The 121,550-nt window shown below is 46.1% G+C and overlaps 5 protein-coding genes, 2 non-coding genes and 1 pseudogene across 17 annotated transcripts; 6 read left to right on the top strand and 2 right to left on the bottom strand.

The window, feature by feature from the left end:
• Nucleotides 1–1,976: 1,976 nt before the first annotated feature.
• On the top strand, nt 1,977–6,933 carry LOC108936736 (voltage-dependent calcium channel gamma-1 subunit-like). The gene is made up of 4 exons (XM_018756284.2): nt 1,977–2,352; nt 3,774–3,848; nt 4,396–4,533; nt 5,033–6,933. Exons 1-4 carry the CDS (start codon nt 2,112–2,114, stop codon nt 5,263–5,265), a joined length of 687 nt encoding a protein of 228 aa, XP_018611800.1. The 5' UTR covers nt 1,977–2,111; the 3' UTR covers nt 5,266–6,933.
• An 8,893-nt stretch (nt 6,934–15,826) lies between these two features.
• Nucleotides 15,827–54,391, top strand: LOC108937187 (cytoplasmic phosphatidylinositol transfer protein 1-like). The gene is made up of 9 exons (XM_029253839.1): nt 15,827–16,101; nt 37,680–37,828; nt 42,967–43,055; nt 44,294–44,301; nt 46,998–47,069; nt 47,873–47,968; nt 48,435–48,590; nt 49,013–49,076; nt 51,225–54,391. The coding sequence occupies exons 1-9, from the start codon at nt 16,054–16,056 to the stop codon at nt 51,530–51,532; spliced, it is 990 nt and encodes a 329-aa protein (XP_029109672.1). The 5' UTR covers nt 15,827–16,053; the 3' UTR covers nt 51,533–54,391.
• Nucleotides 54,392–56,151: 1,760 nt separating this feature from the next.
• On the bottom strand, nt 56,152–56,233 carry trnas-aga (transfer RNA serine (anticodon AGA)). The gene has a single exon. It is a non-coding gene; the product is annotated as a tRNA-Ser (tRNA).
• Nucleotides 56,234–57,654: 1,421 nt separating this feature from the next.
• Nucleotides 57,655–85,749, top strand: LOC108937188 (nucleosome-remodeling factor subunit BPTF-like). 5 transcript variants are annotated; one of them, XM_029254003.1, is made up of 33 exons: nt 57,655–58,500; nt 59,700–60,522; nt 63,440–63,660; nt 64,239–64,448; nt 64,608–64,769; nt 65,157–65,312; nt 65,623–65,780; nt 66,184–66,521; nt 67,777–67,908; nt 68,216–68,345; nt 68,472–68,607; nt 68,757–69,044; nt 69,160–71,266; nt 71,531–71,655; nt 71,877–72,005; nt 72,153–72,303; nt 72,675–72,795; nt 72,988–73,231; nt 73,331–73,489; nt 73,899–73,996; nt 74,117–74,246; nt 74,332–74,537; nt 74,751–74,982; nt 75,246–76,612; nt 76,646–77,977; nt 78,363–78,445; nt 79,919–80,144; nt 80,503–80,780; nt 80,880–81,053; nt 82,244–82,436; nt 82,623–82,707; nt 82,867–83,053; nt 83,545–84,106. In XM_029254003.1, exons 1-33 carry the CDS (start codon nt 57,894–57,896, stop codon nt 83,588–83,590), a joined length of 11,034 nt encoding a protein of 3,677 aa, XP_029109836.1. In that variant the 5' UTR covers nt 57,655–57,893; the 3' UTR covers nt 83,591–84,106. The 5 variants fall into 5 exon arrangements, with proteins under 5 accessions (XP_029109836.1, XP_029109835.1, XP_029109834.1 ...); XM_029254002.1 differs by lacking the exon at nt 83,545–84,106 and adding an exon at nt 84,812–85,749 and having other exon boundaries at nt 75,246–77,977; XM_029254001.1 differs by having other exon boundaries at nt 75,249–77,977.
• Nucleotides 85,750–86,515: 766 nt separating this feature from the next.
• trnar-ccg (transfer RNA arginine (anticodon CCG)) lies at nt 86,516–86,588 on the bottom strand. Its single transcript has one exon. It is a non-coding gene; the product is annotated as a tRNA-Arg (tRNA).
• Nucleotides 86,589–87,394: 806 nt separating this feature from the next.
• Nucleotides 87,395–90,680, top strand: LOC108937264 (importin subunit alpha-1-like; annotated as a pseudogene).
• A 262-nt stretch (nt 90,681–90,942) lies between these two features.
• Nucleotides 90,943–110,109, top strand: LOC108937386 (E3 ubiquitin-protein ligase SMURF2-like). 5 transcript variants are annotated; one of them, XM_018757308.2, is made up of 20 exons: nt 90,943–91,386; nt 98,582–98,620; nt 99,622–99,730; nt 101,028–101,161; nt 102,366–102,431; nt 102,601–102,685; nt 102,792–102,875; nt 102,983–103,185; nt 103,354–103,438; nt 103,569–103,727; nt 104,034–104,084; nt 104,250–104,451; nt 105,282–105,385; nt 105,512–105,626; nt 105,873–106,051; nt 106,287–106,424; nt 107,038–107,158; nt 107,411–107,612; nt 107,766–107,841; nt 107,940–110,109. In XM_018757308.2, exons 1-20 carry the CDS (start codon nt 91,335–91,337, stop codon nt 108,037–108,039), a joined length of 2,304 nt encoding a protein of 767 aa, XP_018612824.1. In that variant the 5' UTR covers nt 90,943–91,334; the 3' UTR covers nt 108,040–110,109. The 5 variants fall into 5 exon arrangements, with proteins under 5 accessions (XP_018612824.1, XP_018612823.1, XP_018612821.1 ...); XM_018757307.2 differs by having other exon boundaries at nt 107,763–107,841; XM_018757305.2 differs by lacking the exon at nt 90,943–91,386 and adding an exon at nt 91,459–91,587.
• A 2,743-nt stretch (nt 110,110–112,852) lies between these two features.
• ddx5 (DEAD (Asp-Glu-Ala-Asp) box helicase 5) lies at nt 112,853–118,605 on the top strand. Of its 3 annotated transcripts, none has more exons than XM_018757385.2 (13): nt 112,853–113,045; nt 113,764–113,935; nt 114,065–114,161; nt 114,259–114,392; nt 114,528–114,593; nt 114,679–114,820; nt 114,916–115,076; nt 115,174–115,346; nt 115,516–115,626; nt 115,816–115,877; nt 116,009–116,068; nt 117,359–117,580; nt 117,819–118,605. In XM_018757385.2, the coding sequence occupies exons 1-13, from the start codon at nt 113,005–113,007 to the stop codon at nt 118,262–118,264; spliced, it is 1,887 nt and encodes a 628-aa protein (XP_018612901.1). In that variant the 5' UTR covers nt 112,853–113,004; the 3' UTR covers nt 118,265–118,605. The 3 variants fall into 3 exon arrangements, with proteins under 3 accessions (XP_018612901.1, XP_018612903.1, XP_018612902.1); XM_018757387.2 differs by having other exon boundaries at nt 117,359–117,593; nt 117,819–118,021; XM_018757386.2 differs by lacking the exon at nt 116,009–116,068.
• The last annotated feature ends 2,945 nt before the right edge of the window (nt 118,606–121,550 follow it).

The raw sequence follows: 121,550 nt of genomic DNA, 5'->3' as shown, positions 1-121,550 counted from the left end.
CGCGGTAGTCTGGAGTCTGTTCCCGAAACGTAGGGCGCAAGGCAGGGTTCACCCTCGACTGGATGCCAATCTACTGTAGGGCAATCACATACGCTCATTCCCTCACACACACAAAGGGCACCTTGGAGTCGTCATCCCACCTCAAATACAGCTTTAGACTGTAGCCCAGGAGGCTATAACGCTCCAACGCTTCCTGCAGCGCCACACTTCTGCCTCCGTTTCAAAGGTACTTCAGCCAAATCGTGGACGAGAGCCAGAACCTCGGTGTCTGAAATGGCAGCGCGGCGACGTTCCCACCAACCACCTGTGGCTCATCGACCGCTGCTCACAAGCCGGCGACGCTTCAGGTTCGGCCCTGACCGATCGGCAAAACGTACGCGTGGCATTCGTAAGAACATCCACGACCGTGAACATCACCTCAACTACAGCGCGAGCAGAAATGCTCGACGCTCAGTCAGCATGGCTACAAACGGCTGCAGTCTCTCGAGCATCGCGCTCTTTTAAAGCTTACGGGCAGCAATCCTTTGTAAATGAGCATAATAAGATGAGCTGAATTGAATTTCAAATGTACTTATATAATTTGCGGTGGTGCAGACATTAATAGCACCCAAAGATCATTAAGAGGATGTAAAAAAAAAAAAAAAAAAGTGAATGGGTCACTTTGGCGATTCTCAGCTGTAGCTCCCCAGAACTAAACACTTGCATCCAGTGCCACTTCTCCGCCCTTCAAGCCCCGGATCTCTGCGGTCTCAGGGAACCGTCACGGAGGAAAATGGGTCAGGATCCTCCAGAAGTGGGCCAGTGCCGTACGTACGTTTATTAAAAGCACAGGCGTGGAGAGTTTCCACAGGATGTTCGTCGCGAGTGGTCGGAGTCCAGCCCCGCACCCCGTCCGCCTTCCCAGCCCCATTTACACCTTCGTCTCTCCATCGAGCTTTGCCTGTATTCCATGTCGTTGTGTTCTTTAGGCACCCGCGGCTTGGAATGTTTTCCTTTTGTGTTTAGTTTTTTTCCGCACTTTTTGCTGAAACGCCGTATTATGTTTTGCCAAATACTTCAGGTGAGGGAATATTCTGTAAAGGGAGACGTTGAGTTCCAGAGTAACCAATCACTGTTCTAGGTCAGTCGTTGTGTGGATTGAGATTTTAGCAACAAACATGTTTACGCTCGCTCGTAATCAGGAACGCTTGCCGAGTCTGAAGACTGTTAAAGACGACTCCGAAAGCTTGCGGAAGGGCGAAATGGACGAAGTTTAGCGGTGGTAAGAATAACTGCAGCAAAGGACTGAATGCGAGACTGCCGCTGCCTCTCACTTCCACAAAACTTGACTTTCATGTAGGACAATGCCATGATCCCCCCCCCCCCCGTTCACTTTGCTCCAAAATATAAAAAAAGAAAGCATCAACGGTTGAAGCAGCTGACTGTCTCCCCTCCTGATTGGAAGGGAAAGTAGATCATCTTGTTGGAAAGGCCGCCCTGCTATGTAGATGACGTCCCATGGGGCGCTGCGAATGGACCTGGAGACAGAGGACGAGTACAGCTGCATTTTAAATACAGCACGGTGCACTATGGCACACATCTGCCCCGCAATCACGTGCCGTCATTGTCATTATCTGTTCATAAGAAGGGAGCCATTTGAAGCATGAATCAAAACGGTGGTGGGCTTACAGAGGCAGCCGCACGCAGTCCACTCCACCACGGTTTGGGTACGAGGGTAGCAGGTGCACGAAGCTTCTGAGGCCGCCAGTCCCAAACAGGCGATCCGTGTGGTTGTCGGGCTCCCCGAAACACCTCCGTCGATGGACCCCGAGCCACACCCCAGCGGGCTGGACCCTGGGGAGAGAGAGGGAGAGGAGGAGGAGAGAGAGAGGCAGTAAAAAAAGTAGGCCACTGTTATCTGGCCTCTTTTTCAAACAAGAGGCTGAGATTTGTGGACAGAAAGCCGGAGCGAGGAGGTACTGTAACCGTGACTGCCGAGAGGAGCGCCCCACTGCTCCGCCACCGCAGGAAGCGGTGCCTCGCGAGGGATTCACGAACAAAGTTGCGGGTCCCCCGCCCCACCCCCCTCCCCCGCTCTTGTCACCAGCGCAAGCCGCCACCCCCGCCCAACCATGCTGGAGGACAAGAAGTCCAAGGTGAGGGTGACCTTCTTCATCATCCTGGTAGGAATCACATCCATGTTCGCCGCCGTTGTGTCAGACCACTGGGCGGTCCTAAGCCCGCGGGTGGAGCGGCTTAACACCACCTGCGAGGCGGCACACTTTGGCCTCTGGCGCCTCTGCAAGAAGAGCATCTTCATGACGGCGGAGGACCCGGAGGGTAAGGGCTGCGGCCCCATCAGCCTGCCTGGAGGTAAGAAGGCACTGCCTCGTCCGTCTTTGCTCAGCAGATGCTCACACACTTCAGAAGTTCAGGTCCTTCGTCTTAGTCCCAGGGTGCAAGCCCGTGACCTGTCGTTTTCAAATCCGGTGGTTCAAACGCAGCGCCACCTGCTGTGTATGTGACACAGGGCAGGAGGGAGCAAGCAGAAAGAAACTGGTGATGCGGTCTCCCTTTCGTGCTCTGCCCGAGGTCTGCCTTACTGCAGGAGATACGTGGGGATAAGCTTAGCTGGGGATATCATTTTTCCAGAGATGGGTAAAAAAGGGATACTTATATAGCTGCGTTCTTTTTTTTTTTTTTTTTTTTTTTTACCATATTTTGTTTTTATTTTATGGTCAGTCAGAAAAGTTTGAAAACTTTAGGTCAAGTGATTTCACGAGTTTTTGTAGCAGTCCCACATGCCAATACACACAGTAACACACACTGTGCCGTGTGCATTTGTCACCTTGTTAGATGCCAACCAGTGAAGGAGATGGCAGAAGAGACCAAAAGTATAATAATGGACTATTGAATTTGTACGGCTACTCTTCCAAATCCTGGATTGATTCCGCTATTTAACCGTTCAGTGTTACTTACTGATAGAGCACCAGTAATGAATGTTTCTCAATGATGTAACCATGCGGATAATGTTACCATGCTTATGTCTGCCCAGAAATGAAAAGAATTAACATGCAGTTATTAAGGCTCGAAAGAGTTCCCGTTGCCCGATCCCTAAAAACAAAGGCAGAAAATAACGGTGTGTTCCCAGTGTTCACGGCCTGCATTTACGGAACATTCTCAATGAAATGCAAACACGTGAGCCGTGGGTTAAAGAGACAATAAACACCCGATCAGAGAGGGAGTCCAGCCCTGAAATTGGCTTCGTCTGTGGACTCAGTGGTCCTATTAGCGAAACCCTTCAAGGTCAAATGCATGGACACCCATGATCTTTCTTTCCACCTTGTTAGTCTCATCCAGCAAATGATGTTTCTTCTGCGGCAGGATCTCCGCATTACATACTCTCTCGGTTGTGATGGCAACAAGCCCGCCGAGTCTTTCGGAAACAAGAGAGCGGTTCACTGCCGGAGCTTTACAGCCGAGCAGGATACTTCAGCCAAATTGCCTCGGCGAAGCAGTTTCTTAGAAGAGCCGCGAAATAGCGATCGTTGTCGAAAATGCAGAGCAGAGGGCCACGTACCGAACTGCGCCCGATCCGTTTCACGAGGGCAAACCCGTTCGAATGTTTGTCTGCGAGAAACGCCGATGAACTCGGACTCGCGGGCTCCTAGAATTCTCCCAGAATTCCCTCTGAGGACGGGTCCTTTCGATCGGAGATGCGCGCCGGGGTACGCGGCCTGGGCACGAGGCGTCTGAGGTGTCAGCTACAATCTGAGTCGTCGTCTCTCTTCCAGCCAAAAACTGCTCCTACTTCAAACACTTCACATCAGGGGAAGCGGCCGAACTTTTCGAAGTTAAAACCCAGAAAGGCAAGTGATCTTTTCTTTCCTTACAAAAAATTTCTGCTCCACGGAAGAGACCGTGTAGGAAGCCTGGACTCAGATTTCGTTGTTCGGGAGCTGAAAATCCGGGTTGGAAATGTCCTTAGTCTGCTGCCATTTATTTTCTTTTAATTATCTTTAGTTGTTTTTTCTGTCATTAGGGTTAGGCTTAGGGTTAGGGTTAGGTATGACATTCCAATCAAGTAATGCTTATTATGCTCTGTTTTTTTAATGAGGTGTGAAGAGGTGGACTGCTAGAAGTAATCTGAATACTGCCTTTATGGTAGGGTAGGGGATGTGAAAAATTAACTTATGTGCGACTTCAAACCTTCACGTTTTTACCTTTCATATTGCAAACCTTGAAAGCAAAATTGCGGTCCTGTGCGCCAATCCTCAGGTTCACTAGTTGAACAGTGGGGTGAGAGCAGTCCTCACATGTAAAAATTGTTGTTTTTCCTGCCGTGTAAAATTACCTTTTTTATATTTTAACACTAATAAAATTGTCTTTCCATCCATCCATCCATCCGTTTCCCAGAGTACAACATTTCGGCTGCAGCCATCGCTGTCTTCAGCCTGGCCTTCATGATGCTGGGCACTCTGTGTCTCCTCGGCTCCTTCGGCAGGGGTCGCGACTACCTGCTGCGACCTGCTGGAATGTTCTTTGCCTTTGCAGGTAGGATTCAGGAAATGGGCACCAGGGGTCAAGCAAGAAACCGTCCAGGTCAAACTACATCGCCCGGTGTCCTTGAATTGAAAAAATAGATTAAAGTAAATGAACAGCGCTCAGAGTAAGAAGTTGCTGCTGCTGCTGCTGCTGTTATTGTTGTTGGCATCCATTGTCAGAGGCCCATGCGCTTTGATGAGAAATGTGACAATTTTTAGGCAGGGACCGTTGGTAGAGACTGGAGCCGCATCGTGTCAGAATAATTAATATTCCATTTAAAGGACAAGCTGTATTTGCCCCACAAAGGCGTGCGCTGAAGGGTCTTGCATTATTATTATCGTAATTGTTATTATTATTACAGCTGGAGAGGCTGCACTGTAACTTCCTCCCTGACCCTGATCTGTATGACGGAGCGGCTGTTCGGCTTCCTCACGGGGCCCCGCCTTCGACGACAGGTGACCACCGGTCCGGGTCCTGCTCTCACGCTCTGCCACGCTGCCTCCCTCAGGTCTGTGCATAATCATCTCGGTGGAGGTGATGCGCCAGTCTGTGAAACGGATGATCGAGAGCGACGAGACCATCTGGATCGAGTACTATTACTCGTGGTCTTTCGCCTGCGCCTGCTCCGCCTTCATCCTCCTCTTCCTCAGCGGTGTCGGCCTCCTGCTCATCTCCATGCCGCACATGCCCCGCAACCCCTGGGAAACCTGCATGGACGCCGAGCCGGAGCCCGTCGATTAAAGCACCGGGGTAAAACAGCCACGTGTACTAGAGTGCCTCTCCGTCTCGGGATCCACGCGACCTTTCCGAGCGATGAGAAAGACGCACCACAACTAGACAAGCAGAACGTCATCGCCCGATTGTGGATTTTTCTTTGCTCATGTTGGCCTTATTGTTTCGGGAGCGCTAAGCTTAACGTAGCAATATTTCAATGTACTCTTCAACGTGTAAACGTTTGTGCGTTACCTGCATGCGCTGCTTTCGCGCCCTTGCGGATCCATCCATCGTACGCTTCTTACGAGAATCTGCTTACCGTGGTACGGCGATCCAGAGGCGGTTTTGACGAGCGCGGGGTAAATCCGCAATGGGGTGCCGCGCCACGGATCAGTTTGGTCGTTAACTCAAATTCCACCGTCCATATATTACTTAACTCCATTTGCACTCACCCAGCTCATGCAGGTGTGTGGACTGATAGCCAGTGAGTCCAGGAAAATGGGACAGTGCAGCTCACAAAATTCTGCAGACCAGGAGTTCTGAACCTGGGGTCTGTCAATGGGCTCCAGAGGGGGTCCCTGAAGGTGTGAGCGAATTTTTTTTCCCACTTTCTTCCTGGGCGTTTTTCTAGGAGCGGCTCTTAGCGTTCATCCAGTTTTTGAAGGGGTCCGTGGCCCGAAGAAAGCCAAGAGCGGGAAGAGTGCGGTTCATCCCATGATCCTCAGCCGCTGCGTCTCACACAAATGGGAGCCTCACATTGCTATTTGCGCGCGGTGTATTTCTCGCACCGTGTTTGCGCCTTGACCCCGGTCGATGAGGCCGGAGCCGGACTTGCTCGTCCGTCACAGCGGTGTTGACCGCTGACGCTCCATCCCTCCGAAACGTCCGCTGCTTCTCTTGCCAAACTGGACGGCCTCCAGCGTTTGCAGGTGCAAAAATGTAAAGGAATGCAGAGGGTCTTTTTCTTCCTTTCTTTCTTTCTTTCTTTCTTTCTTTCTCTCTTTTTCTTTTTAACAAATGCAAGCAGGCATAATCCCTTTCCTCGCAGGGGACCCCCATGGTCTGCACAGCGTTGTCCTCTTTTCAGTTTCAAACCACGCAAATTGGGGAGAAACTCCCCTTTCTAGCATAGTGGGATATAGGTAGTGCAGAGTCCTGAGACTTTAATATTTAAAAAGAGCATTAAAAGTTATAATGAAAGCCCTTGTTAAGCAGCGCAAAGCTTTCCAGCCTCTTTTTACCTCCTGTCCCATGATGTGTTATTTGCAGTAAGTGGCTCATTAATTCGCGTGCGGACTCAACACCTACACTCGCTGCGGTTGATTTCAGGGTGGAGAAGTCTTGCTGGGCACGAAAACGGTTCAGATTTCACGTCTGGTTTTCGACTAAACGAACTCACAGCAAATATGATGTGCTTGAACGGTTGCGCAGGCAATTGTTTATTCATTGGTTTGTTTATTTAGCTCATTGGCAATTAAGGTTTATGGCATTTGTGTTCAGTTTATTCAGTCACATGTGTTTATCTCCGAATAAAAGGATGATTCAATATTTTTTAGATCTACACAACATTAGATGTTAGAAGTGATGGTTCAAATCTGGAAGCTCTTCCTCTGTAACTGTGTCATCGACTCATCCATAAGGAACGAAGACTTTAAAATACCTTCCTTGCATGTGTCAAATGCAGCTATGCTATTAACCGCCTTTTTAATGAAAATAAATTCGTATAGAAAAAATGAATGTCTTTTCATTGCTTTTTTTAAATGCGTTCGTTGAGAACATGCAAAACGGTGTTCTGTAAAGTTGTTTTTTCAGTTTATTAACAATGCTGAGTCAAAACTCGTAAATAATCACTATTAATTACTGTACTTATAGCTTCATAATAATTAGCTTCCTCTATAGCTACCTATGATTAGCCAAATTTGCCAGATAATAACAAACTTACTAAAAGTGATCTGAGGTCGGGAAAATGCAGCATAGAAAACCAATGGCAGTAAATTTATGATATGATAATTTGTTAAACAGACCTGCACTGGGCCAATTTGGATCTCGTTTTTAGCATTAAGGGTATCATAGGATTTCAGATCTTGACTTCTCGTTCGAGGGAAAAACTTTCTTTAACGGCAAGAATTTTGGGATATTGAGAGAAAATTTTAACTAAGAGACCTGTAATGGTAAACATGGCATTTAATGTAAAATGCTCTAACATATTTTTGCAACAGTTAATCACTCGGGATTAGTCAGTATGTAATCCAATAATAATATTAATATTAATAATGGAGGTGTAATTCCAGCTTCACCTGTCGGAGGAGGTGGTGGATGTTCCAGCACCATGGAGAGCGGTCCGGCAGCACAGTGGACACTGGGAAATGCAGCGCCACAGACAGCAGGTGGCTTCACGTGGATCGTCGCGCCGGGGCCCAGCCGGCCCTCAGCTCCTCATCAAACCCGCAGCCTTGCGATCAGGGGCAGGGAGGGGACGGGGGAGGGGCGGCACAGACGGCGCAGACCTGTGTGTTTCAGTGCGGCGGGCAGCGTGTCGGTGGGGAACGGCCGTTCTGCCGGCATTCTCGGGTATGGATCCTCCTCACACAAGGAAGCTTATCGCGAAAAACAACACGTCACACCACACCTAGTTTAGTGCAGTAACCCCGAACAGCCGCTGTATTGATCAGCGCGACCGTGACGTCGCGCTGTCACGATCCTGTCGACTTCTTGTGAACACGCCGATCCTTGGTCACCATGGAGAGGGCTGATCCATTTCTAGGAGCCTGCTTTCCCTGCCCGGGGTGTCACCGAGCTGCTTGTGTGACCTGGATTTACAGACGCGGGACCGAGAGGCTCCGCTGCCGTCGCTTTCGGGTCAAGCGAGACGCCAGGGGCCTTCATCGCGACACAGCGTGCCGCACCTCTACGTCACACGGGCCACTTCGAAGTGGTTTGTCGCAGCGCCAAGTCGCTGTTTGAATGTTGCGTAAGAAGCGCCAGTTAGACACAACACCGGGCGTTTCTCGAAGCGAGTCTTATTTTCGTCTTCTTCAGAGAAAAGTCTCTGTTACTTATAGTGATGGTGCATTTGGAAAAAGCGCTCACTGCCGAGCCCACAAGCGGACACTTACACGTGCTGGCAGTTGACTGACTGCTGCCACCTAGTGGCCGGAATGTGAACTGCGGCCGTCGGCGGGATTGCTGGTCCCCCGAAGCCTTTGCCAGGCAGCCCACGTGTGGAGCTTCATGTCACAATAAAAGGGAATAAATAACAATAAAAGGAGGGGTGGCCAGGATTACAGCAGTTTTCAGCTGACATTTTATAAAACTTACTAACAAATTTTATTCCAAAGGAAACTGCAGGTCCTGGGACACTTCAGACGAGATCTTTTATTTCCCTGTAGGATTTGCCTGCTTCATTTTAGCTTCTGGCCAAATACAGCAACAAAATAAATCGATAAACACAAATCTAATTCCCCGTAGAGCCGCAGGGTAGCTGTTCACACATCTGACAGTCAATAAAAATCACCACAGGGAGAAGTGCAGTGGACTAAACACTTGCTTATTTGTCACAGGCCCTGATTCTCACTCTCAAACCAGCCCTACCCCCACGCGCTGCTGTGCATTGTGGGTAGGGAAGTTGGACAAGACGGCCTACCCCCCCCTCCTACGCAGCTGGCACCGTGAGCATGCCCAGCACTTCAAACCCAGGACTGCGGCACCTAATTAGCAGGATTTGTCTTCACAGGGTCCATTTATATATCAATATTCTATCAAAGAGGACATCTGAAGCTGCTTTTCTCAAGGATACAACAGCAGGTTCTCTCTAAGGATTAAACTTTTGGCTTTCTGTTTTTCCTTAACTGTGTCAGTTCAATATTTCTTAAATCTGATGGGAAATCAACAAGTGTATTTGTTTTTTTCTCTTTCAAAGATTAATAACTGAAATGTCTTTCATAATTTATATACGCACTGTTGGTGATGCCCTTCAAAGTGTCCCACAGGGCAAGTGTACCGGATCCTTGTCACCTAGCAACAGGTATGCCAGAGTGAAAAGTATGGCAAGCTGCACGAAAAGAAAAACTGGAGACAAGTCGATGAATATGTATGAGCTGAAGGTTAAGACTGGAACTGTTTCTTGTGAATGGGTGAATTTTCTCAGTGTCCCAGTGTACTCACGCTGTCAATCCCTGTGCATCATTTCACTGTGCTAAAATGTGAGAAAATTACAGTGGGGATCATGAACCACCTTTCTCTGGCTGCGAGGCCCCTGCAGCGAGCCGGAAAGTGCGTACAATCGGAGAGCAACGGCAACTGGTCGCCCTGCAAAAGCGTCACCCGCTGACTAATGTCATGTTCAGGACACATTTCCATAAGCAGCTCATCTACAGTGCTGCCTGAAAGTATGTTTTACCATGGAATGGTTATTTACCCTATAGTCTTTCTCACGTGACATAATAGGTGTGTAATCACCATTTCCTTATGTTGCTTTAGAGGAAATCATGTGTGTGATAGGAGCACCGAAGTGGTGCACGTGCAAAAATAAGTGAAACCCAAGTTACACTGGTTAAACCAAGCAGGTAAGTAGAGTCTGGTGTGGAAATCATAATATGATTATGCAATTATGCAATATTATACGAATTATGCAATATTTTATACGAAAGTAATGAGCATCCCTATAGGGTTCACATATTTTCCATGAGCACTCTATGTGCAGCAGAGGAAAACTGCACTGAAGAGGCGCTAATGGCCTGCAGCACATTATAGTGGCAGATTGTTTTCAAAAGCAACAACCTCCTCAGTTCCATGAAGTGAGATATTAACCAACCTACAGATTGATTTCGACAAGCTGATTTGAGTTTCATCATTTTAAAGGGGTTCCATACTGTCTGGATAGATCCCAAGCTATTTACGCCTCAGTGAATTTAAGCCAATGATTTGCTACGGAAATCATGATAATGCCACAGGTATTATTTCTTCAACTTTGATTCACGTCCAGTTTATGTCATATTTGGGGCTCTGCGGTGACGTCCCGAAATGCAGCTGTATTTGCAAGAACTGTGACTATACACTTAGGAAAGGTTCCTTGACCCATTTTCATCATTGGCAATCAGGACATTCTCTTTTTTTAACATCCAAAATTCTGCCTGATGTGTATGCAATTAGCGTACAGTATCAAGACACACACAGTCTGAAACCGCTTGTCTCAAGCAGGGTCGTGGCAAACCAGAGTCTAACCCGGGGCGTAAGGCTGGAGGGGAAGGGGACGCACCCAGGACGGGATGCCAGTCCATCGCAGGGCACCTCAAACAGGACTCGAACCCCAGACCCACCAGAGAGCGGGCACAGACCAAACCCGCTGCGCCACCACACCTCCCGCTATCAAGACTTTTTAGCAAAACTTTAACAAACCTGCTCAACAGGTCCTGAGAGTGGAAAACTGCAGAACAGAAACCTACATGTTAAACTTATTAAAGAGACCTGCAATAGTCCCGCTCGGTTTTAGTAAAATATTGGTCTTTGATGAGAAACGCACCGTTGGTTAATATTGTCGTCTCCTTAGAGAGAAGTGTTTGGTCTGTTGACAGCAGTTTTGGGTTATTGAGGGTAAATTATGTGCCATTTGACGCTGAGGCAGAGCGAAGCCATACAAGCTGCTCATATCATCTTTCGTAGATGGAAACACCGTCTTCCTGTTGAAGGTCAGAACGACGCAAACCTCGGCAGCTGAGACTAAAGCCCACCTGATCTGCCCATTATGTTCGTGCAACGCTGCACTAACACAACGGTCCGCTAAGGGGTGGTCGTGCAGGGCCTTGGCAGAAACTTTATTACCGTGGTACTTCACTGTGTTCCAGGACATGAATGGGGCAGTGGCCCAGCAGGCTGCCCTAAAAAGAGTGCTAGAGGAAAGTATTACCTATAAATTAATCAATAGTGAGTAAAATAAGACTGATCTCTTTAGCCTGCTTCATTAATTACCCACTCTTTGTCATTTATAAATGTTTTGTAGGAATGCTGGTTAGTTTGTGTATTATTGCTATTGTTTTAACGTATCAAAGCAGCAGGTTATCCAGTAAAGCAGGACTAAGCGAAATCTCAGCTGTCAGGACAAAATGTGGTAAAGCAGCCCATGCAGGGTGTAAATTGGGAGGCATCACACGGAAAAGGACTCGAATGTTGAAGAAACAAAGCTGCGGTTGCACAGGTGAGTCATGTTAAACTGAGCGCAAAGTGCCAATATGTGTCAGCTGGAAGAGTGCGACAGTGAGCTCCTGCGTTCTGCTTAACGCGGCTGCAGAAAGCGCCGTCTTGACAGCACGTACAAAACAGCGGCGAGAAGCATCGCAGGAGAGTAACAGTGCCAGCAAGCTGGGACTAACGCACGGGGACACACGCTTACAGGGACCGCTTGTGAAAACCTCCGAAACGGTTCCAACCCTCTGCGCCGTAGTCTCAGAAGAACGTGTCGAGAGCTTTAGAAAAGCGGGGAAGGTGGGTGGCACTTGAGAAACCACCTGTATCCAGGCCACGGTGTACGAAAACCCACCACCTTGAGTACTGACTACAAAACCTGGCACCTTGAACGGCGAAAGAACGCGACAATGTGGTGAGTCAGCATTTGCTCTTCTTCCAGTACTTGGACAGGTTCATATTTGGGGGAAAGCCAAAGGATCACATGAACCCACACTGTCTGCTGGGGACTTTTGAAACGCACTGCTGGAGGTGCAACGGCACAAGCAGCCCTTCGCTGGCAGCTACCGGGTCTGATGGTCGCTCTCCATGCTCACACAACGGCTGGGGAAGAAGACCTTCAAATGGCATCGTCACCATTCGCACTACTAGACCTAATCATCAGTGATTTGATGAAAGAAGTCAGAAGTGATTTGGACGCCTCCCTGATCACCTTTTCTAAATACTTTTGAAGACATACAGGAATTACTAGGGCACAAAACCCAACGCTTCTCTCCTCGACTGGTGTGCTGTCCCAGTACAGACAGTCCAGCACTTTGTACGATAGCATTTGTTCCAGGATGACAGCTCTTGCGATGGCGAAACGGTGCTTTTATTCCCCATTAGTTGTTTGATATTCATATATTATTTGTTCCGCTGAGTGTTTTGTCTGCCCTGTATTGCTGCTGTAACACGATGCAAGAATCCTTCAAATGAATTATTGACGTGCTTAAACTGAACGGAAGAGCAGAGGCTCAATCCCAAGTCCCATACAGGTGCAGAAAATGAAACTTGACAGAAAAAGATCACTTCTGACACCTTGTGGCTGCAGGTTTCTCTGTTTCAGCTCAAAGCAGTCGCTCCACTGCTATAATGTAAAACGGTGTAATTGTGACCTCCACATGGCTTCACTCAGTCAAAGTTGGTCACATTTTGTTTTGCGGTCAGTCAGTCTTCAGTTTGGTCATGAGTTTTGGACCTGTTCATGAGGATGCCTGGGTGCTGTCTTCATGTTTAGCCCAGATATTTCGGTCCCTGTGTGAAGTTTCTAGGCAATGTGAGAGCGGTACTCTAATTGACACGGTTCTGGATCTTGCGTGGTCTACAGCGCAGATTTTTTTCCAGGTGCCACCATGCTGAAATGCACAGCCTTGAGAGGGTGCGCCGTCTGGCGACCTCTTCCTCGACAATGTCCCATAAACCTCAGCGCGTCGCCTCCATGGCGGTGAAGCTTTCTCAGGATCTCACTCCAGGTTCAAGGAGAGATGGGTTATTGAAGCTGACGTTCTTGCAGCCCACTCTTTCCCGGAAACATCAAGACCGTTTGTGTGTTTGCACCCACATTTTGGCATTTCCTCACTTCTGGGCAACAAGTCCGTGTTTCTTAATCACGTCCACTTGTACGTAAAATACAAAATTCTTCATATTACACCCGTGGAGTGAAAGCAAAGGGGCACCTGGTGGCCTAGTGCCTACGACTGCTACCTTTGGGCCAAAGCTCCCAAGTTTGATCCCTAACTCCAGATGTAGTACCCTAAATTACTCATCTGTATTTATGGGTAAATCACTGTAAGTCGTTTTGGGGAAAAGAAACGTTAACTATGCTGAATATTTGAGGGGGCTGGTTAAAAAATTCTATTTTAGGAGAGAAAAAATGCCAAAGCAGGCACCAAATTTCAGAAAATTTGAATGAACTTTTTTTTTTCTTCAATCCTAAGACACATGTTACTCTACAGTCCCATAAATAATGATCAGTTTTTGCTTTTCTAACCTCCTGTCAATTAGTGCCCGGTGAAAGTAGACGCACATCGAGCACAGCGCTGTATAGTGAGGGGACAATAATAAGGAATGAGAACGTTCAACTTCCGTGGGACGAGAAGGTCATTCATTTCAAAATAAAAGTCCAAAGGTGACTGACTAGCTCTATAGCGACAGTTCTAACAGTAGCGAGAGCAGACTTCTTATTGACAGTCTGAAGCTGTGCATTTTTTCTTGGGGTTAAATTTGTGTGAATATGAAAAAAAAAAAAGCCAACTGCTGTGACCTGGAACAAGCTAAACTGACAGCCATTAATAAACTTAATATAGTACATTTAAAGCAGCTTCTCAAAGCGCTTTTCGGTAACAAGAAAAAATGGGGTAGAGTAATGCAATAAATAAATTCACAATGTCGGCTTATCACATAATATCAAAAACTAACAGCCCACTAATAGAGGTTGTAATACAGAAGGATCCAAGTGTGCCAGAGGTAACTGGAAAAAATATTGAATATGCACAATAATCATTAACACCTTGCTTGATACATGCGTAAAGTTGGGTGAAACTGACAATGATGATGAAATACACGATGGACGGGGTTAATATTCTGAAGACGGAAAAACCTTGTTCTCCCCAGAGTCGTGCTTTTATTTTGTACGTTCTGCTCCGTGTGATCAGGAAGTGTAGCGCGCGCGCTGTTCTCCGTCCCCAAGCTGATGTCGCCTGAGGCGGCGGTGGCGAGACAAGGTCACACACGCAGCCTCCTTAGAGCTTCTAAAGAAGAGCTCCGCGCAATTAATACCTCACAGCAGATGAATGAAGAGAGCGAATTAAGCACAGGGCCATCTGCTGCCACCTCCGTCTCGGTCATATTGTCACCGTTATATGGTGTTCAACGCCCCCTCAGTTCCATGGAAATTAATATAGAAGGTGGCACCAGTTCTTTGGAATCAAAGGGCCGCTTTTTTTTTTTTTTACCGCTTCACTCTTTACTGTTTGCCTACAACCCTTCGTAAATTCGTCCTTTAGCAGCATGACATCGTTGACTTTATTTGCGCAGGTCTGGCCCATGGTGGAATGTCACAATGTGACAAACGAGCTCCGCTTAACATTTGCGACACGTGCCTTCGTGCAAAGCTCTCCTTCCGTCCGTCATGACATTGTCATGTACAGTATTGTAAATATGTAACAATCAACATTTTCAACAGCCGCTGTGTTCATAAAATAAAATTAAAAAAAATAATGTAACGTCACGAAATCAGTTTCGCATCAGCACGGCGGTCACGGTTAAATTTGCCTTCAATATTCATGTTCTTGTGAGTTATACAGATAAACGTGACGCGTAATATTAAAAAAAAAAAAACATTTTGCTCTGCTTTGCAATCGCATTTCGAATTGACAGGCAGGCGAAAAACAATGAAGCGGAAATGGTTGAAAGCGGTTTTTTTTTTCTTTTTTTTTTTTTTTAAATCTAGTCGCGCCCTCCGAAAACGTGAGTTGAGCTGTCAGTAAAGTGCGTTTATTAGCGCACGTTGGCGTAAACAGAGCACGTGGCCAGTGTGTATATCGTGTGTTCTGAAACTATGCCTTATTAGTTACGAGGCTGTGTTTACATTTCCCACCATATCCAAATTTATCTCGTATAAAATAAGGATCTAGAATTTTTACCCCCCAAGAATGTGTAATTTTCTGGTGCAAAAGTGAAAGCGTGGATGTGTGAAAATGATGTAAGTGAAATCATATTTGCTTGGGTCTGTAAACATGACCTCTGCAGTTAGTGTGTGTGTGTGTGTGTGTGTGTGTAATCACCGGAGACTCGGACAAACCCAGACCCAGCTGTCTAGAGGGACAGTGTGTGTGTGTCCTGTCCGACGAGACGCTCGTGCTGCTCAGACTGCTGTGTCTCGTGTAAGGATACCGCGCTGCTGGGGGTCTCCGTGCTGATGCACGTGCCCATGTCGGGGATCGTCCCCACACTCTACTGTGCCGAAGAGGAAGAGCTCCGACGCGTGAACCTTCCTTTCTCTTACAGTGCGAGCTCCTTTGTGAGGTGAGGCGCATCCCAGAGAAGAACAATAATATCATGGTCCAAACGGTTCTCGGAACCTGAACATTTCAGCCTTTCAACAGCAGTAAAAAACGAGTTTTAACGGTGTAACGATGTCGACTGGGTGTCTTCGGCTTCAATGAAGGGGACAGTTTTTCTGTGACGACGGAGTGAGATCACTGATAATTTGCCCGTGGTGTGTGTGTGTGTGTGTGTGTGTGTGTGTGTGCGCGAGAGATTGAGACACACACACACGCCACACAGCGCTCCGTCTTGTTCCACGACGCACGGGACGCTCCGGCTTTCGCAGGGAACGGCTCGTGTCGTGACCGCGGTCGCAGTGCGCGAACACACACAGACGCGCGTACACACCGCACGAGCAGCGATCGTAACGGAGGGGGCGGGGGGCGCTTTCAAGAAGCGTTTTTTACGCGTCCGCTCGTGCTCGTCCTGCAGACCGTGCGTAGCGCGAGTGGCCCATAACGGCGGCGGGGTGCGCGCTGGTTGCGATCGCTCGCGTGGGAACTTTAAAAAGAGCGCGGCATCTGGCTTATCGTATCCCACAGCAAAAATATGCTGATGAAGGAATATCGAATATGCATGCCTTTAACGGTGGAAGAGGTAAGGTCTGATCGCTGTTCACTCTCGCTCTTAACTGTGTCGTTTCATTGTCCTGTTGTTTGCTGAGCCGCGCGTGAGCCGAAATAACGGCTCCTTCCCACTGATCGCCTCGAGCTGTGTTCGGTGTCATGTCAGCGTTTTGTTGTCTGTCGCACGCGACGTGTCCTGCACATGTGTTCGCCGAGAGATGGACTCGTGCGCCGTGCACATGATTTCCATGATCAGAAACGCCTCTGTGAGATGTCACGAGTGAGCTTGAACTAACTCATCCGCGCGCGAGCTCCACGCGCCGCATCATGTGTTCTCGGAAGAGAAATGTAATATAAAAGTATCGTTTTCATTAATAAAGTGCACGAAACCCAAACACTATCGGATCCATCTCAACTAAAACAGCGCCGTGTATAGTAGGTACTGAGTATAATATATAATATTATACTTCTGAAACGTGCCTTTAATAGGAGAGTCGACCAGGAGCAGGGAGTAAAAGAAGCCCCGAACCCATTCTGTGTTCCCCACATGGTTTTGGGTTCATACCTCTCCGCCTCCCTACCACACTGCTAGGTTGCAGCGCTCACCCTGCTTTACCCTCTCCGAACCCCTTCCGATCGCCGCGCTGCGCTCCCGCCGCTGTGTCGCGCGCTCTCTGGCCACGCGCTGGCGCTCTTGCTCAGTGGCCCCTGGCGATGCGGGGGGTCCCGCTGTCCGCTGCCAGCGTCGGCTTTCCCGCTCACTTTCCAAGCGAAAACGGGATTTTGTGGGAGAAAAATGCTGCGCATTGTTGTCCGTTAGAGGCCTCAGTCGGGTTCTTTTGGGTAAAATCCCTGAAATACTGCCATGCCATTCCTAGATTCTGAAAGAGAAGTTAAATGGAGCTCATTTGTGAAGGGGGGGGGGGTGCGGTGGCACAGTGGGTTGGCCTGGGTCCTGCTCTGTGGTGGGTCTGGGGTTCGAGTCCTGCTTGGGGTGCCTTGCGAGGGACTGGTGTCCTGTCCTGGGTGTGTCCTCTCCCCCTCCGGCCCTTCGCCCTGTGTTGCCAAGTTAGGCTCCCGCTCCCTGCAACCTCTGTATGGGACACGTGGTTTCAGATGGTCTGTGTGGGTGTGTCATTTGTGAGGGTTATGAATATTATCTGTTGGACGGTAGTCTTTATATCTGTACGTGTTTGTTGCTTTTGGTGCTGAGGATGCAGGTGTGCAAAGGACCGGAAAGCAGTGACGCGTCCTGTCCCGCCGCCCTCCTTCGCTGCAGCCCCCGTGAGGCTGCGGTGTTTTTTCGACGATCACCTGTTCCGCCCGCTGTGGCCTTGTCTTTGTTTCACAGAATACCGCAGTGAAGCTTCTCCGTGATCATTAATGACAATATACCGTATGTATTACCTGATCATTAATGACAACTGGGCCAAGCAGTTCTACGCAGCTGGAACAAACTAAGACCGTCCTTCAAGATGCTGAGGATGAGTGTGGACCAGGCAATGAAACAGTAATTGCTCCCCTAAATGAGCAGTAAGTTCTGATAGCAAACAGGTGGTAGGTAGCCTGTCTGTGTATGAATGTGAGGAAGGCACCCGGGAGGTCTTCTCAACAGGGCACGAGTCGTTCGGTTCTCATCCTTCTCCTTGGAGCATGAACAGCGGTGCAAGGCCTTATTAATCCCACAACTGCCGTCTTCTGCCCGTTACATGTGTGGTCTCATCCCAGTCTATAAATTTATTCGCAGGATGCTTCAATGACTATTTTTGTCTCTGTGGGTTATTTATAGATCCCCTGCTTGACAGCAACAGATTTTTTTTTTTTTTTTTTTTTGTTTTGTTTCTACGGTGGTGTGGGTTGTTTTGCAATGGAAAATGAAGTGAAGGTTAATGTTGAAAACAGAACTAATGGTAGGTGTGGTGGTACTACTACCACAAATGAAATGAAGAAATGTAAGCTGGTACTGGTCCCACTGAGTCAGTGCGAGGAGCTCGAAGTAATTTAGTTGTTCACAGGAACGTGGCTGTGCTCATGTTCGCTGAGGGGGGCTATAATCCATCCTGCGTGTTATACCTTCTGATGGAGTGCTGCTACGAGCCGCACTGAGATTGTCCAGCAATAGTTTCTTCATTAAGCGAGGGCCACCTTCACGCGCATGCTTGCCTGTGCCTAGCTGGCCCCCCGGGAGCGTTCTGTTTGGAAAAGTGCCGAGCATTGTTGAATCGGCACACTTCGGCTAAAGGAGAGGATTTTCTGGGTTTTCCTTTTCGCATTCAGTTAGTATGTTACCTCCCAGGCCCTCTGTGGTAGATTTGACCCCAAGTGCTTATTTCTTATTCAAGAAGCTAATTTGCTGAAACTCCAATGAAATGAGAACACGGAAGAGCGGAAAATCCTATGATAACTGAGGTTAGTAGGGTAAAATGGGCAGTTCCTCTTGGAACCTCATATGGTTGTGACATCATGGGCTGTGTAGGGTTTTTCATCTCTGCTGAGCCAGAGTCACGGAGTTTGATTTATACGGATAAGCCCTTCTGTAGGTAACCGAGCCTCAGATCTCAAGGCTCCGGTGCCCTCCAGCGTGTGAGTTGTGTGTCTGGGTGCGAAATCACAGCGCTGGTCCCACACAGTTATCCGCACGTGCCGCCTTTTACGAACCGGTCCAAAAGCTGGCAAAAGCATCCATGCTGATTAAACCAACCAGGACCACTAGGACACAGATGGCATCTGCAGTTTGGCTTTCGAACTCCATCTGCTATATGTCTCCCCCCCCTCCCCCAGTTTGTAATTTGCCCAAAACAAGCCAGGGATATGTTATGATTACATCCCATCTTGCTTTATGAGGCGTGTTGGGTATGGAGAAATCTTCCTGTCACTACCCATGAAACCCCCCTAAAGCATCACCAAGGCTCTTCATAACGGCCCCTGTTGATACCACACAAGCCTGTACAGAATTAAAATTTTATTAGGAACAAAATCTCCCAGGACCTCCTTAGAGATCACGCTCCTTTGAATGTGTTGATTAAGACCCTCTGACAGAAAGAATTGCATTATTGATGTCTTCTTCTGGAAGCATTGATGAATTCATTAGGTAAAACTGGCTCCTGAACTGTCAATGGAAGTGTATTGATGTGCAGTTCCATCAATGTCACCTATTGATATTTTTTTCTTTTTAAAGCTTATGACCGTAATAAAACTTGTCTTTTTGTCCAGCCCTGCAGCTGATGTTGGGAACCAAAGGCTTTTCTCCTCTGATCTGATATAAAAGGAGTATACAGGGTTCCTTGGAGTTGACCATGGGCTTTACAAGAAGGTTCATGAGGAAGACCGTATGCCTTTTAAGAAAGGTACTTTGCTTTATTTGCTCCAGTTGAACGTCCAGCTCTACAACCAGAATAAAGCTTAAATTGCTCGGGACAGTGTCAGCAGAATCACAATAATAGCTGTGTGTGGGGAAAATGGGTACTAAATTCCAAAACTAAATAATTTATTGAGAGTGGTGTGCGGGTGAATAAGGTTTGCTTTATTAGAAGCGGTCAACCCGGTGAAGGTTGCGTTAAAAATGTGGCACAAGTCATGCTTTTCAATAAACATCACCCATGAGAGTCTCGTAAATTCATAAGTAATCCTTCCGCTGCGTTGAGGAACTGGAAGGTCATCCAGCATAATGTTGTTCTCTTTCGGTGTTTTAGCTGTGGAAAATGACTATTGATCGCATCTAATTCTTGGCTGATTCCACTGCTGCCGCTGTGGGACCGCTTCCATTTGTTGTGCGTAATGGAAAGATGCAAACATGTCCAGCCTTCAGCGCTCTCTGCGTGTTGTGAGACGAAGCTCCACTTCTTTTTAAATTCTCCGCTCTGGCCCTGCTTGCCGTCGTTCATACGTGCTGAAAGTTACCAGTTCCGGAAGTGATCCTCAGATGAGATTTATGGACACGTTCAGTTTTTACACCAGACAAACAATCCTGAAAATGGCAATTAATGCTCACGGCAGGTTCTTTGGCTGGAGAAATTGGGAGAAGGTCGCGAGGGGAAATAATTTCCCGAGGTCAATAACATGAATTGATGTGCGGCACTCGCTAAACAAACCACTGGTGAATCCGGAGTATACAAAAAAAAATTAACCCTTTTAATGCTGAGGGTGTTTTCCCTGACAGCAGGTAATTTTATTCCTATACGTATTAAAATGTTGTCAATGGAAAACTGCAAAGGTTCACGTGTGAAAGCGCCCGATGCTACCCGAGGAGAAAATATCTTCATAAATCTGCGCTCCTGAACTGTGCGATGAAGCACTGTGAATCTTTAATGAAGCCACATCATGATATCATACTACATGCATGTCAGCTGTGCCGCTGCATCTGCTAAAGTCAGGGCTGAAATGACACACACACACTCCTCTTTGTATGTGTGTACGAAGTGTTCTGAAAGTCAGATGTTCCTCCTTCCCTTCAGTTCCAAACACACAGTGTGACAAAAAAAAAAAAAAAAACAACCAACTGGCAGCGCATGAAACTTTATATTTAGATTTGTGCTTGGGAGATGTGAGGCAAAATAAACCAAAATGTAACTTGAAAAATGTGATATTTTAGAAGGAATGGAAATGCAAAGACGTCCTGATCCTGACAGCAATCCATCAGTTGCCCTTTCAAAAGAAGAGTGAATGTGAACAAACCTTAAAGCTTGTTTTATTTCTTTATTTCGGTTATCATTTTCAAATGCATCACTCTGACAAGGATCCATCATGTTCAACTGTGTCAGTAAAGGTGTACGGCCGATTGAATGCTGATTCCAAGGGCCAAAGGTCCATGTTCCCCGAGGGTGCGGTATAGAGACTCTGCACAAGTATGAGGGTTCAGCAGGGGGGCTGATTGTTCCCACAGGTGCTAGAGTGGTACCCAACTCTGCCCTCACGCTCTCCTTTGCGCTCATGGTTGAGGACTCGAACCAGGTTGCTCTGCGGGAGGCGTCAACCTCCACCTCCGACCTGGGTCGCCGAAAGAGGTTTGACTTCCCGAAGCACCTTCTCCATGCATGGCAGCGCCTTAGCCTTGACCAATAAATAATAAACACATACTGGGGTTTGTGAAACAAAATGCTTCCTTCCAAACCGTGATTCCGTCCATTGTGGACCGACACTGGGATGCAGCGTGTGGAATCGGGAGAGGGCTGTGCTCTTTTCATTCTTCTCACTCAGTTGTTTGTTTTGTGTTCCGTAGACCAGCGCATTACCTTGCAGGTGTCTCCTGAAAACAAAAAAAGCAGGGGACATGCTCAATGGAATACGAGCAAGTCGACGGTTTGATGATTCGATTTAATTTATTTTTATAGAGCGCTCTTCACACACAGTAACGCACAACACATTTTGCCAAGAATTGCCAGTAAGCAGATTAAAAGCAACTCCCATCTTCTCTCCACCACGGCTAATGAGACGGCATACAGGATGGCTCTGGAAATCTCTGTGGATGAGGAGGACTTTGCCTTTGCTCTGATCTACTTGAGAAAATGAGCATCTCACAAGTGCTTTGCTCTTTTTTTTCTGTTTATTTGAGGGAAGGGCGCAGTTTCGTCAACACACAAACGTCATGCATGTGCAGTTTGGGAGAAGCAGTTTGTGTGTTTCGGCGTAACGCAAATCTCTCTTCCGGAAAAACCCTCCTTTGGTCTTGAAGCTTTACAGCCACATCACCTTCTATCCAGCACTGGCATCAGTCACACTCCCACACACACACACAGATGTAGCAGAATATGAATGGGTGCAATACGTGCAAGAGCCACTGGTGAAGGAACTCCAGTTTCTTCCATCAGTGATGAGAATTTCCACTCATTCTATAGATTCCAAGCTGTGTCACCTGCAATCTGTGTTTTTCACAAAGGATTGTAGAACGCATTACTCCAGAGCATGGCTTGCAGTGTATAAATTCCTCGTAAATTGTGCATTTGTTCGCTGACGCTAGCATTTAAAGGCAGGCTACCTTGTAAAAACACTCTGCAAAATCACTGTTGTTGTGTATTCCCAGGGTCTGAGTGAAAGCTGAATTTTCACAACTATACCAAAAAAAAAAGCCTCAATTTCAGAGGCATTTTTGGCAAATTGTGCCATGTGAAATGATGACTTGCTTAAAATTGTCTCCATACTTAGAATTTGTTTACTATATCAATATATACAGCACATATGCATGCGATCAATTACTGCTTCTCCTAAGGCAGGGTTGTGGAAGTCCTGAGCCTAATCTAAGGTGCACCCCAGATAGGATGCCAGCCCATGACAGGGCAGCCATACATTTACGGAGGGAGAGAGTAACGTATGTTGAGTCATTAGAAAAAAGTTAGGCTAGTGGCTAGAAAAATCCAATTTTTCCATGTAGAGCTGGACACCTGGAACAATGGATGGATAAGTTAACCCTCATCGACACCTGCATTAGTCAGGTTTGAATGGAGTGCTGCCTTCAGGCAGGAGGGTTCGTGTGGCTGATCAAGACCAGCTTCCTCGACTGGAGCTTCCAGCTCTTCTTGTGGAGCACGGGCTCGGAGGTGTGGTACTCCTGTTAACTGTTCTACGGGTTTCATTTGTAGCCAAAGGTCTCTGAATAAGGGAAAAGGTCATTGATCTTGCATAACCTACGTAATGTACAATGTAAAGGGTACTTTAATGTGGAGTGGTATTTTTTTTGTTCGATGCATCACATGTAGTCGTGTTAGGTGTTTCAGCAGCTGCTAAGCACTACTACGGTTTGACTCACTTCCTTGTGCTGCACAGATTTATTTATTTATTTATTTATTTATTTATTTATTTATTTATTTATTTATTACATCTCTGGAAGTCAAACACACGTAGAGGTTTTGGCTTTCTGGAAAAAATGTGAAATAAAGAGGTGAAATGAATGAAAGCAACTTGTACTCGGCCCGACGTGAAGGTACTTCTGCTTGTTTACAGCGGTTCCGACATATTTAATGATGCCAATAGATTTTCGATGTTACTTCTAAGTTATTGTGAGTTACTTGTAAGATTGTTGCCGTGCTCAAGTCACCTTCCTAATTAAAGCACATTAATAGTCGATATTGTTTTTGTCCAGATGCGTTCGGAACCTTTTGAAGAGAACCTTTTTACGAGCGACAACTTGTATAAGACATACATTTACATGCAAACAGCACAGTGGCACTTCTGTGAGACACGGCTTTCGGGGTCATCACATGATCCCCGAAAGTAGCACAGGAGTCCATGCAGGTGTGTGAACACAGGTGGTATCGTCGCCCAAGTGCAGAGTTCACCTCTCTCAACTAGAAGGACGACACCGGTGTAAGGTAGCAGAGCTGTTTGTCTCTATGTATGAGGATATGAGCTCCCCGGAGCATTTTGCAGTTCTGTGGGGCGTCGCTGCGGAGGGCTAACGCGTAGAACGTCTCCTCTGTTTCGGACCCTGCACTCTGACTAAAACGGGACTGGTTGACAGGGGAATGTGCTTTCGGGACACTAGCGATGCTTTAAGACCACTGTGATGTAGGCGGTCGTGGTTCCAGTCATCATTCACTATCCCAGTTTATTTCATTTTCATTTCCGATTCCATTTTCCAGCAGGGCTGTCCAGGATTTCCCTGTAAGCTGTTACTCATTTGTGCTTCCGTATGGAAATTTATCATGTATTTTGTCTTGAGAAGCTGGCTCTGTCTCCTAATTTTGTCTTCAGCTGTACGAGGAGCATATGAGGAGCATATTTCTTGTTGGGGAAACTGAAGTGGATGTTCTGTCACGTTCCAGGCGGTTTCCTTGAACAGTGAAATCCCAAAATGGTTTGCTAGAATGCCCAGGAGGGGTGGGCAACCACTGGCCTGTGGACCCCCAGAGGTTTTTTTTTCTCCCTCAACCTTCAGTTGGGAGTTTTTGTTCCTTTCCCCGGTGGCCAGTAGGTATACTTAAAGCTCTATAATTTTTTTCATTATGGTAGCCATTAGTTGACTGTCTTCTTTGTTTGTATCAATTTTTCTTGCTGTATGCCTGTGTCAAAGCACTCTGTGTCACTGTGTGAGAAGAGCGCTCTATAAAAATAAATAAATAAAAAAATAAACCATTGCTTTGGTATGAAGAAAGATGAATGATTCAAAGCACTAGTTTGAAAAAGTGTCTGAAAGGACACTAAAATATCAGATTTTATTGCTGGCGCTGAAATTCCAAAGCTGTTGGTTTATGTAAGGCCCATCTGTTCTGGAAGCCACACTTCGATGACTGTGCGCATTCAGGGAAATATTTAGGAACTTTTGGGCTCCTCGGGCCAAAGATGAGAAGTTCACGTCTGGAGCAGGACAACAGTTATGCTGGCCTGAAAAACACTGGTGTTACTTGCTTTCTAAGGAGCAGGTAGGGTAACGAGTTGAGTTGCCGCTTTTCAACTCAAAGACTCGGGTTTGAATCTCGCCTCCTGCTGTAGTAGCTTTGAGAAAGGTACTTGCCTTCAATTGCTGCAGTAAAAAATGAGCCAGCCGTCTAAGTAGGGAAATCACTGCATGCATTTCGACACACAGACCTTAGATTTTAAGCAGCTTTGGAGAAAGTCAGATGAACGGGAGCAGGTGGAGCAATGCTCTATTGCTTCTTTCTGCCTTTCCTCCTCGGGCCCTTTGCTGCCAGACGTAGGCTGGAGGGAAGGTGGGGACAGCGCCCAGCCTGCTGCTCCCTCATTCCAGGGAAGTTTGCATCACCCACTCAAGCCGATTCCGTGCACGGAGGGACGAGTTTAATCAGATCAGATCCGGGGCAGAAACTACTTAACGTGGCGACGTTCGGATGGACAGTTCAGGGCAGACGGCCTCCGGCAGCCATCGGCTGTGTTAATACTGGGTTAGTGACCGGGAACATCTGTCAGCATTGACTTGCGCCGCGTCATCATAGCGGAAAGCACCCTCTGCACTTCCTTCCTCTGGACATGAATAATCCATTTGTTCTTTTCATCGCACCAGGTGTCACTCTGTGCTGCTGCTTATAATTAGTGCACCGGTGACTGTTTGAGTCATTTGCAGTTGTTCCGTGTTTGTTAAAATTTGACTTAATTTTTAATGTCGTTTTAAATGGGAAGAAACGCATCCAGGGGCTAGGTTTTATCTGGAGAACTTTAGTGGTAATGATATCTGGCAGGATGTAGCGTGAAAGGTGCCCTGTGCAAACACAGCACTCCGCAGGGTGCAGCTCTAGTTGCTTTTTTATTCCGTGTTGCATCATGAGGCCTGCAGTCACTCTGAGGTTTTGTCTCCTCCATCCTGCTGTTTGAATGCGTTAGTACTCATGCACGTCGGAGCGTTCGGGCTTCCCGGGGAGATGCGCTTGGCAGGTGACCCTTCCTTCTACCCGTAAGCACATTTGGGAACCATCCTATTCATTTATAGTAATAGTAGTGTTAATTGCAGGTGGGCTGAGAATACCTGTAGACTCAATCTACAACTAAATTCACAGTGAAGCTGATGTTTGATATCCTTCAGTTCATGTTTTTGTGCTCTACTGGACTGAAGAGGCCCTTGTTACCTGGGGAACATGAGACATGTGGCCTGTTATTTGGATGCTGGTTTTGGGCTGTCAGGCTGATAGCTTAAGTATTTTGAACAAATAGTGTAGATTGTGCTAAAAAAAAGAGAGCTTGGAAAGTTGCTTTGTACAAAATCTATGCCTCTCAATTATAGTGATTTCTTGAGTCCAGTCATAATTATAGGAAATGAAGGGCAGAATGTCCCATTTCTGGTAGAATAAACAGAAAATTACTTTATTCCACCGCTGTTTTGACTTCTGGGTCGAATCAAGGAGGTCTAGTATATATGATTGTATATAATCTTGCACTTTTACCTTGTATAGCAAAACTGGTGAAAGTGACTTGAGAGAAATGGACTGGAGAGGCTTGCAAGGAAATGGTACCATTATTTCGTCACTTAAGAAAAAATAATTAATGCAAAAAACATCTAAAACAGTTTGTTTCTTTAGCAGTAAGACATAACCAAAACATAAACTGATAAAAAAAAATCTGCGCAAAATCAAAATCAAAATCAAAATTTGACTCAAAATCAAAACTTTGCGGAATTTATGAACTCAGTACCAATATTAAGGCAGGGTAAAAGTCCTTGAATTCAAGATCCGTATGCGAACTTGTTCAAATTTACTGAAGAAAGCATTGATTTGCAGAAGTGCACAGAACTAAGCACTGAAGATATCATTGAAAACTCCAGATTCAAAGAAAGAAATGTCTAATTGTTCAGTAGTCATTTTGTTTCTGAAAACAGATCCTTCTATTTAGCATTTTTAATGGTTTGACAGCTCTGTTGTCACGTTCACGCCCACAACCCAATCAACAGCACCTCACTCCAGTTCTTCACTCACTGCTCACCCTTTAAAAGACCCTCCTCAGTGCCCACACCTTTGCGGAATCTCGTCAGGGACAACTGCTCTCCCATGCATCTCTAGTTCATGGTCTCCGGTTTTTGACCCTTTGCTTTGTTTCCCAACCATGTCCACGGATCCTCGATCCGATCGATCAACCCTTCACCTGTCCCCGACACTGAGAACTCGCCTGATCCCTTAACTCCAGACGAACAACTCTGCACTTGGGTCCAGCCGTCCTAGCTCCCTTGGTTCCGCGTGACACCACGTGAGCACAGATAAGTCTAATGAGTAGTTCTGATGCATCTGTGTGTGAGTGAGTGCATGCTGGGGTAAACTCACTGCGTTCTGCTGGGAGTCCCATCCCTGGGGTCATGACCCTGGCAGAACCTGGATCTGTCTACCAAAGCCTGCTGGTTGAACTCGGTCCATATTTGGCCCATAATTTGTAAAGATCATAAGTTATTGGGACACCGCATTAGTTGAGGTGATGGTTGGGCTCTGCGTAGCAGGCAACACAATGGTATTATTCGAAAAGTGGATTTTTTTTCACAGCTCTGATAGAAAGGGAAGAGTTGGGTGATGAACACTGAAGATTACTCAATCTAGGCGCTTCCATTATTGGGAAATGCTGAGAAAAATCAAATTCAGCGTTTTCCTGCTGCGAGAGGAAAAGTGTGGAGCTTGGGTGTCTCAGGCTGACTGTGCCTTGTACGCTGCACGTGTGATTTTGACTTCGCAGCCGAACAGGATGACAACACGGATCAGTTTGCGGCAGCAAGGTCGCATGTCGCCAGAGCTGCGAAGATGGCGAGGAAGTCTGAGGCTGTGCATTTCTCACTCGCTGAATAAATTCAGGAGAGGGATCCAGCTCAAGGGTTCACCTGACCTCCTTGGGTGTGGACGAGGAGCAGCAGGATGACATTCTCCTACCAAGACGTGCTGTTTGGGGTTTTTTTTCCCCTCCCATCCCACTGATGAATGCAGCCACTAGTTGAGCTAATCGTGGTGGATGTAGCGCTTACCGAGTTCAGCAACAGGGATGTGAGGAAAGAAGTAATGAATCTGGAGGTTTGTGGGTGTGCTGAAAGGCCCTGCTGAGAAGGCACAGCTTTAGCCAGTAATTTAGAGGTGACTGACAAGCAAAATGATTTATACTTGTGTCCCAAACTACCACCAATCCGCATGCAGCCTTTCAGCAACGTTGTTACCTCCATTTGCGAGCTGGAGAGGCAATAGAATTCCCCCCCGGGAGCACTCTGTGAGTGGAGGCACCGAATCCAATGTGGTGTCGGTAACTACCCCTCGCCCGTCCTGCCCCTTTCCTAAATTAGCTTTCATTTGCGCCCGGCTGTCCCCCGTGCCCTCGGCGGCTGGCTGCTCGCTAACAGGAGCTGTTTGCTTGGCTCTGAGTGAAAGGGACCCCATCGGAGTGCAGGCTATTTTCAACTGCAGGAGACCCCAGGGAGCGGCAGGCGTGTTCGTGAATGAGGAGACGTTTAAGCCCCCCCCCACCCCATCCTGACGCACACCCACCACCCACTCTCCCACCACCCACTCTCTCTGTGGCTCATCTAGCAGCTTGATTATAGGGCCCGGGCGAGCAGCTCCGCTGTCAATGTGCCCACGTGTACCCCGCCCCCTAGCAACCCCAGCGACACAAAGCCCCCACACCACAGGAATGGGAGACGATGTTCCGAGCCACCTATTACAATGTGATTCATTAATGATATTATAATTACACTGACTCAAAGCTGGATGTCAGCTATTTTCACTTATACATTTTAACAAGGGGCTTATGCAGTAATGAGTAACTGTCCCTGTTGGGTCTTGAACCCGCAACTGGCCACGACTCCGTTTCCACCGTCACTAAGCTGTTGGTTGTCCCCTTAACTCACCGGTGAAAACCAAGCACAGTCTTCAATCTTCCGACATCAAGAAATTTAAGATATAGAATCACGAGGTGTTACAGGGCTCAGACTGAAACATGAGATTATTTTTACGATGAGCAGCAGTACATTTCGACTGCAGTTCTGGTTAGATTGAGCGTGTTTCACAACAGTTCTGAGATTTTAATGCCTACCTGCTCAACTCGCCTAAGGCCAGTTATGATGATCAGACACGCACAGACACATACACAGATAGACATACACTTTGAGCTACTGGTGCATTTCTGCGCTCATTAGCAAATTATCCTCAGCCAGACTTTCAACATACCGATCAAAAATGGAGTGTAACCTGAAGGTTGTCATTTCAAGTCCCAGGAGGGGTCCTGCTATAACACCCGTGAGCCCAAGTACTTAATCTGAATTGCTCCTATAAAATATGCAGGCTTGGGTTAGGGTGCAATTTGTTGCTTGGGACAAAAGCGGGGAAATGGTAAAAAATAAGCGGGAGGGGCATTAAACCTTAAAACCATTTTTCTCTGAAAGGAGAAAATCCGGGGAAGGATGAAGGGAAAGACGGACCCTAGAGATGGCTGCGAATCAAGGAGTGTGGTGCAACGAGGTGCCCTTTACCATGTATCTTTCTCCGGCCTTTACCATGTTTGCACTTGGACTCTGCCGTCCAGGCTGCTGCTGCGCTTGCTTAGTAATTCATGAAAGCGCTCCACCGTCCCAGCATTGTTTTTCATTTATTATTTAGTCGCCCAGCCAAAGCTTTTATTCAAAGCAAAGGTCCGAAGCTTTGCTGTTTTGCGTGCTTTTTTGGGAACCAGTCATGTAACGCAGCGGTGGCGTGAACAGCAAAATAATAGGAATCCTAAACGATGTGCCAACGACTGCAGAGAAAGTGCTTGTGCCACCGCTTTGTTCTGGTACTTCCATCGCTCCCTGCTGCCCTTTCATGCCCCCCCACCACATCTTCTGGTCTTTGCCAGACAGAATCCGCCCTCGTTCAGCAACACGTACAGTACCGATGTGCTGCTGTTATATAAAAATCCTCCAAAAAACTCCATTACACTGCTCTTCGTTGATATTCAGAGAAAATACAAAAGCCTGGAGACAATCTGCAGTAGCGTACAGCTCCTACATAATGTGATAGAGAAAGTAAGAGAGAAGGGCCTGTTTAGATGAAATGTACTGTATTTAACTGTTCTGTACATATTGGCGCAATCGCTGGATGCTTATTTAATATTTCTGCAGAATTGTCCGTATTCTGGTCATTTTGCTGTGATTCAGCGCGCAGATCTTCTCGGGAATTTCACGTAGCGGTGGCCTGCATCATATTTACCATGGTAGTTCCCTGGTGTTTTGTGAACTTGCATCCTCTGCCCACATGTTGCAGCCTTCGTAATGCTGAACGAATCTGCCGAATCTCTCTTTAACCCTAAAGGTAATGATAACGTTTGAGGAATTCGTGGGTGATTAATTGTACTTAGTTTTGTCCTTTGTAAACCGAGAACCAAAGCTGATTTTTTTTTTTTTTTTTTTTTTCTCCCCCAGATAATTCAGAGGAAATGAAAACTGACATTGCCTTACGTGCAAATAAAATTACCCAGTTACGCATTCTCCAGTTTTCTGATTGCTCGAGTCAGTAGAAGTTATGAATTAATCAGATAATTGTAATGGATTAAATTACGTAACTAACGACTTCGGCACTTTTTATCCTCAAACAGCTGTGAGTAGGTAAACGATTCATTTATCTTGATTAAGTTGCCGAGCGGTTTCCGCGTGAAGAACATAAATAATACAAATGATGATTTTCGTGAACACCAATTCAATTGTCACCATCTGCTTGAAGGACAGTTCTCCCTCCTTAAAGGAACGTTTAATGATTACGTGTCGCATAATGATTTGTGTTCTACCGTGCCTGTATGGTAAAAGGGGAAATTCATCATTTGCACACGTGTGAAATATGAAATCACTTTAACTTCTCCTTTAAAGGCTTGGAAGGAGCAGGTATGCGTACGCTGCGTTGTTTTTGCTCTACTCTAACCGGAGGACACTGTAGGCGAACAGCTTGGTATCGAGGGATGGGAGCTGAAGACAGGCAGCTGGAATTTGGTCACTATACATTCATTTAAACGGAGAGCTTCATCAGTCATGGGACACGGTGGTGCAGTGGGTTGGCCAGGGTTCTGCTCTCCGGTAGGTGTGGGGTTCGAGTCCTGCTTGGGGTGTCTTGCGACAGACTGGCATCCAGTCCTAGGTGTGTCCCCTCCCCCTCCAGCCTTATGCCCTGTGTTGCTGGGTTAGGCTCTGGCTCCCTGTGACCCTGTATGGGACAAGTGGTTCAGAAAATGTGTGTGTGTGTGCAGGGAGAATCAGTTTGGTTTAAAACATCTAAATGTGAAATCATGGAAAGAATGGTAAGAACTTGTTCACTGGGGCCTGGGCATGGTGCTCTTGCTCCAGGCTGTAGAACTGCGACTGGAAGCAAGAGTTAGTGAACAGGAAAGCACGTGATTGTTGGAGGGCAAAATCCCAGACCTTCTGCTCCTTCTCTGGCTCCTACCCTTTTCACATGGGTCACAGGGAAAAGAAGCAAGAGGTGCAACCATGTTCCAGGTCCTAATGGCAGGCAGGCAGGAAAGCAATGTTTGAAGCCTCCTGCGTGGCGCCCTAGGGGTGATGGATGGGGAACGGGGATATGGACCTCCCACAGTCTCCCTTTTAGTGAACCACACAACAGACCTTGAGGAGCGATCGTGTTCTTTCAAGCCACACAAGGTTTAATTGAATTTATTCATTTATTCACTTGGCTTGCACCGTAACGGGGCATTGAAAGCCAAAATATCAGCACAGAGCACTGCGACAAGCAAGCTATCGCTGCAAGACCGACTTTGTTCTACCCCCTCTCCAGTCTTTTCTGTGCATTTACTAAATGACTCTACCAAATGATTACCTCGTATTGTGGGTAACTCTTCGGTGTAATGTGTTGCTCTGGCCTTGCAGTGTGATTTTCCTTCTACTGGAGATCCTGGGATAAAAGGGAATCTGTTTTTCCAAACAAGGCCACTTGTTTCCAGGGGATGCTTAACATGCCTCACCAACTGCTGTAGTGAATAATGAACTGGACTGTTGAAACAGAAGGTTCTTGGATTGAGTCTCAGGCGGTGTATAGCGAAGGCTTGGTATAGATGGATGCACCAGTGCACAACATAAATCACTTTGAATAAACCTGTCTGCAACAGAGAGAGAGAGAGAGACACAGGGCTGTAATGAGTGTGTCAAAGATAACTAGGGAGGTTTGTTTGGGGGGGCGAGAAAACCTTCTCTCTTTGCAGGCACAAAGGTCTCCTGGATGGAGCCGTTCACATTGTACTTGCCATCAGTGCTAATGACATGGTTAAAGGCAGAGAGGCAGGCCCTCGCTGTGAAATTAGAATTTAGCGTACGTGCATGCCTCACAGCTCTTGTCCTAGGCTTGAGGGCGATGGGGTTTGTTAGTGGTAGCTGTGCTGTGGTCCCACTTGCAGTTGGACGGTAGGGTTCTCTGGATCAGCCCTTTACATACCTATCTAGGAGCTGCTAGGAAATCTGTGTGCTTGTTCACCACAAATCAAGGTGATCTGAGAGACAGGGTGGAAAAATCGTTAAGGAGCTGTGGGTTCGAGACCCAGAAGGGCAGCTTCCATTGTACCGTGTCGAAGGGCATGGAAGCAGAATCGCTTCAGTAGATGAGCTAAGGTACCTGCAGGTTAAATACAGCCTTTGTAAGTTAGGTAGGATAAGAGCCTCTGATATGGAAATAAGTAGTAATGATGGCTCAACGTGTTGTCTTTCATCGTGGTGATAAGAGTTGAGTCCCTCACGCAAGTACAGCGAGAGACGCTTTACAGACATGAAAAATCGGGAATAAAAAAGATGAAAGTTTTTGGCTTTGGCAGCACAGCAAGCGTTCTTTCATCTGTTAAATGCTCAAAATAATGGGCTGCCTGTGCTACTGATGCCCTGGGTGTTTTTTTGACTTCCACAATCACATAATCCCCCAGTCTTTTATACGAAACGGCGTGTGTTTGACCTGGACAGACCCCGACAGCCACAGAAATAGTGACACACAGAGAGGAAGAAACAGGGCCCTAGAGACTTCAAGAAATTTAAGACTCTCAACATAGAGGTTTGGATGGAATTTTTTCTGTTGCACACATTTTTTAGGATTCCATCTCATTTGTATTTGATTGTCCTTTTTCATACAGTTGCTGCTCTGATGCAGTGTGGTATTTCTGCAGAAGCCCCAGCTCTGAACCCAAATCTCTGCTTATTTGCCAGTAACCGCAGGGCTGTGCAAGGTGGACGAACAGAGATGTTTGGAGCAAACCAGTGTCACCTGCCTCAGTGCGACCCCCACCCGCCGGTCCAGTTGTCACCGACGACAAGATTCCCTTCCCCTGCACTGAAATACGGAGGTTCCTTTGTTTAAATTCACTAGGCAGCAGGAAAGCAGGGTGAAGAATTAAATGGAAGCGACACAAATGTTGAGACAACTGTAAAGTCTGTCTGTATAAATAGGTTTTGACTTCTCCAAACAAAATCCTAAACTTTTTCAGCACTGCAACATCATTAACTTTGGATAACTTTGTATTCTCTGCAAATCTTTGCTTGATGGGAGGAAACCAGAGCACCAGGAGAAAACCGAACATCCATTCAAACCACATCTGAACCCACAATCCGGTCGCTGTGTGGCATATTCACGCTGCCCACGGGACCACTGCCAGTTCCACATACGATATAATTTACAGTATGTTAATATTTCTTCAAGTAATCATATTTACATCGCATGATGTCTTTTATGTTACTGTCTTCTCCGTTTGCTGTCACTTCATCAGTCAAGGACCATAAGATTATGTTGATTCCATAGCTAATCTTCAGGTCTCCAAATAAGTAAGAATAAAGCAGAAGAAATGAGTGAGAAGAATGAACCAAAGAGCACTTCATACACCACCATCCCAGAGTAAAGTGGGTTATTTCAGTGTTTACCAGAGTAACCCTGTGGAAGTGAGACTAGGCCCAAAAAGTCACGTGCAGAGCTCACAGTGGAGTGACTAATGGTACCAGACCGAGAAACATTTACCGGGTCCGTCCTTTCTTTCGTTAACATGTAAACCGAAGATTTGGCACACCTTCGAAATGGTCCCTTCTCCTCGTTAAATGAAAGGGAAGAAAAAATAAAATAATTGTCCAGTTGTATACATGAACGGCGCACAGCACGAATTAGCTGTGTTTCTGAGGTTTTTATGCCGTTATGCTTCCTCTGAGGAGCAGAAAAAAGTTTTATACTAAGAAGTTATGTAATTTGATATCACTCGTCTCCCTTGGTCCCTATAGCTTGGCAGGATGCTGGAAGAAACATATTATCCATCCTCTCGAGGTTGCATATGTCATGTACAACACCGCAGCACATACAGCCTCCATTACTAAGGTACATTGTGGTGTTCAATGCACCGTTATTATTGTTACCATGGCGACAGCAACTTTCCTGCCTGCGTTCACTGAGGACATTTGCCAGGGTGTCAAAACAAAGTACGCCTTCGCCATGCCAGCGCGCAGTGCCGTTTCCTGCGTGCAAGTCCATGCTGTTTTTAGAGTTCTCTGAGCCCTGTCTGGGTGTCAAACTTTGGTTTACAGTAACGGAAAATTATTCCGGTTTTCAGAGTATTGAGAAAAGCTTTTGGTACATAAGCCAAATTGTTTCATTGGACACTGCTAGAAATTAAGTGGTTTCGGAGCAGCAGGTAACGGAGCTGTTAACTTATTATGTGCATGTTGCATGTTCGAGTGCCGCTCGGGAACTCTGAAGGTGCTGTCCCTGAGCTGTTTCAGGAAAAATACCCAGCTCTACAAATGTGTCCAGTGCTGTAAGTCACTCTGGCTAAGAGTGTCAGCTAATTGATCACTCATCAATTTAATAATGACTATTTCTCCCCAGTTGCATTTATTAACTTGCATCAGACTTTGGAAAATTGATATGACCATGTGGGGAAAATACACTGCATTCAGAAATAACTTTCCAGCAGTAGACAATTCCGTTGTGAAGAGCAGTTTCAGGGAATGAAGTTACCTGCCTCACTTTGGTTCTCCAACAGCCCCGCATCCAGGTTTGTGTGCTGCTGTCAACCTTTGTTCGGCTCCCAGCTGCAGAAGGAGATGGGTTTCAAGGGCAGGTGGAAGGAGGAGTGCTACAAGAATGAGCACAGTGCACGACCTGAAAAAGTACTATAGTAACTGCAAAATGACGTCGCATTAAATGGATGAACTTCCAGTCCTCTTTTAAACCTGTTCATTTTTTCATTGGGTTTTGGAGGGAAGCCCTAGTGGCTTTAATGAATTCAAAGTGGATTCAGTTATGGGGGCACAACGCTGAAGTGTTAGAGTCCGTACCAGTTTAATTCTGTCAGAAATAGTTTGAGATGCTCCATGGCCCTTCTTTTGTCTCCAGACAGCCAGAGAGCTATGAGCTGCTCTCATTCTCACTGGTGGTGATGTCAAGGACCATGTGAATTCTAAGGTTCTTTTACTTTAAGGTACCTTTAATGTCTTCCTAACATGGTAATGTCTTATGGTCATGTGACACCAGGCCAGAAAATTACAGATTTTTTGCTTGTCCAGGAAACATTTATCCTCTCTGTTCTTGATACCCTGGTTTCAATAACCAGTCCTTAACACCAAACCAACCCTCACACACACACACACACACACACACACACACACACACACACACACACACACACACCATCTGAAACCACTTGTACCATACAGGGTCCCAGGGAGCCAGAGCCTAACCCAGCAACACAGGGCACAAGGCTGGAGGGGGAGGGGACACACCCAGGATGGGACACCAGTCCATCGCAAGGTACCCCAAGCAGGGCTTGAACCCCAGACCCACCAGAGAGCAGGACCCGGTCCAATCCACTGCACCACCGCGCCCCCTTATGCAACCACTGCGAACAATGCAAAATTCTTCAAACATAGTTAAAGATAATTGAAATGTCTGAACTAGGAAAGAAATGAAGAGAAACAAATAAGTCTGGTGATTGTTGCCATCAGGTATACATCACTCTGGCAGTGTCACTGCTGTGACCACTTGTCCTGTTTGAAAGCTCATCCCTGGGCCTCTGTCGCTCTCATCCCCGCACACATCTGACATCAGCATGTGTCTCAAAGAAGCTGATGAATTATTCAGCTCCACTTTAACCTGAAGTGGTCTTTCACCCTCTGTCTCCAGCTCTTGGTGGTATTTTCCCCAAGTATTCAACAACAATGAATATGGAGTCTCATCTCTGTCGTGAACAAACAAGCCTTTCATGATCGACTTTTTGCAGCACAACACTCATCTTGTTTATTCATTAGCATGATAATGGACTGAAGGTTAAAACATGCTAAATCTATGTTTTATTTGTGTTTGTGCAAGCGAGCCTCGCGTCTCACTCTGCTGCTTCTTTTTCTCCTCTACACTTCTCTCTCTCGACTGTAAACAGATATAAATTCAGGGACTGTCTACAATTTCAGAAATACTGCTGATTCTTCCATCTCTCAAGGCAATATAGCATGACTGAATTACACTTATATTTATGAATTAATCTAGCACGTTCTTGCTTTCCTCCTCAAATGCGGGAGAAGCTTATTTTGATTCTGTCAGGGAATTATCTGTGTTGCTGTACAGATACCTCAATGCTGGTCATGTGATGGAGCGGGGAGTATTAAAAACCCTGCAGCAAGAATGGAAATCCCTCCTCAGCTGGAGATATCTGCTGTTGCTGGAATTTTTTACAAAATGTGGTTCGATCCCATGGGATGCTCATTATAATACTGTAACGACCTGCGTTACTGTGTGTTTGGGCGGGAAGATCTGTTTGTTGTAAATAGTTGAATTGTGGGTAAAAAGCAATAGAGGGTTCAACCACGAGGGCGATTTATGGGGAAACTAATGGGGTGACTGTGTTTGACAGTCTATGGAAAGAAAGCCTGGGGATGCTAAGCAGACTGGGAAGGCTGGCTTGAAGCATATGTCCTTGAGAAAATTGGGTCCTTGGACTGAGAGTATTATTTCTTTGTGTGCTGATCTTCTAATAAAATGTTCAAAATGAACACTATCTCCATGTCTTTCCTCGCCCCATATAAACCCAGAGTGCTGCACGCCACAATATCAGCATTCTGCGTCAATGAGTCTTACACCCAGTTCTAGACAGACTAGTTGCCTTTCCCTATTAAACAGGACTTCCACAAACTGTTTTTTTTTGGTGGACTGCATCCTGGAACCATTACAGGCCACAGCTTGACTTTATTGACAACTTGCAGATGCTTGTTTCCTCGCCCTGCATTGTCCGCATGGAAACCATCCGACACAACATGCTAAATTGAACATAGCAGGTCCTCAGCTTGTATTAATAGGTATTCTTATTCAGAGCAACACAGAATACACTTTTAGAACCATTTGTTTTGCTGAAGTGATTCAGATGAAGTACCTAGGTGCTCATGGGCATGACGACATCTTCACCTACAGAGTTCTTGATCACGAGTCCTGGTGTTTAATTGCTACTCCAAATAGTGTCCTTATGGTAGGTCACAAGATACCATAAAGACGTTGAGACTTTGGAGGCTCTTATGAAGTGTAGGGATGGTTTGTGTGTACAATCTCAGCCAGGGGCCTCTTCTGGGAGGCAGTATTAGCAGAGATAAATGTGGAAGTCCTCTGGTTCTGGACCAAGTTATGGGACAGTATCAGTTATCGGGAAGCACGTTTGGCATGTTGATATGATGCGGGAAGTCAAGCAGTGGGATCAGCCTACTTCGAGTCCTTGCCTTTAGCAGTGGCTTCAGCCTTTGATGAGCCGAGTATTTGTGTGGAATCTCAAACTGGCAAAGGTTGGGAAACAACCGCTCACAGGTCTATTAGTTTCCCTGCTGATACAGCTTCGTGTGGGCTGGAGCAGCTCCTGGAGGAGCTCCGAGAACCTCACAGGGTGTTTTGCGCTTAAATGGGATTGTCTCACGATCACTGCCCCAGTGCGTCCTCCTCATACCTGATACCGCCTCATATCTTAATGAGCTCCGTGAGTTCTAAAAAGAACAGCTAGACAAAAACTGGCCAAGTTTCTCCTTCTGCATCTGAGCTAATTAACACTGTCTCTCAGTTGACCTACATGTGAAAAAATACGTAGTTATTCCAACATTTGGACAATATCACTGTTCTATACAACATGTGGAAGTATATTTTACAGCCTACGTTCAAGGGCTTGGGGGTTTGATTGCCATGGCAATTCTGACAGTCCCTGTCCACCTGACCTCCACCTCTTTGTCTCTTTGTACAGTACAGGATTGGTCAGCTGTACATGATCAGCAAGCATAGCCACGAGCAGAGTGACCGTGGCGAAGGTGTGGAGGTGGTGCAGAACGAGCCGTACGAGGACCCCACGCATGGCTGCGGCCAGTTTACCGAGAAGAGGCTTTACTTGAACAGGTATGGGGCCAGCTGACTAACTCATCTCTCAAATGCTCCACACAACAGGCAAAGACAAAGATTACATTTTTCACTCATCATTTCCTCAGCAAACATTCATTGTTTCCATCATGTTTAATTATGTTCAACTGACCATTTTCAAACTAGTGTGGTTTTTCCTGGGTGGGAGGTCAAGTCCCCAGGAAAAGTCTTTAGTACCAGACCCTTATTAGACTGCAGACCTTGCAGGTCACAAGCTTGCAGCTGCAAGAAAATACTTCAATAACTCCCTGATTTACACCACAAAATATGATAAGTGACACATTATTAGAGAGGGAACCAGCAGCGTGTGACTCACAAGGACTGAAGTTTGGTGCCAGTGTCAAAATGAATGACAACTGTCATAATCTCATCCCCCTAAGAAGAACTTATGTCTTGGTTCTGTTTTTTGACATTTTTTCAGAAAGAGTTGAACATTTTTGTCGCAATACTCAAACACTGGACATCAGCTATACTCGACAGATGTTGCTAAATTGACAGCCCATGTGTCTCAATTAATATGCCGTATGACACCCTCAAATTGTTGGCATTTATCCATCGATGCATAAATTAAGGCCGTCTCGATAATGAAAGCAAAACAAACATAAGCTGTGCAGCCCACATCTGAAAGAAGACCTGGCTTGTTTTTGTTTCAGTTTCCCTTTCCGTGCATATATTAACATGGTGACTGTAACACAATGTGCAATTTCCTACATTAGTACAGCTTGTACACTGGTAAAGTGCCTCTACTTCTCTCCATACTTTTATCCAGTCCATCATAAAACCCTTTACATCTCTTGCTGCTTTCTCAGGATAAAGGCAAAATGGATAATGGTTTGAGATCCCAGCTTTATCTGTCCCACCCTCTGATTAGTCAATCTATCATAGCCATGATGTGACCCGAAAGTTCCCCCAGAAACAAAATGACAGAGCAATGAACTCATGACAGGGGTAGGAATGTAGCCCTCTCTATCTCCATACTTCAGCAAAGGTCATGGCCTTGCTGGCACGCAGGTCAAAGGAGTTCTTTCATTTGTATGAACTCAACAGCCTTGGACCAATGCAGGCTTTAACTCTGTGTCTAGTGTTGAGATCACCGTGGTGGATTCGCCAAAGCTTTTCTCAATGCCACACTGCGCTGGAAATGTCTCCAGCTCACCAGGATTACAAATGGTAGTTATTGCACATTGGCTTTAAATCCAGACCCATGATGAGTCCAGAATTTTCCTTCTGTCAATTTTTTTTTCTTGAAATGAACTGACACTCTGTTTCTGACAAACGGATGTGTACTGTACAGCTGTCGGCTGACTGGGATATCTCATAGGTCCTGGCTGCTCTGCAAAGGGAGCATGGATGGAAGGGAACCAGGCTCAGCACACGGAATACAATGAAATATTGGAAGGAAACGATGCAGTGGCTAAAGGGTTTTTGTTTGTGATCACTTTAATCCAGCTGGTTTGACTGACAAACAAGGGAAATTATCAACCATCAAGACAAAATGGCAAGATAAATGCAGCCTCTAGAGATCCTTCACTAAAACAATATTACAATGTGGCATTGTGTATTCATTCATTTATTCATTCTAAAAAATTGCTTGTCCAATGCAGGTGTCATGTCCACGCCCACAACTCAATTGACAGCACCTGACTCCGGTCCAGCACCTGACTAACTCCCTACCCTTGAAAAGACACTCCGCAGCACCCAGACCTTTGCGGAATCTCGTCAGGGACAACCGCCCTTCCTCGTGACATCTCGTTCACAAGCATCGCTAACTCTCGGTTCACGTCCTCCGGTTTTTGACACTTTGCTTCGTTTTCCAACCACATCCACGGATCCTTGTTCCGCTCATGTATGCCGCTTGACCGACCCTTCGCTAAGTCCCCCGACCTCACTCGTGGATCTTCACTCTGACCGCCAATCGACCGACCCTTCGTCTGTCCCCGACACCGAGAACTTGCCTCATCCCTCAGCTCCGGACGAACGACGCTGCACTTGGGTCCAGCCCTCCCGGCTCCCTATGTTTCGCGTGACAGCAGGTCGTAGTGGTCGAGAACCCATCCCAGAGGCATTGGATATAAGGCATTCAGTTCATCACAGTGCAATCACACACACCCATTCACGCACTCACACACAGACGCACTTAGAACAGTTGCGATCTCACCAATTCACCTGAAACACCTTTCGACCTTGGGAGGAAACGGGAGCGCCCTGAGGTGACCCACACAAACATGTGGAGGAAATGCAAATTCCATGCAGCCACAGTGAAACCCACATCCAGACGCACAGGCCAGTGCTACCCACTGTGCCACCCATACCACCTGCTAGATTGTGTGTATGTGAAATAACATCTCGTTCCTTTCACAGGGACTTGGCGTGGGGCACAGTGGTAGTCGGATGTCCTGGGACTGGCTCTGCTATTGTATCTTGAGCCAGGTGCTCTCCAGTCGACTATACAGCTTCATCGCTGTGGTTAAGTGCAGAAACCACAAATCATTTAAGTCAATAAGAATGTGTTAAGCAAACCGGATGCATGCGTTGTCAGATTCCAAATGAGCCCTTGGGTGGTGAAAAACGTCTGCGTGGGCGACATGAGGCAACGGGACAGTAATGGTACAAAGCCCTACACAAGCACCTTCCCCCTTCACCTCGTGAGAGCGCATCCCATTCGTGAAGATGGAGCCGCTTTTGGAGACCCAAAGGCATCTTCAAACGCCACTTTAACAAAGCAAAACATGTTTTTTCAGTCACTGCCTCTCTACCCTGTTACGTTTATATAACCGTCTTTATTCTCATTAATATCCACACTTTGATGTTTGACTATTAAAAATGTATATTCTCATCAAAGTAGGCAGGCCGGATGCACGAAGATGTGCCGATTAGACCGAGAAGGAAATTGTAGAGTGGAGAAGTTAATGGGAAATTTTGTGCCTCTTGGGGCCGGGGGCTGAGGCCTGTCAGGGATGGATGGGGTAAAAACTGTCGGGCCGTGCGCTGTTGTGTAATTGCTATCATTGTTGGGAGCCTTACCGCCCACGGGCCACCTGCCGCCAGCGTGCTTTCCCAACAGCCTCAACGGCGTGCGCGCGGGGCTCCTCCGTGCTCTTTCCTCCGTCTGCTCTGTGAAGCGGAGGCGGTCCGGGGTCTGGCAGCGATGCCTCTGCAGCCCGGAGACGTCGCTCCTCGGACACGAGCGTCCTGGACGCCCTTCTAATGCCGCCGTAGAGGAATGGATTTCCATGCCGGACGGGCCTCTGCACGAATCGCTAGTGTCGGCACAACGGGCATTCTCCACTTCGTCCAGATGAGCGCGGTGAAGCGGCTGTCCGTCAGGGACGAGGATTGGCCGAGGACCTCGACTTGTGGGGAAAACACCAATGTAGTGAATTGTCATCCAGTGCTGAAAATTCTTTATCATAATTCATTACCAGTCAGATGAGAGGAGCAGAATTTATTACGACTACGGTAAATGCAGACGGCTGGCAGGTTTATTCACCCGCGGCATTGTAATCGAAGTCACGGCTGCCTTTTCAACTCGAGAAATGCGCTTTGAAACGTGGATGTGGCCAGGATCCCTGTTACATTATTCAGTCGATCAGCAGATGCTTTTATCCCTCGCAAGCCTGGAGAGTCGACAGTTTTACATAATGACACATTCAAGCACAGGTTTTTTTTTTTTACTGAAGCAAGGCAGGTCGAGCATCTCGAGCGGCACCACCTTCCCATCCTTGAACCTGCATCTTCCCGGGCTGAAGTGTGACCCCATGACCCTAACCGTGCTGGCGGTCGTCCCGCTCGCTTTTCTCCGCCATAGCAAACGGAGAGTGGCAGGAAGCGTGTCTCTAAATCAGACTCTGATCGCTGGAGAAGGTCGTTTAATTTTGTCTACAGGGTTTGTGGCCGTGTTTCAAAAAAAGCATGCTTTGCTGGAAGCAGTAGAACCCACCTGGAAACGTGTGAATCCTCTCTCAGCACGGCGGGGTGCAGCACCCTTCCCGTCAGTTTGCGTTGACGTTTATAAGGGTGGGGATGATGCAAATGCTCTCTGCATTTTTGACTTGTAGCTCTTGCTTGTAATGTTCTCTGTGTCCTGGTAGGCCTTCTCACATGTCCTCCACCTGCAGGACCATTGCTTCAGTTTCACACTGTGGTCTCACTCACTTTTGCATACATTTTTTTTTATCTATCAGACACTTTTGTCCAAAGCACCTTCCAATGAACTCTATGTAGTGTTACGAGCCCACACACCTTATTCACCAAGGTGGCTTACGCTGCTGGATACACTACTTACACTGGGTCACTCATACATACATCAGTGGAACACACTGTCCCTGTCACTCACACACTATGGGTGAACCTGAACAGCATGTCTTTGGACTGTGGGAGGAAACCAGAGCACCCAGAGGAAATCCATACAGACATGGGAGAACATGCAGACCCCATACAGATTGAGTGGGGATCAAACCCAGATCCTCTCACACCACCCAGACACTGTGAGACAGCAGCACTACTCACTGTGCCACCATGCCCACTTTCTACTCAGCTCCAGTTGAGTAACCCTGGGCAATAATACCCATAGCTAGTAGGATAGTCCAGTTTGTTTCATTTTTACATGAGGCCACAGCTCAGGAACATGATGCTCTTCGCTCTTCAGTGGTAAATTAGGATACACTGGAGGGAGGGCAGTAGCACAGAGGAAAGGGTGCGAAGCAATGAATAGACAATGATCGTGGATATAAGAGGCACTGCTCGGCTTCTGGTAACGGCACCCTGTTGCAGAGTCATCTGACACTGGTAGCTCAGGGCGATGTGTGTTGGGACCAGCGAGCGCCTGGGAAAGCGGCCGTGCGGTTGGAGTTTCCATTCTTGTGGGCTCAGCCGGTGGCCATGTGAGGCCTTTGGCAGTACAAGGCTCATCCTCTTTCTAGATGGGGCCTCTTGTTCGTTGTGTCCATGGAGCCCAAGAAAAACCCCAGAGGTGGTTCACCCTCTTGCTTTAACCCATCCTCATTCATATCTTTAGGTCCTGCCCGCAGCACTTACTCCGCTTTCATTTCTTTGCTCTTATGGTTTGTTTAGTGAGACTTGAAAACAAAGCACATCTCCCTTCCTCTGTCTTTCAGCAAGTTACCCAGCTGGGCCAGAGCTGTGGTCCCGAAAATCTTCTATGTAACAGAAAAGGCCTGGAACTACTATCCCTACACCATCACAGGTAACTAGCTATGTGTCGACTCCTCCTCCTCCTCCTCCTCCTCCACTGTTCAGTCTGACTGGACGGTGACGTGTCCTCAGCTGAAAGAGAGAAACAAGCATCAGAGTTACATCCATTCCCAACTGTAAGTCCAGGAAGTGGTGCTGTGGTTACAGGTCCAATCTTTTACTCACAGCACTTGGGTTCAAATCCCACTTCTGCTGTAATACCTTTTGGAGGTAATTACCCTGAACTAATACAGTAAAATTTAACCATCTTAATATATGGAGATTTAATTGCAAGCAGCTTAATGTTAAATCACTATATAAACATCAGCTATGATGATGATTATTATTATTATTCATTATTAATAAGGTGCTAGCAATGTATGTATATAAGAAAGATGTTGTGAAATCATATAATCGGGGACCGAAACCATAACGGCGACAGCCAGTGTGGACAGGCATTATGGGCACAAACCACGGATAACCACTGTGGACCAGCACAGTAACCGTAGACCGTGACCCTAGAATTTGATAAACAGATGAGAGGGCTGCACACACTTTTCCTGGGAAAAGGGGGCTGTTCCTAATTACCTTGTTGACTGCGGTTAATCTATTTTTGCAAATATCTACCCTCCCTTTCCCATCCTAATTTGTTCCTGAAAATGGACGAAATATTGAAAAACCAGAGAAACAAAAAAGACTTCTTCCATTATTGAGGAAGAATTACAATTCATTCAAAGATCATCCCCAGTTCACCAAAATATCACCCGACATAATGTAAAAGAAACAAACACACTTGGGCTACTTTCCACACTGCCCTTTATTTAACCTCTGTGAACCCATCAGTGACCCTGCAGGGATTTCGGCCTTGACCCTCATACAGAATTAATCACTAATTCCTGCCAAAGTGCAAGACAGCAGCACATGTGCGGCAGGTGCTTCTCAAAGTTTCATGCACAAAGTCAGACGGAAGAACTGAGAACAGTTTCGCTACGGCATCTTGACTTGAGTCTCGAGCGGCAGAGTGAAGGAGCGATGCTCTTGCTGTTCTGATGGGCAGAACGATGCCGCAAAACCTGGAGATCTCTGAAGTTTAGCACTGCAGAGCACTTGAGTCCTTTCAATATTCTGGTTCAGGCTGTCGATGTTTCTTTAGTTATTGAAACACTCAGTGTGCCTGGCAAGGGTTCAACTCAACGGTCCCTTCTCTCTTCCCTCCTGCATCGATGGCTGCGCCCCCCCGCTGTGACTCAGAGTACACGGTGAGTGTCTTCTTCATGTCCTCCGTTGATTTCTGGCTGGTGGAGAGCGGTTCAAAGAAGTGCGGGCCGTGCAGTTCTAGGGAACACACAGGAAGGGCAACTCGTGTGGATTTGAGGTGCATGCAGGAAGAGCAGATGATACAGATGAAAGGTTGGTGTAGGGGGGATATAGTCTCATGGATTAAAGGTGCATTGCACAAAGGAAGCACAGTCCATGCGCATTAAAGGTACTGTACATACCGAGGGCGGGTGTGGGGTAATGTCACGGTTCGAGCCGCACTCAAAGGACCCAGGTTCCGACACCATCTTCGACTGCGGTACCCTTGGTCCAAGTACTTACCCCGAATTGCTGCCGTAAAAGTTACACAGATGCGTAAATGGGCGAATCGTTGTGCAGAGCTTAAGATCTTCTGTCACTTTGGAGAAAAGCGTCAGCCGAACGGACATAATACAAATGCGAGCACGCAATGTGGTGTGTGGACATCCCAGGTGCTGATAGGAAGCAAAGAATTTATTGTTTCAAGGTACATTACGTAGAGGAAGAGCTGCGTAGGAAAATAATTAAAGGCAGTAGGAGCAGTTCGGGTTGGGGGAACACAGCTGAGCGCCTCCAGGGACTTGCAGCAGTAACTTCCAGATTGTAATTCGGTGTTCCTAAACCCCCGGGTTACCTTTAGTTTTGCTTATCTGTGCTGCCACTCTGTGAAAAAGCAACACTGATAAAATTCAGGTGGAAAATGGTTGAGACAAAAACCCCCCAGCGATGATGATGGAAAATCCCTCTGGTCTTCGCACCACCTTTGTTCCCTTTATTATTGCCAATTATCTTTAAAAACTTCTCCAAAAACCATTTATATGAATGTTGCACAAGGTTCCAGGATGTGATCCGATACTATGTTTTTCTTGACATTTGGGATTTCGATCCAAATTAACATTTCATGAGTACAGGCATCCCGCTGTTAGACTGTACTGGTAATTAAAATGTACTGTTGCTGAGATAATGGACAAGTAGTGGTGTTATGTCACGCCGTCTGTTGTACACTTTTTTTTTTCTGCTGCTGATATTAATGAATAATTAGTCAGCAGGAAAGTAGATCTAGCAGCAGGTGAGGTTGTGACAGCTGCTTGACTGATTGGTGAACATCTGATGAATAGAAAGTGCTAATGAACGTTGCAATAATAGATTTTTTTTTTTTTTTTACAGTGGGGAATGCAACCACAGGCTTCCCACGAGAACGTCATTTTAGCTGAGACATTCTGTTGCCTAATTTCTGCTGTGTACAGGACAGCACTTTGCACAAGTATCGCAGCTATGAATGAAAGTAATGGTGGATGATGAGCATGTGAGGCCAAGTGCTCTCACGTCACCCATCACCTTTTAAGGTGAATCATTGGAAATAATACTGTGCACCAGGCAGTTCAGGACTCTAAGGGAGAGGAAGTGGGATTGGTGTGTGTAATGGGCTGGTATCAAATACAGTAAATGATACGCACACACACACAAAATGTTTTCAACCGCTTGTTCCGAGCGGGGTCCGGGAGAACCAGAGCCTAACCCGGCAACACAGGGCGCAAGGCTGGAGGGGGAGGGGACACACCCCGGATGGGATGCAAGTCCGCCGCAAGGCACCCCAAGCAAGACTCGAACCCCGGACTCACCACACGGCAGGCCCCGGCCAAACCCGCTGTACAGTGAATTAATACAAATTAATTACCGTGACGTAGCCTTAACCATCCCTCGGCACTGGGCTCATATCGGCAGCCACTACTTGCTCAGCCCTCTTTCCGCGGTTGACTCCCCACGCACACATGCCCCTCAGTGCTGCATAATAAACATGCTTGTTGGATGTCTGCTAAGCTCATCGGGCAGGAGTTAATGCGTTCGGCCCCCTGCTGCGAGGGAATGGCTGGCTTATGGAGAGGATTATAAATCTGCGCTGTGAGGGGGGAATTGAATTCTTATTGCGCGGGACGCAGGGATGATGGTGCGATAGGGCAAGACATACGACAGCAGCCAGGGAATGAGCTGCTCTGCTGCCTGTTCATCTCACAGGCACCCTTCTCAGTCAATACCTCATAATTGCCGTGTGGATCCTTAATTTGGATGCTGGAGGTGGGATTTCCAGTTGGGATTTCCTGTCTGAAACACACTTGACCTTGGAGGCAATTTCCAAGGGACTTGAGAACTGAAGCTTTATGTGGGTTATTTATAGAATCTGGGTGCCGGCAAACACCCCACAAATTGTTTTCGTAGTAGTGACGTTGTGTAGCACTGATTCTCTTAAGCATATACTTTTTGTTTATGATCAGAAAAGTGGCTTAACCAGGAAAATACGGAGAAAACTGGCAGCAGGACAGCACTCTCACAGTCCTTCCGATGACTATAAGGCTCTATAATGAGTCCTTGCACAGCTGGGACGGTACCAATCTACTGCCCAAAAAGTACTGCGCTGTCACTACCACTTCCGTGCAGCTTCTTCCAGCATTTTTTATGCGTTTAAATCAGAGCAAGGGATGCGGGGCAGTGTGGTATGTCACAGAGCTCTTACCTTCTTTGAAAAAATGGGGATGAAATCAGAGGGAGACTGGATACTGGTATCAGATACATACGTGTTTGCTGAATGTATGCTTTCCTCAGGACTAATGATGGAAATGAATGCGTACTCCAAATCTTATTAATGTCATTTCCTTTGCAGTGCTCGTTTCTGCCAAAGTTCTCGATTCATATAGAGACGAAATATGAGGACAACAAGGGCAGCAATGACAATGTAAGTACCGAGGAGCGCTGATGTGTATGTGCACAGACGTCTAGCGGTAGAGCGAATATCGTCTTTTCAGACGATTTGTAGCCTGGTCATGTGTTCGGTCCGGATGGGATCTTTTCCAGCTCGTTGGAGAACCTGCTGAGGACTTTGCAGGTTGTTCCACAACTTTCTAGGCTCTCTCTCCAGGTGTTTACAGCACCTGAGATCCGGCCTAAAGTTTCCACTTTGCTGGCTGCGTCATCCACCTCCTGGTGTGGCCCATTTGTTGGGCGTGAAATAATGTTTGAGATTAATTCTCTTTCAGGGGAAAATGCTCCCTATTATATGAAATGGAGAAATGCTGTGATTGATGACGGCGGTGGCAAGGAGAAACATGAAGATTTTCTCACTGTTTTCGCACTCATCATGACAGGCCGAAATTACCCTGCATGGGGTTATGCAAGGCTTCGCTTGTGAGCGGTGTCTGGTGGAACAGACAACCAGATCTCCCCCTAGTGTCTCCAGTGGAGATTGACTCCGCAAACTATGGCGGCGAGAAGGAACTTCTTCTCTTGTAGCTCATGACTTCTCCGTTGTCCGCAAAGCGTCCTTGCTCAGTGAGGGCTGTCCACCCGTCCGTAAGCAGGACATCGGCCCGCGTCGTGCTGGATGATGAGCAGCAAATCTAGTCGTCGACACCTTGGCATCATCAAGGCTCTCGGTGAACCCTGGATGGGAACAGGTCACCTGGGTGTGATATTAAGAGCTCCACCGATTGGCTTTAATGTCCTGGAATGTGCCGCTGTGTGTGCCCACATCGTCTGCAGATCTTTGACAGCGAGCCCAAGGATGAGGACACAGAGGTGTGCTTCATCGACATTGCCTACGACGACATTCCGGAGCGATACTACAAGGAGGCGGAGGTAGAGCAATGGTGGGGAATGCCATGGTGCTGGGGGGGGGGTCAAGGGAGCCGTGCAGCTCTTCTGCATGCAGAACTGCACTTGTGTCAGATAAACACGCAGCCTGGGGTCTTTTAGAGCTCCAGTTAAGTTGTTAATTAAGCATGTCTTTGCCTTATTTGCATGTCAGCAGTCATTTTGGTCGTGTGCTTCTAGGAACAGCCTTGTTTCATCTATAGTTGAATACCCCCCCTCCCCAATCTCATGCCTCCCATACGGTGAGTCATAATCTTATTGGCAAATTCTGCTCCCCAGTCTCCACGCAACAGCACGGCATCATCTTAAAAACTCTTTGCCTGCAAACGCAACAGCCTCTGTTAATATCCTGGGAGGTCTGGGAGGCACAGACAGAAGTGGCAGGTTTTTCATTCGTTCATTGATTCACTGGGACACCCCTCCCAACGGGGACCTCCCCTTTGTCCTGTAGGACCTCCGCTTCTTCCGCTCGGAAAAGACGTCGCGAGGGCCGCTCCCAGAGGGTTGGCGGGACACGCAGCGGCCCATCATGTGCTCCTACAAGCTGGTGACTGTCAAGTTTGAGGTGTGGGGACTGCAGACACGTGTAGAACAGTTTGTGCACAAGGTATGGCCAGCAGGTGGCGACGTGCTTGAGGAACTGCAGATGTGCACCCCATTATCTTCAGCAAATGTCATTCTGGTCAATTTCCTAAACTGGCGAGTTCTGAAATTTGACATTTTTTCCACAAAAGTGTACCACTCATTCGCAACAAAATCCTGTTCGTGGTCCGAAACACTTCTGCGTTGAGCCGCTGAAACCATTGATTGAATGAACTGACCGGGCCTCCACCTGGGATCCGAACGAAAGAGCCGAAGTCACGCGTTCGGCATTTTAACCTCTCGACCACCAACATCACTTAGAATGTATTTATGTGTTTATTTCTGATGTTCATGCTGGGGTTTGAAGTGAGATGATGCAACCTCTGTCAATGTTAAGAGAGCCGCTGTGCACAGTGACCCCCCCCCGCTCTTGCTCTCTGCCTACAGGTTGTGCGGGACGTCCTTCTCCTGGGCCACAGACAGGCCTTCGCTTGGGTGGACGAGTGGATCGGTAGGTTCCGTAGGGTGGGGTGGAGGCATGGTTAACGTCTTGCATGTAGTCTGGCATGGCTCCTTGGTGGCGCTCAGATTGGCTCTATCGCTTTACATGATGCAACATTGCACAATACGCAGTGAGGCTACACCTCCTTTCACCTGGCCTTATAAAATGCTTAACGAAAATCTCACAGAACCTATTCAAGCCGTTCACCCTCGGATTGAGTCCCATCGCACTCTGCTGTCCTGAGACGAGTGCAAATAGATTTAACATTTTGCAAGTGAGGGTAACCATAAAGGACATTGATTTGTAATGACAAATTATGCAGCCGAAGAGTCTGTAGGCTGTGAAAATTCATATTAACGGTGATGCTATATTGTTCGAGACAATGATGTTGTCCTGGAAGAGGTCCCCTTGCACATTAATGATAGATTGGAAGTTTATAATGTTTCGTGTGGACTACAACTCTTCAAGTACTGAAACTCTGATTTTCTTTCATGACCCCTAAAAGCTATAACCACAGTGGCATATAAAGTGGATCAGTCCTTGAGTGCTGTGGGAAAGGAGCAACCACATTCACTGAATATACCACCCGGTCCTGCAGGCCTGATGCAGCCATTTAATAGTTCAAGTTACCTGCCTTGCTCAGGGGTATTAGCATCAGCCTTCAGGTTACAGTCTACTAGCCCACTAAGCTTCCTGAGCAATTCGCTAGAAATGTCCTAACCCACTCGGTCAGACTGATCTACTCTTGATCCACATCCTACAGCCACCTGTGGCCCAAGCCTTAGTGATCTTACCACTTCAAATTCTCCTTGTGTTCTTTGTTCCTTGACAGCCCCCCCGAAGCACCTGACATAACTGCTGGTATACCAAGTGGCTACACACATCACACACACACATAGACACACACACAGACTGAAACCAGTTATCCCGAGTGGGGTCGCGGTGAGCCGGAGCCGAACCCGGCAACACGGCGCAAGGCTGGGAGGGGGACACACCCAGGACAGGATGCCAGTCCGCCAGAGGGCACCCCAAGCGGGACTCAAACCCCTGACCCACCAGGCCAAACCTGGTGTGCCACCGTACCCCCACTACTCAAGTGGCTACAGTCCTCATTTATTTCCCAGCATCCATCCGCTATCCTCCCTTTGTTCTCCTGTGGGAAAAACAAAGAAATGCCTCCTTAGAATAGTCTTATTATCATGATACACTTCTGCTGAAATGGAATGAACCTGCTGGTAATAACTGGCCACTATTCTAGCACACGGTTTCTGAGGAGGTGTCCAAAGACAACAGGGAAGCAGCTGGCAATCTTTTCAAAACTCTTCTGCATCAGTCGGAAGAAGAAAATCACATTAAATGCTTTTAAGAGCAGGATCAAACAAGCAGAAATTAGCCGAGCCTTCTCCTTTACAAATGTACTGTAAAGCCACCTGTACAGAACGGGAAATTACTCTCGAAGGAAAAACCAGAGCTTTTCTCAACAAAAGCCGTAAAAATCAGCTTCAGAGACTCTGCGGTGTTTTCAATGGGTTTTGCAAATATTAAAACCATTCAGCCTTTTCTGTAACCTGCCTTGACTTGAATTCTATGATCTCACATGCCTGTCTGCCAACTTCACCCTGATCTGCCCACCCCCTACCAGCTCAACACCTCTTCCTTCGCTTGGCAATCTCCTGCCACCGCTAGCAGGTTCTCCACCCACCTCCTCCAACTGATGAGCCTTCTCAACCCTCCTTCGAATCCACCCCCACCTTAAGTATCCTCAGTGTTTTATGAGCCTGTGCTGACATTTTGGACTTTTTGCAGATATGACTTTGGATGAAGTGCAGGAATATGAGAAAAAAATGCATGAGAAAACCAACATTAAGGTGTGCCCTGACCAGCAAGAGTGTTCTGCCCATTCGTCTTCACTGGATGGCGTAGAGAGCCATGACAGAGCAAGTGTATGTCGCATCAGAATTGCCTTCAATTCCGAACCCTTCCTGACTCCGCAGTGCTCCTCTCAAACTTACTTTAGGAGCTGAAATAGTCCTCAACCCAAACCGGTTCACAATGGGTAGAGAATAGATCACTAACAGATGTAACTACAGGACCCCACTTGAGGTTGACCTCTATGTTCTAATGCAGCTCTTTTTCCCTCTGTGGCTCTGTGCGAAGACATGACGCTGGATGAGGTGAGAGAGTATGAGCGCGCCACCCAGGAAGCCACCAACGAGAAGATCAGGATGTTCCCCCCGGCAATCTCCATCAGCGAGACGCCGTTACCGTCCGCCGCTCGCAGCGGCCCTTCCAGCGCTCCCTCCACGCCGCTCTCGACCGACGCCCCCGAGTTTCTCTCCGTCCCCAAGGACCGGCCTCGCAAGAAGTCGGCGCCGGAGACGCTCACGCTGCCGGACCGCAGGGGATCTGGGTACCGACTGCCCAGCTTCTTCGCCTGGCACTCTGCGCCCCCTCAGCCCGAGTGACCAGACTATCTGCAAATCCCTCTCCTCCACATGAGCCCCTCAGCAGACAGCGAACCAAACTCGACTGTAAACACCTGGACAGAAACTTCATTCTCCACTTAAATGTCTCCAGGAGTTCTTACTTCCAAACCCTCCCCCTACAGACAGACCATCTCATTCCCCTCTCTATACACACAGGGAATACCCCTGAACCCACAAAATCAGAATCAGATATACTGAACTCAAAAATGTGAGTGTATGTATTTTACCACTTTAAATCTTTACCCCTTTATCCATTCAGGCTGATTTTTTTTTAAACCAATCACTTCTTGTTCAACATAATGCTCACAAATACCTATGCAGGGCATTTGCTGCAACCAGAACTTGAAACAGAGTTCTTTAACCGCTGTGCCCTCTGCTGTCCCAGGTCCCTAAGTGCTACTGATTTTCTGAGAGCCAACCACATGGGTGGCACAGGTTTGTCTTGCTCACTTTTGCTCTTGAGGACTGTATTCTGTCCCTTGTTCTGCCACTCTTCAGATTTGTTCAGTGTCTTTTGTTTTCCCTGTTATTAGTGTGTTTAAGATGATGATGACAGTCCTATGGTCAGGGCTATGTGTTTAGGATCTTATTTCTTTTCACTGATTCCATTTCAGCCATGTAAGCTCACCATGTGTGGCTTAAACCCAGTTGCCCAGGCAACACTACAGCATGGAACATTATGGCAGAGCTCTGTATTCCTTTGCTGTAATAAGAGGCATTCTCTTTATAGGCAAAACTGTTACCTGCTTCGGACACATCATTACCGTAGGATAAGTTTACACTGATAAATGAGCACAGTATTCTTCAGATGCCTGTTGATTGACGCGATCTTTGACCTTGATCTTGCCTCCTCTAGCTGCTTGCCACTCCACTGCTTTTGGAAAAGGAAAAACGTGATGGGAGAGGTAACTTTTTTAATGATAAGTCGCCACTGTGCGGTTCTGTAATGCAACAGTGCGCGCTTACGCAGTCGCTGATCTCGGACAGCGCGCGCGCACCGAATAAGCCCAGAGCACAGGGAGAGCCTGAGTATTGGAAGTGGTGTATAGAAGAGGACGTCACGAGGTACCATGGTATGAAGTTTATTATATTTTCTGATCCCATGTAGTGTCATTCTGCTATTTCCATTGTCCCACCTGGAGCAAACTTGTACACTCAAATGAAACTGAAGATGCGTCGGCCACTATAACTTTCTGGTACAACAAAGACATCAGTTCTACATGTATGTAAAAGATGAGGCCTAATCGATATCCAGAATGAGCCAGTTAGTTACGGCACACAGAAGCCGCTCCGCCTGCCTTTGAGCATCCCATATTCCGCTCAGTGCCTCTGCATGTATAACTCCTAATCTGTTTGTCCGGTGCATCACAAATGTAAATATTTATGTAAATCTGTTTCTATAAATTGCACATTCAGTAGTTTGTTTTTAAAATTCGGTTTCCCCCCCCAAATACTTCTGCCTGCATATGAAATAGTGTTAGAAAAAGCACATAAAATATATTGAAGTCTGAGTGTTAAACATATTAACATTCATTGCCAGTGAAGTTTCATGCACCGGTTGTCTTTGCAGGTTGTCCTTACTTGCTTCTCAAGTTTTGCAAAGGATGAGTCAGTTAACTTTATTTATTTTTACATAAGGTGAGTCGATCAGATTTAACGTCGCAATACAACATAGATGGTTTGTACACATTCAGAGATGTCTGGAAGTATGTATGGACATATGTCATCAATCGTTATTTCACCGAGTTTGATCACTGGTTGAAATTTCAAACACACTATATAAAAAATTTGAGAAGTTCACATCCACATGGTCATAATGAAGTTTTCAGGGTTTGCTACAGACTGTACTGTTTCAAGAACTTGAATTTCAAATCAGGGACTTCTTCATACAAATTTTAAGTACGTAATTGGGTCGAACAAGACAAAGTATCTTTCATTAAAATATTTTCTCTTATGTGAAATGTACAAAAAAATACCAAACTGTTCATCGCAAAGAAACGTCAAGAAAAAGTTGCAGAAAACATTCAAATTCCTCACCATTGTATTAACAACTTTTAGTTCTATTGTTCAGTAGTGCAGTTTTTGTGAAATGTGACTATATTGCAAAGTATGTTTTTCTTTGTGTATTGTTTGGTAGCTTTAGTTCATTTAAACTGGAAAGGGGATGTAAATATATCTTCATATTTTATTTCACCGGATGTAAAATATCATTCATGTTGGTTCAAGCCCACTGTCCAAAAGGAGGACAGAAGCCCACAACCTTTTCAAGCACAAGAAATAGTTTGCCATAACACTGCCTTCGTTTGATACTTTTCTGTATCAAAGAAAAGCAGCTTTTACCACATTTTTAACTGTTCTAACAGCTCCTGTTAATCTTTGCCGACTGCACCTATAAATGTTGTCAGATGAAATTCGTTGTTTTTCGTTACCACTAATATTTGTTAAAAATAATTTAAACATCGCACTCTGAATTTCAGAATAAAGCCAGACGTCTTATACCTTACATGGCCGATTATAACATTCCCATCTTCTTCCTCAGCAATCAAATGCACATGGCTATTAAATGCTGATCTCCATGATATTTCATTATTAGGTTCTATTACATGTTGAACTAGGTTTGAATATACAAAATTAGTTTATCTACTTTAATTCAAAAACTTTTTACTTATTGTGAATCAGTGTTAAACTGCTGTTAAAGAACGAAAGGGTGGTGACAGAAATGGCATTCAGTGCAGTGAAAGATTTATTTTCTATGGTGGAATACAGTGGAATTATCTTTGTTCTCTTTTTGCTATTTTACTATTAGAATCACTGTGATCTCATTCACTCCGTGGTTATTGGGCGTGTGTTTTTTTGTTGTTTTTTTTTGATAAAGAGAATAAAATGACAAAACATTGCATTTGATGCAGTTTAGAGCTTTAATTTGCTCAAATGTTCCCGTTTTTTGCCACTTTTTGTCAATATTCATACCTTCTCTATCTCAGCAACAGAAAAAAAGTTTCATGATTTTAGAGTTGTAAAATAGTTCTGCCCATCTGTACAATAACTTAAGAGCAAATTCCGTTAATGCCTTTGATGTAGTGTTTTTGAACCATGTTTCAGACCCCAGATGACAAAATGAATGAATTTACCAGAAATTTACTTGTTTTAGATTCTCCTATGGAAAGTGAATAGATTATGTCTTATTCACCTTGAGTAAAAGTTACAAGATCCATTATCCAGCATCATATAACTGTCTTGATTTTTATTTAACCACTTTCTGAACGGAAGTCTCCTTTATTAATTTCAGGAATCCACAGACGTCTGAATTCTAAGGTGATTTCAATAATCTTAAAGTTACTTTTTCATCTGCAGTCAGATTGCACTTTGCCAATATCCTAGTTTTTCTGGCACATTGTTCAGGACACATCAGTTTAACTTGTTTTTAAATAGTTGTTAAATAATTTAAAGCCCAGGATAGCAGTCATTAATGTATTGCAGTCAAATCGTACTGTCAAACTGGCACTGTAATGAGGTTAAAAAAATAGCAGGCTGGTTTCATCGACTGTAAAATAACTAGTTGATTGACATAAAGTGACAAACTTGGTATGGGGCCTTTTCTTTCAGCCGACAAAAGTCGATTATGTACGGCCAGCACTCCTTGTGCCAGTAGTTTAAGTAAGATCCTTAGAGAGGCCAAGGAAGGAACCTGAATTCATTCTGGGGTTCATGAAACTGCGGGGGGAAACGGGCAGAATCTAACCAGTCTAATGTGATTTTTCTTGGTCAAGAGATGACCAGAGCTGTCACTCGCCCATAGTGCTACAGGTCCCTGAACATCCGAAAGCAGAAGGTACAGCCCAAAGGCATCCTTTTGATTCCTCCAGACATAAACCTGCGTGAATGCAGGGCAAAAAAAAGTACAACTCCTCGGAGACTGAATCTCACACATTTTGCCGACGGACAGATCTGCGGCATTTGGTGCTTTTAGGAACTGTCAAGCGCCTGGAAAACGGTCGGTTAGCTGTGACCGTTGCCATTCCCTTGCGTTTCTCCATCGGCCGCGTTCGGCCGCCATTTTCCGCAGCGTGTTGCGCCGTCGTTTTGGCTGCGTCTCGAGCACCAAACATTTGGTCTCTTTTGGAATTCGGAGCTGTTTTATGTTGCTGCAGAACCTCACGGGGCGAAAGGCTGAATGTCAGACCTCTTGAATAGCTGAGTATAGTGGTCATTTCACCTAAACCTGTGTAGGCCTACCTTCCTATCACTCTTTTTGCTCAGTTAGAAAGCACACACACACGTCATCAGAGCAAGAAAGAAACGAGCAAATATCTATGTACTATTAAGATGTTTTAAACAAAATAACTAATATTTACACGGCAGCAGGGGGGTCGGATGGGATTCGTAAACTTTGTGTCTGCGTTTTCTAAAAAAATATCAATTTAATTAATTTCACAGTCGAATGCCATGAAAACGCGGAGCCTGTACGCGGGAACCGCGTGCCGCTGCACGTGCGGCCCGTTGGAACCGCAAGAACGGGAAAGATAAATGAAATGAGATTAATTTGTTAGTCTCGTGAGGTAAATTCCCGTGAGTGGGAAATCATTAAAAGACCAATTCGTAGTCGGCAGGATTCGAACCTGCGCGGGGAGACCCCAATGGATTTCTAGTCCATCGCCTTAACCACTCGGCCACGACTACCGGCTGGGGACCGTATCAGCGAGTGACTGCACTCGAGAACAAATGACAGGAATTTTGCTAAACCTTTACACAACAACATCGAAGAAAGTTTGCATTTTTCTTTATTACTGCAAGGGAAAGCACACGAGAATAGTTTATTCACCGAAAGTTCAGACCATCTTTATTGCAACCAGGATGCGGACAATTCTCTATTCTCAGTCAGGGGATTGATTGCATTGCAGTGAGTAGAATATGCTTTTTAAAAATGTTCCCTCTTTAAAAAAATATTCAAGAAATTTCACTGAGAAGCTTTATTTTCTATCGCAGAACGAAACAGTAGATACCAAAAATGTGACAGAAAGTTGGTGGTGCTTTTACTGGAGGTAATGACGTCACTACAAAACATCTTCGGTAGTAAGTATTAAAACTGCGTGACCATGGTGTTTTGATCTTGTTGTTCATTTTTTCGTGTTGCATTGTACATTGTTTATTCACAAAAACAAATTTCTCAAGACTTTACCTAGATTCGATGTCTTTCTTGCCGAGATTTCCCTTATTGTAAACTCTCAAACTCATGATTGATTACAATAACAAGTTTATTAAGAGTTGTGATCACATTTTTTGTATTGAATGAGATGCTACTGTTATTTTTTTCTTCCTTTTCCTTTTATTGTATGTTATTGTATTTCAGTGCAGTGCTGTTCCTTTTCTGCAATAAAACAGGAAAAAAATATTTTAAAAAAGTATGAAAACTGCATAGCCACGTGTTTACACGATAAGGAACGTCTACAAAAGCTAACGGCAGTTGTGAGTCACAGCAGACGCGAGGGGGCGCCATCCACTAGAAGAGGACCACGTGCAGGTGAACGAGCTGTGCAGCAGGCGACCGCGGGAAGGCGGTGCGGGGATCCCCGCTATTGAGCGACGTACGACGACGTATGGCGAGGATCAAGTAGTTTATAGAGATCGTGAGCGGCTGGGAACGTGAAAAACCCACTCGTAAAGTTACATAGCAAAAACATCATGGAGCCCAAACAGTCGAAAAACAGTCAAGACACGTTATTATTAATGAATAGATGACAATATCATAGCGAGACTGTACTGGATAACGATGCTGCATTCGCGCTAGTGGGGCGATGCAAATGTTGTATCACGCGCGCACAAAAAGGAGTTAATTTTCCATGTTTTCGTGGGTATATAATTTTGTGAGAAAATGTATTACGTTTTCCTTTGAAAAAAGAAAGTAGTCCATTGTTGTATTACCCTCCTTTTAACGCAGGCACTGTGTTCCTCAGTACCTTTTCGAAATGAAATCACGCAAAGCGACGTAACTTTGACAACATATGTGTTTTCTACACGCAACCTGGACGCCGCTCGAGTCGCCGTGGCGGAGTGGCGGTCACGTGACCACCCTCCCCTCCCCTCGCGCGCTGGGCCTCCGCTCTGTTTTCGGCAGACGGAGAGAGAGGAAGAAAAATGGCGGCTGCGAGCGACCCGGAGCGGGACGCCGGCCATTCGCTTTGAGCTTTCTCGCACCACCCGAGTCCGGGGCTTCGCGGGATCGCTTCCCCCCGCCGTTCTCGGAGGTTCGGCGTTCCGCGGGTACCGCTTTCCCGCATTTTTGCGCGGATCGACCGCGCACGACTGTGGAAACGGGAAATAATAGACATTTTCGTGTATAATGAGGGGGAGAAGAGGCAGGCCGCCCAAACAGGCGCTGGGGGCCGAGCCTTCCACCGCGCCGCCGCCGCCACCGCCGCGGGGGTTGAGACCCCGCCGGGGGCTGAGGGCAAAGGGGAGAGGGGCCGCCGATGCCGATTTTGTGACGGCGCCCCGCAGGGGGAATTACCACGCGTCGCGAGGCAGGAGGCGAGCGGGGTCGAGCGCCGCGTCGGGGGGCAGCGGCAGTGGCAGGGGCAGAGGCAGGGGAAGGGGAAGAGGAAGGGGCCGGGGCGCCGGGAGAGGCGGCGGAGCCAGGGGGAGACGCGTCGTCAGCAAGGTGGTCTACGACGACCACGAGAGCGAGGAGGAAGAGGAGGAGGACGCCGTGAGCCTCGGCGAGGAAGACGAGGAGCTGCAGGAGGACGAGCCGCTCACGGACGACGACGATGCGGCCCTGGACGAGCAGTCGGACTATCTGGATGAGCTGGAGGAGGAGGACGCAGCTGCGGGAGGAGCAGGAGCAGCAGCAGCAGGAGGAGGAGACGACGAGGACGGCGTTGATGATGGAGGCAGCTACTGCACGGAGAGCAGCTTCCGGAGCTATAGCACCCGCGGCAGCACGCCAGGTAAACCCTCGCGGTGGCCGGCCGTGTAGCGGCGGGATCATGCGGCTTTGTTCAACATGGAGCCCCGGCGGCCGGTGCAATATCATATGGGCCTCGGGGAGCCGCCGCGGCGCGGAAGGAGCAGCGCGACGGACCCACAGAGTTGCAGCGCTTCCCCCAGCCGAGAGCATTTATTATTGTCTCACCGCATTTACTACTTTTTCCCTTCTTTTGACAACACACACCATCACATTATTCTTCTCTGAGCGCCATCATGTATTGAGCTCCTCCTCTGACAGAACTTGTAATTTCTTTTTCCCTCACTCTCTCACACAGAATGAGGCAAAGTGTCGCACAACTTGGTGTTTAATACGAATAGGAGCGGTGTGTTTCACGGCTCGTTGACGGGCAGGAGCTCGAGTCACACCAGACCTGTGTGCCTCTGTGTGTGTGTGTGTGTGTGCGCGCGCCTCGTGCACTACAGGGCTCAACGTCACCCGGAGGTGAAACGTCACACGGCGCTGATCGCTCATTGGCTCGCTTTGACTTTATGACGTTTCACTGTTAGGTTCCAGCTGTCAGAAGTGGAGTAGGTGATGTATTGGGGGTGGCGGACAACCTCCAGTTCAAATTCAGCAGTAAACAACTACTTAAGGGAACTAATTATACACCCTCCAGTTTCTTATTTTTTACAGTGTCTGGGACTTTATGTTTGAAGTTCCTCTAAACTGGATTTTCTTTTTAGTTTTGGATTGTTTCAGCTAACAAAAAGTAAGTGTGCCAAGATGCTTTGCCTTACTTTTTGTTTTGCTTACATTCTGAAACATATTTTCAGTGGGAAGGGACACATTTGCATTGATTCCCCCTGCCCCGTTTACTTTCTTGAAGCTGGTTTTCACTATATGTCCAGTGATGGAAATGCCAAGATCAGAAGTAAGACTTACTTGGTCCAAATTGAGACTGCTTTCTGTTTGTAATTTCTCTTCCTCTCTCTCTCTCTCTCACACACACACACACACCCACAGAATGAAGAATGTAGTACAGTTGATGGTGCTGGTGGACGATTTGAGTAAATGTAAACACTCCACCTGCACCTGTAAGCATTGCCATAAAACTGATAGCAAATGTGCGTGAACGCAGGTGTGAACGTGAAGGAGCTCGGCCATCCGATTTCATCTATTGATTGTCTCCTTTGTCTCTGTCTCTCTCTGACCCTCCAGGGCGCAGGCGGACACGAGTCCATCGGCCCCCCTCCCCCATGCTGGAGGATAAGGACATGCCCCTGCTGGAATTACCTGCGAGCTCTGAGGACCTCCTAGTACCCAGTGAGCAGCTACTCAATGCAGCAGCCATCTATGAAGTGCTGCGCAACTTCTCTGTTGTGCTGCGCCTCTCACCTTTCCGTTTTGAGGACTTCTGCGCAGCCCTGGTTGGCCAAGAGCAGTGCACGCTGATTGCCGAGACCCACATCGCCCTGCTTAAGGCCATTCTGCGCGAGGAGGATGCATCCAATGCCACTTTTGGCCCAGCTGACCTGAAAGATAGCGTGAACTCAACTCTCTACTTAGTCGATGGTATGACGTGGCCCGAAGTGGTGCGGGCGTACTGTGAGAGTGACCGCGAGTACCGCCACATGCTTCCCTACCTGGAGGTTGAGGAATTTCCTTATGGGCCCCTGGAGAGCAAGGTGAAGGTGCTGCAGTTCCTGGTGGACCAGTTTCTCACTACCAACGTGGCACGTGAGGAGCTGATGTCGGAGGGCACGGTGCAGTACGATGACCACTGCCGCGTGTGCCATCGTCTCGGAGATCTACTGTGCTGCGAGACGTGCTCAGCTGTGTACCACCTGGAGTGCGTGCGGCCACCACTGGAGGAGGTTCCCGAGGACGAGTGGCAGTGCGAGGTGTGCGTGGCACACAAGGTGCCCGGTGTGTCGGACTGCGTGGCCGAGAGCCAGAAGAGCCGGCCCTACGTAAGACAGGAGCCGATCGGCTTTGACCGGCATTGTAGGAAGTACTGGTTCCTCAACAGGAGAATTATTGTGTGAGTATCACCTGACCGTGTGCATGCAGAAGAGTGTGCTCGTATCTCTGTGTGTACTGATCCCTTGTATTGTCACCCTTCTGCAGTCACTGCATCTCTGAGGGATAAATCAATGATTTATGCAGGATCATTAATGGCAAACGGATGACAAATTAATAGCGATTTAGTGCTTAACTGACGGATGTTTGGTTCTGTATAGATAAAAAGCAATGTTTTAGTGGCTGCAACATTGCAGATTTTTATTAATGCTGAGTTTTCTCGTGGTATTTCTATTTGTAGACTTCTGATCGGAAAACCATACAGTTGAATAGCAATTTACAGTTTAATTTAGATGGTTTCAACTCCACAATGCTGATTTGGACTGAAAACGTGTCATTGGACAGGTGGGATTTGGTTTATTTTTATCGGTAGAGTACTCCTGGGCAATATAGGAGGGTACTCTACTTATTGTGCATCTGATAGCGTAGCGGTTAAAGTTGTTACTTTTGCATCTGAAGGTTACCAGTTCGAATCCCTCCACCAGCAGTAGTTCTCTTGAACAAGGTACTTAGCCTAAATTGTTCCAGTAAAATTGCACAGCTGTAAAAATGGGCAGTGAAGTGTAAGTAGCATTACATTGTAAGTCAGTTTGGACGAAAGTGTCGCCTAAATGAATAAACGTAAACAGTTTAAACAAATTTCCTTCGGGTGGTATGTGGGGCAAAACTTTTTGGGGAGAGCTCAGCTTTCCTTTCATAGTGCAATTGCTCCTCAATGTCTGAACATAATTGAGATTAAAAGCTTGTTTGTAACTCCAGTATCGCTTTTACTTATAAGTTACGGCACGGTGGCACATCTAGTAGCGCTGTTATCTCAGCACCTGTGTGGTGTGGGTTTGATCCCCGCTCAGTCTGTGCAGTTTGCGTGTTCTCCCCGTGTCCGTGTGGGTTTCCTCCCACAGTCCAAAGACATGCTGTTCAGGTAGATTGGTGACTCTGTCAACCACAGTGTGTAAGTGACAGAGTGTGTTTGTTTGATTTATGGATGAGTAATTCATTGTAAGCAGTGTATCTAGCAGTGTAAGTCATGGGTGAATAAGGTGTGGGCTGATAACACTACATAGTGTTCATTGGAAAGTGTTTGCTAAATTGAGTAAAAGCGGTTGTTGACAATGGATGGATGCTGTACAGCAGTTCTCAGCTTTGGTCCTGGAGACCCCCAGCACATGTTTGTGCGCATGTGTATGCGGGCATGCATGCGGTGCCCTTCCACTTGTGCTGTTCATCTGTCTTTATTTGCCTGATCTTCAAATTAATGGCATAATTATTTGCCACAAGTTTAGCCTTGTTAAACGGAATTCCTGGCAAAGACAATGAAAAGATTGATTGGTGTTTAAAATTGGTCTGTTATAGTATCTGAAAAATTTTCATGAATTAATACATCTCTTAAATAAACAATAGAGCTAAACGTAGTCTGAAAGTGCCGTGCTGCGTATGGCATTGTTACCACTTCTTCGGGAACACTACTCTTCCAATTTACACAGCATCTACAATAAATATCAGTTTCTTGCTGGTTTTGTTCCAGGCTAATTGCAGCAGGTCCCCGACTAATGAACTGTCAAGTAAGAAACTTTTCATTGTTAGACTTTTTTGAGAAGCCAAGAGCTGGTGGGCAAGTTGGAGATGGTCCCATGGCTTCTACACCTGGTGGTTCTGAGCCGTCGGCAAACTACCACCTCTCTACCATCCTTCTTTTTCGTGTAACATCCCCGGCCTCCATGCAATACCTTTATGCTTTAATGGGGTATTAGTGAGTTTTACCTTGTGTAAGCAACGAAGGGTTCATGGTGCAGCAGTTGAGCATCAGCAACGTGTCGTAAGTACCACTTCCAGGGGGTTCAAAATGCCCAGATGTGTGCACGAGTCATCCTGGTTCACCAGAGGAGGGGACAGCCAGTCTGCTGTGCTGCTACTGATTCACGCCACAAATATTTGCATGTAGAATTGGTGAGAAGACCCTGGCCCACTCCGTGTGACATTCAACCAACGCTGTGTCCCTGTTAAGCTCACAAGTAGGGGATCCACTGTGTTACTGTTAATTTATTTATTTATACTGTTCCTCCAAAGGTACTTGCAGTGTTAAACTACTAAAAACAATTTACCCATTTATTATACAGCTGGGTGATTTTTCACTGTATAAATTCCGAGAAGGAACCTGGCTCAAGGGTACTGCAGTAGAACAGAGGATTCAAACCCGGGTCCTTTGATTACAAGGCAATGGCTCTACCTTCTGTACCACCAGCAGTGCATATGAAATCACAGTCCTACACAGTGGGCAGCAGGAACAGGACTGACCGCTGCTGAATCAGCCTACGTTGCTTATATTCATTTGCTTCTCTTATGCTTTTATCCAAAGAATCTAATGTACAAGCTCTTCGTGATCTGCAAGAACAGTGAAGGCGGTTATTAGTCTGATTATTGTTTCTCGCACTTTGTCGTTTGAAACGCATAGTATGGAACAGTACAAATACCCCTGTTCAGTCATGACAGGTCAGTCGTACTACAGGTGTGTGATCCATGCATATTGTGTGATGTACACTTATTTGTTTTGCACATGCTTTTCTCCAAAGTGACTTACAGTATTAAACTATTTGCAATTAATTACCTATTTATACAGCTGGAGTGGTTTTTTTTCTTTTTGCTCAAGGGTACTACAGCTGGAAGTGGGATTCGAACCTGCAACCTTTGGGTCCAAAGGCAGCAGCTCTAACCTATGCTGCCAGCTGTCCCTGGTAGAAGTTTACATTTAGTGTTTGCTTCTGTAACAGTGCCCACAGGTGGTTCACGTTATTTTGTACAGTATTTAAATGTGCTACGGGATGGCCAAAGCATGTGTCTGAGCCCCAGGGAAATGTATCTGTGGCGATCTCTCTCTGCAGTGAAGAAGATGGCGAGCAGGAGAATAAAAGAACCTGGTACTACAGCACCAAAGTCCAGCTGGCTGAGCTGCTTGACTGCCTGGACCGGGAGTACTGGGAGAGGGACCTTTGTCACACCCTGGAGGAGCTCAGGGAGGAGGTGCACGCGCACATGGACATCACGGAGGAGCTCACCGACAAGGCCCGGGGCATCAACCGTTCCTACCTGTCCGCCTCGAATGGTACGAGACGATGGCAGTAACCCGTTGTCCAGAGGTGTAGGTGTGCAGTAATGTTCCCATCACCTGCACATCTTGCAGTATTTTTTTTTCTCTAGTTGTGGTGTTGCACTTCAGAGTCTGAAAGCCAGTGGATTTGCAATAAAGTAGAATGAATTATTTTTAATTCTCAGAATAATCCGAATTGTAGTTTTGATCGGTGGGTGTCTGCTGTCAGCTGGTCAGAGGAACACGTTGCTTCATTGCACTGAAATCCTTTTCTTTCCCTGTAATCAGAATTACTCGATACTTGTGTGCCGAGCAGGTTTTTTGTAAACCATGAGGGGTTTAAGTAACTCTGGCTAATTAGACATGTTTACTGGGCATAGCAGTGATACTTGAGCCAGCTGAGAGGAGCAGGTAAAGCTGTTTTTACCTGCTGTGCAGTTCACCCAGAATGAAGGGTGTGGTGTGTGGTTTTACTTCTACCCTATCTGTTGGAATCCCCATGTACTGATGAGCTGAATGCATTAGAGTGACCAGGATCTTGCTGTTTGAATGTATTCTGGGAAACGCCTTGAAAACAGCATGTGTGCTTCCAGAGGCGATACTCAACCGGCATAAGGAGAAGAATGGTGCTGAGCTGGATGAAGTGAAGCCGGACGATGCAGAGGAGCTGCAGTCTGGCCTCAGTACTCATTCAGACCGCAGCAAAGAGCAATCGGTGATGCCAGCTGACCAGTCCACATCTCAGAAGATGGGGCCAAAGGTCACAGAGGGCCAGTCAGACACACAGGAGGAAGAGGCAATGGGTAGGTTTGAGACAGGAGTCTCTTTGTTTACTAAGGTGCAGAAATTTTGTTTGTATGAGGGAGCTGTAACACTAATATGAGATACCGCCTTCTTGTATCGCTGTGTCAATAATGGGCAAACTAAAGATGTTTGGTATGATTTTGGTTCTTGTGGGACAGAAGTGCCCCCTGGTGGGGAACGGCTCAGCAGCTTTGAGCAGCCAGAAGCCAGCGTTTATAACAGAGACGGCTCCCTTCATCAGTCGGATGCCACAGGTGTCTCAGATGTTGGGGCCACAGAGAAAAGAGGGACCAGTGGCGAGACTGAGCAGGAGTCACCAGGTATGGTGTAGCCCCTGTGGTTTGTTTCCTCTTGAGACCCAGTGCTTCAGTGTGCCTGCAGCTCGCCATGACCATCCAGACTTTCCCACAAAGTGTGGGCAGTGAGACATCGGATAAACAAGGGTGACTTGCGCTCTCCGGTCACAGGAAGGATGTGTGATCTAGCTCAGCGGCCACACAGATTGCACCCTTTGGAGGGTGTGTTCTATGGTCAGCAGGTCTTCCTCTGATGGTAACATTCACCCCGTGCACTGCTAACCAAACCTTCATCAAACAGTGTGGTTCACAGCCTCAGAAAGGAGACAGAGGCAGTGGTGCCAATAGCTTCTTTATGTTTTTGTCCTGATAATTTTTTACCTTTCTTTCTCCTCTTTACCCGCTTCCCAGAGAAATCCCCAGGTATTTCCACAGCGTGCAAAAAGTATTCCCCTTCCCCGAGCCCACCCCTGCACGTCGGAGACGAAAACAGCAACAGCAGCCTGACTTTTGCACCGGAGGAGTGTGACAGCACAGGGAAGTCTCCCAGGTCTTCTGACGAGATGGGTATGTGTAAAGTGGTCAAAAAATGGGTAAAGGGGAGTGGTCTCGCTTCATGTAGAGCCCTTCTACGTGGCCTGAATCGAAACTCTCGGACACGGGACTCTGCTTTGCCATTGGTGCGAATGTGCTGTCAGTTTGTTAGTCGTCGTGCAGGACAGAGATCGGTCAGGTATTGTGCTTTTTGAGTGCTGCAGGGTTTTGGCTGTTGCTGCTGTATGTGGATATGTTCTCATGCGAGTTTGTCATATTGAATTTATGACCTTATTGTGTTCCGCTCGTGCCCCACGTTGACCTCCCGACTCTCGGCCTACAGATGAGGGAAGGGAGAAGCTGAATGGTGAGACCGCAGGTCAGAATACATCGGCCTCCACGCGGATGGTGACTCGACTGCGGAACCCGGATAGCAGGCTGAGCCAGCTGAAGAGCCAGCAGGGGGCGACACCACCAGATGGCACGAGGGTTCACAAGGAGGTCAGTTGCCATGTGACACTTTGCCCCCAGCTGTTTGGGTAGCAGCTCCAGTTCTTTATGGCTTCTTCATGGGCTGTGCCATTAGAAATGAATGTGTTTTGTCAATAATTTTCCTCCTGATCTGCTGTATGTAGTACAGCTCATAGTGGCAGTGAAAATTTTGAGTACATCTGGGCAGTACTTTTATGGGACAAACTGGACGCAGTTTTAAAAGCACCTTTCGAGGGCCTTATGTCCCTTGTGTACAAATTACATTAGCTGTTACATCGTAATTATTCTGAAAGGAGCCTTTGTTGTGAGGGGAAACCTGCAACCCCGTTAAGACCTTTATTTATCAAATAAAGAAAATAAACAAAGGTTGGTCTGGTTAAAAATGAAAGATGAATTCTGGCATGCTTTCTAGGTGGATTTGGCCTGCCTGGGCAGTTCTAGGAAGGAGGTGGCAAGTAAGCCGGGTCTCAGCGGACTCTTCAAGCTGGGCCAAGAGGGCAAGTACCGGGTCTATCAGAACCAGTACAGCACGAACACACTAGCGCTAAACAAGCACCAGCATCGTGAGGACCACGATAAACGCAGACACCTCTCCCACAAGTTCTGCATGACGCCGGCGGGGGAGTTCAAGTGGAACGGCTCTGTGTACGGTTCCAAGGTCCTCACCATCTCCACTCTGAGGCTCACCATCGTCCAGCTGGAGAACAACATTCCTGCACCTTTTCTCCATCCTAACTGGGCTTCGCACAGGTATGCACCCCATTGCCAACGCTGGTCACATGGATGCATGCAGTTTTAAGTTTCTTCCTTTTTCACTTTGTGTGGGTGCACGTTGATGTAAAGTGCACCTGTCCCTTACACAACGGGGCCCGGTAGAATGAAAACCCGCTACAGCACCCTGCACCAAAGTCTACTCTTTACTCTTGGATTCTCTCCGACAGGCTCATTCTCTCAGGTGTCCTTATCAGGGTCGTGCGCCCTCCCGCTGCCGTGGAAGGTTTAAATAAAAGATAACTGTCCGTCCTCTCTCGTGCTGTCTCAGTCACGCCCAAGTGGCCATGCGTGCCACAGTCATAAATAGCTTTGGGATAGCCCTCCTGTCTCACAGCGCCTGGACGCTGCAAGAGAATGCAAGTTGTATTCCTTCTCAGTCTGTGTTCTTTGCATATTTTCCCTCTCTTCGTGTGGGTTTCCTCCCACAGTCCAAAGACACGTTTGGTACCTTCGCAGAGGCAGCCTAGGTGGATTTTCCCACTAGGATTATTAAAGTATTATGATTATTATTATTTAATAAGACATTCTGTTACGCTAGCAGACATAAAGCTGTAATCTGACAATCAAATGAAGATTTAACATCAAACATTGGTTTTTTTTGCATTGCATTGCACAGTGCCTCTAGCAGCATTGCGTTCCTAAGCTTTGCAGAGTGACAAAGACAGTGATCTTGGGAACTTAATTTCTTTACGCCATAAATATTCGTGAGCCAATTTATCAAAATGTCTCTGTCCAGTATACCATATTATTTGTCTCATATGCTGTGCTTCCAGGATAGGCTGTGGTTCACCAAGATTTTGTACTGGACAAGCAGTTATTAAATGAATGAATGAAAGAAATTAAAAAAACAAGCTAGAAGTAACATGTTTTATTACAAATCAAAAATATGGTTTATTTAGATTTTTAAAAATTAATTTTCGGTGGCATGTTTTTTGTTCAGGAACCAAATTTTTTTTTTTTTTTCTTCTTACTCCCCTCCTCACCTCACAATGGGAATTTACCTAACAGGGTGATGTCACGGAACCACTTAACCCTGTGAAGGAAAGGATGGGTGTACATTACTGTGTGACACAGCAGTAAATCCTCTCCTGGAACTCGTCTGGCTGGCCATGTTTCCATGCATTGCTTCAACCATTTCCTTTCTGGTTTCTTAACCAGCAGCATGCCATCCCCGCTCCATGCAGTTCCTTAAACAGTGGATTTCAGCCCGGAATTGGTCTCTGATTGGCAGGACAAACTGGATCAAGGCGGTGCAGATGTGCAGCAAGCCGCGGGAGTTCGCGCTGGCCCTTTCCATCCTGGAGTGCGCCATCAAGCCTGTGGTGTTGCTGCCGGTGTGGAAGGATGCACTGGGACACACCAGGCAAGGACCGCCAAGATTTGACTTTCGGGAAGCCAGCCAGCCCTGCAAATCCCTGGCTGGTCCCTATAACATTATACAGCATGCAGTTGTACAAGAGACCTGTTCAGAAGTACCTCTGTTTACACCACTTTCTTTGGTTCCTGCTATTGTCCTTGTGCTCTGCGTTGTGCTGTGTTCTGATAATGTATCCCAGACTTCTTTGATGCTGGAATGTGGCATGGTCTGAGCGTCTGTCACTGCATTCCCATGAACCGAGCTGCTGCGATGAGCACATCTTAGGTTTTATTTTTTCACCGCTCTACTACAGGTTACGCCGCATGACTGCCATGGAACGGGAGGAGAAGGAGAAGGCAAAGAAAAGGGAGCGAAAGCTGGAGGAAGAAGAGACCATGCAGCAGGCCACCTGGGTGAAGTACACATTCCCCATCAAGCACCAGGTTCGAATGACTTCCTCTCACCCATGAATAGGTGGTTTTGAACACTTCACTGTGGTCAGTTGTTGGATATTTTTGGACTGACTTCATTCATATTGCTGTCTCCCCTTGCTTCCTACGTGCGTGAAGGTTTGGAAGCAGAAAGGAGAAGAGTACAGAGTAACCGGTTACGGAGGCTGGAGTTGGGTCAGTAAGACCCACACGCCTCGCTTCCTTCCCCGGTTGCCAGGAAACACAAAGATCAACTACCGGAAGGATCTGGAAGGTTAGCGGAACCACATTATTTTTTTTATCCTTAAAAAGAGTTGGGTAACAATGTAGCTAACTTAAGGTGGAAACAATTGTTTGCTGCTGCAGTATTAATGTAGAGGTTCTCCTGTTTTGAAGTTTTTCTCCATTTTACTTTCTGGTCAGCTGTCAAGGAAAGTGCAGCTTCCACCCCGACCAAAGTGAAGAGCTCTCTGGAAGACAGCACAGACGCCAATGCAAAGGATGGCACAGATGACCACAAAGGGTCTCCTGGAGGTGCAGTGAGAGGAGATGAAGATCAGATTCTCACAGCGGAGGATCAGGGGGTTGAATTAGGACGAGGGACCCCAGATACGTCAGACCTCAAGAGCGTGCAACAGGCTGCGGAGCCAGCGGCTGAAAAGATGATTGTGGGCACGAGTCCATCTGATTCCGGAACCTCTCTGGAAAATGGTACCATTTTCCCCTTCACACAAAGTACATGCAAGGGTTTTGCTGAATGCACGAGTGTTACAGCAACTGCTTAATGATGATTCAACCTCACACGTTCTTTCTTTCTGTCCCCCAGGGAGAAGTGAAAGCTACAGTAAGACACTGTCGCACACAAACGTTGTGAAGGAGGAGCAGGGGGTGGAGCAAGCAACGCAAGGTGCCAGCAACACGAATGGCTCCAAGTCCTTGTACTATGACGTGGTGAACGTGAGCGAGGGCCTTCAGCAGCGCACGGCCTACAGGCGGAAAGTGAAGGCCTCTCGACTAGATGGCCTGCTGGACCGCCGTGTTCGCCAGTTCACCCTGGAAGAGAAGCAGCGCCACGAGCGATTCCGCCAGGCCTTGCCTTCAGGCCAGGAAGGGGCATTGGCCAGTATGCATCCTGCTCCAAGCTCTGGATTAGCCATTCGAGCACTTGCAAGCAAGTCTGATGATTGTGTTACACCAAATACTCAAAGCCGACCTAGTGCTTCCGGTATTTCCCCAGGAGTCAAGTTGACAACAGATGCAAAACCAGAACCTGTATCACCCCAACAGAGTGAAGGGCTTCCAGGGCCGATGGATCCATCTGTAAAGGACACTAGCTCTGGAGTGGGTTCAACAGGTTACAGACCTGAGCAAGCGGCTGATAAGTGTCACAACCTTGAAAGACCAGAAAGTCGACACATCAGACCGGAAACTGGTGATAACAGCGAGGCTGTTGCCTCTGAGGCACTTAAAGAGCATTCTGTGAGTGAGCACAAATGCATCGTTCCACGTGCCGCTGAGGAAATGAACAGCCAGGAGGCAGCTGCCTCAGCCCTGATGGCTGAGAACAACTTCAGGCTTAATGGGAAATCGCAAGAAACTGGACCAAATCAGAGGGATCCTTCATTTGAGCTGAACTCTGAGAGCAAAACAGACTTGTCCTCACTGGATACCTCAGAGTCAGCGACGCCCTCCCTGCACCCCAAACCTGGAGAACTAGGTTGTCCTGCAGACACAAAGTCAGGACTGACAATTACCAGAGAAAACAGCAAGATGCACAAATGTGGGGAAGGTGATGGACAGATGGTTGCAGGCAGCATGGATGCTGAGAGAGAAGATGGCCAGGCAGGTGTGGAGAAATCACAGCTCCCTCATGTTGTCCAGATGAATGGAAGCAATTCTGCAGAAAATGATGCTCTGCTGGACAATGAAATACTGGCAAAAGTTCCCTCAGATGAGGACTTGGTGAACAATGTTGAGGGAAATAGGACTAACCAGAGTTTGGGAGGTGAGAATAAAGCTCTCCTCATCAAGGATTCCGCTAAACTGCTGATGAATGGAGACCTGGTTACTGATGTTTCCAAGGAGAAATTGCACAACACTGAACAGGGTTCTCAAAGGTCTGGCTCAATTTCAATGGTCAATAAAGTTGTAACGGCATCACTGTCCAGTCCCGAGTATTTACCTCCTGAGAAGGTGCCCCGTCTGGAGAATAATGGGAAGGAGACGATCGGTTCTGCACTGAATTCCGAAGGCGCACCAGTCATCAGTGGGACATCAGCAGAACACCTTGGCAGCGAGAAGGAAAGCATGGAGATGGAGGGTGAGGAAGGACAGAACAAGGTCCCATCACCAGTGCTGTCTACAGAGGAGTCCAGCCTGAGCAATGACAGTGGGCCACCCTCAGAGGACATGTCAAAGACCATTATCACACAGATTACTACAACTACAACCACCACCACCATATCTGCTGAGTCTAGAATGGTCACAGTGCTAGCGCGGCTCCCGGATGGCGAAGATGGTGAACAGTCGGTGTCCACAGCAGAGACCTGCGCTGTGTCTACCTGTACAACCACGATCAAGACCACGGTATCCCAAGCCGGGATTCCAGCAGCCACGGTGTCTGTAACGGAGGAGAGCCAGGCTATGGTGGCCACAATGACTGTGAGCCGGGAGTACTCTACCAGAGACCGTGTCAGGTTGCTCAAGTTCTCCCGCACCAAGAAGGCCCGGTCAGGCACAGCACTCCCGTCTTACCGCAAGTTTGTCACCAAGAGCAGTAAGAAAAGCATTTTTGTGCTTCCTAACGATGAGCTGAGGAAGCTGGCCCGGCGGGGCGGAATCCGAGAGGTGCCCAACTTCAGCTACCCCGCCAAGCCTGCCCTGGACATCTGGCCCTACCCCTCTCCACGGCCCACCTTTAGCATCAGTTGGAGGTCAGGACATTGTTGATTAACACTTTCAAATATCTTTCGTGCTTTTATAATACCCCCCCCCCTTAAGACTTTTAGTAATCCAGTTCCTCAGAATTAACGAAATCCACAAATAAAATGTTTCAGGGCAAAAATTTCAACTCAGAAAATGCGTTCTGTCGGTTACAAATCTGGTTCCTTAAGCGCTACCGTCGTCTTCAGCTGAGGTTCAGTTTACTTCAGTCAGCGTAGATTAACGTGAGGCCCTGTTCCATTTGCCGTTCACAGATACCGGCTCCAGACGGTGAAGTCGCTGGCAGGGGTGAGCCTCATGCTACGACTGCTGTGGGCTTGCCTTAGGTGGGACGACATGGTGGTAAAGCCCTCCTCCGCTGTCGGAACAGCCCGCACAGGTGAGCGATGGGGGCAGCCTTCCTTTTTGTTCTTTGGAAAGTCACTGCATCTGGGCTTGAGGGCCTCGTATGAAACAAGAAACTTACAATATCAATTTTTTAAAGAACTCAGTTATTTTGAAGTCAAGTTTGCGTTAAATTTGTTAGCATGTTTGGTTCTGTATCTGTACGTTATGGGAGCTAGAGTACCTGACGCTAACTTGTCCTGTTCCCTGCCACAGAAACATCGGAGACTGAGATCACCACCACGGAGATCATCAAGCGCAGGGATGTGGGGCCCTATGGGATTCGGTCAGAGTACTGCATCAGGAAGATCGTCTGTCCCATTGGTGTGCCAGAGTCCCCAAAGGGTAGAGCACGGTTCTCTTTTCTTAAAGCTCTGCTTGCCGCCGCTGGCCAAAATGTATTTGAGGACAGGATCTAAAGTAAACAGAATGTAGTATTTTTATGCTGTGATTGTATCTGTGATGGTTTCCCTAATCCTTACCCCCATGAAGAAGCGCACACCCCCCAGAGAAAAGGACTTCGCTCAAGTGCACTGAGGCCGAAAAAGTCGGAGGCACCGAAGCAAACGGGCCCTGTGGTGATGGAGAACTGGGTGCCAGAGGAGGAACTGGAGCTCTGGGAGATAAGGGCCTTTTCCGAACGGTAAAGGACTAAGGTCAAGGACTGACAGACCATAAACAAAGTCTTAGTTTCAAATCGAAATTTAAAAAAAAAAAAAAAAAAAAAAAAACCTGAATTAGGTTAGGTCTCAAGATTTATTTGCTCTTAACTGGCCCTTTTCAGCTGTAATAGGCGTAAGTGGGCAACCATCTTAATTGGAATCTTATGTGAATATTAAGAATTTGGTCACAGAATTTACTTACCAAGGAATTGTTCATGAACCAATTATTATGCAAGGTGAACAAAAAAACAGCATATTCTGCGCTTGAATAAAGTGCCCTATATTTATTTTGTCATTTTATTGTCTCAGCTCTGAAGTGTGTTCAAAGAGTTTTTTTTGTGTCTTACCGTAGGGTGGACCGCGAAAAGGCACAGGCGGTGGAGCAGGCAAAAATGAGTGTGCAGAAGAAAGCCGAGGAGTACAAGGCCCAAATGGAGGCACAGCTGAAACAACAGAGACTGGCAGCTCAGCAGGTGGGAAGTCCAGGCACAGTCTCCAAAATCCTAGCAGCAGGAGATAAATGAACAAGGGTTCCTCTCAATGGCCAATATCTTACTGATATAGGAGGAGCAGTGCATGGTGCTGTTGTGTTCATCTCTTTGATGGTCTGCAGTGTCCTTATGGATCATTTCTTCAGGCTCGGTGCTTTATATGTTCTGCTGTAGAAGCGGCTGGAGCTGCAGAAATCAACCTCTGGCAGCTCTGCACCCTCCACTCCAGCCAGCAGCTCTGCCACACCATCTTCTGCCCCTCAGAAGGTTCTGGTGAGCTCCCTGGCTGGCCAGGTAACCCCTGGTACCAAAGTGGTTCTGGCTTCCAAGCTTGGTTCCCCCACTGTGACATTCCACCAGGGCAAGAACTTCCAGCAGACATTTGCCTCCTGGGTCAAGCAGGGTCAGAGCAACTCGGGTAAGTCTGTTTGGAAGAATGTATTATATTTGGTGGTGGAGTTTTTTGGAAGACCACGTAGATAATCTTTGTTAAACTTATGCGCTTAATCTCCAACAGCTCCCAATAGCTCTGCTGCCACGGCAGCCCCCACTACAGGGCAGACATTCCAGATTGCGGGTTCTCCCGTGTCGGTGGCCGGCAAGGTCATCACTGGCAAGTTGCCGCTTCCGACCAACAGCAAGATTGTAACTGTCAATATGCCTGGTGCTCAAGGAGGTAGGACCCCTTTGCTGTGACTTTTGACCACAATAACGTAAGAGTTGCACTTCTGTGAGGCTCTGGTGTGCTACTAGCTGCTAGGGTTGAGAGTAGCTCTGAATAGACAGACGTGATTGAAAGACTTCTGGTTCAAGCCACAGGAAGGGAACATGCGTTTGTATCCTTAAGAGCAGGGACACCCTGGTTTTCTTTTGTTCATGTACATTTTATATGTGGCTAGTTAGCTGTATTTCCTAGCGTATAAGCCTAACATTGCAAGTTGCTTTGGAGACATTGTCAACTGAATAAATTAAAAATACATATATGGAAGGGTCACCCTGAGTTTATGGGGAAAAGGGGAACTGATTTTGCAGTAACGACACGAAGTTTTGTCTGTTGTAGAATGGTTTTGATGGTTGGTCTACAGGTGTTGTTCAGGTTCAACAGAAGGTCCTCGGGGTCATCCCATCCAACACGTCAAGTCCCCCACAGGCATTCAGCCCCTTTCAACCCCGGGGGCAACAGGTATTGCAAGTGACAGATGCACTTGGTGCAGTGACATCCTTACCCTGTTATTCTTCCAATGCTGAGATGTAGAGTAAACGCTTACAAACAGGACATGCTCTGTGCTCTGTGACCCCACAGGTGATCACAACTAGGGCTCAGATCCGCCCTGGCATGACAGTGATCCGCAGCCCTGTGCAGCAGACTACCGGCTTGGGCAAGGCCATCATCCCCTCTTCCCTAGTAGTTCAGCCAGGAATCCTCCCTGCTGGTGAGTCAAAATTCCTGAAAGAGCAGTGAAGGATTGGTTTGTTCCTTGGGCTGACTTATTTGATTGACATATCACCGTGGACCAGGCCAGACGCCGCAGATGGTGACGCAGCTTGTCCGAGGCCCACCTTCATCCACATCGATCTCCACCGACAGTCAGTTGCCTCGCCCACTCGCCACCACCCCAAGCTCCAACACGTCCTCCACCCCTACACCCCAGGGTCCCCGGCTTCAGCAGGGGCAGGTGAAGCTTACCCTGGCCCAGCTTCAGCAGCTCACCCAGGGGGCACAGGTGAGCTCTGCCTGTTATCCACAGATGCCAGTTTTGTGTGTGTCTGCCTGTTAATGACTGTGCTTGCATACCTCGGCGGTCTCACCTGTCCAGATCAACTTTTCGGCTTTTGGGTGTTGGGTTCATTAGAGGAGGGTAGGTGCATTTTCACATCTGGCTTCTCAAGTGAAAATGCTGCTGATGTAAATAATGTTTTTGTTGTCTGTGACACAGGGAGGAAACCAGGGCCTGACGGTGGTGATCCAAGGTCAAGGCCAGACCACCGGACAGCTGCAGCTTATACCCCAGGGGGTCACTGTCATTCCAGGGCCTGGCCAGCAGCTCATGCAGGCCTCAATGCCCAACGGTCAACTGCAGCGCTTCCTGTTTACTCCAGCGCCTCCACCCACACCCCCCTTGGCTGCCACAGCCGCATCAACCGCTGCTGGCACGCCTCCAACACCAGGTAATGTTTACTTGGGGTTTCTCTCCAGCTGATAATAAAAATGACCTTATGAGTTCTTTATAGCATTATGATATTTACTGTGAGAAGAGAAAAGCTGTCCAAATGGTAATTTGAGCCATTGTATTAATAATAAAAAAAAAACCAGCTCATGTTGTGCCTTGAAGACACTGATATGGACCCACAGTTATGTGAATAAATATCAGTAAAGTTAGCTGTTTCATCATTGACACATTGTGGTAAAAGGGATCTTCTTTCCTCTGCAGCAGCTCTGGCACAGCAGAGAGTCACAGAGCCCCAGCTTCCCACAACCCAGGCTACAGCTGCCCCAGTTCATCCACCCACGACAATGACTTCACTGACATCCCAAGCACCAGCGCAGTCAGCCAAACAAGCAGCCAGTTTTCCCCAGGGGGCGACTTCCCTGACAGCTTCACAGACCCCTCTGGCCCCCCAGGCACCAGTCCTTCCAAATCCAGTCCTTCCAGCATCCACTACTCAGACACAGACTGCACAAGTGCCAGTAGCACAGACATCGCAGGTGCCAGTAGCGCAGACGTCATCAGCTCAGACACATTTGCCACAGACATCAGCTCAGGTACATGTACCGCAGACACCCTTGGCTCAGGCGTGTTTACCGCAGACATTGACAGCTCAGGCTCCTTTAGTGCAGACATCGACCACTCATGCCATGGTAGATCAGGTGCCCACAGCACGGGTGCCTTTAGTAAAGATGCCAGTAGCTGAGGCGCCGGTAATTCAGGAGCCAACCACTCAGGTGACAGGGGCTCAGGTGCCGGAAGCTCAGGAGTTGCCAACTCCGACACTGAGAGCTCAGGCTCCGGTGTTAGAGGCAGCAATGGCTGAGGGGCCAGTATTGCAGACGTCTCGGGCGTTGGTATCGCAGGTGCCGCTATCCCAGGCGTCGGCGCAGACGACTCAAGCCCCGGCACAGCAGGCGCAGACGGCCCAGGCTCCGGCATCGCAGTCGCAGACGGCCCAGGCTCCATCATCCCATGCGCAGATGGCTCAGGCTCCGGCAATGCCTTCAACCCAGGCTTCGGCATCGCAGTCGCAGACGGCCCAGGCTCCATCATCGCATGCGCAGACGGCTCAGGCTCCGGCAATGCCTTCGACCCAGGCTCCGGCATCGCAGTCGCAGACGGCCCAGGCTCCATCATCGCATGCGCAGATGGCTCAGGCTCGGGCAATGCCTTCAACCCAGGCTTCGGCATCGCAGTCGCAGACGGCCCAGGCTTCGGCATCGCAGTCGCAGACGGCCCAGGCTCCATCGTCGCAGTCGCAGACGGCCCAGGCTCCATCGTCGCAGTCGCAGACGGCCCAGGCTCCATCGTCGCAGTCGCAGACGGCCCAGGCTCCATCGTCGCAGTCGCAGACGGCCCAGGCTCCATCGTCGCAGTCGCAGACGGCCCAGGCTCCATCGTCGCAGTCGCAGACGGCCCAGGCTCCATCATCGCATGCGCAGATGGCTCAGGCTCCAGCAATGCCTTCGACCCAGACGCCAGCATCTCAGTCGCAGACGGTCCAGGCTCCGTCATCGCAGGCGCAGATGGCCCAGGCTCCGGTGATGCCTTCGACCCAGGCGCCGCCATCTCAGTCGCAGACAGCCCAGGCTCCGGCACCGCAGGCGACGCAGACGGCCCAGGCTCCGGCACCGCAGGCGACGCAGACGGCCCAGGCTCCGGCACCGCTGACGGCCCAGGCTCCGGCATCGCAGGCATCACTGACGGCCCAGGCTCCGGCACCGCAGACGGCTCAGGCTCCGGCATCGCAGGCACCGCAGACGGCCCAGGCTCCGGCACCGCAGACGGCGCAGGCGGCCCAGGCTCCGGCACCGCAGACGGCGCAGGCGGCCCAGGCTCCGGCACCGCAGACGGCGCAGGCGACCCAGGCTCCGGCACCGCAGACGACGCAGGCGACCCAGGCTCCGGCACCGCAGACGGCGCAGGCGACCCAGGCGCCGGCATCGCAGGCACAGGCAGCCCAGGCTCTGGCGACACAGGCGACCCAGGCGCCGTCACCGCAGGCACAAACGACACAGGCGCTGTCACTGCCATCGCCGCAGGCACAAGCAACCAAGGCGCCGTCGCCGCAGGCACAAGCGACCCAGGCGCCGCAGGCGACCCAGACCCCAGCGCCGCAGGTATGGACGACTCTAGCCCCAGCACCGCAGGCGCAGACAACCCAGGCTCCAGCACCACAGCCTCAGGGAACCCTTGCGCCAGCACCGCAGCCTCAGGCGACCCTTGCGCCGACACCGCAGCCTCAGGCAACCTTTGCGCCAGCACCACAGGCGCAGACGACTCAGGCTCCATCACCGCAGCCTCAGTCGACCCTTGCGCCGGCACCGCAGCCTCAGGCGTCCCAGGCGCTTGCACCGCAGCCTCCAAATGTCCAGGCGCAGACAGCCCAAGTGCCAATTCTCCAGACGCAAGCAGCTCAGGCAATGGTTTCACAGGCGCAGATACCCCAGGCGATGGTATCGCAGGCTCCAGCTGACCAGGTGCAGACACCCCAGGCGATGGTATCGCAGTCACCAATGGTCCACTCACCCTCCCCACCGTTGACACACATGCAGGTCAAGACCATTTCAGCTGCCCCTGCCATGACCCAGGCTGCTCCTGCTCAAGCCCAGCCCATGCTGCAGGTACCCCAATCTCATCTCATCACTGTGCCCCAGCTGCAGCAGCAGGTCCAGGTGCTGTCCCAGATCTCACCACAGGTGGCAGCCCATATCCAGAGTGGCACCAACACAGGGGCAGGGGTGCCCCAACAGATCACACTGCAACTGCCAATTCAAATTCAGCAAGGGGGCCAGGTGCAAACACACCAGATCCAGAACGTGGTCACCATCCAGGCGACCAGTGTACAGGAACAGCTACAGAGGATTCAGCTGTTGCGACAGCAGCAGAAACAGCAGCAGGAGGCAAAGCACACGCAGCAGTTGACGAGCCCTAGTGAAATCATCCAGAAACAGGTGTGTCCTACTACATGTGCTGTGGTGGCTTTGTCATCCAGCGCTTTGACTTCAGCAGGCAGTGGTGGAGTACTGTTATTTATGTCATCAGTGTTGATGGTGATGTGTGCAGTTACTCAGTCCTCCTACCCCAATTGCTTTTTTGTTTTACGGTTTAAAAAATTCGATCATATCTTGGAAATACGGCAACCTTTTAAGCACAACTCACCTTCTTTAATCCGTTTCTAATCTTTTTGCTGACAAGTCTCTGTTAGCAATATGTTTGTTTTAAACCACTAACAAGATCAGAATCAAGGTGTCAGATTTGGTAAAACTTGTCAATTTTTTGCTGCGGTGAACACGCTGTTCTCTAACTAAGCCCTGCTTTGGACTGTCTTTGCCTCAGGTGGTGATGAAGCAAAATGCCACCATTGAGAGCCTGAAGCAAAAGAAGACATTGTCCTCAGCTGAGAGGGAAGAGAACCAGAGGTATGAATGCAATGGCCTTGAACAGGCCTTAATGTTGACCTGCCTGTGTAGCGCTGCAAAAACATATTTGCATTACATTTTACTCTGTTTTTGCAGCCTTTTGACATAAAATTTGGTCTGATCTTTTTGTTAGTGCTTGCGTGAATTGACCCTGATAGAGGAACAAATGACACCAGTGTTCTTTTTATGTCATTTCCCTGGTATGGAAGATGAACAAATGTGCAAGCACAGGTTTGGAGGAAAAAGTAATTTTCATAGTCAGAAACCGGTTGTGCCACCTTTAGCTGCAACAACTGCAACTAAAAGCAGTCCGTTACTGTAGACTAGGGTGTCACATTGTTATGGTTGAATTTTGGCCCAGTCCTCCATGCAGAACTGCTTTAGTTGAATTAAACTTAAGATTTTTGATGAACTGCTCTTTTCATATTTTGCCACAGCCCCTCAGTCAGATTCAAGTCAGGGCCTTAACCGTTTTGATGTCAATTTGCTTGCATGTTTGGGACCATTGTCTTGATGAATGAATGACCCAGCTGTGCTTCAGCTTAACCTCACAGACTGGCATTTTCCTTTAGCATCAAACACAGAGGAATTCGTGGTTCCTTCAGTGATGGCTAGGTACTCGGGTTCTACGGCAGCAAAATACCCCCACATCATCACACCACCACCACCATGCTTGACTGCTGGTGTGAAAGGTTCTTACTCCGAAATGCCGTATTTTGTTTTTACTGGGTGTAATGGGGCTCAAGTCTTCCAGAACATTCTGCTTTTTATTCATCAGTCCATAGAAGATTCGCTCAGAACTGTAGACGAGCTTTTATGCCCTTTTTAATGACCGCTAGTTTCTCCCCTTCCACTGTTCTATTTGTTTTTGTACGATGTCTTTTTTTTTTTTTTTTTTTTTTTTTTGTGGAGTCATGAACACTGACTTCAGTTGGGACTTGAGAGGCCTTGAGAGGTTCTTTTTATAGCTAATTAATAATTTTATGTCTTAACAGATTTTCACAGCACGGCTACTTCTAGATTGATTCACTACTTTACCAAAGGTCCTTCATTTTGAGGTTTTTTTTTTTTTTATTTTTTATTTAAAAAAGCACATTTTGGGGAAGAGTCAAATCACAGGGTGACATGTCAGCACATATAGTGGGTCGAGCATACAGCCATGATTGTATCAGCTAGTAAATAATATGCCCATTTAAATTTAATTTATTCAGTTAGCAGATGCTTTTCATTAATGCTAAATATAACTTGGAGTAAAAATAATCTTATTCCAAGGAGAAATTAAAGCTCATGTAGGTTAGGAGTTGCAGGATATACAGTACATTTTATCTTGAGATTGTCAAGAACGGAGATTTGGGGCTGTATGGAATCATGTCTGAGTACTGCATGAGGAAAACTCCCATCTCATCTTCTATGTTTATAATATTGCGAGCTAAATACAAATATATGTGTCTGATCTTCCCCCAAACGGCACAGAATGATCGTATGCAACCAGGTGATGAAGTTCATCTTGGACAAGATAGACAAAGATGAGAGGCAGGCAGCTAAGAAGCGGAAGCGGGAAGAGTCGGTGGAGCAAAAGCGCAGCCGCCAGAGTGCCACCAAGCTGTCAGCACTGCTCTTCAAGCATAAAGAACAGCTCAAGGCTGAGATCCTCCAAAAGAGGGCACTGCTTGATAAGGAGCTCCAGCTGGAAGCCCAGGTGAGTATAGCCTCGACATCCTCAGGTGTGGATTCCGGTGGAAGTAGAGTTTGCAAGGAAAATACCACGCCTTGCGATTAATGTAGCATTCAGTACAAGTGAAGTCATTGCAGTTTTGTGTTCTTGTATAAAAATCTGAGCGAGGTCTGTTAGTTTTGCTCTGATTTAACCTTGGAGTAAAAATATTGAAAGATCACAGTGGAGATTCTTATTCTGTGATTATTTTGTGAAGTCAATGGACAAAATGCTACGTCTCGAGTTGCTGCTGTATAAATGTGCACAAAGTGTAGATGCGACAAGCTATTAGGTCACCCTGCACCTAAGCGCTTGCTTAGTGGATGACTGGCATTGTCACCAGGAGGAGTTGAGAAAGGACCTGAGCAAGCTACGGAAGGAGAAAGAGAAGAAGGCACAGGCCGCTACCTCCCAGGCTGCAGGCGCTGCTGCTATCCAGGCGACCATGTTAGCCTCCACCATGGCCTCACCCTCTTCCTCCCAGAAGCGAAAACGTGATGATGATAGGGACCCAACCTCGACCAAGATGAAGAAGAAGAAGATGATAACCACTACCTCAAAAGATGTCAAGAAGGACACCAAGCTCTACTGCGTCTGCAGGACACCGTACGACGAGTCAAAGTAATGTGTGGCATCACCGAGACGCTTTCTCGTTGTGGACATGTCCTGCACTGCAGTTGACCGTGAAGGGAACATAACCGTGTTCTGCATACCTTTCAGGTTCTACATTGGCTGCGATCTCTGCAGTAACTGGTTCCATGGGGAATGTGTTGGGGTGACTGAGAAGGAGGCCAAGAAGATGGACGACTACATCTGTAACGAGTGTAAACAGGGACAGGAGGGCAACACAGAGGAGCTCTACTGCATCTGCCGGACTCCTTACGACGAATCACAGTAATTATACTGTCTTCCTCTCCTGTCTAATGAATACTTACCAGTACCCAGACTTCTCGTGTTACGAGTGGTTGCAGATTTTTAATTGTACTTTTTTTTTTTAAAAATTTCTGTTACATTTTTTCATTCAACAGATGCTTCTCTCCAAAGCGAGGTGCATCTCCAAGAATGGTACAAAAATTGTATGATATCAACAGAAGGAGAGATTTGGATGGAGACACGATTCTAGAGTGCAGTCCATCTGTCACATAGCACCATATGAACGAGTACACATTACAGGATTAGCTGCATATAGGTGTTTCAATCATTAACCAAATTGTTATTAAAAATTATTAAATGTAACAAATAGAGGGGGGTGCGGTGGCGCAGTGGGTTGGACTGCAGTCCTACTCTCCGGTGGGTCTGGGGTTCGAGTCCCGCTTGGGGTGCCTTGTGACGGACTGGCGTCCCGTCCTGGGTGTGTCCCCTTCCCCCTCCGGCCTTACGCCCTGTGTTGCCGGGTAGGCTCCGGTTCCCCGTGACCCCGTAAGGGACAAGCGGTTCTGAAAATGTGTGTGTGTGTGTGTGTAACAAATAGGTCCATGTTCGTCGAGCTCTCCAGTTGTTTAATCTTTTTTTTTTCCAAAAATTTTGTATTGCCTTCCCCCGTCTATTCTCAGAAATTTGTTAGTAGCGGAGTACAACCGATGTTTACCCATGAAGTCAAAGACCGACGTGAAATGCACCGAAACACTTTTTGTCTCCGTTTGTGGAGGTGTTTTTCTTTTTATCCGTTTTAAACTGGTTTTAGTTTTTAACCCTTTAATACTTTTAAAAAGTGTTTCGTTTGTTAAAGCACTTTGAGATTTTTTTTTTTTTTGCAGAACCTAACGAGCAAATAAATCGAGACTTGTGTGAGTTTGTCTTTCATTTGACCTATGGGTGGAAGAGACTTCATGTACAAAAGAGTTGGTCTTCGATCCCGATTACATGTGTAACTTTAGAGGCCATTGTACCATGTGCGTCGTCCAGAATAATGACAACACATTCAAGTGCTCTTAATAAGTAGCTGTATGTTAGTAGCAGTAAACAAGTATATTTTTTTGATAACTGGAGAATGTGCCCACAATATTTGTGCCAAGTGTCATCAGTGCTGGAGCCTCTGCTTTTTGTGGTTGAGGTAGAATACTCCTGTACCCCTGCTCACACAGGTTCTACATTGGCTGCGACCGCTGCCAGAACTGGTACCACGGGCGCTGTGTGGGCATCCTGCAGAGCGAGGCAGCCCACATCGATGAGTACGTGTGCCCGCAGTGCCAGTCCACAGAGGATGCCATGACTGTGCTGTCACCACTCACAGAGAAGGACTATGAGGGCTTGAGACGGACCCTGCGCTCCTTGCAGGTGTGTGTGCATGTGTGTATCATGGGCCTGAAGGGCAACTGCAAGAAAAGCATATCTGCTAATCTCTAGGGCTGTTGAATAAATGTGTTTTTGTGTTTATAAGTGACTTGATAAAAGTAAGAATATTTGTTCACTGCATTGATTAAAACTTAAGCCATACTCTGTGTGTTTTCTTTCCCTGGAAAGGCTCACAAAATGGCGTGGCCGTTTTTAGAACCAGTAGATCCCAACGATGCACCAGATTACTACGGTGTGATCAAGGAACCAATGGGTGGGTGCTGTCTCAAGTGAAGTGTCATGGTTTCCTGCTGTTACGCATCATGACCCCTCCTCATACTCACACTGGATATATGAAGCCTTCTCCATATGCAATTATTGTACTTGGCTTCCTTTTCAGAGGGACCCTCTTACCCTTTCCTTTATTTTACAGATCTAGCTACTATGGAGGAGCGGGTGCAGAAACGCTATTACAAAAAGCTCACAGAGTTTGTGGCGGACATGACCAAGATTTTTGACAACTGCCGCTACTACAACCCAAGCGACTCACCCTTCTACCAGTGTGCAGAGGTTCTGGAATCCTTTTTTGTACAGAAGCTGAAAGCTTTCAAGGCAAGCAGGTGAGGAAAGGCATCTTGTTCTGTTCCTTTTTTCCAGCTTGATCATGTCTTCCCTGCCCTTCTGGTCTCCCATCTTGCACTTGGAAAGCTTTGGTTTGCTCTTGTATGGCATTGAACCTTGGCTGCTTTTATGAGGGCCCCCATAACAGCCTCCCCCCATACAATTGGCATTGTCTCCACAACTGATTAATAGCACCTGAGATGATCTGAGGATGCATGTAGGATGCAGTGTGTTTAATACTTCTATGCCAATCCACAATGCAGGCTTCTTCTCACCTTTCACTTCCATTGTCATGCCATTTTCTTGTTCCGCTGTTTATTGAGACCAACTTCAGCAACTGGCTTGCTTTGAAACATTTACAGCTTCCTGCTTACTGGGGTAAATTCTGGTTAAGCCTGAGGGTATAGCAGCAGTTTGCTGCATGAGAGATGTGTAAACTTCTGGTCATGTGTCATGTCCATTAATGATTGCGCCCTTTGCTGGCCCACAGGGTTCAGCTCAGTGCAGTGCAGCCTGTTACTCATGTCCCTGTGTGAACGGAGGAATTCTGGAGATGTCTTCACTGGGGTCCGAGTGCTTCAGCTTGCCAACTAAACACTCTTGTCATTGTTAGCATTGCTGTGTTTCTGCATCATCAGCCACCATTTTCTGTTCATGTGTCCTGCTTGCCTGTATTCATATGCTGCCCATTTTTTCTCTCTCTTGCAGATTATGATGTCATAAGTCTGATCTTATAGCTGGAATCTAACCTGGATGCTGGGGGTGGCTCTTTTATTGGTACTTGGAACTCGCTGTTCTGGAAACAGCACCAATTTGTCACGATTAATATCCTGAGCACTTGAAGAAACCCAAGCTAAAAATTGTCATAGGAAAGATTTAAAAAGCCAACCTCCAAAGATGCCTTAAGTGAGAGTTGCAATTTGGCAGCCATGTTGACAAAATTAAGGATTTTTTTTTTTTTTTTTTTTTTAAATAATGCTTTAAAGTTAGCTGTTTTCTTTGAAGTGTAAGTTAAAAAAAAAAAAAAAAAAATATCAGCTCAACTGATGGGAACACACAAGTGCATTTTTGTAAGTGAACAAAAAGCACTTTTATATATATATATATATATATATATGCAAGATAAGTTTTATTTAATAGAAGTATAGTTTGTGATTTCATATTTCCTTATTATTGCAGTTGTGAAAACATCTCTTTTTTGAGAGATGTCTGAATTATTTCAAATTCCTACTTCCATTCTCTAAATTTTTTTTTTTTTTTTTAAAATGTACATTTGCTGACCCTTCCTCAACTGACTTGTATCACTATGTATTCCAATGAAATGTCTGTCTCCCAACAAGTTTCTTAAAGTACACAGTACCTTTTGATGACGGTAGTGATATGGTTGTCCTTATTTGGACATTTTTTTTAATGCTTACACTTTTGGTCATATATATGCCATAAATGTTTTAAATCCTTTTGTGAAGGATTATTTTATGGTTCAAATAAGAGAAATAGTTTTAATGAGGAAGGAACTTGGAAAGCTTTCGATGCTGAAGTTAACAAGTTGAGTAGTTGACAAGTGGAGCGATTTCACTAGCTGTCCATGGAACACCAGTTTGCGCTGTCACACCAACATGGCTGCCCTCACTGCCAATTCTCCCCTGTGCCTGACCCCTTTGCATCCTCTAATGTCTTTTGTATTGTTCTTTTGTCACTTTGAAATGTTTAATAAAGTAAATGGTTCTCAACTGTTCCCCTTTTTTTGTATTCTGTAGGTCTCATAACAACAAACTACAGTCTCCAGCCTCTTAGTACAGGTTTTTTTTATTATTATATAAATATATTTTTGGCTCAGAATAAAACAAAGAAAGACTTTGGGTGCGTATGAACGTTTAACCCATGCCGGAACCCAGTCTACAGCCCGGCCCGGCACTTCCAACACCCTCGGTTCCTGACCACCACCCTTACGCCCGTTTAAACCAGCGTTCTGCAACGGTCAGCTGCCCTGCCCAGAGGAAGTGTGTTACACGGGTATGGGAGTGACTCCATCCACGCACCCGCCCACCCCACGTTGGCACACGTGCCAGGAGAGACTGACTTTGCTGTGGAGGGTTTCTCCATGGGGTTTGAGGTTTTTTGGGCTTTTTTTTTTTTTTTTTTTTTTTCCCCCCCCCCCCATCTCCTTCTTTGCTGGAGGAAGGGGCTGGTTTATAAAATAGCTGACTGTTAAAATGAGAAAGGAGCTACGGCATTGATAAGCTGACTTGCGTACCTCACCGAAGACAGGAAGAAAAGTACATTCTCAAAGCTACATTTATAATGTAGCAGTTTTGTTTGTTTGTCATCTAATTCTTACACGGTGAAATCAGGTTTCGGTCAGAAATCTGGTTTGATTTCTTGTAGTTAAACAATAACACACACGCCACCCTCTTTGTCCACGTATTTCTTATGAAGAAGGGTCTGTTCCAGAAAGCAATGAGTTTGGGTTCTCAAGTAACAAGTGGGAGCCAATTGTTGGCTTTGAGTAAAGCAATAGTCCAGGCTGTAAGCTAAGGGCTGGTTGTCCAGGCACAGAATAAGCCTAGACTTGGACCAAATGACACTTAATAGATATTCTCCACTGGAAACACTTTTAGTCTTGGACTAAGCTTGATCTGCTTCTGGAAAATCAGCTCCAAAAGTTACAATGTTCAGCTGCAGTACCAATGGATTGGGGGGGGGGGGTAACAAGGAGTGCGTTTTTTTTTTTTTTTTTTTTTTTTTTTTGAAGATAACCTGTTTGTAGAACCTGTCAAAATAATATTTTATTTTTTGCTTTTGTTTATTTTTTGTATTACAACTCAAGAAATCAATGTATATGAACCTAATAAATGGGGTGGCAAAACTCCACTCAACGCTGCGTGGAAGTTAACATTTTTACACACAAATCTCCTCATATGAGGACTTCTGGAAGGATTTGGCAAAAAATGTGAAGGACGTCTTCTAATAGTTTCATGTTTCAGATGGGCCTTCTACGAAAAAGTTTAATTAAATTGAAAGTAATGGGGTTCATTCTGGAATAAAACTCTTCCATCCATCGATGCATGTATATAAATTTAATAAGGATTAACATGGACTGAGGCCCGGGACAAGCGGTTCTGAAAATGTGTGTGTGTGCAATTTACCACGTACTATATTGTTACAATTTAATTTTAGTTATATATAATGAGTGTGGCAATGCTAGAATTATCGTGGCTCTTTGCTGAGTCTTTTCTGAGAGGAATTTTTGACGAAACTTAAAGGTTCAATTCGAGAAGAAACGCAGCAATTCGCGTTTAATAATTCTCCTCACTTCTACATCACAGAGGTACGACAAGGATTTTTATAGGCGTGTCTTTGCTGTTTGTTTTTTTTTTTTGCTCTGGAAACTTGTAAGTGTACAGCGTAGCCTGTGCTTCACGTACAACGAATGTCTCGAGCCAAAAGAGCAGACAGACACGCGACCCAGATGGGACTCGAACCCACAATCCCCAGCTCCGGAGGCTGATGCCTTATCCATTAGGCCACTGGGTCGGTGCGTAAGCTTTCCCGCCAGAATGCCTTCTTGATAATGACTTCTTTTCTCACCTATTTAAGGGGAGAATATTTAATGGTATATATTGCTAGTATTTACGTGAGTCTTTAGAGAATTACTCTAAAAAGCAACTCGATCGCAATCAGCGGAAGATTGCGTGTGCTTTGGGAGGAAGACTGGCAAATTTTGATGACATCTCGCGATAGCGGAGTCTGGTTCCCTTGGCAACATAGAAAGAGAACGGAGAAGGGCACGCGCGGAGGCAAAACGAGCGACACCTTCTGTCCAATCCAGCAATCCGCGGCCACTCTTGGCGGGAATTTAAATGTGTCCAATGGCGCTTAATGAATTCAAGTCAGGATTTTGAGGGGAAAAGTGCGAATACCTTCTCTGTGCGTAAGTAAGTAAGTACATAAATAAATAAATGAAATAAGCTTATTCAGAAGACGACATCACATTTCCCTGTTTGTACGAGCAGTGAGTGACGAACTAGACAGAAAATACTTTAGAACAGAAGCATAAGACACACAATACATTCTCGAGTCGACGCTGAAGGATTTCTAACTATAATAAACTGCTGTCATAATTTAACTTTATTCATCCTCCTCAAGCAGAAGTCTTCACTTGTAACATCTGATGTTCCCCCTACCCGCCCAATTTTTTTTGCCTCTGTTTAAGCTGGACTTCCTGACCACTTCAGCTAACTATTTCCAAGCTACAATGTCTTCTGGAAATGAGGTTGCAGGCCGCCTGCACGATTTTAAGGATAAAGGAAAAGATACGGCTGTAACTAAGTGGAGTCTTGCATGTTTGGCATGAATTGGTCCAACGAGTCCAAGCGCTCATCTGCAGGCCTCTTCAGGAACTGAGACGCAAGATGACTGAAACGAACGTGCAGCTTCACAAGGCAAAAAAAGATGAGCAGTTCCTTAAAAGGCGAAATGTTTGCGGTTTTCCGGAGGAGACCACATCCCCGACTCAAGACAGTAGCCAGAACAGGAAGGTTAGATATGGACCAGTTAATTTAAACATGACAGATAAGTGTTGATATTGTAGCTAAAGTGAAAATGCTGTGAAACTTTTCTAACTTTCAATAAACCTACAGCCCACTGACTACTGGACAATAGATGATCTTGTAGAAGGAGTAAACAGTCATTCCCTAGGTGGGCAGTTGCGGGCTGCTAAAGCTGCCAGGTAAGTTACCCTTACCAGCTCTGTTTGCTCAAAACTGGTGTCCTACAGTTTAACTGCCAGCTGAGCTGTTTCCAAACACTCTCAACGCTGTAGGAAGCTCCTTTCTCGACAGAAGGATCCTCCTATTGATGAAATAATTAGCTCCCGCCTCATCAGCAAGCTGGTTGACTTCCTTGCTGTGGATACATGCCCTCCTATTCAGTTTGAAGCTGCTTGGGCTCTGACCAACATTGCTTCAGGAACAATGGCGCAGACCCGCCCTGTGGTAGATGCCGGTGCAGTCCCTGGCTTTGTCCACTTGATCTCTTCACCTCATCCTCACATCAGTGAACAAGCCATATGGGCTTTGGGAAATATTGCTGGTAGGGACTCTCAGTATTTGTTGGCTATATTTCCTACAGAAGGGCTCCATGTTGGGTTCTTGGGGGGGCTGCAATGTGGTTTTGCGTTCTTGATCGGTAACGGCTCGCTTGAATCACTAAGTAGGTAAGGAATTCAAGTGATAACTGATGTGTTCTTTAAAAGTTGCAAAAATCTCAACCCTGCCCGCCCCATGAACCAATGTTGGGCATCACTTTCTTGCATTAAGTACTGATCAAAGTGTTGTGGTTGAGGATACAAACTGGAATTTCTTCCTGTAAGAAAGTGTTTGAAACTGTGTCTAGGTCTGAGGCATCAAAATCTTTGCCCTCTTTTCCCCAGGTGATAGTTCATTTGCCAGAGACATAGTTCTCCAACATAATGGTGTTACACCACTCTTGTCTTTGCTTGCTGTTCCAGATCTCTCTGTGTACCGGGTAAGTACTTGAAATTTGGTCTGATGCAATGAGACGATGCTCATATCAAGAGGTCATTTTGAAATGGAATGTTAAATTTACCAGCATGATTTAACACACAGAAGTGAAATTATAGCTGGAAGCAATCCACACAACGCCTTGCTTGCTCATTGGAATTCTTACTTTGTGCTGTCAGGGGTTCTCTCCATGTACCCATACTATTTAATATTTTGTATTTTTTTTTTTTTTCCCTTCCCCTTCTAGGCAACATACCTAAGGAATATAACATGGACACTGTCCAACCTCTGTCGCAATAAGTTCCCCCCAGTCCCTTTATGTATTGTGCAGCAGATGCTTCCCACATTGGTGAGGCTAATGTACCATGAGGACAAGGCAGTCTTGGCTGACATTTGCTGGGCAGTGTCCTACCTTACTGATGGACCCAGTGATCGGATCCAGGCAGTGCTGCAAATAGGACTGTTGAGCCGCCTTATGCAGCTGTTAGATGCTAATGAGCTCTCAATTTTGGTATGGCATGTTAAACTTTGCATTGCTTACTATTGTCACACTGACTGTCTGGTTGCAGTTTAGGTCTTGAATCTCATAATGTAAAGCTGCTCTCCACCCTGGTGTAATTTTATTTGGTTTTCAGTATGTAGGATATTCTTTTCCTGGGGGGGGGGGGGGCCTGTAAGAAATACAAATTACTTCAGAAATTAATGCAGTGGAATGAAGCACACTTGGAGCATATAACTTTCCAATTTTGTACCATTCTAGACACCAGCGCTGCGTACTATTGGCAACATCGTGAGTGATTCGGGTGAGAGTGCACAGCTGGTTCTTGACGCTGGTCTCCTGGCTCACTTCCCTGCCCTACTGCGGCACCACAAGGCTAGCATCCAAAAAGAGGCTACTTGGACCCTGTCAAACATTGCTGCAGGGAAGGACAAACAAATCCAGGAGGTCATCAACACTGGCCTGGTTCCGCTCCTTGTGGACATCCTCCGACAGGTTTGTCTAGTCCTGCATGGTGGACTGGAATCTGTACAGCAACATTCTCTCCATGCTGGCATCGTGCTTTCTCAGGTCGTCTGGTTTCTTCCCACAATCCAAAGGGGTTTTGGGTGAATTGGTAACGCTAAATTGTCCATAATGTGTTATATTGCACTGGTATTTAAATTGATGAATGATTGATTGAAACTTTAGTATAGTGTCTTAGACCACATGTCACCTTGGATACTTGGTGTGAGTGACCCATTGTAAGTAGCTTATCTAGCAGTGTAACACCTTGGTGAATAAGGTGTGTGGACTAATAACACTACATAGACTTCATTGGAAGTTGCTTTGGAGAAAAAGAATCTGCTAAATGTAAGTAAAATACTGGTGTCTACATATTAATTGTATGTTGCTTTGAAGTGCTTATAAATGCACACATGGTTTCATAATTTGACTTGGTGAAACCTGGTTCACTGTGTTCAGAATTTTTTTTTTTTTTTTAAAACCTTGCTTTTGCAGTCTGATCATAGAACTCAGAAAGAGGCAGTGTGGACAGTAAATAACTACTCCACTGGAGGCAATGTTCAGCAGATTACATACCTTGTTCAGAACAATGTGCTAGAACCCATGCTTGACTTTTTGTCCTCCAAAGACAATGAATTCCTCGCGATAACCTTGGAAGCTTTTGCCAATCTTTGTAAGGTTTGTGCTCATACAGGAATACCAGTTTTGTAGCTGCATTCTGCTCAAAGTATCACTATGGTAAGCACTTTCCCTCCTTGTTACGGTCTAGGCAGCAGAAGCATCTGGGGATGTGCAACATCTGTCTGAGACTAGAGGAGTGTGGGGGGTTGGCCAAGCTTGAAGCACTGCAGTCCCATGATAATGAAATGGTCTTTATGGGAGCCCTCTACATGCTTGAAAACTACTTTAGTGGTGAGGTGAGTAGGAAGTGCACTTTGCCCTTTCAGGTTGAAAACTGAGAATGTGCTGTTCTAAGTTCTTGACCTGGTTTTGGTCTGTACTATATACTTTAGTTGTGTCTTCTATTTCCAGATCGAGTTTGAAGATATCCGTGTGGATCCTCAACTCAATCCCCTTGTGTTCCGAACTCCTGACAATTAAATTCTTTTTTTTAAACATCTCTGGAAATACCCTATTTATATATTAATCTGGATTTTAATTTAATTGGCCCTCTGCTGTGTATCAGTAAGACTGTTTTTTTTTAATATGTAAATAAACGTTCAAGGAACTTGCTTGTTTTGAGTTTTGTTTTGACGAACGACTCAACGTTACATCGCTATGTTGAGTAGCGCTTAAATGTAACTTTCAGTATAACCTATTAAATAGGCTCCTTGGGGGCGTGTCCATATGACGTCACCGCACAGCCAGAACGGTTGGCCTGGTAGGACAGACCAACTGAAAACAGTGCCCGGACGGGAGGAGGGCGCGCCGTCAGGGGGAATTTCGCGTTCGGCGTGAACGCTCGTCACTCGAAATGTCGTAAGGCTTATCAGAATCATGCTTCCACTTTGGAGGAAGGGGAACGACGGAGGAGATAAAGCCAGAAGCGTTCGGCCCACAGTTTCGGGGCGAGGTGTGCGCGCAGCGCTCGTGGTGTAATCATGATGGCAACGCGAAGCACATCCGGGCTACGATGCTTGGACTCCATTATTGTTCATCATCCACTGTGAAGCTGGAGAAAGAGGGAAAAGAGGGCAATTTAAAGGATATTGCGCTGATATTGTGACAACTGCTCAAGCTGGAAAGCGGAGGGACATGTCTAACCAGGGCGCTAGGAGGAACGGGCCGACCAAACTGCGTCTGACAGGTGAATTTTAGAACTGGATGTTCAGTCCGCCGTGCTTTTGTAGCCCGAAGGCGCGGAAAGCGGCGTGTGGAGACACCGGCAGAGTTGGGGAAATGATGGCTCATCATGGGGCTCCTCGAGCGATGGGTTTCGGTGTAAATTCTCCTCAGGCACCGTGCTGCGTGCAAAGCCCGAGTTCTTCAGGAATCCCCACCGTGGCAGGTTTGAAAATAGCCGTGGTATCTGACGTGAGTTTTAAGAGCTAGTCACCAGGCCAGCCAGGTACTGCTAGCTTTGTTGTCCGGCCGGCGCGAAGTAGTATTTGAGGAAATTACTTTAAACAAGCTTAGTCCTACATCCTGTACAGTGTAAGTGAACGCAGTGCTGCCGACGATCCGCTTTTCATCGCAGTTTTGTGCAACTTTTCTTGTTTTAATTTATAGGCGCGAGCCGAGACCGTTTTGTCAGCGGTTGAGGTGGCGCGACCTGGCCGCGCGTGGCGAAATGTAAACTTGCTCGTTTACGTCTTTTGTTGACGTTTTAATCGGAAACTTCTAACTTGTGCATTTTTTTTTTTCTGCTGTTATGACGGAACAAGGTAGACTGCCGTTCGGGAGGTGCGTGTCATGGCTCGTGCATGCATGGAATTTTAAATTAAGTGTCTCGATCAGAGGAGCACGTGCGCCTCCAGCCAGTACGCGGTGGAAGGGGATGCGTTAAGTGTTTGTGGGGGTTTTTTTTTCTTTGTGTGTGCGCCATTCCTCCCCCCAAGTGGAAACGGAGAAATATCAAATAGGCAGTGAAATTTCGTGTACTTAGCCGAGATGTTTTGTTAATGTCTGATCACGTGACGTTCTCCACTCGTATTAACCCCTCAGGCGAGTCAGTGGCGTAAATTAGCGACCGGCGTTGCTCCCTGTGCGCCTGTTAAAATCCTTCAGGCTGCTCACCTCACGCAAATTTGGGTAACGCTGACCTCTCCTTGCCTCTGAAGCATCCTTTTCCCGTGAGTGCTCGTCTGCTATTGCCAGAAATTCTTTTTTCTTATTAGTTCTGGAGCCATCAGTAACACATTTGTGTATATAGTATATGTCAGGATAATTTCTGTCCATCGCATTATGAATCCAGGTAATTCTCATTTGTCATTAATTCAGTGGTTAACTTATGGGATGTCAGACCTGTCTCAGCCCCTTCCTTACCATGCTGGTAGTAAATTTTGGTGTAATGAATCAAGGTTTTAGGCACTTTGGTTTAATTACATATTGTACATCATTTGCCATGGATCGATGGCACACCGTGTACTATTCCGTAGAAACTCAGGAATGGTAACGTTTTAGTTTGGGAAAAGGTGGTAACGGGGCACATCCGTCACAGCTTCGTGGCTGTAGGTTCGCGTCCAGTTTCGGTACAGTTTGTTTACCCAGTAGTTGTCCTCAAAATGAGGTACAGTGGTTGGTGGTGTATGCAACTGATACTTTTGTCTAAGGCTTCCTAAAGTACACAATACACTAAACTCCATAGTCTTACGTGCATCTTTACACCTGAGCAAATTTTAATCCTCAGTCCACCTGAAATACATGTCTTGATGTCCATTTCTGCTCTCCTCTTTTCAAACAGTAGTAATGAGTCTTTACTACCCTGTAGGATTTTGAGAAAGGTGTCATCAGTCCTTGTGGTTTTGGTCTTATCCTATACTCCTGGAAATGGGCACATTGTCTAGTCAGAGATGAATGTTGCTCCATGTCATTGAATATTCTGTAGGTGGTATTTTGGAGGAATGGAAGTGGTTAGGATCTTATCTTCCTGGTTAGATGGCATCCAGGGTATGGACTCTTGTCTCATTGTTTTTAAATTAGTGGGGACGGTTTAGAGAAATGTAACCCAGGACTCCTGTCTGTTTCACTTTCTCCAGCAAAAAAAAAAAAAAAAAAAGTCTGTAGCAGATCTGATGTTCTGCACAGTAGATTGGTTACTGGTCTGCAGCAGAGCCTCCCAAACTACGATGTCCACCTGGCCCAGCAGCCCATATCGCTGTGTATAGCATTCAGTAACATCTGAAGCTGACTACTTGTTCCCCATTGTGTGACTGCATATACCTTTCGTATCGCTGAGAACATCACACTGGGACTTTCCCCAGGTGCTCTGCGTAGAGAACATCATACAGACCTATTGTCTCCGGCAACTTCCTTACTGACGCCAGACACCACTGAATGACATTTCCATCTGAGCTGGCTGTTCCACCAGTGAATGTTGAGTTTGTTATTCAATGTGTGTTGGCTGCATATAATTAACATCCAGTTGTAACTAGAAGCATGAAAATAGCGTTCATAGTGACACATTAAAAGCCCTTACCTTGTTTGTCCTTAACGTCGCTGTTGTCATAACAGTACCACAGTCTAGCAAAATATTTGTATTAGTCTAGAGCTGGTTGGGTAACAGAAGAACAAAGCCATGTGATAATGTAAATATCCTGTCTAACAGTTTACTGGTTTACTTAGATCTGTGTATTTACGTGGCCATTTCAAGCTTGTCTGATCACTTCTGGTAGTTCTAAGTCACAGCTCAAGGTGGATGAGGGCCAATAAAAGTAAAGCTGAATGTCTTAATATACCTTTTAATTACCTGTGACAGTAGGTTTAAGTTGTTGGTCACCTATCATCGCACTTATGTTTCCTGTTTAAGCAAGGAGGTAAATCCCTCTGAAGGCTCTTGATTTGTGATTTGTCATTAAAAAGCTCTCTATTGGTGGTTATTCAGGTTCTGTTGAGACTTTTTGACCATTAAAAAAAACCAATACAGATATGGAAAATGCAGTAAGTAGCATCTTATTCTTCAGTTTAAGGGCTGCTAAAAGAAAAATGTGAAATTCTCAGATTGCAGTTCTTAATGCCTACAGAAAATAGGACTTCTCAAACTTTATATTGTGTTCTGAAATTAAACATTTTTTCTAAAATGTTTTTCACATTTTTTTGCTTGAAGAAAATTACTGTTCAGTTAGTGCAAACTCTTCAGAGGTTAGGAACTCAAATTTTGATCAGTCATAAATAAGAATGGTTTACTGTAATTATATTATTGATAATGATGTGTAAATGTAATGGCACCTTAACTTGGTTTCTGATACAAGTCAAACAGTTGAGTAGACCTGGCTAATACCTTTATGGGGTGACCTGGCAGAAAGGTCAGAGCAAAGTAACACCCAAATATCTGGGCACTGGGGGCATAAGGGCATGGTCACTGATATATTTGTTGCCTTAATGTCTTAGTTTCTGCCGCACATAACATCGCTTGTTCTGAGCAGGGTCACAAACCAACGCCTAAGCCAGCAACACAGGGTGCAAGGCTGAAGGGGGAGGCGACCCATCCTGGAGGAGACACCAGTCCGCCGCAAGGCATCCCATGCAGGACTTGAATCCCAGACCTGCCACATAGTGGGCCCCCAGCCAAATCCACTGTGCCCCCTTAGTTTCCAACAACTGTTTTAAAACTTTGACTTTCTCCTAACTTTCTTTGGACTTCAGATGGGCACAGAGATGGAGTAAAGAACATGGATACATGGTCTCTCTTTGTGGGGTTTGTTTACTGCTGATTGCACCTGCAGACTAGTGAAAAGCCTGATCAAATGGTGCTGGTGACTGCTTGCAATTCAGTCATTGCAAGTGAACATAGTCTGATCAGAACTCAGTATCTGTTCTGTCCAGCCCTTAGGTATGTGTTCTCTCTTGGTTTTGTATTTTATCGAAGTGGTGGACTGACAGCCTCCTTGCCAATCAGCTGTAGGCTTTGTGAATTCTTTTATTTGAACAGTGGGTCAAATAGCCTGTTATAGCTGTTCTAAATGTGGAGCAAATAAAAATGGCAGAGGCTTCTAATATTAAGATGTGTTGTCTGTTACTGGAAAGGTAACTGCAAATGGTTCAGGACAAGAATTTGTATGTAGTTCTCTTGCTGTGTTGCTTTGACCCACATATGCTCAGAAATCACCATCCCATATTCATGAATCACTCTGGACGGAAATATCACCCAAATAAATAATGCAGTGCAATGCAGGGATGCCTGGCTGATGCACTGTAATTTCACTCCTGGAGCGGAAGTGTTGGTTGAACTCCCGTCTTTTCCGTGGCCCTGTGGATGGAGCGCTTTGTGTTGCAGTGGTGGCTCGTGACAGGGGCACTAATTGGGCAGAGCTTGGCAAGCACCCCCAGCTAGACCATCTCCACATGGAGTGCATTAACGAAATGGGACAAGGATGCTGACGGGGCTCCTTAAAATATCCTGTTGGGTTTGTGCAGTGCCGAATTCATGGCATCTGTTTTACTGTCTTTGGAGTTATTCTCTTTAATGTTGGCTGTAAAACAGTTTATGATGATGATGATGATAATTGTCAGTTGCAGTTATTTTTTTTTCTTTCATTAAATTGACTTCCACTCCCTGTAAGTCAGCCCTGTGGGCCATGTGCTGGAGGATCAGTGCCAGAGGGATAGGAAATAAGCCAGCAGAGGAATCTTTTCGATGCTTTTGACTCGATGTTCTTGTTTCCATGGTGACTTCGTCCAAGGCTACACAGAGAGATGGTGTGTTGAAGGGTATTTACAGGACATGTGTTCTTGGAATAAAGGCCCCATTTAAACAGCATAACAAATGATGTGTAGATTACACTGCTTGTTTGAGAATTTGGGGGTCATTTACTCTGTTGTGTGGGCTGAAAGAACTTGCACAAGTGAAAGTGGGATTTGCTTCCCAGTGTGAGTTTTAGTATTAGGTGTGTTTTATCAGGTATTTGTTTTAAGATATGGTATCGTCACTGAAATTTATCATGGTGCAAAGGTTGACTTGGTACCCCTTTAGTGTACAGTTCTCTCAACTTCCGGAGTATTATTTTTGTGTCATTGTGAAGGGTTTTGCATCTTTCTTGAGCTTCTTCCTACTGCAGTGATAATCCCCCTACTTCAATGAAAACTCTATTGCCATTTGTTTCTTTTAAATCAGACAGCTTCCACCACTTTAGCTGTGGGTACTTGTGGTATAGAGTAGCTAAATCGCTTCTTTCTGCCTTTAAAGGGATTTGTGTCTATAGTTTTAACATTCAGAAGTTTCATCTCTACACATACGGCTGGCACTGGACCTTGGTGGCAGACTTGCGGTTTTGCTCCATTTCTTCCTCTGAGAGGGAGACTCCCCAGATGTTTTAGTAATGAGTTGGAATGCGCAGGAACATGACTCGTTTTTCCGGGGCGGGGGTTACACTCTCCACCTATGAGAATATTGCTCTGTTCCGATGGCCTTCTGGATCTTGATTTCTTTTTAAGAAAATTCTTGCACGTCGTGAGCAGACAGGTATGCCCTGTGGATGTCCAGAGGGTTGACAGCACAGGTGTTAAAACTTCATCTGTGTTTCACCAAAACATCAAAATGTTCACAAATGCCCTAGAAAAGCAGCTCACCTTAAACAGAGCAAATGCCAAGAAAACAGAAAATGAAGGAACGGAAAGTGGTGCAGTATGTGAGGTTTCTCTTCATGACTCTTGTGGTGGTGCCATGTGATGGGGACTAAACAGTTCAGAGAGATTCTGATTCCAGGCCAAAACAAGCAAATTTAGGTCAGTGCTTTTGCAGTCGCTGTGAATTGGGTTTATCCCAATGTGGAACAGAGAAGGAGGAGTAAAAAGCTCTTCTTTATGCTAGCTTCAGTAACAGATGTTACATTTAAATAAAAATTGAGATTTATATTCTGTAGATCAAGTTTAGCTGATTGTTACCTGTCAAGTGTTTTTGTAAGAGGCTTGTGTAGTTTATAATTAGACAGTAATTTTTTCATAGGAGTAATTTAACGAACGTGTTCTTCAAAGGCAAGTTTAGTTCCTTGACCATTTGTTTCTCAGCAGCTATCGTCACTGCTTGCTCGTTCTGCCATCCATCCTCCTTTTCAGAAACTAGCAAGGTGTTTGTAGGGATGGAGCTTGAAACAATGGTGTTCAGAGGGTCACGGAATCAGGCAGCAGGTCATGTGTTGACATGACTGGAATCTCTCGGGATGGTTGATGCGCTGCGTGAGTCAGGAGGAAGGCTCTCAGCTCTGTGAACATCTCTCCAGTTCCTGAAAGTATGTCACTCTGTAACCCTACCTTCAGAGTTCCACTGCACATGGAGTTCCTTCTCTAGCCTCAAATAACTAGCCAGGCATTGTGTCTAGCGTTTAATTGCGTTTGGTGCTGTTTTTTTTCGAAGGCAAATTTGACGGGAACAGAGTCATAGAACTTTTTCAGAAAAGTAGTTTTATAGCCCCCAGTTTGATATCCAAGTCATCAGTGTATAACAAGCCACAGTTCTTCAGCGGCATTCTCAATAAATGTTGATCCATGTACACCGACTCCTTACTTTATGAACAAAAGTGGAACTTGAATTAGGTTCATGACTTTTTATTTTCGGTAAATCCAAAGTCTTATGATAGTGGTGTCCCTCAGTTTAATTTCCTTGCTAGATTCTGTCAAAAAAGTATGTAATTTTAATACAGACTTTTGTTATTTTGGTAACTTCAAAGAACACCAACATTAAAACTCATTTAAATTTACTGAAAATAAAAATGGGTCATTCAATCCCAGTTGCTGTGCAAATTTCATTAACTTCACTCCTTTCATCTTTATTATCTACACAGTCAATAAAACCTGAGCATCCCTTTTACAGTTGAGGTTCTGTAACTGTTTTGAAATATAGCTAAGCCTTGATGATGGTGGTGATGATGCTATTTCCGCTAAACCTTTTGCTCTAGTCTCCTTGTGGGAAATAAATGGCTCATCAATATTCATGTTCCTGTTTGCGTCTTTTGTCCAGGGAGTCAGGAAATTTCTGAAGCAGGTCTTCAGCTATGAATATAGAACACTTTATCAGCTATAAATGTAATGAAATATAGGTGGTCCCCGACTTATGATGGTTCGACTTAGGATTTTTTTCAACTTGACGATGGTGAGCCAATGATAGACGTTCAGTACAAACCCTACTTCGAGTTCAGTCCCCCCCGGGTAAGTGATATATGGCGTGATGCTGGGCAGCAGCAGCGATCCACATCTCCTAGTCTGTCACGCAGAAGTGTGTATTAAATGTATTTTCGACTTGCGATGGGTTTCGCGGAACGTAACCCCATCCTAAGTCGGGGGCCACCTGTATTCATTCTGTATGTTTGTTTTATGCCTGTTTTTAACGATGTTTTGTTGTTTCACAGTGCTATGTGCAAAAAACCTGGTGAAGAAGGACTTCTTTCGTAAGTAATCTATTTTTAAAAAAAGCCTATTTGTCTTGTTACATTCCAGTGAGTATGTTCTTGTTGGAGCTTATCTGCTGTAAGAATATTTAATGAGAAATGAGAATTTTCGGTCACTTTCTGTATGACGGAATTTGGTTATCAGTGGTTTTAAGATTCTCTTGATACTGTAATATGTTGCAACATAAGTTTATAATGAATTTCTTATTAAAACATTGGATTGATTAGAATATTGGCAAAGGGGGGAAGTGTTTTTGTTATCTACAAACTTCACACAGTCTCTGAACAGCAATTCAGAAATGAAATCCCATGGTCAGAATGAGCTGAACAGTAAATGGAGCCAAATGAAACAAGCTCTTTGGGACCAGTGAAACAGGCCAGCCCAGAATGACTACTTCACATCTGGGTGACACAGTGGTACAGCAGCCAGTGGTGGTGCTTCTCAGCTCCTGGGCTGTGGGTTTGAATCTGACAGTCTTTGTGGAGGTTGGATGTTCTCCCTGTCTTCAAATGACTTTCCCCCAGGTGCTCCTGTTTCCCACACACCCCAAAGACATGTTTCAGGTGATTCAGTGACTCTAAATTGCCCGCAGTGTGTCTGTGTGTGGAGCAAGGGCTTCAGCTAAATACAGCTTAATGCTAATACTGTGCTGTCTGTTTGCTCCTTCCTATTGTGAAGTCATCTTCTAAAGAAGGAATCTGCATATTTGCGGTTTTTCAAACTATCATACGGGTGAATGTGACCCAGCAAGTTTCGCCCGGGCATTGAGTCAGGCAGAGCGCAGCAGTATCATAGTGGCAGACTGTCACTAGAATGCAGGCAGGTTTCACTTGACAAGAGGCTAGATACCTCGCTCCTGTCAAGAGCTCAGTGCAACCGAATACTGGTATTCTTTGTGGTCCCCATGGTCTGCTAGGAGCCACTGGTGTACTGTGTGTGTGGATATTTATTTTGACCTTTGACATCTGGTTGGCTGGTTTCTTTTGTGGTGTTGCCCCAGGGTTACCTGACCCCTTTGCCAAGGTGGTAGTGGACGGCTCAGGACAGTGCCACTCCACAGATACCGTGAGGAATACCCTCGACCCCAAATGGAACCAGCACTATGATTTGTACGTATGTCTCCAGTCCACTGCTCCATAGGATCCTGAGTAAAAAGTGTATGTGAATGTGTACCTGCCACAGTGCAGTAAAATCGTAAGCATCTTTAACTGGAAAATTTTTGATGGCTTTAAAATTTTAATATTTAACGTTCAGTTTGGGATTGACTGAATTATGTGAGTAAAACATTACAGAGCTTCCTCCAAAGTAAAGACACAAATACAAAACTGTTGAAAGGACTAAACCAAAGCTTTGCAAACAGACACATTACATGAAAATTCATTAGAACAACTTTAATACATTTTCGAACACCAAAGGCAGACATTACCATATTTTTTTTTAAAACTTTGCTTTATATATTAGAAATAAATTGTGTAAGGCTGCTGTCCTACACAAATCTTTAATCCAAGTCGATGTGCTAAACCACAAGTTCAAGTGAAGTCATAAGAAATGAAAAACATGACTCAAGCCCAGCAAGCACTGTTGTTTGCTTGTCTTTATTTGTGTGTGCTGTGTATGTGTGTAATTGAGTATATTAAGAACATTTGCTGCTGCATCCAAATTCTGGGTATGCACTCTTTCTGTCTGTGTACCCCTTGTACGTGAGTGTGAGTGAGTTATCGGGCTGACATTGGTGTAGAATATTCTGTTCATGTGTTGGTTTGTTTTCAAAAGGGGGTGAAGAAAATGTCCTTATAGTAACCGGGTGTTGTCACTGATGTGGATTAACATAGTCAGACGTGAAAAACTTCCTTTTTTCCAGCCTTTGCGGAACGTGTTTTTTTTTTTTTTTTTACAGAGGAAGGGTATGATTCGGAGAAGAAAGACCATGGGTTTTCTCTGAAGGCTGTCAGTGGAGCAGGGATTTCAGGGGAACTTTTTCTGGGACCGTAGGCTCAGAACAGATGTTCAGGGTAACATTACACTTCAGAAGCCCTGCTGGGAAATGGCTTGAAAGACATTTCTGATGTCTCCTCACAGGGTCTGTCTCCACCTCATTGGTCGGTCGTGTAGGAAAGACTGAACTCTGGATAGTAATGGGTTAATAACCTCCAGGAGGACCTGATCCATCACAGAGGCTCGTTGTTTGGCCTCAGGCCAGTGTAGCCATCTTTGCTCAGGTCCTTTTTGAGGATGTTAAAGGAATAAATTACATTTGCACAAGGCTACCCTGTATGCCAAATGTGTACAAAGCTGAATGTTGCAAAGTGATTTCCAGGGCCTGTGAGTTCAAGTCCATCACGCTAAGCAGAGTATGGCTTTTAAGAACACATGCTTTTCCTTCAGTGCTTTTCTCCTGGCCCTCAGGTACATTGGCAAGTCTGATTCCATCACCATCAGTGTATGGAACCATAAGAAGATTCACAAGAAGCAAGGTGCTGGGTTCTTGGGCTGCGTGAGGCTGCTGTCCAACGCCATCAGCCGCCTTAAAGACACTGGCTGTAAGTGTTCCTTTTACCTGTTTTTGTGATAGCAGTGTGTTTCTGTGCCTGTCTAAACATTCATTTTTAAATGTTGCCACTGTCTCCTATGGGAGAAAAGGCTAAAAAAAAAAAAATCAGCTGGAGTAAGTCTGCTTTTAAAGGATTGAGCTGTGTTTCAGTAATGGCTCTAGACAAACATCTGGCTTTTTTTATCTCACTATATTTGCTCAGTTTGTCTGCCCTTCAGGTACATGGAAATAGATCTCCTCCACTCTTAGTCTAGCTGGTAGCACAGGCTTAAACAGCATATGCTGAGCAACTAAATAATTTAGGGTCTCCGACAGCTAAATGACTGCAGGTCAATGGGAGATAAGACTCTGCCAACATTACCCAGAATGCAGTAGTAGAATCGTTGCCGTGTCTTATTACCTAACTGCTCTTCCTTGTACTCTTATTCCCTATTGTCCGGTCCTAATCTGTTCCTGAAAACACACACGCATTTTCAGAACCGCTCGTCCCATACGGGGTCACGGGGGAACCGGAGCCTACCCGGTAACACAGGGCGTAAGGCCGGAGGGGGAGGGGGGACACCCAGGACAGGACGCCAGTCCGTCGCAAGGCACCCCAAGCGGGACTCGAACCCCAGACCCACCGGAGAGCAGGACTGAAAAAATGGATAATGAAATTAATTATTCCATTATGTTTTACGGGGAAAAATTCCAATTAATTCAAAGCCCATCCCAAGTTAACTTCCAGATCACTCTAAATAAGGCTATTTAGACACTTGGTTCTATAACGTAGCTTAACTGTCATGTGCACAGGCAAAAACTTTGGTATCAAGCAAAGTAACTTACAGCTGTCTTGTGTTTGTATCTGAACCTCTGTTTTTGTTTCGCAATGTACTTTTGTTTCTCAGAGTTGTATTTTGTTTTGGAGAAAATCGGGTCATTCATTGAATGTGATGTATTTTAGCTTTATCTGAGACTTTTATAGATCCTAACTTTTAAATAAATTGAGGAATTAAGTTTTGATTTGTTGTGGGGGAAAAAGTGATGAATGGAACTTTGGAATTAAGAAAGTTAGGAATGAAATTCTGGTCCCAGTCATGCTCATAAGTTTATAAACCAGTGTACTTACAAAGGTTAGAGTTTACTTTTCTTATTGGCATGTGAGTGTCTTGAAATGGGGTAACATGCAGTCATGTATGATTTGCAATCCACAGATCAGAAATTGGACCTCAACAAGCTGGGCCCCAATGACAATGACACTGTGAGGGGGCAGATTGTGGGTGAGTAGAGACATGGATATACCTCTTACCTCTCACACAGGAATGTGTCAGACAGCAGCCAAAACAGTGTGTCCTGGGGGGTTCATAGTGTAATGGGGGTCCACTCTGCTCAGGATAGAGGTTTGTCAGGTATTTTGTCTTGGCTTGTGACCTTCTTATATTCCTCCAGTGAGCCTTCAATCCCGGGACCGTATCGGATCAGGCGGGCCAGTTGTGGACTGCAGCCGCCTTTTTGACAATGACCTACCTGATGGGTGAGTACTGGAAATGCTATCGTCATCTGAGAGCTAATGAGCAAATTTTTCCTTCATGTATTTGTGTACATGTCCATTTGTCTGTGTGTTTCTTGTAAATTCATAGCTGGGAAGAACGGAGAACAGCAACGGGCCGGATCCAATACCTCAACCACATCACACGCAGCACGCAGTGGGAGCGGCCTACCAGGTTAGTAGGGGTCCTCCTGCCTTTGTACATATACTTGCCTGCAACACCAAAATGACTACAGTTCAGTACAGTTGTAGGATTGTCCTCTTCACCATGATGTTCCATAGGCCGGCATCGGAATATTCCAGCCCTGGTCGACCCCTCAGCTGCCTGGTAGATGAGAACTCACCCATCCTCGATGCCAATGGGGCTGCATGTGGGCCGGTTAGCGACCCACGGGCCCAGGAGCGACGTGTGCGCTCACAGAGGCACAGGAATTACATGAGCAGGACACATCTGCACACACACCCTGAGCTTCCCGAAGGCTACGGTGAGTGGGGATCCAGTGCAGCAATCCATACACATCCTGCTGTAATCTTTTAAAGATAAAAAAATCAAATGACCTCTGAACCTACAGACTGAGCCTTCCACAGAACAGTTCAGCAAGCAGATCCAGAGAATGTTCATGACCACGTGTAAATGGTTATCACCTTTACAGAGCAGCGGACTACCCAGCAGGGTCAAGTGTATTTCCTCCATACCCAGACAGGTGTCAGCACGTGGCATGACCCCAGAGTGCCCAGGTAGGGTCCTGCATTATGTATGCTTTATGACAGGAATCTGGTGTCTTAAACTCCTGAGTTACAAGACTGTTGAAATTTCTCGTGAAGGTGATTCAGTGGTGTCCGTTATGCACTATAATCTCCTAACCAGGGACCTTAGCAATGTGAACTGTGAGGAGCTAGGACCTCTTCCCCATGGTTGGGAGATCCGCAACACTGCCACCGGCCGTGTTTATTTTGTGGACCACAACAACCGCACCACACAGTTTACTGACCCACGTCTTTCTGCTAACCTGCACCGTGTCCTCAAGTAAGCCAACCATTTTCTCCCCTTCCTCTTATTGTCCTATGTTTTCCTTTTGGCTCTGAAGTAGAAAGGAAGGATGGTGTGTCAGGGTTTTCCCTGCAGACTGCCTCTGTAGAGCCACCTGCTGGTGTCTATCACCAGCAAGTGATGTGGTTATGTACAATCTGGCAATGTGATGAATATGTTCAAATTCAAGGCGCACACAAATGTAAAATAATGAATGGACTTGTGTATGTGTTAGCTGCATCGTTCTGACAGTCTGCTTGGTCTCCTCACCCGGCATGTTTCTGTGTGTTTTCCCCTCTCCAGTAGCCCAAGCCCCACTGGTTCACGGGCTGGGATCGAGAACAGCAGTGCCAGGTAGTACTCTTGTCTAGTTGTCTCACAGTAGGCCAGAAACAGGTTTCCTCAGTGCTGATGGCAGGGCATGCATCAGCTGTCACTCAAATGCACGAGAATGATTTTTTTTTTTTTTAGGTTTGTCTCAACTGTGTCCTACTACTCCTCTCTGCTTTATGTTTCCAGCCGTCATGGCCATCTGAAAGAATCCCCCCTGCAGTCCCTAGTGTCCCCCGGTCAGCTATCTGAGGAGGCAGAGTGTCTGACTGTACCCCGCTACAAGCGGGATTTGGTGCAGAAGCTGAAGACACTGCGGCAGGAGCTGTCTCAGCAGCAGCCCCAGGCCGGGCACTGCCGTGTTGAGGTGTCCCGTGAAGAGATCTTTGAGGTAAAACCGAGGAGTATCAAGACCTTGTGCAGTGTGTGTTGTCCAACTTCCGGTTCTTTGTGCTTCATGGGGACTGCTGCGTCAGCACGAGAATTAGTTTTAGCTTTAAGTGGAAGCACTCGTGTTCATTGGACTAGCTTTTTGGGTGAGTGAGTTTATTGGCCACATCTAGCAGCCCTGGAGAAACTCAGTCTAGAATGTGTTCTTGATGCACAGGAAGGAACTGGGGTGTGGGCACAGTATTTATTTATTTTGTTTTAGGTTTCTCAAGGACAAGTGACACTCTTAAACAACATAATTTATTGGGCAGGATGTAGTTACTGATTCAGAACTAGATAAATGTTCCATCAAAACAAACAAACATCTTAGAAGCTCTTTCAGGAATTATATCTTTCCAGATGGGTAATTGTGGCGACCTTCTTAGTCTGCCTGGTTCACCATACTTGACTCTTCTGTTTTTTGCATAGCAGTGGGGAATAGAAGGGGTCTCTTACGATTTACTTTATTTTCGTGTGCTAAGGGGACACAGATTTCTGCTTGTCAGTTGTGCTTTGCTAGTTATTTCCCAGAGCTACTGCGTAACATTCTCAATGACTCTTGCACACAGCTAGTTTTCGGTGTGCTCTTTGAACAGTTTTTTTTCCCTCAATTTTTAAATGGCCAGAAGAAGGGGTCAGAAGCAGTGTCCTGCTTGGTGTAGTGAACATTTGATAAAAGGTTGCAGATGATAATACCCCCTGAATGGAATGTAATGATGTTTAAGGTGACTTAGCTGGAATGGAATGACACACTCCTCCTGGTTAGTAGTCATCTTGCTGCTTCTGTTTCAGGAGTCTTATCGGCAGGTGATGAAGATGAGGCCAAAAGACTTGTGGAAGAGACTTATGGTGAAGTTCAGGGGAGAAGAGGGCCTTGATTATGGAGGAGTAGCCAGGTACGGATCGGCATCGTAAAATCAGCATCTGTGCACATGTCGTATCACAGCACTGTGTGGAGTTAGTGTTTTGCTGTTTACATTTTGAACTCACTGTCTTGCTTTCTCCCTCTGTGTTTTGTACAGGGAGTGGCTGTATCTGCTGTCGCATGAGATGCTAAATCCTTACTATGGGCTGTTCCAGTACTCTCGTGATGACATCTACACCCTGCAGATCAACCCAGACTCTGCCGTCAACCCGGTGAGGCTAGCGGGACACGGTCTTCTCCTTATCTATGAGCTGATGTGTCGCTATTCTATTTTCTGCTTGTTTACTTATTTGTCCAATTGATAGCCAACAGCTTCTCTTCATACTTCAGTGTTGCATCTCTTACACATTAGCGCTGATTATTCAATTGTACTCTTGGTGCACTTTTCAGATCCCTAAACGTCAAAGGTATGTTGTTACTGCTGCTGCTACTAGTAATAATACTGGGATCTTTTGTAGGAGCACCTGTCGTACTTCCACTTTGTGGGTCGCATCATGGGAGTGGCGGTGTTCCACGGGCACTACATTGATGGTGGTTTCACGCTGCCCTTCTATAAGCAGCTGCTGGGCAAGCCAATAACATTGGATGACATGGAGTCTGTGGACCCAGATCTCCACAACAGCCTGGTTTGGATCCTGTACGTTTACAAGGAGGCGGGGCAAGGCACGCAAACATGCGCAACACGTAGTGTACGCTGACTGACACACACGGGTATATTGGGATAAACATATGTGTAAACCTGCAGATAACATGTTTTACTGTTCATTTGAATGACAGAGCTGATACTGATTCTAATTTGATGTCAGTATTCTTCAAGAATCTAGGAGCATACAGGTGTTGGGTGTTCTGACCTAAATTCTCCTCCCTCTTAGGGACAATGACATAACAGGTGTTCTGGACCACACCTTTTGTGTGGAGCACAGTGCATATGGTCAGATTGTCCAGCACGAGCTAAAGCCCAATGGCAAGAGCATTCCAGTCACAGAGGACAACAAAAAGGAGTATGTCCGGTAAGGAGGCTTTACAAGTTTGTGTCAATGACATGCTCATGTCTTGTTCTGGTTTTATTTATTTTTATTTTTTATTCCTCATTTTATGAACATTTCAGTTACAAATTCTTAAAGGTACTGTTTTCTGGTTTATTTTTAATAGCATTTTCTTCATTCTTCTGTTTCCCAAAATTTCAGTTTGCAGAAGATTCTGTGTAACCTGTATTTACTCACTGAGCAGATAGATGTCAGTACTTCTGTGATGTGATATGTTAATTCAACTCAATTCCAGTGTTTACAGTTGGATCTGGTGTTTGAATGTTGCTGGTCAATAACACTGAACATTTATTACATAAAAGTCAGCACACCACATTACGAAGTTTAGGCATTTCTTTTTCATGGCTCATTCATTCAGTGATGCAATGTTCACTATTACTCTGATTTGCTGTGTAACATACTTTTTACAGCTGGTTTTAGTGCCCAGTAGTTTAGTCACCCTACAGGAGAGGAATAACTACAGATAAAAAAGCTGATATTGTTTAGATGAGGGAATCAGAAGACATTCGTTCTTTCCTGCGAAGCCCAGAAAAAGGTGAAAATGGTTTCACTTCTGTGTTGATCTTGGTGCCCACAGGTTGTATGTGAACTGGAGATTTCTGCGTGGCATTGAAGCCCAGTTCCTGGCCCTGCAGAAGGGCTTCAACGAGGTCATTCCTCACCACCTCCTGAAGGCCTTTGATGAGAAGGAGTTGGAGGTACAGAATATGCTGCCATTAGCTATTCAAGTTAGCTGGCTGCCATTACCTTCATAAATCACCTGTAATTTCTGCTCACTGTGTGGAGACCTTGGAACAAAAGTATTCTCACTAAACATTTTGTTAAAAACTATGTGAAAATGGTGGATGCATTGCATTACATTTTTGACATTCTGCTTAGACATCTGGCTGGGAGGCAACGAGAACGGACTGTTGTACTCAAGCTGTTTTTGCTCCTCTTCATCACCCCAGCTGATTGTTTGCGGTCTCGGCAAGATTGACGTGAGTGATTGGAAGGCCAACACGCGACTAAAGCACTGCACGCCTGACAGCAACGTGGTGCGATGGTTCTGGAGGGCAGTAGAGTCATACGATGAAGAGCGCCGTGCACGGCTGCTGCAGTTTGTTACTGGCTCCTCTCGTGTCCCTCTGCAAGGCTTCAAGGCTCTTCAAGGTACAGTCTTCATGGTGCAGCAAGGGCCAGATCCAAGAAGGACAGTTACCAGAAGATTATGGGTTCAAATGTTTGTGTTTTTGAATGCCCTCTTTCTACAGCTCTGTATATGTTAATTTTCATTATTATTAAAGCCGAGCATGTCTGCAGCAGGTGCTGCAGGGCCCAGGCTCTTCACAATCCACCAGATAGATGCCAACACCAACAATCTACCCAAAGCCCACACCTGGTGAGTTGCAAGCCCCACTGGTCTTTCATGGCATAGAGTTTTTAACCAGAATTGTTCCCATTAAATATATGACAGTAATGGCGTTTCTCTCAATCCAGCTTCAACAGGATAGATATCCCTCCATATGAGAGCTACGAGAAGTTATATGACAAGCTGCTCACCGCCATCGAGGAGACGTGTGGGTTTGCTGTGGAGTGAGGGGCCGTCAGCCGGATTTCACAGGACAGAGATCCCACTAAAGTCAGAGTGGGATTTCCACGGGATAGCCCCACTAGCTCTCCCCTCATGGCTGGTAGGGGGTGCATGTTGCTGGATGAGGGGTTGACAAAAAGAGACCCACCGTATACAAGCACTTGCCCTCATCCTATTTTTTTCTTCCTTTTATAATTCCTTGTTTCAGCTGCTAAAAACTGTGCCGAACAGTTGCGCACACACAGCAATTCTGGCTTTCTCTGCAACTTTGTTCTTAGCATTAAAAGAAGACAGTGTTTCATGTCTCCTGCAAATGGAGCAAAATACCATGAATGGACTATAATGACTGAAGTACAACAAGCAGAACTACTGACAGTACTGCTGTCTTGAAGGAAAAGAGAAACTTTTTACCAGTGTACACCAGACTGGGAGCTGCTGTGATCTATGGGGAATAATTGGTGTCCAGAGTGTATATAGCTACCCAGAGACCAGCTGAGTCTGTATTTTTTTTTAATGACTTCTAGAATTATTTTTATATAAGGAAATGGGGGGGAAAAAAAAAACAATCCAACATAGATTGAGTTTGTTCCATGAAACTTTTTTAGTGTTCAAAATATGTTTTTAAATTATAGACTATGTGAAACTGACATGCTTGAATGAAGTTTGTTGATTACAGAAGATGAACATGAAACTTTAAATGTCACTCTAAAGCAGGAAGTCAAGACTGTCTGAATGGGGCAATTTTCCCTAGCTGCACTGATTCAGTGCCATATCGCAGACCATTTCCATTCCATTTTGGCAGCCGTTGAGCTCACCACGTAACCAATTACAACATCAGTTTTTTTTATATATATTAAATATTTCGGAAATTTGAGTTCCAGCCCCTTTTTCGGTCAGACTGCTTAGAAACCTTTGGGAACCGCTGTTTGATTCAAGTAGACGTCTGGCTGTTTCTCCCCATAGTAAGCAGGATTAATGGAAAACAAGTGTGTATGGAGCATATATATGGGAGGGAAATGCCTCACAATTTCAGAGCACTTTACAGCCCTCTTGGACTTGTTTGGTGCTTTGTTCATATGACTTAAGTGAGATATTTTATTACATTTTACTCTTAAAGATGCACTGCCTTGGGATGTGATAATGTTTATGTAACTACTTACATGTAAACTGGCATGTTTTATACCTTAACCATGCGGAAGATCTAATGCCATATTCATAGGAGATGCAGCCTTTTGTTGGAAAATCAGTTTTTTGCTTTCAGGCAAATGTGTAGCAATATCTCATCAGAACAGCTCTAAAAGGCAGACTGAGATCCTCTGTTGGACCAAACTTCCAGCTGGAGACACAAGAATTTCTTCCTGAGCTTGTCTTCCAAATCCTAGCCCTTTAAAAGTTTGAGGATTTCAGTGAAGGGGCCCCCACCCCTAAACACACACACACACACACACGCAGCACTCTGCAGTCAGCTCAACAACTGTTATTTTTCTTTGTCCTGTAAACATAAAGTGCATAAAGTTGTTGAATCTGTTTATACACTAACCATAGGAATTTGTAACAACCATGGATTTACTCAGAATAAACACTTGGTATAAACAATGTATGTGGGGAAAAAAATATAAAAGTAAAATCTCAGTAAAGATAAACACAGTATAGGATATTTTTCATGTATGTGCAGCTCTCAGACAAGCAGGAAATAATGGGCAGATTCCATGTATGTGATACATACAGAATGGAAAGATTGTGTGTGTGTGTGTGTGTGTGTGGTTTTCACTTGAGAATGTCATATTTGCATTACAGTGGTTTATTCATTTTATAAATCATTTACAGGTCAGTCTGTTGCCTCTTAGTGTGCTCCATTACCAGGAAAATGTATTGCTGACTGCAGTTTTTCTTAAAAACACATAACACTACACTTTTCTACAGATGTGTGTGAGTAGTTGTGATTAAACTTGCTTTTGTCTTCAATTTAAACAGCTGTTTAGTTTTTCATCTGTTCATATTTATTACAGTATATGTGTGTTTACAACATTCACAGAATGTGTTCTGTGACCTTAAAACATGTTTTATAAACTGTACTCATGCAAAATGATTAGCAATAAAATGATGCTGTTCTGAAACCTCACAGCATTATGTTCAACATAATTGTGTGTTTTGTGCTTCTAATGTATGTGATTAAGTCTAAAGGACTGCGAAGCATCAGGTTTTTTTCAAAGATATTTAAAGGTCTACAAACTACGTAGTACAGCATAAAGACTTTCATCACGTGCTCCCAGCTATCATAGACTAAATTGAGGTGTGGAATCTGAAACCAGAGCGCCTTTGTTGTCCTGCGATAAAGGACGTACGTTTTGTGCGGTTCCTCGTAGCATCGCAACCCGCAGGACTCGGAAACATTTCCATCGTTTCTGGGTGGTCTGCAGGCCATCAGATGTTTCGGTGGACTTTTCCGTCAGCTGAAAAGTGTACCGTGTAGCAGGAGAAAGTGTTTTTTGTAGTTCCACTCATGATGTTTTAAGTGTTTCCTTGAGTTATTTGTTCAGTAACACCACACAAGTGTTTTTTGTCTATTATTTAAAAATGTTATGGACAAAGATGAGGGAAAATGAGTATGGACGGAGCATGTTTGTGGCATGGAGCCATTTCAGAGCACTGGCGTTCGCATGTTCTGTGTTTGGGTGGGTTTTGGGTTCATCGTGACATGGGCGAGCAATTAACGGAAGTGAGCGTGAGTGACTGAACACATACCTGTAAATGTGCGGCAGGTATGTATAAATGATCCTCTGCCGACACCTGTGTGAGACAGACAAAAGTTGTTGCCTTGGGGACGGGCAGAAGCAAAAGAGCAGGTATGACCTCAATTTTGGATGTGAATGGCGGAGCAGGAGGGGTGAGGTTTTGAATACCATGGAGGCCATCATCTAGGGGACAAGGCAGAGGAAAGGCATTGTGGAGCGAGTGCTTCCCATTAAAATGTGTCCGATCGTAGTTTTTCGGACAGAGCTTTCTGTTGTAATTGTTCAGTTGCAGTTACACGTATATTTTTTTATTTGACACTTCTTCAGCGATCCAATGTTTATCCATATTGTTAGAGACAGCTCTACTCAATCCTGACAAGGTTACGGCTACATTATATGAACACGTATTTACCTGACTCATTTCTCCAAAGCAACAATGTTAAGCTGCTTTTCATATTTGACAAATTTTTACAACTGAGTAACTGTTGATCACTTCAGGCTGAGTACCTTCATCAAGGGTCTTACAGCAAGAGATGGAGTCTTGGGTGCAAAACACAAATGTAGAGCACAGATCCTACATAGCTGTGATTAGTGGTGTTTTTTTTAGTGTACGTTGATTTCCCTCAATCTTGTAGTAAAAACACACATAAGGGCCCAATGAATATTCTATTTTATTGTAGCAACTTTTCTCACGCTTTTTTACTCAGAAATGTCAGTGTGACATTTACAATTATATCACACGAGACTTTTTTTGTTACAAATCGCACATTATTATCTTCACAGTTGTATATGCGTGATTTCTGAATCATAACAGGAGTAAATTGTACCACACGGACTCCCGCCCTAATTCTACAGGACATGATGTTCATTTCCGGGAAACCGAGCGCGAGGACGACCTATTTCCGTGTGTGCGATAACCCACATTTAAATAACGACTTTTTAAAATACATAACGACTTTAGATATAGACAGATATATATTTCATTTTATACTTTCGACTGTTCTTTAAAAGTAACACGTCTTAGTCGGTGTAAACGAAAACTCGACGGCTGTCGGAACGCACGCGGAAGTGGCGCGTCTTCCCATTGACGTCATTTAGGGTAAAAGAAAAACCGCGGAACTGGCGCTGCCCTGCTTTTTGTTAAAACACTGCAGAATGTGTGCAGTAAAGCAATCTCTATACAACTTTTGCTATTATATGAGATGTAAATTAACTCTGATGTTTACTGACGCACATCTCTGAATTTCTATTATGTTATTGACGGATTCTGCTCTTACTGGTGGATTTTGCAGGAATTCCACTTTCTCTCAGGTTATGAAAATGTCTCACTGGGTATCAGGACATTACTTTAATACCTAGATAAAAAAACTGGTGCCTTGGACATCTGATTATTTTAAACCTGACTCCAGAAGTTGTGAAAAGGGTGACAAAGTGACGTTGAAAATATGGAATAAAATGCTTTCATAACTGTTGCATAAATAGACAGCATGTAGTTATTAATGGGTTAATATCTCACATAATATCATTATATTGTGTTCAGTTCCCTCCAGTTATCCCTGAGAAAATCGGTTAAATATTTAATTTAAGCCTCTAATCTTAAGAACTGAAGGGCATGGTCATAGAGAAACTGAAACGGTTGAAGGAACTTTATAATGATCAGAAAGCCCGGAGGCGTTGTAAATCATGAGAGGTTGTTTATAATGTATTAACTATAAAGAGAAAATGTCATTCCAAAAATACAATTTGTACAAACAAACAAGTAATTCTCCAATGAATTATCCAATACATGATTGATTCAATGTGTGTCTACGGGAGGGCGTTTTATAAGGTTTTCTTACGTAACACACTGACATGTATCCTCCTTTGTGCGTTTAAGTAAAAATTAGACATATATATAATGTTACGAAATAAGGCGTGTGTATTTTTTAGTTAAAAAGAGATTAATGTTTTACTATTAGAATAGGTCGACCCAGAACTGCTGTAGTTTAATACTGTAGTGGATGGAGCGGTACCAGCTACATGCGCACGGATACGAAGTCCGCGTGCTGTGATGAGGTCGAACTTCCGGTTGCAATATAAAGAAGCTTTAAGCGGTGAGACACCGGCATTTTCAGCACCATCACTGCCGGGTAGTCCTAGTAACTGACAAACAATCTATTTAGGAAAAAAAGTAACTCACTTACTAAGCTAAGTAGTTTTTTTTATTATTATTATTCTTATTTTTTTTTTAAACGTAATGCCTGGGTTTTCCGACCGAGATCGTGGGAGAGACAGAGGGTAATATTTTATTTCTGTTCTAAAATCGCCAAATTTTTTATTTTTCTTTAGAAGAAATAATATATTTTAAACTGTCGACTGTACATTGATATATTTTTAAATGACTGATTGTTGAAGTGCTGTGTTTCTTAGCTGCTGACGTTAACATCCATCGTTTAACAGCTGGTTTTGGCCGCCATGAACGTTGTTTTATAGAAATGTACTTATTCGCTGTGTGGCCGGTGCTTTGCTGGTGGTGGGACGCGTCTGTTTTCGGCTTTCTAGAGTTTAAAAATGCCGGAGTGGCGGTTGGAAGGCTGTGCCGGCGGACGGGGTTGTTCGCCATGTGGCAGTGAGCCTCCGCACACAAAATGCCGGCCGGTTTCCTTTGTTCCTGAGCCGCTCCTCAGTAAAATGGCAGCGCTTTAAAACGTGACGCAGGAACGGTGGAAAGCAACGGGCGCGCGCTCGGCTCCCCGCGCCTCACGGCCTTTCGAGTGACAATTAGGCGTGTTTCGAACTCTTTTTAATTGTTACTGGTGTGAATGAAACAAGCTCTTTTTTTACACGCGGTGGAACACTTTTTGAGCAGCGAGCGTTTCCTCTACACGCGCCACGCTTCCTGCCCTCGAGCGCCGGCTCCATTACGTCACTCTCTTACGCTGTTTCCGCGCTACTTGAAGCGTAAACGCGGACTGGTTTAGATAATGTCTTACCCCCCCTCCCCTCTCTCTAACAGATATGGCAGCGGCCCTCCTCGCTTTGGCGGAAGCCGCGGAAGCAGCGGCTCCTCCGGGAAGTACGGCAATCCTGGGGAAAGACTCCGTAAGAAGCACTGGAACCTGGACGAGCTCCCAAAGTTCGAGAAGAACTTCTACCAAGAGCACCCCGACGTTACAAGAAGACCGGCTGTGAGTACAGTACTGGAAGCTATGCTTCTGCCTCATTTCCTTCCGTGCACGTGTCCGCCTCGTGCTGGGCCTTACCAGCATGGTGTTTTGTCATACCGCTTAATTTTTTTTTCCCCTCCCTCTACACAGCAAGAAGTTGATCAGTACAGGAGGAGTAAAGAAATCACAGTGAAAGGGAGAGATTGCCCAAACCCTGTACTGAAGTTCCATGAGGCCAGTTTTCCGAGTAAGTGAAACAATAATAAATGTGAAATTCGTGTTTAATGGGATGTGCTGATGGAATGGATGTAAGATGATGTGTGCTGATGTGTATGTGTTTCCAGCGTATGTGATGGATGTGATCACCAAGCAGAATTTCTCAGAACCTACACCCATCCAAGCTCAAGGGTGGCCGCTGGCTTTGAGTGGCAAGGACATGGTGGGAATTGCCCAGACAGGTTCTGGTAAAACGCTCTCGGTAAGTATTTCGTGTCCTCGGCTGCTGTGCCGATTTCCAGTTAGTAATGAGACACGATGGAGAGTTGACTTAAGTCACTGAGGTTTTAGTAATTGTACTTGTGTACAGTAAGTCTTTTCTTTTTCCACCTGACAGTACCTGCTGCCTGCCATTGTTCACATCAACCACCAGCCTTTCCTGGAACGCGGTGATGGCCCCATTGTAAGAGACCCATCCAGAACGCAGTGAACACTTTTGCCCTTTCAACATGAAGCGGCGAGTACTGTAATGTTTCTTCTTCCCGCAGTGTCTGGTACTGGCACCAACTCGTGAGTTGGCTCAGCAGGTCCAGCAGGTTGCAGCCGAGTACGGAAAGGCCTCCCGGCTGAAATCTACTTGCATCTATGGTGGTGCTCCCAAAGGACCCCAAATTCGTGACCTCGAACGAGGTATGCGTAGTCCGCATGTTACTTCCTTCATGCCCTTTTCCCTAAAATCAGTTGGAACATATCAAGATCATTCTGTGCGTTGGTCTTTTCTGTAGGAGTTGAGATTTGCATCGCAACTCCCGGAAGGCTCATTGACTTCCTCGAAGCTGGAAAGACTAATCTTCGACGATGCACTTACCTGGTCCTGGATGAGGCTGACCGGATGCTGGACATGGGCTTTGAGCCACAGATACGAAAAATTGTGGACCAAATCCGAGTAAGACTTGGGACATCTGTCCCACCACTTTCTGCCGTGGTCTGGCTTGTATTGCTCTATACCCTAATGTGTGCCTTTCCCCTTCTCTTCCCACTAGCCTGACAGGCAGACGCTGATGTGGAGTGCCACCTGGCCAAAGGAGGTGCGTCAGCTGGCTGAGGACTTCCTGAAGGACTATGTACAGATCAACGTGGGTGCCCTGCAGCTGAGTGCCAACCACAATATCTTGCAGATTGTGGATGTATGCAATGATGGAGAGAAGGATGACAAGTGAGTAGTGGGGAAAACAAAACTCAGGAGAAAGTTGTCCTATGTCAGTCCTTTCTTCAGGGTCTCTTCCCAGGAAGTAGGGTGAACAACTTCTCTCTCTCTTTGTGGGGAGAGTTCATGTTATCCTTAAGCTACCTGACTCGAGACTGTTTTTCTTCTTTAATGGTAGGCTTCTTCGCCTGCTGGAAGAAATCATGAGTGAGAAGGAGAACAAGACCATAATCTTTGTGGAGACGAAGCGCCGCTGTGATGACCTCACAAGGCGAATGAGAAGAGATGGGTCAGTATCTCAGCCATATAACCTGTTGGGCTGTGTGCTCAGGTTGAAGTTCTTTCAGACTGTTTCTGATGCTTTGTCCCACAAATGTAAGGTACATGTGTATGCACATAGCTGAAAAGTATAAAGCAAGTTAAAGATCTTCTGCTTGAGGTGCGAGTTTGTAACTAAAACTTTTTTTGTTTTTTCAAGATGGCCAGCAATGGGGATTCATGGTGATAAGAGTCAACAGGAAAGGGACTGGGTTCTTAATGGTATGTTCCACTAAAGGCTTGTTGCTTTGTGGAGTGCTACTTAATCCTGTTCAAGTAGGATTAAATACTTTTTTTTTTTTCTCTCTCTCTCTCTCTCTCTCTCTCTCTCTCTCTCTCTCTCTCGTTTTCAGAGTTCAAATATGGGAAGGCCCCCATCCTTATTGCCACAGATGTTGCCTCCAGGGGTCTAGGTTAGTGTTTGGAATCAGTGCCAGCTACTTGACACAATACTTGCTATTAAAGAAAGTGTCTGGCTTTCTTTAACACTCACGCATTTTCTGAGCTTTCCCCCTTCTCCCTCACCAGAAGGTGCAGTTTTTTTTGGCAGGGCCTAGGCATGACGGTCCCAGGTCGTGTGAGGGGGATGGTGCACTATTGGAGATGTCCTGATGACTGGCTGCCAACCAGTCAGTACAGGGGTCAAGGGCTGAGCGCGAAGTCGCGCTGGCCACGAGCGCCGCGTAGCCAAGCCGCGCTTCAACACGACTGTCTGTTCTCCATCTGATCATGGACAAACGTTTGTCCACCCAGGCCTCTTCACTGTAACGCAAAAACTGTTGTAAAGCATACCAAGACAAGGTGCTTGATTTGGACAGCCTCTTGTCTTCCATAAGGTCTAGCATGGGCGAAATATGGATGTAAGGCCTACAGGTTCTCAAAAGCTGGTACCCGTGGAGAAAGCAGTCAAGTGTAATTGCGTACCTCTGTATTAAAATTGACAACTGGCATTTGTAGTGACAGCGGGACATTCCAAGTGAAAATGGAATATAAATGCTTAACTTCCTCCCTCGCCTGCATTTTCGGTCATGTCAAGACCTGCCAACATGAGACATTTTCTCAAGTGAACACTGGCTTCTTGGAAGATCTTGCCTATATGAGACTGAGGGATGTTTTTTCTTTTTCCCCTGCTGTTTTTTCCATGTTTTTTTCCTTTTTCTTTTTTTTTCTTTTTTTAATGGTCCATGGGAGTATTGGCCTTTTTTCCCCTGGACGCCTTGTATTTGGTTCTGGTCTGTACATATATGGTCTTGGCAAGACATGCAGTGTGGCCTTTATAGCAAGCTTCTTATGAGTGTGTGAGAGGAGAGGACCTTCAAAGGCTTACGACTGAATGGTCCTCTTGACACATGAAGAAGCACCAGTGCACATAGCGGCCCTACTGCGTAGAAGCACTCCGATGTCACTTGACAATTTGTGGGGAGTTCTCTGCATTGGGAATGGACTAGTGAATGCATACTCCTTTATGGTAAGACTTCAATTTTTTTTTTTTTAATTAAGGTTGTATGGTCAGGCTTTTTTTTCTTTTTGAGGGGTTAGTGTCAGCAGTTGGAGTGTGCATCTTTCCTTTCCCCACAGTAGTATTCCCCTTGTGGATCTTTTTCAAAATTTTAGTGTAGGCTACCAGTTGAATACTTTACTAATTTTTATCTATGTATCAAAATCCCTTTTGGCTCCTTTTCTGCTGCATTGCAACACTTCAGATGTGGAAGATGTCAAGTTTGTCATCAACTATGACTACCCTAACTCCTCGGAGGACTACATCCATCGCATCGGGAGGACGGCCCGCAGCCAGAAAACCGGGACAGCCTACACCTTCTTCACCCCTGGCAACATGAGGCAGGCCAGCGACCTAGTCTCTGTGCTCCGTGAGGCCAACCAGGCCATCAACCCCAAGCTCCTCCAGATGGCAGAAGACAGAGGAGGTAAATTTAATTGGTGAGATACAAGACCTGTGGTTTATCTGCAGTGTTTTCTTCCCTTTTTCACAGGGTGAGGGGGAGGTTGGGTTGGGGTGAACGATTTCATTATGCCGGACATGTGAGTTAGTGCAATTTCACTCTCATGTAGTGTTAAATGGGTAACTTCTAAAACTTGAAGTGACATTTTTAGTGTTCCTTGCAAGCCTGCTGCCCATTTTTGATGAGCTGTCTCCCTCTACAGGTCGTTCAAGGGGGGGAAGAGGTGGCGGTTATAGAGACGATCGTCGCGACAGATACTCTGGAGGCAGAAGAGATTTCGGCAGCTTCAGGGACAGAGACAACGACAGGGGATATGACAGCGGACCAAAGAAGGCCTTTGGCACAAGCACCCAGAACGGAGGTTACGGGACCAGCAACTATGACAACAGCAGCAGCAGTTCAGCCTCTACCACCAGCTTTACCAGTGGCTACGGCAACAATGGACAATCTGGCTTCAGTGCCACAAACCAGGCCGTTGCGTTTGGGGGTCAAAACTTCCAGAACCAGCAGTATGGTGCAGCCCAGGGGGTGGCAGCAGCTGCCCAGAATGGCATAGCTCACCCGCAGTTTCCTTTTAATCCTCAGCAGGCACAGCAGCCACCCCAGCCCATGGTACCCTACCCCATGCCTCCACCCTTCCCTCAGTAAACACGCACACAATGTAGGAATAATTTATTGTCCTTGAAGCCCAGAATCCTTTGCCCTGATTGTACTGTTTTATTTGTTTTGGGGTTTTTTTTTTTTTTTGTTATAAAGGATTGATACTTTTGACATTCTATGCCTTTAACAATTTGGAGTCCAAGGTAGTTTATAGTGCAACAGTAATGGCACTCTTTTACTATTTAATTTTGTTACATTCCTCCATAACTTTAGTCTGTATTTTGTACTAGTTGATACAGGCCCTCTCAGTTTCCACTGTAACGTTGAAAGTGATATGTTCAACTGTTAAAGGCACTGCATGGCCTTTAAAATAAATCCAAAAAACACCAGTGTTTGATTTTTGTGGGTTTATTGTAAGCTAGTACATTTTTGAATTTTGGCTCTTCCTAGGGTGCAAGCATTTTGCACTAGAAAGCTGCTTGTGTAAATTACATTTTGGAAGTTTGTATAAAGGCAAATGACAAGTCTTCTGCAGAATGTGGTAAGTTAAATCTCAGGTCAGGTACTGCAAGAGAAAAGGCAAAACTTTTCATATGGCATAGTGTTGTAGGACCTGGTGCTTCTTCTTATGATGATACTAGAGGTTGGGCACTAGGTGGTGCCATTCCATGGCATTGGGTCCTGTTCACTCCTAGTTAATTAGTAAGTTAGGGTAAAGCCCCCCATTTCCTCATATGAAAGTTGGGATCCCTGACCTTCAGCTCCAGTGAAACTTTAAGGATGGAGAAATATGAGTATGCACCCACTTCATGTGGGGAGGGGGGGATTCTGTAGACAGTACAGACAGAAAAGCACATGGACTCAGCTCAAAGTGCCATATGATTTGGTGTCTTTAATGCAGCATGTGCAGGAATGCTGTAACAATTTTCCATTACCACATTGAGATGTACCCAAGAACAGCTTGTCGGCTGAGATCGTTCTAGGGTGACGGAGGATAATGCAAGCAAGTGCCGCAAGTTGCGTGTTCCCTGCCAGACTGATCTTAATGTCTTTCTGGAACTGTGCTGATTGTTGTAGTTTTCAGACATGTCTGCTGCCAAACCCATTTATGATTAGGGAAAATCATAGGCTGTCATTCCTTTTGGGGTCAGTCTGTAAAAAGCAGATATATACAGTAGCTCTAGGCAAAGTAATATAGGAACTGGTGAAAAACTGAAAGATCATTCCAAAGCAATCTGAAAGCATTTTGCATGAGCAGCCTGTTTTATGAGACCACAATCTCCATACATGATATTGTCTATCAAAAAGTTTTCAGTTCCCCCTTCTGCTGTGTAGCAAAACATCACTTCATGAAAGTTTGTATCTTTGATTTAAGAAAAAGCTGGAAAGAAGCAGGTAATTTCAATAACCTGGAATTTGTTGTTGGTTCCTCAATTTATGAACATAATTCCAACGTAACTCCCAAGTCTTTATAATTTGTAACTGTCACTTTTGCCGCTAAGTTACAACACAAAGAACACGCACACATCTGTGCCGTTTATGTCAGGTGCTGTGAAAACCTCATTAACTGACACATTAATATTAAACAGAACTAATAAAAAATATATCAAATATAGGAAGTTCATCGGAGAGGGCGCTCGTTCCACCACATCGGAGCCAGAACCAAAATTTTTGTGCTTTTCATTTTGGAGCTCTTGTGCGTGGGACCACCAGACGGACAGCGGTGGAGGAGCACGTCGAGCGATCAGGTGCTCTCGGTATCGGGGAGCACGTCTGTTTACGGTTTTTAGCGCTGAGACTGATACAGGCAGCTGGGATGAACCGGAAAATGTATCATCCTAAACTCATAACTGGAATGTTCATAATACGACGAGCTAGTGTACCACCTTTTTTCAGACCCAATCCGGTCATAACATTTGACTATAAACACATTTTCTTTGACATGTTATATCCTACACAGGGTTGATACCTGCATTGTATGTGATGGGTACGAATCAAGGTGCTCAAGATGTGTTTTACCTTCTTTTCTTATTTTTTTTAGCCCTCTTAAGGCCTTGGCCAGCTAAAAATATGTTGTATCGTTCGGTATGCAGGTCCTTCGAAGAGAAGTGCGTGCTGTTCGAACGAGGGAGGTGACGACGTAGTGTGATAGTCCAGTGAAGCGGTGTGATCTTTGGAAGCGTTGACCTCTCCCAGGTATGTGGGTGTTGGTGAGACTCATACCAGCCTAGGGTGTGTGTATGTGTGTGCTTGTCTGCCACGCCTCATGTAACCACGCACATGTGTAGGATGTTAATTATTCATTGAGATAACCCCCCGCACACACACACGCACACACGTGTGTGACCCTTCCCTCGGCTGGCCGGTCCTCACCGAGCCGACGTCCCAGCCCAGCCTGGCAGCAGGTGGATGGGTGCGCTCGGGTCGTGCTCAGACTCTGACTCTTCGCCGTCTTGGCGGGTGGAGGGGGGATCTCTCAAGGTGTGTTTGTGTCTGAATTGAACGAGTAAGGAACCGACCGGTGGAACAGGAAGCGCAGAGGAACGGCTGGAAATGAGCTGCAGGCAAATCAAAGCTTCAGGTCAATCGAGGCCGTTCATTCTTGACGTCTCCGAGACCTTCTGTAAATCCATACGTCCTTCCGGTTCGCTCCAAGACCCGCATCCCTCTCGGCGCCGAACGTGCACGGTGACGGTGAAATCACCACGATGGCAGGAAGCTGGGCTTTCTCCAAGATACCTGTACGTTGGACTGCCGCGTTGAAGGAATGCCACCGCCACACCCGACACCGAACCCCACCTTCGGCTCAGTTTATTTACCATCTTCCTTTGCGGCGCGCAGTATGCCTGTTACTACTGGAATGTGCCGTCGGACACTTCTCTGTTTCAGTCCTCAATTCGTTGTTAAAGCGTTGCTGATCACTTCAGAGATCTCCTTCATGTCTCCATTTGTCACACCTCGTGTGCGGATCATAGGTGGCCACGTGGGCCAGTTCCCTGAGTTGCCTGTCCGTACCAATGAGCTCTGCACCTACTGGAGTGTGTGTGTATGTGTGTGTGTGTGTGTGTGTTCTTACACCTGTCTGTCTACCCTGAGCTTGCAGAGAGTGGCTTGCCATGGAGGTCTGGAGGTCATTCCGCTGCTTTGCGCTGTCCGTCACCCCCCCGGGGACTAATGGCTGGAGACAGAGAGCTTTGCTCAGCTTGTTGAACTGCTGAATGTGAACCTGGATGAACACGGGGTGTTTGTCAGTTTTCTCCTCTCTGTAATTAAAGTGTCATTGCTTTGCAGACATCTTAGTGACAAGTCGCATGCTGCACAACCAGTCCTTCTC

Source organism: Scleropages formosus, chromosome 8, assembly GCF_900964775.1.
Source record: "Scleropages formosus chromosome 8, fSclFor1.1, whole genome shotgun sequence".
NCBI classification, from domain to species: domain Eukaryota; kingdom Metazoa; phylum Chordata; class Actinopteri; order Osteoglossiformes; family Osteoglossidae; genus Scleropages; species Scleropages formosus.
The sequence above is the reverse complement of the archived record's forward strand: the minus strand, read 5'-3'. Positions and strand labels throughout refer to the sequence as shown.

Bases quoted from the DNA above. Each gene is read 5' to 3' on its own strand.
- LOC108936736 (XM_018756284.2), top strand. From the start codon at position 2,112: ATGCTGGAGGACAAGAAGTCCAAGGTGAGGGTGACCTTCTTCATCATC. The intron at 3,849-4,395 runs GCAAGTGATCTT...TCCGTTTCCCAG, and splicing joins CGAAGTTAAAACCCAGAAAG to AGTACAACATTTCGGCTGCA. The intron at 4,534-5,032 runs GTAGGATTCAGG...TGCCTCCCTCAG, and splicing joins AATGTTCTTTGCCTTTGCAG to GTCTGTGCATAATCATCTCG.
- LOC108937187 (XM_029253839.1), top strand. From the start codon at position 16,054: ATGCTGATGAAGGAATATCGAATATGCATGCCTTTAACGGTGGAAGAG. The intron at 16,102-37,679 runs GTAAGGTCTGAT...CTCTTTGTACAG, and splicing joins TGCCTTTAACGGTGGAAGAG to TACAGGATTGGTCAGCTGTA. The intron at 49,077-51,224 runs GTAGGTTCCGTA...CTCTGTGCGAAG, and splicing joins TTGGGTGGACGAGTGGATCG to ACATGACGCTGGATGAGGTG.
- LOC108937188 (XM_029254000.1), top strand. From the start codon at position 57,894: ATGAGGGGGAGAAGAGGCAGGCCGCCCAAACAGGCGCTGGGGGCCGAG. The intron at 63,661-64,238 runs GTACGAGACGAT...GTGTGCTTCCAG, and splicing joins CTACCTGTCCGCCTCGAATG to AGGCGATACTCAACCGGCAT. The intron at 72,304-72,674 runs GTAAAGGACTAA...GTCTTACCGTAG, and splicing joins ATAAGGGCCTTTTCCGAACG to GGTGGACCGCGAAAAGGCAC.
- LOC108937386 (XM_018757304.2), top strand. From the start codon at position 91,479: ATGATGGCTCATCATGGGGCTCCTCGAGCGATGGGTTTCGGTGTAAAT. The intron at 102,686-102,791 runs GTGAGTACTGGA...GTAAATTCATAG, and splicing joins GACAATGACCTACCTGATGG to CTGGGAAGAACGGAGAACAG. The intron at 105,386-105,511 runs GTACGGATCGGC...TGTTTTGTACAG, and splicing joins GATTATGGAGGAGTAGCCAG to GGAGTGGCTGTATCTGCTGT.
- ddx5 (XM_018757385.2), top strand. From the start codon at position 113,005: ATGCCTGGGTTTTCCGACCGAGATCGTGGGAGAGACAGAGG. The intron at 114,594-114,678 runs GTAAGAGACCCA...TTCTTCCCGCAG, and splicing joins AACGCGGTGATGGCCCCATT to TGTCTGGTACTGGCACCAAC. The intron at 115,347-115,515 runs GTGAGTAGTGGG...CTTTAATGGTAG, and splicing joins GATGGAGAGAAGGATGACAA to GCTTCTTCGCCTGCTGGAAG.